The sequence below is a fragment of the Neoarius graeffei genome, chromosome 2 (assembly GCF_027579695.1).
Source record: "Neoarius graeffei isolate fNeoGra1 chromosome 2, fNeoGra1.pri, whole genome shotgun sequence".
Taxonomy (NCBI): domain Eukaryota; kingdom Metazoa; phylum Chordata; class Actinopteri; order Siluriformes; family Ariidae; genus Neoarius; species Neoarius graeffei.
In genome coordinates, this window is record NC_083570.1 from 34,546,884 (window position 1) to 34,691,062 (window position 144,179).

A 144,179-nucleotide genomic window follows, 5' to 3' on the forward strand; every position below is an offset into this window, starting at 1 on the left:
GCAGCTATGAGGTTTCCACAGATTTGCACTGAAAGTGCGAGCTCTTATAGGGATGCTGGATCAACTGGGTCAAAAGGGAAGGATTGAGTATGAGGTGTAACTCAATCCTTCCCTTTTGACCCAGTTGATCCAGCATCCCTATAAGAGCTAGCACTTTCAGTGCAAATCTGTGGAATGACTCTGCATCACCATCTTTCATGTTAGGTCCGTCCATCAGCTCTGCAATTCTCTTCAGGGCCAGCTGGTGGGGCTCACCATGCTGAGCTGTGAGGGCAGCCTTGGTGTCATTGTTCTGTACACACATTGAGTCTAGTCTCTGGCCAATATACTGAACACTGGGTCCAGCCTCAAATCAGGAAGGGGCTTTGAATAGGAGGGATCTTCACTTTCAGGCTGTTCATCTTTAGCTTCCTTACTATGTTGCCCATCCACTTGAAGTAATACTTCTGACTCTGACTCCTAGTGATGCAGGGAGGCTGGTAACTCAGCTTCTGCCTTTGGAGTGGTTAGTGTTCTGTAGGATGTTGCTTGTTGTGCACTAGCCTGGAGAGGAGATGTTTGCTGAAGTTTGCTAACTACTTCTGTGAGCTGCAACATATTTTCCTGAAGTTGCCTATTTTCTTTTCTTATCTCCTGTATTGCCTCAAGGACCTTATCTTTATCCCTTGCTGGAGTAATAGGAACATTTATCCTCTTACCACCTTCATCAACAAATGCAGGGAGGGGTGTCATCCTGGCAGGTCTCTCATAACGTTGCTGGTGGTAACTAGGAGAGAGGTAATAGTCCACACTGTAGTCTTCAAGGTAAGGTGGACGATGAGTGAGGCACTTAGGCCTCACAACCTGTTCATCATGCTCCATTTCTGTGTGAGGGAAGATCCAAGACATACTTAAACATGGCAACTGTATATCCAGCTCGAAGGACCATCAAATATTCCAAAGGTTTGAACTCGCAAAGTTCTTTAATGTAGAATTACAGCCACCATGGGCATCCAGACAAGGATGAAGGAGACAGTAGAATTTTGTTTGCAACCTTTAATCTCTTTTAGTCATTGATTGAGTGTGGTTATTTGTTTTCATCTCGACAAATCCAATAATACTGGGTCATCTTCTAACCAGTTCTGAACCACCTTCTGTTGGTGGTTTCCAAATTTTTGTTGTGAAGGTGTACTGTGCAGTGCTCAATTATATCTTCCCCCCTTCTGCTTCTTGTAGCCATCCTTCACTGAATACCGCTCCAAATTATCCCTCTAGGGTACTGATCTCTGATTGGTCAACAGAACACACATCAAACCAATCACCTAAAGCAATACTGAACATTGTCAATTGTAAAGAAACATACACATAACTTTTGTTAAGGCATTTTCAACACAAACCATGTAAAGCTTTAAAAATCTCATCTCATTATCTCTAGCCGCTTTATCCTGTTCTACAGGGTTGCAGGCAAGCTGGAGCCTATCCCAGCTGACTATGGGCAAAAGGCGGGGTACACCCTGGACAAGTCGCCAGGTCATCACAGGGCTAACACATAGACACAGACAACCATTCACACTCACATTCACACCTACGGTCAATTTAGAGTCACCAGTTAACCTAACCTGCATGTCTTTGGACTGTGGGGGAAACCGGAGCACCCGGAGGAAACCCACGTGGACACGGGGAGAACATGCAAACTCCTCACAGAAAGGCCCTCGCCGGCCACGGGGCTCGAACCCGGACCTTCTTGCTGTGAGGCGACAGCGCTAACCACTACACCACCGTGCCGCCCAGCTTTAAAAGTAATCATTACAATTTTAAAATAAATTCTGAATTTGACTGGTAGCCAGTGAAATGAAGCCAAGATTGGGGTAATATGCTCATGAACCTTTGATCTTCTCAGTAGTCTGGCTGTCGCATTTTGTACCAACTGGTGACAAACAATGGCAGCGCTGTTCAGTGTAGCAAATAAAGATGTAAACGCTAAATCCAAGCTGTGGCCAGGATCATGTGTTGGACCTGTTATGTGCTGCACCAAGTTAAAGCACTGAGTGATATTTAAAAATTCTGCAACCATGGGACCAGTTAAAACATCAATATGTAGATTAAAATCCCCAGAAATAATGATGCTATCATGTTTTAAAACAACCTCGGAGATTAAGTTGGCAAATTCAGATAAAAAGAGACTGACATTAGAACTGGGAGGATGACATATCAAGCAGCACACAGCAAGTTTATTGCATACTAACTTTAACATCAATAATTCAAAAGTGTCAATTTCACTGGTACTGGGAAAAATACAGTTGAAGGATTCCTTATAAACCACAGCTACACCACCACCTCTGCGACTGGCTCCATCCATCGATCCATTATCCGTAACCACTTATCCTGTGCAGGGTCGCAGGCCAGCTGGAGCCTATCCCAGCTGACTATGGGCGAGAGGCAGGGTACACCTTGGACAAGTCGCCAAATCATCACAGGACTGACACATAGAGACAAATAACCATTCACACTCACACCTACGGTCAATTTAGAGCCACCAATTAGCCTAACCTGCATGTCTTTGGACTGTGGGGGAAACCGGAGCACCCAGAGGAAACTCACGCAGACACAGGGAAAACATGCAAACTCCACACAGAAAGGCCCCCCATCAGCCGCTAGGCTCGAACCCAGAACCTTCTTACTGTGAGGCGACAGTGCTAACCACTATACCATCATGTCACGACTGGATCTAGCCTCACTAAAAAAATTAAAACGAGGAAGACAAACCTCGATAAGTTGACTGAAATCACCATGCTTTAATCAAGTTTCAGTAAGGAAAAAAAATCAAGATCATTTGGTGACAATGCCGTTGAGAATAAAGCTCTTATTGGAAAGATACCTTACATTTACAACAGTGACATCTTAGCAATAGCTGTGTGCCAAGGATAAGATTTCAACAATTTTATAGGTACCAAATTATTAAAAATGACATTCCTGCTCTCACTGGTTCTCACTACCTTTGTCCTAACACATGAAACTTGACCGTGAATAGGACAGTGAGTGGTGAGAGCAGCAGGGGAGTAGTGGTTACATCTCATCTCATCTCATTATCTCTAGCCGCTTTATCCTTCTACAGGGTCGCAGGCAAGCTGGAGCCTATCCCAGCTGACTACGGGCGAAAGGCGGGGTGCACCCTGGACAAGTCGCCAGGTCATCACAGGGCCGACACATAGACACAGACAACCATTCACACTCACACCTACGGTCAATTTAGAGTCACCAGTTAACCTAACCTGCATGTCTTTGGACTGTGGGGGAAACCGGAGCACCCGGAGGAAACCCACGCGGACACGGGGAGAACATGCAAACTCCGCACAGAAAGGCCCTCGCCGGCCACGGGGCTTGAACCCAGGACCTTCTTGCTGTGAGGCGACAGCGCTAACCACTACACCACCGTGCCACCCAGTAGTGGTTACAGTGTAAATTAAATCTATAGGGTCACTGACAGACCTACCTCGAGGACAGAGGGAGCTGCAACAACAGGGGCTAACGTAATATTATCTGTTTGTGACTTTGTCTCAGCAGAGCCAACAATATTATGATAGTTCAGTCATTTCCTGGTATTCAGCACTGAATAAAATGATAGTGTCCTGGTTACCAAAGTACCACAGTAAAACCATGATGGTATCCTATTTACTATCAAATACCATAGTTAAACCATGAAATTATCCTAGTTACCATTATGTTCTATAGTAAAGTTATAATTACTAAGAAGTACCATAGTAAAACCATGGCATTTGATAAAAATATATATGCTTGAACTGGTACAGGCTGGTCTGACTGCTACTTGTTCTTGAAACTGGAACAGGCTGTTCTGATTGCTATTTGTTTTGGTTTAGTTAAATCCTTGAGATTTATCTTCACTCACCCATTCTGCTCGATGCTTAATGTTGACCAGTAATGTCTTTTTTCTTTTCATAAGACTATGATCCTGATGGGTGATGTAATGGTACATAATGTCTCTCTTCTTTCATAAAGTAGTGTAGTCTAAACCAGTGATGTAATGCTTCATCACCCATTTACTTTATGCATAGATAACTTAGATTCATCAATTAAATCATCATCATCCAATCACATAGCTACAACATACTCTTGAATGTAAATATATACTCATGTTTGTCCTACAATAAACTGAGAAACATCTCTGAACAGCTGTGTCTGTGTCAGTGACTGTTTGCTCCCGGATCGATCTGTGAGGCAGAATCTCTTTGGTGGCAGAGGTCTACATTCCTAGATCATACTTTGTCAAGTCAACCTCCTTCAGTACAGATCAAAACCTAACAGCATTTGTCATAATTCCCATAAAACCTCATTAGTGCTATGGTTACCATAAAGTACCATATTGTCTCATCGTTATCATGAGGTAGGTTACCAGGGTAAAACCATGGTACCACAGTATTACAGAACTACCATAGCTAAACTGTATCATATCATTATCTCTAGCTGCTTTATCATTCTAATCTACAGGGTCACAGGCAAGCTGGAGCCTATCCCAGCTGACTACGGGCGAAAGGTGGGGTACACCCTGGACAAGTCGCCAGGTCATCACAGGGCTGACACATAGACACAGACAACCATTCACACTCACATTCACACCTACGGTCAATTTAGAGTCACCAGTTAACCTAACCTGCATGTCTTTGGATTGTGGGGGAAACCACAGCACCCGGAGGAAACCCACGTGGACACGGGGAGAACATGCAAACTCTGCACAGAAAGGCCCTCGCCGGCCACGGGGCTTGAACCCGGACCTTCCTGCTGTGAGGCGACAGCGCTAACGACTACACCACCGTGCCACCCCTGTATGAAACCAAAGTTTTTTAAATTCCAAATGTGAAAATACAATGGTAAAGAACAATAAAAAAACAAAATAAATAAGCCCTCGGGCCCTGACTCTCGGGGGGCCCCTGGGCCAGGGGGCCCCAAGCAGTTGCCTGCCTTGCCTGTTCACAAGCTGCACGTCTGATTCCTAGATCATACTTTGTCAAGTCAACCTCCTTCAGTACAGATCAAAACCTAACAGTATTTGTCATAATTCCCATAAAGAACAGTAAAACCTCATTCGTGCTATGGTTACCATAAAGTACCATATTGACTCATTGTTATCATGGGGTAGGTTACCAGGGTAAAACCATGGTACCACAGTATTACAGAACTACCATAGCTAAACTGTATCATATCATAATCTCTAGCCACTTTATCCTTCTAATCTACAGGGTCACAGGCAAGCTGGAGCCTATCCCAGCTGACTACGGGCGAAAAGCGGGGTACACCCTGGACAAGTCGCCAGGTCATCACAGCGCTGACACATAGACACAGACAACCATTCACACTCACATTCACACCTACGGTCAATTTAGAGTCACCAGTTAACCTAACCTGCATGTCTTTGGACTGTGGGGGAAACCGGAGCACCCGGAGGAAACCCACGCGGACACGGGGAAAACATGCAAACTCCGCACAGAAAGGCCCTCGCCGGCCACAGGGCTTGAACCCGGACCTTCTTGCTGTGAGGCGACAGCACTAACCACTACACCACCGTGCCGCCCCTGTATGAAACCAAAGTTTTTTAAATTCCAAATGTGAAAATACAATGGTAAAGAACAATAAAAACAATAAAAAACAAAATAAATAAGCCCTCGGGACCCGGCTCTCGGGGGGCCCCTGGGCCAGGGGCCCCCAAGCAGTTGCCTGCCTTGCCTGTTCCCAAGCTGCACGTCTGATTCCTAGATCATACTTTGTCAAGTCAACCTCCTTCAGTACAGATCAAAACTTAACAGCATTTGTCATAATTCCCATAAAGAACAGTAAAACCTCATTCGTGCTATGGTTACCATAAAGTACCATATTGACTCATCGTTATCATGAGGTAGGTTACCAGGCTAAAACCATGGTACCACAGTATTACAGAACTACCATAGCTAAACTGTAGTTAACCATATTTATAACTGGAGTGAATTTTCCTCAGGGGAGCCATAACCCCATCTATGTGGTATTTTCTTTCAGGAAAAAAAATGAATAAAGTTGTAATTAGTAAGTAGTGGTGACACTAGTTCCAAACTCGTTGTCTTTTGCGTTTCTTTTCTGTTTGCGAGCCTGTTAGTTACCTTTATTTTGAAAACACTGGCAACCATTGTCAACGGAAGTAGACTTTTATTTTGTTCATACCGTTGCAGCTGTTGTAGAAAAGAGCTGCAATTACTAACGTCAGTCTCGCTTGTCCACGCTACCTTTAGGTTCAAACATGGTACGTGCTTCAGTTGCATTGAAGTTTTTAATGTTAATATAGGAATAGTGTGTCGTTGTTATCTGTTTTGTCAGTTGCTAAAGAGGGATGCTATTGTTTCATTAATGCGCTTTAGCTAGCCCTCATGTAATCTATTAGCATCATGTCACGAATCTACAAACAGCAAGCTTAAAGTGCTGGAAGGAAAAATCAACGCAGTTAACCTGATCAGAGGATCTTTTCATTTTTTTTAATGAGCAGTACACAAAATGATCATTCTAATTATCCTAGGCAAGTTGCTAACTAGTCTGTAAAACGCATTAGATCCCGAGCTGGCTAACAATCAGCCCGAGTCCCAGGCTGAATCCGAAATGGCTTCCTATGCCCACTACTTCCGGTATGAAATAATTACTTTTACACACTGCAATAATCTTTAATTAGATTTAATGACACCATCTGGGACTCACTGTTGTGTAATATTTTAAGAGCGGTATGTCGTAGTGTTACTTTTTTTTTAGTAACTACTTAATTTTAACCAGAGCGCGTTTTAAATTTAATTTCCCATCTACATCAGTGGTCGGTCACCTGTTCCTGGAGAGCTGTGTCCCTGAAGACTTTTGCTCCAACCATAACTGTGCCCCCCTGACTGTCTAATCATTTTCCTTAAGCTGTTCTTGATCAGCTAGAAGAGGTGTTAGATTTTGGTTGGAGATGAAACCTGCTGGAAGGTAGATCTCCAGGAGCAGGGTTGGTGGCCACTGTTCTACAAGATTCTGATGATTTGTGTCTGTTTTAGTCTCACACAATTCTGCTGGTTCAGCCGACCAAAAGACCAGAAGGGAGAACGTACGCTGATTATGAGTCTGTCAATGAGTGTATGGAAGGTAAGTAAAAGCATTTTGAGTGCATTGCTAAATTAAGTTTAGTAAGTAACTTTTTTTAAAATCATCCCATCCCATTTCCTAGGAGTGTGTAAGATGTATGAGGAGCATCTGAAAAGGATGAACCCCAACAGCCCGTCCATCACGTATGACATCAGCCAGCTGTTTGATTTCATTGATGACCTGGCTGACCTCAGCTGTTTAGTGTAAGTGTCTGTGTAAAAGAGAGCAGGATGCCATAGATGTACCTAGCTCCTATTAGAGGTTTAAAGTTAGGGGAAAAAATGGTATTTTGATTTCTGGTGCTAAAGTACACTATATGAACAAAACTGTATGGACCTATGACCTTCACACCCCTATGTGCTTGCTGAACATCCCAGTCCAGATTTATTCCACCTTTTACTGTTAAGCTCCACTTTTCTGGGAAGGTTTTCCACCAGATTTTGGGGTGTAGCTGTAGAGATGTGTTCATTCAGCTACAAGAGCATTAGTGAGATCAGGCACTGATGTTTGGTGAGGAGGTCTGAGGTGTAGTCAGTGTTTGTTATGAAGGTGTTCAGTGGGATTGAAGTCAGGGCTGTGTGCAGAACACTTGAGTTCTTCCACTCCAGCTTAAACACACAATGTCTTCATGGAGCTTGCTTTGAGCACAGGAGTGTGCTGGAATAGGTTTGGGTCTCTTAGTTCTACTGAAGGGAAATGGTAATGCTATGGCATGCAAAGACATTCTATACAACTCTGTACATTAAACTTTGTGGGAATGCTTTAGGGAAGGCCCACGTTTTGGTGCGATTGTCAGGTGTCCAAAACCTTTTTGGCCATTTTGTATATGAGTGATTCCACGCTTATGGGTACTGAAATGGGGACATGAACTTATTTTTAAAAATTCACCTAAAACCATTTCTTTTTTTACCATCAGGTCACAAAACATGTAATCTTTAATGAATGATATGTTAAAAGATAACTTTAATTTTCTGAGATGTAATAAAAACATTTATATGCCAAAGTCAGAACGTAACAGAAGTGTTGTGGACATATATATTCTCAATTTTAACAATGTAGAATTACTTTTTGAAACATAGGAAGGTGATGTTTTAGCAAATATAATTAATAAACATGTGTAGTAGAATAAACATACACATTCTTTCAATAAGATTAACATGGTATATAGCTAGATTGTAATTAATTTGTAACAGACGCGAGATGGACAATCGTAACAGAAGTAATGTAACAGACATCATTTTGGAACTCATAGGCTTGACTTTGGCATATAAATGTTTTTATTACATCTCAGAAAATTAAAGTTATCTTTTAACATATCATTCATTAAAGATTACATGTTTTGTGACCTGATGGTAAAAAAAGATGGTTTTAGGTGAATAAGTTTATGTCCCCATTTCAGTACCCATAAGCGTGGAATCACTCATGTATTTTTGCTAAAAGATTTTTTGTGGCACAGTGGTACGTACTTTTACCTCTTCTCACTTGACATCAGTCATTTGTGTGTTCTGTTTTGGTAAACTGTGAGTAATGTGGCAGTTTATTATTATTGCTGCTGCAAGTGAGCTGTTAAGTGCAGATACTAGTTTGAGCAATCCTAAGCTCAAGAATTATTGCTCTATTTCACCTCACCCACAAAATTCCTGACAGTGATTGCACTCTGGGGTATCATTTTTCCAAAGGACGTTCAACAATGTTATCAGGCTAATTGGGACAGGAAATAATATCTCTTTAAAGGACATGGGACATGGATTTTTTTTCTGGGTATAATTATGTATAAAGGGCATAAGAAATGCCATCTAAATCACTGCAGGGTGTCAAAAATGTGAATCATATTCAACTTTTTTATACTTCAGCGTAAATCAATGATTCGTTAATTAGCTAAGCGGTCACGTGACCCGTGACGTCACAAAAACTTTTCAAGGAGCCAGCGCTTGGGAATCTAATGTAAACAGGTTACCGAAATGGACACGATCGACAGTGACATTCCCGATGTTTCACAGAGATGTGAAGTTAGACCCTATCAATTCGAACCGATAGCTGGAAATTCACATGAACATAGATCTTGTCTTTACTCTGATGGGTCAGATGATTCTGAGAGTGAGAGTTCATTCAATCCCCATGAAACTGAAAGCGGTCGGCTCGATAACACATCCTGGTAAGTTAAAAACAATTCTGCTCAAAGGCTAATGATCTGTTGAAAGAAGTATTATTTTTGTATCATACATTGAAAGTTGGGCGGCACGGTGGTGTAGTGGTTAGCGCTGTCGCCTCACAGCAAGAAGGTCCGGGTTCGAGCCCCGTGGCCGGCAAGGGCCTTTCTGTGCGGAGTTTGCATGTTCTCCCCATGTCCGCGTGGGTTTCCTCCGGGTGCTCCGGTTTCCCCCACAGTCCAAAGACATGCAGGTTAGGTTAACTGGTGACTCTAAATTGACCGTAGGTGTGAGTGTGAATGGTTGTCTGTGTCAGCCCTGTGATGACCTGGCGACTTGTCCAGGGTGTACCCCGCCTTTCGCCCGTAGTCAGCTGGGATAGGCTCCAGCTTGCCTGCGACCCTGTAGAAGGATAAAGCGGCTAGAGATAATGAGATGAGATGAGACATTGAAAGTTCATCATAGATCTAGCTAAAGTCCGTTGCAAGCTAGTTTTTTTTTTTTGCTGATATTTTTCGAGATTGATTGAGATACAATGCTTCCAGAGTCCAAGATGAAAACGTTCAAAATGGCGAAACGAGTCAGAATTATGATAATCAATAATTGATACACCCAAAATTATAATACTAATCCTTACCGCATGAGGCCCATGGTAAAACCACACTTCCAGGAGGGGCTGCCGTCTGCCTCCCAAGCCGGCCGAGAGCGCTCCTCGTCGGGCATGGCCAGGCGGGCGAATGCCCTGGTCCGTCCGCCCTGTCTAAAAAATAATGGTACAACTCCGAGTGAAGGTATCAATGCGCTGCCGAAGCGCGCAGAAGGTGTTAGTACGCCTGTCATTATAGTGCGGACTTTCCATAGCATAGAAAATCGCCACGTTTCAATTTGTGTAACTGAACTTTGTTTCATGTCACTGGTCATATAAACCTATGTAAACAGGAAAAACGTGGAAGAGTTTGGTCGCATCTAACTACAGCCCCAAAAAATACCATTGGCCATGCTGAGCCTAGCTACATTGCTAACAGGAGTAACAGCGCGTCTGACTGACTGGGAGGTCGCAATACACCATGATGTTCAATGTACGTTAAACACTCTAAAAACGAAACAATTTTCTTGTCATCCAAGACACACAAACTATTTTGTCGCATTCGTCATCATCACGATTCACACTTCTCCATATTCATCTATCTGCTTGTGCTGTACCCGAAAGTTTTTGTGACGTATGATCACGTGACAGCGGCTCTTCCGGTTGTAAAATATGCATATCAGAGCTCGAGCAGAAATGCCATATCATCACGAATATAACGATTTTGCTGAATTTAATAGATAATTTTGTATTTGTTGATGCAATTATTTCATATTTTTAATGGAAAGAAACTGATATAGCGTGCATTTATGTTTCATGTCCCATGTCCTTTAAAATGTTTGAATTGCCACAGGTAGTTAGTGCTACACAACACTTGCACAGTGCTCAATGACAAACAGCATGGTGTATATATTTGTGAAAACTCACTGTTGCCTGCCAATTTGTATTGTACATATCAGAGAGATGGTAACCACTTAAATTATACCATCTTCCCAGGTAAAGCTAATTCAGCCCAAACAGGGTTTTGTACAGGGATTGTATTCTGTCTCATTTTTTAGATATTTTGGACAAAAGGTTACAAATCCTAGCCTTTCATACAATCCCCCCCCATGCAACAACCTTCAGAATCTCATTTCACTGCACTTTGTACCTGCTTCAAATGTGCATATGACAAATCTTGAATAATAAAAAGTGCGGCCTGATTGGCTGTCCGTGTGTATGGACTTTTTTTTCTTTTTGGCGGCGGGGAGTAAAACTGTTGAACTGAAACTTTCAAGGAATCCAGTCTTTAAAAGTTATTGAATTTTGTTTGAAGCAATTTGTGGTAAATAATTGATATCTTGTGTCTTTGCTGATGGGCTATGGGAAAAGGTCAAGCTTGTCAAGTTGAGGAAATGTACTAGTCGCTCTTGGTAATACTTGAGGTCTGGTTTAAATGACAGTGGGCCACCATGCAGGTTTCTTAGGCTACATCCACATGACAACGAGTTGTTTTTTTTTTTTTAGCGGGTAAAAAAAAAAATCGCGTCCACATGGGCAACGGATCAGTAAAATATCAGGTACATATGGCAACGCTTGCTGAAAACGATGCAATACACATGCCACACCTCTACGTGTGCTGTAAGACGGTCCCATCGGAGACACCAGAACAATAGAAGTAGTAGGCCGCATGCGCATAAACCCCTTCTTCTACCCGGCGTGAATGAGTGAGTGCTACTTGTTCTAGTCATGTGGTTGTGATGTCATCGTAAACAAATCCGTTCTACTCATCCAGACGACTTCGCAACGGTGCCGTTGCCAGATTTTTCCACTCTGGAAACCGTTCTCAAAAAATATCGTTTTGGGGCACCCAAAACGCCGGTGCCATGTGGACGCCAGGCCGAAATGTTAAATTTTATCGGATTCACCTGAATCCGTTGCCGTGTGGACAGGGCCTTAGTCACCTCCCAGGCTGTCATCTTTTTCATGAAATTAATAATCAATACACTGTGTTGCATTACTGTAAAAATGTGCAGTCCTCTGTGAACACTTCCCTGTAGCAGAAAATGTACTGATTTACAATTCTCTGATGGGAGCTTCCTCCCATAAATATTAAATACACTTTCTCCTTATTGAAAGCTTCACTATATCAGCAGTTCTATATTTAATGGTTTGAAATCAGCTGCTTATTAGTGTTGGATTATGTGGAGCTTTTTTTGGTGAAAGTCCCCATTAATTAGCTGTATATTTCTGTATTGTCAGGACAAGCACATTTAATATAGTCTCCTCCAAAAATACTGGAATGGCAGGATTTTTATTTTTTGTGCTACATGCTGAACACTTGGGTTTGAGATAAAAAATGTATATTTTCCTTTCCTGATGCTTGCATCTAGATGTTAAACAACTTGGATCTACCTTTGATGGCAGACCACACAATTTTTAGGTGAGCAAAAGTGTTGGAATGGACAGTCTTAAAGTAATATTAATATTACTTTAATATTACACTTAATATTTGGTGGTGTATCCCTTGCTTGCAATAGCTGCATCAGGCTGGTTACCCACCAAGTTGTTACATTCTTTCATGATGCTTTTCCAGGCTTGTAGCATAGCTTCTTTCAGTTGTTGCTTGTGTGGTTTTTTTTTTTTTTTTTTGGGGGGGGGGGTTCCTCTTCAGGGGGTGAAATGCTGCTCTGTTGGGTTAAGGTCTGGTGACTGACTTGGCTAGTCAAAAACCTACCACTTTTTCTCCCTGATGAAGTCCTTTGGCAGTGTGTTTTGGGTCATGGTCTTGCTGCATATTGAAGTTCCTCCCAAATAAATTGCCAGGCAATGTTTCTGTTGATGTCTGAATTAATTCTGCTGCTACCATACAGGAGTTACATCAGTAAAGACTGGTGAGCCTGTTCCAGAAGCAGCCATGCAAACCATGATATCACCACTGTGCTTGACTTGTATGGTTTGACTCATGAAAAGATCCTTTTGCTTCACACTTTGGCTTTTCCATCTCTCTGGTAGAGGTTAATCTTAATCCCAGCACTTTTTTGTGAATTTCAGTCTGGCCTTCTGATTCTTACTGACAGAGTAGTAGTTTGCATCTTGTGGTATGGCCTCTATTTCTGTTATCGAAGTAGTCCTCAAATGGTGGATTTTGATACCTTTACCCCTACCCTGTGGAGGTTGTTGATGTAACCAAAAAGTGTTTTAATTTTTCTTCACAGCTCCCACAATGTTTATCAGCTGCTGCTGTTTTCTTTCACCAACCTGTTACATGGCTGCTGTTAGTTATAAGTGGCTTCTTTTTCAGGACTTTTCCAAATTGCTGTATTGGCTATGCCCACTGCTGGTGTGGTGGTTCTGAGGGTTCCCCCCAAAACAAAATGGCTTGCTTTTCTCTGACAGCTCTCTGGGCTACATGTTGGTTTATCCTTTTTAACAAATGCACTCCTCGTAGGTGAAACCCAGGGCTCAGACCAAGAGTAGACATTGAGCTTTTAAAGGATTAATCTAACAGGGCACACCTGGGTAACAAGAAACACCTGTCAATCACATGTTCCAATATTTTTTTTTGATAATGGGTGGGTTCAAACACATGCCCTGATGTTAGTTGTTTAACACTTTTTTTTTTTTTAATTAATTAATATGGGTCAGTTACTTAATACAGAAAAGCATAATTTGTGTGTATATAAAACTTGAGTGTATCTGCTGTTTTGTACAGGTACCGGGCTGACACACAGACATACCAGCCTTACAACAAAGACTGGATCAAAGAGAAGATCTATGTTCTGCTGAGACGCCAGGCCCAGCAGGCCGGGAAATAGATTGAAGGAAACATTCTTGTGGGCTGCACTGATATATAATTTTTTTTTTTTTTTAAATCCCTCTACCAAAAATTTGGTCGTTTGATTAGAGCTGCCCTGCATCACTCGGCAAGCTAGCTGGAGCCAGCGAAGTGTTAAGACTCCCCTTGCTTGTAAACATTAAAAGGTTCACATATGTATACATCCCCCCCCCCCTTCCCTCCATGGTTGTTTTCAGATTTAATCCACAACGTTATGAAAGTAGTTGAAATGAAAACTTGTGTCCCCCAAGAGTTCAGTTTTTTGTGCGTTTTTTGTTTATCTTATGACTTTATCCAGTTTTATAAAATGGAGGTAACTGTTAGGTGATGTTTTGCTTTTGAGCAGTTTTTATTTTATTTTGTCATTTAGTACAATAAACACTTGATTGAAATTATGTGGTCCACTTGTGGTTTTTATTCCTAATGTGTAAGAGAGTAGGGTAGGCTGTAAGGATCTAAAATACAACTGCACTTTAAGGTCCACTAAAGCAAAGTAAAACGGTTTGTGTAACCAGAATTACATGCGATTTTCAGTTTGTTTGTTTTTTTTAATTGTTGAGCCTCCATCTTTAATTTTCTTTGTTTTCTTTTGTTGGCGGTTGTTTAACCTGTTCGTGTTTGTGGTGTACTGTATCTTTAAATTGTGGCGGGCCGCCCCTGCTTTCTCGGCGAGAGAAACCCTGTAGTGGCTTTCTGAAGGGACCCAAGATGGCCGAATACTTACAGTTGGGCTAATCGTTTCTCTCCTTATAGACATTGTTATTTGATAGTGTTCAGCACTCACGTTACACACCTATAGTACCGGAAAGTCCGACGGGTTTGCCCATTCGACCAGTTACGTTTTGAAGTGTCCGTCTGTGTGTGAGGAGAGAGGCTGGTCCTTCTACGGCCCGCAGCCAGAACATGGCGGAACACTTGGACAAAATATAGCTTTGGTGCTAGGCTGCAGACTCGCTTATAATGAAAACACTGCTCCGTATGTGGCTTTTACAATACTTCATAAACACAACGTGTTTATAATGTGCCATTAAGGTATCGGTACGGCTTCAGACTTTTTTTGTACACTCGGTAAGACATAAATTAGCCAGAATGTTGAACGCAAGCAGATTCCCTGCTAGCTGACTCGCTAGGACAGCTAGCTTAGCGAACTAGTGTTTGGTCGTAGCAGTTATCAGATGTGAGAGGGCGTCCAAAATTATATATTTTCCCCTGCCGAGTTGTACGCGTCTCGTACGGATTTTCACGTTGCTTGCATACCCAGTCAGACAGACTTTAAAGGATAAAGTTACCCACGTTTGGGTGGTGATTTGAAGAACTATGTTGTGGCTAAGTGTCAGTGTACAGCGAGACTGCGTTTATGCCGTACGTCATTAGCGTGACAACAGGTAGCGTGTAAATGTCCAGTTTAGACCGAGCCGTGCAGCGGAGAGTCTAACAAGAGGACGAATCTGAGTCTGGAATTAATAATTTGTGTATCAAGCGCAAACAAAACTCCGACCCGAAAGAGTTGACTCGCAAGAATGACTGACACTCGGAGACGAGTGAAGGTCTACACTTTGAATGAAGACCGGCAGTGGGATGACCGGGGCACAGGGCATGTATCCTCCGGCTATGTTGAAAGACTCCGAGGCATGTCTCTGCTGGTGCGGGCGGAGAGCGACGGTAAGTTCAACACGCTCCCTGGGTCACTATATATAAATGCATTAATTTGTCAGTGTCGCACCTATAACGTTTATTTCTCACAGGGTCCCTGCTGCTGGAGTCAAAAATCAACCCCAACACAGCATATCAAAAACAGCAGGTGAGTTTGAGGCTTTTGTCTGAACGTTTCCATTCACTGATCTTGTTTTTTGTGCAGCAAAAGTGCTTTCACACCTATTAGTCTGAGACTAGGCGAAGCTGGTACTTTGTTTGGGTTCACGTTGCACATAAACAAACAAAAAAAAGATTGAGGGGCATGTAGAACTGAAAACATATTTGTATAAACTCCATTATTCGTTGCTCAGGAATACAGCATTGGAAGAAATTACTTGTTCCAAATGTGTGTACAAACCCAAAAAATCACCCCAGTATAAAGGACACAGAGCTGATGCTAAATACAGTAGATATACACCAATCAGCCATAACATTAAAACTACTAACGGTTTAACATTGGTTATCTCATTACAGTGGCAGGGGATATATTGGGCAGTAAGTGGACAGTCAGTCAGTTCTCAAAGATGTGTTGAAAGCAGGAAAAATGGGTAGTTGTAAGGATCTGATGCCCCTTTTCCACCAAAGCAGTTCCAGGGCTGGTTCGGGGCCAGTGCTTAGTTTGGAACTGGGTTTTCTGTTTCCACTGACAAAGAACTGGCTCTGGGGCCAGAAAAACCGGTTCCAGGCTAGCACCAACTCTCTGCTGGGCCAGAGGAAAGAACCGCTTATGTCAGCGGGGGGCGGAGTTGTTAAGACCAACAACAATAACAAGACTGCGAAAGATCATTTTTAAGCGACGAGAAGCAGCAGCTGTACAAACGCGAAGTAATTTATTATTGTTGTTGCCGCCGCTGCTGCTTCTTCCGTGTTGTTTTTGCTTTGATATTCGCGCCAAGGTTTATGCAAACGTAGCGCCGTAACTTCCGTATACAGCGACGTAATGACGTGGCTCCGCTTAGCCCCGCGAGCTATGGAAAAGCAAACTGGTTCTCAGCTGGCTCGCAAGTTGAACGAGTTGTGAACCAGCACTGGCTCCGAACCAGCCCTGGAACTAATTTGGTGGAAAAGGGGTATGAGTGACTTTGATACAAGGGCCAAATTGTGATGGCTAGCTGACTAGGATAGACCATCACCAAAATGACAGGATGCTAGAATCTACCAAAATTAGTCCAAGAAAAGACTGCCGGTAAACCGTCAGCAGGGTCATGTGCACCCATAACTCTCAGATGCACATGAGGAGCAAAGGCTATCCCATCAGGTCTGGTTCCACAGATGAGCTACTGTAGCACAAATTGCTGAAAGGTGTCCGAACACACAGTGTATTACAGCTTGTTGCTTATGGGGATGTGTAGCTGGAGACCAGTCAGAGTGCCCATGCTGACCCCTGTCCATTGGTGAAAGTGCCTACGATGGACATGTGAACTGCTTAGTTCAGGGTCAAATCACTTTCTTACTGCAATCAAACTGCACTATAATTTGCTTGGAAGCTTGCATTGCTCAGACTGTCCCAGCTATCTTGGCCACAGAGAGAGAAAACACTAGTGCTGGATTCAGACCGACTAAATCCTGCACTTTTGCTTATTTGCTTGTTTTTTAGGACACATTGATTGTTTGGTCTGAAGCTGAAAACTATGACCTGGCCCTCAGTTTTCAGGAGAAGGCTGGTTGTGATGAGATCTGGGAGAAGATATGTCAGGTATTCTGAGCACCCACACCTTCTCAAGTTCAGGGTGGGGGTGTTTTTTTGTTTTTTTTCTCTCTCTTTCCTTTTTAAAAGATGTAAACTTTTTTTTTTTTTTATATTGAATCTTGATATAGTGTAACTGTAATATGTACAGTTTGCTGAAAGGTGTCCGAACACACAGTTCGGACACCTGTCACATAAGGTGATCCAGTCACATAATCCAGTCACATAAGGTGACTGGATCAGTACTTTTGTTTGATCCAGTCACCCTATGCTGAATATCACTATCCTTGCTGAGCTGGCTTGATTGCTGGATTACTATTAGATTGGATTTGGCATTTTTCCTGTCTTATTCTGCAAGCAAAAATGGGATGCAACTTTTAAAGCATGTTAACATCCACCCTCAGATGTTTTGCTTGACAGGAGCTTGCAAAAAATTTCTTTGTTACATAGAGCATGTAAGTAATGAATTGGTGTCTGATATCAAAAGAAATCCAGAGCCGTTATGTCGGTATTGTATTAAAAAAAATAGAAGAAAGTTGGATTTTTTGCATCCTTGGTTATGTTGTGTGTTTGTGTGTTTATTTCTCCAGGTTCAGGGTAAGGACCCATCGGTGGACATCACCCAGGAGCTGATCGATGAGTCCGAGGAGGAGCGTTTTGAGGACATGTCCTCTCCTGGGCTGGAATTGCCGCCATGCGAGCTGTCCCGCTTGGAGGAGGTGGCTGAACTGGTGGCGTCTTCACTGCCGTCTCCGCTGCGACGCGAGAAGTTGGCGCTGGCACTGGAGAATGAGGGCTATATCCGCAAGCTGCTGGAGCTGTTTCGTGTGTGTGAGGACTTGGAGAACCGTGAAGGCCTGCACCACTTGTATGATATTGTCAAGGGTATCTTCCTGCTAAACCGCACGGCGCTCTTTGAGGTTATGTTCTCTGATGAGTGTATCATGGACGTGATCGGATGCCTGGAGTTTGATCCGGCGCTGCCACAGCCGCGCCGCCACCGCGAGTTCCTCACCACCACAGCTCGCTTCAAGGAGGTTATTCCAATCACAGACCCTGAGCTGCGCCAGAAGATCCACCAGACATACCGTGTGCAGTACATCCAGGACATGGTGCTACCTACACCCTCTGTGTTTGAAGAGAACATGCTCTCCACTCTGCACTCATTCATCTTTTTCAACAAAGTGGAGATTGTTGGTATGCTCCAGGTGGGTCTCGCAAACATTTTCTCCTCAAAAACACCCACGTGTGTACACACTGTCCAATGATGTTTATTACTGATTATTTTATATTACCAGATCTGCCAACCATTTTCCTTAAGAGCTCCACAAATCATCAGCGTGCACTAGTATGAGTTATCACTCAAAAATACACTCAAGGAGCAGTCTCTCTCTCCCCAATAAAATAAGAGATTAATAAAATCAACATTTGAATCGGGAATGATCTGTACAGGTGTTTTGAACACTCTGATGTTAAGACACTTCCTCAAAGCCCTGTCTCCTTACCCCAGTCTCACATGCTCTTGCTTTCTGTCAAAGTAAGTGGGGAATATTTTGAGTTAATGTGAAGTAACATTTACTGGTGTATGCTCACCTTGGTTATTGTTAGACGTCTGTACAGGGTGCCCCAAAAGTCTGGATCCAGAGGCAATTATTTATTTAAACATTAAGAAAACGTACCAGATCCGATGTTACAAACAGACACGATTGGCTCCATTAGTGCAACAATTGTTCTGGGCCGATTCCGATATGTGAAGAATCCTGTCTTGTGTACAGGAGAACAAATTCAATTTGATCTTCTATTATTAGTTTCAAAGCCATTTTGGATCTGAAATAAAAATATTAAATTTATATAAGGAAAAATACCTGTATATTTAATAGCGATGATACAAAAAAGTTGAGTCTGGCTTCAGCTGAAAGAGAAAAAGATTTTGACCCAAAAAAAAAGAGGGATAAAAATTTGTTAAATCTAACATTTTACAAATTATGATAATGAAGATGATCATTAGAAAGTGATGACTGGTGTTTTTTAATTTAGTTTTCCTGTTCTTTTTAGGTTCTGAGTGATTAAATTGGTTATTAAATTGAAATTTTGATGTGGTAAATCACAATAGGGAAAAAAATTTTCAATATTGCAGAAGCCTATTGTGTGAAATTGTCAGCCACAGTTTTTTTCCCAGAAAAAAATGAAAGCCCTAAATTCTGGCATGATAATACACAGACAATTGAGCGCCGATGGTGCGAAAGCGCCGAAGGCGTGAAGTGAAACTAGGCATGCCCCCCTGGAAAATTTTTTGAAAATGGATGCTCTCGGGTGCATTTTCAGGGTCTCTAAGAGGTTTTAGATACATGATTATAGGATAGATTTTACCATTGTTTCAATGATTTCTGACCTAAATAGTGTTAATGTAAACACATTTGAAATTTCACCTTAAAGTTCAACATGCAAGTTAAACTGTTTTGTTATAGGTTACAGGGCTTGACATTAGCACTTGCCCGATGGCCCGGCGGTGTTTGTCTTTCGGGCCAGTTCGGGCCACTAAATTTGGCCAAACAGTGGCCTGGGTGGGCCAGTACGTTTTCGATACAAATTAACAAATTTTATTACCCATATTTTACCTAGAATTGTGAAGAAATTGTTCGTAAAATGCACCTTTTCGATACGAGGTCCGTCATCTTTGTTTTCGTCACACTCCGCTCCGCAGCAGGGGAGTGTCGTCTTCATGCATCTTCGGAGATGTTCGGCGCTGTTCGGAAGCATCATTTTGGCAGGAAAATAGCATCTTGTAGACCAGGGGTGGCCAACCAGTTGGAGACCAAGAGCCACATTTTTTACTGTATTACCGCAAAGAGCCACATCATACACATGGGCACACGAACATCACCCATCCCTTCCCCTCTCTCTCTCACACACACACACACACACACACACACACACACACACACACACACACACCTCTGCTCAGCCAGATTAATAGTAAATGTCACACACCAACATATTTACTCCTACAGTACTAAGACCACAGGCTGAGGCCAGTCATTTTTAACAATGAACATTGTGTGCACTTACTATGCATGCTGCTTAGTGGAACTCATGGCATTACCAAAAAAAAGCCACACCATACACATGACCGCACATGAACATCGCCCCCCCCCCCCTCGCGCTCTCTCTCTCACACACGCTCACGCACCTCTGCTCAGCCAGATTAATAGTAAATGTCACACGCCAACATGAGAGAAATTTACTCCTTCAGTCAGTACTAATACCACAGGCCAGTCATTTACAGCAATCAATATTGTGTGCACTTACTATGCCATGTTGCTTAGTGGGACTTCTGACATTCCTTGCCTTGAACAATCCTCTTCAAATCTGGCTTGTATTCCATCGTTGCCACTCGAAGCAGTTCTTTCACATGGGTGTCAGTCAGAACAGAACGATGCTTTGACTTCACGTGTTTCATGGTAGAGAACACAGACTCGCAGACGTATGTTGACCCAAACATTGACAGTATCTTAAGCGCAGCCCGTTTCACATTCGGGTATTTTTCCAATGGCACACTTTTCCAAAACTCAATGGTGCCTTCCCTCAAAACAGGTTTCAGTTGGTCTTCCTCACGAAGATCGATCATCTCCAACTGAGCCGCAGCCTCATCTGTGACAAGCAGGGCTTTCAAACAGTCCATCTCCGCATTGAATGGGTCGACGAGGAACGTAATCTGTGGCCTTTTCAGTTGTATATCACGGAACCGGGTTACAAAGCTTTCGTGCAGGTTTTCAATTAGTGTTGCATATCTGGCTCCTTGCTTATTCAGGGAGGCGGGAAGCTTTGAAATGAGCTAATGACAACTGACGTATAAGGCAGAATGGCTTGCCATTACGTTCAACAAAAAAGTATAAACTCTCCCACTCTGTTAAAAATGTCCTATGTTCGTCTTCATATTTTCGTTTTGCTGTGCATTTTTTCATTGCCATTTTGAGAGGCTACTTGACACAAGATACACCTTGCCCAAAAACTTAGCGATTATCTCACGCACATGCGCATTTGACTTGACCTGAAAATACCGTAATATACCCAAGCAAAGCGAAGATGCATTTGACGAAAATACCATACTGAACTCAAGCAAAGCGCACACGCACATAAAAAACCCCCACAAACTTCGATATGAACGTAAGAGCCGCATGACACCGGGCAAAGAGCCGCATGCGGCTCGCGAGCCGCGGGTTGGCCACCCAAGTTGTAGACGAAGACGGTTGCGGCAAGGAGACCATCAGAACGGTGAAATTCAAATAGAAATATGTTCAAACTCCACGCTCCCTGACCTGGCCAAGGCCAGGTAAACAGTTTAAATATGATCGTGCATAAATTAACTATCAGGTGTTAACGAACGGCTTCATTTTGAACTCGGCAGCCAATCAGAGCGCGCGATGTCGCGCTCGGTTTACAACTCGCCAAATCGTAAAACAGCATTTCAACACATGCGCTTTAGCTTGAGATGGTGTAAAATCGTTTAGACTTTGTATATTAATATCAAAATTTCAGGATACACTGCCAAGAAATATGGCTACACGTGTATCAACTTTTAGTGATTAAAGAATGAAGTATAAATGTTGGTTGCTATGACTGAAATAGAAGAACAGATAAAATAATGTGGTAAATTAGATCTGATCCCATATACCGTATTTTCCGGACTGTACGTCGCTCCGGAATTTAAGTCGCATCAGCCAAAAAATGCATTATGAAGACGAAAAAAACATATACGTCGCACCGGACTATAAGTCGCACTTTTTTGAAGGGTTATTCTATCCATAGAATCTGTGATTCTATCTGATAAGCGGCGCGTGGTTACTGCGCGACTGCATCGTTTATTTAATAAACGAACAGCTGAGCAGTGATAATGCGCCATTTGCCCTGTGAGTAGCCTAGTCTGATTATTTTAAATATCTACTACTATCTTTAATACTATCACTATCGTTATTACTAATAGCCTATATTATTATTATTATTATTATAACTAATATTTGTAGCCTATTACTGATGCATTAATCAGTTTGCTTTTAGAATATTTTTACCAGTAGGGCTTATTATCGCCCCATGGCTCTTTCATCTTTGTTATTAAAGCTGTAGTCATCATTGAGGAGTGTCATTCTTCATTTTTGTCGAATTTTATTTCATCAAATCAGAGGTCAAGTAGGCTATAGGTATATCATCTCCAAAGACGGGTACGGTAGTAAAAACAACCGTCTAGTGGAAAAAAAAAAAAACAACCGCTCAGAGAAAAAAACAGGCAGAAAGTGCGCCTGCCAGTTAACATCATATCAGATAAAAACATTAAATGTTATTCAGACCATTAACACCATAACATCAGAGACGAAGAATAAAGTTCATCTTGGAAGGAGAGTTATTTTTAAAAATGCAAAACAAAATCATTTATAATAGCCCAGAGAAAAACTGGCTGAATATGTACCGTAACATCAAGTTATTCAATAGCCTATAGGCCTAAAATCAGGGCTTAATTTGAGCCGGAACATGACGGAACAAGATCCGTAACCTCCGTTGTCGGATCCGGCAGCTATTTTCATTTAATTCGGTGTTCCGGCAGCTATTTAAATGGATCAGATCACCTCCGTGACCATCACAAAGGGAAAAAAATCAAACAATAAATTAAAGTAAATAAAAATTTGTTTAGTGTTCGGTTTTGATTTTGATATCTGTTGTTGATTTCTCTCCTATGACATCCACAAAATCTATGCAGGGGGGGACATGGGGTGTATACTTCCGCTCAATAGAACACCGGGTTTTTTGTAGCCGTTAGCTTGCGCTGTGGAAAAAATGGCAAAAAAACAAGAAAGCTTACTAAAATTTTTAAAATGAATTCTCCAACTTGTTTTGTAAACCCTTTATTTCTTAACTATTACTTGAATTGATTGCACTTATGTTTGCTGGCACTGCTTTTAATGAGCAGGAGAAAAACAGGGAGGGCTTGGAACATGACCGCAGGTTGGAATCGAACCCGGGTCCCCGGATTTATGGTATGTCGCCTTACCCACCTGAACCACGAAGTCCCGCTGGCACTGTTTTTAAATACCCTACTTAAATCCTTAAAATGAGTCATTTAACTCATGTCTTGTGTGATCTGATCTCCAATGGTGAAATAAACCGGTTGTGATAGGAGTACAGTCTGTTATTTTAGAAGATAAATTTAATATATAGCCTAATAAAAAATATTTTATAACATATCACGACGTATTACTGCCTGTAACTGTTCGTCACTAAAGCGTTTTCTAAGATCATAATGTCTGATATTATTATTTTTTACACACACAATAAGCGCGCGTGCGTAAAGTTGTAGTAAACCACCCCCCGCCTTTTTTTTTTTTTTGAGTCGCCGGACCCACCTCCTGCGTTCCGGGACCTCCCACTTCACAAATTAAGCACTGCCTAAAATCATTACATAACTTATTTAAATAACTATAGGCCTATCATTAATAATAAAACACAGGTCAATCAAGTTGATCAAGCTGACGATTTCACTCCAAATCAGCAAATCCATTGAATTCCTCATCCTCGGTGTCACTTCTGAACAACTCTGCCAACTCCAGCGGCAGATGAAGCGCCGTTTCCTCCTCTTCTGCATGGCTGTCGTCAGACTCAGCATCAGCTCCAGTTATTCCACGGTGAAGAAAAAAAAAACATATATACATCGCACCGGAGTATAAGTCGCATGGCCAGCCGAACCATGAAAAAAAGTGCGACTTATAGTCCGAAAAATACGGTATTATATTATTCAAATATCCAAAGATGATGAAATATCAAAATAGCCAAACTAGGTCTACATTAGTTCATTACAACAAATAACTATTCTGACCCTCTCTGGTACAACCAGACCATGCTAAACCCAGTATACCCCTAGTTGCTAGGCTATCTGCTGTTCCCATGGCAACGGTTTCAGAGATGCCTACTAGTACGGATTGGCCGTATTTTGTACGGAAAAGTTACGTAAATACGATGTTACGGCAAAGAGTGTTATTCTGTATGGAATTATTATAGTCTTAAAAAATTCCAGTGAGTTGTTTTTAAATGTCCAAGCGACTTTTTCAATCCATGCGCAATTCACGGCTATTTATTTTTACGACAACCACACATGCTGTGTGTGACATGCGCAGATTCCGCACATTTGTTCGCGCTATTTTCGATACGGTAGAATGGCCGTGCATTACACCCAGTCAAAAGGGCAATGGATACGCGCACTGCAAACTGTGTAGAACTGACATTGCGACCACCATGAGTGATGTTAATGACTGCACGCGGCATGTCAACTACAAAAAACATATGGAGTATGCTGAAATGGCAAGTCCGGCGGAAAGTAAATCTGGGGATATCCAGCAGTTTTTTACGAAATCTGTGGATGAAAAGACACGGAACGTGACACGTGCTGAAGCGGTGATGGTTGACCTGTGCTTGATTTGAACTTGCCAATTAGTGCCATGAAATGTGAGTTAAACTTATTCAGTTTCTTTTTACATGTCTGATTTTTATTCACTGAAATATCAAACACTGGCTGTACTTCTTTAATTCAGAGTCTTTTCAGTGTTGCAAGCACGGGCGCAGATAGAGGGGGGGACGGGGGGGATTCGTCCCACCCAGATTTAAATTCACCTCGTTCGGTCCCCCCCACTTATAGGGAGGAAAAACCGTCTATGCTGTCTTTCTTTGCATAAGGCAAACCTCACGGAAAAATCAAAAGACTAATTACCATTCGGTTTATTGAGGTGCGCAGCAGTACATACATAGTTGCAACTGCGCAGACTGCACAGGTTGCGAGCTCGAGCTTGGTTGCTATGGTTACCCACAACAAGTTTGACAGGTATATCGGGGACAGCTCCTCCTAGTTCAGGACCCCAACACGGCATGATGAAGGGTGCCAAAAGGCAGAAAACGATTGCATCGTTTTTTCAACAAAAAAAAAAGACTGTAAGTAAACTGTGCCTTACTTTATCATATCACCTTGCAATTTTTTGATAGTCTGTTCAAAGTAATGTCGTAGTGAAAGTAAAATCGTACGGAGTAGAGATGCCTTTCTGGTAGCCTCCTTCTTTCGGTGGCAGCCTGTAGATACAGTGCTCAGAAGGCAGTTTTAATGTTTAATCTGGCGTTCCCTGCCATAATTTCAGCGAGCATATTGTTTCATAAGGAAACTTTGCGAAGAGTTGTTGACTGACTGCCGCTCACGCAACACACAGGTATAGTTAGAAAGTCAGGATGCACTGGTTTACACTTTATATACACACACACACACACACACACACACGTAGCCCAGCCTCTCGCTATGTTTAACAGTTGGAACTTAGCGGTTTTAAAACTAGTTTTGCAGTTTTGCAATTTCTGTGCGTGATGATAATGTGTAAACTTTGGATTTCCATAGGCTATGTTAAAATGTTATCATTGTCCTGGCCTGCAGGTAGTTCCTGGTGATGGCAGTGAGGGAGGTGAAATAACATGTATACACACTACCGTTCAAAAGTTTGGGGTCACCCAGACAATTTTGTGTTTTCCATGAAAAGTCACACTTTTATTTCCCACCATAAGTTGTAAAATGAAAATAGAAAATATAGTCAAGACATTTTTCTGGCCATTTTGAGCATTTAATCGACCCCACAAATGTGATGCTCCAGAAACTCAGGTGGTGTTTACATTAGACCGTATCAGCGGATCATCAGATTAACGTTTTTAAAACGATTCGCGTGCACACAGCAACGCCAATACACGGATACGCTAATCACATGACTAATTAGACGGCACGTAAGTTGAAATGTGTCAGTGTGGCTCAGCGCTTCCTCCTCAGCGGCTGCGCTCCAAATCACTCCGCCCTGAACAGCGAGTGCCCTCTGGAGGGTGCGCACTCCGGCCCTGCGCAGCTCAGAGCGCGCGAGTGAAGCGCACGAACAGTGATTCGGGACTGAGCCACTGTGTGTGAGAGATCCCAGTGCATATTGGGCATGCGCAAGTCACTCACCACTTGCAAGTGGAAGGATGGCAAGCCTAAAGACAATCATAACTACACAATGGGCAGTATTTGCATCTTACCATGAACAGCATTAAGAATGGCAAAGCATTATATTCATACTTTTATACTCCTTTAATGAAAAACAAAAAGGTGATACAAGGCGGAAACAATAGCAGGAAGTGAAAGTCCGCGCCATTTTTCAGCAGTCGCGTCACATGACCAACGTGGCATGAACAACGCCAGCGAATCAGGAAGGTGGATGTCACAGTGACGTTGTCCAATGACGACGTCAGCAAGAGCTCAGCACTGCGTTTCCTCGTATCTCAATGTTTACACAGCACCAGATTAGATACGAACTGGGTTGAATATGTGGGCCCTGGCGGATTCAAGTTGTTCCGCCTGTGGAGTCGTTTCCCGGCGTTTTAATATGAATGGACAGTGCATCCGCGACGAAAACGAGACAGATACGGTCTAATGTAAACACCACCTCAATCTGCTCAAAGGAAGGTGAGTTTTATAGCTTCTCTAAAGAGCTCAACTGTTTTCAGCTGTGCTAACATGATTGTACAAGGGTTTTCTAATCATCCATTAGCCTTCTGAGGCAATGAGCAAACACATTGTACCATTAGAACACTGGAGTGAGAGTTGCTGGAAATGGGCCTCTATACACCTATGGAGATATTGCACCAAAAACCAGACATTTGCAGCTAGAATAGTCATTTACCACATTAGCAATGTATAGAGTGGATTTCTGATTAGTTTAAAGTGATCTTCATTGAAAAGAACAGTGCTTTTCTTTCAAAAATAAGGACATTTCAAAGTGACCCCAAACTTTTGAACGTGTGTGTGTGTGTGTACATTGGAGATCAAAATTAGAGAACAACTTATAAAAACTTGAATAATTTTGAAATAATACCATCTTCACTGCTCAACAGTTAAATGACATTTTATTGTGTCCATATCATGGTTCAACAACATTTTTTTCACAAAATGACTAAAGGCATTTCACAAAAAAAAATATTTTTCAGAAAACGCACTGATCAAAATTAGAGAACACACTGATCAAAATTAGAGAACAACAATCTGGAACAAAAATCTGAAGGTTACAACAGTCAGCAATTAGTAAGAAGTGTACAGGCCTCTGCTGTGAATGACTTCAGCACATCTGCGGCCACAGGATAGCACTAGTCTCTCACACTGCTCTGGTGTGATTTTGGTCCATTCTTCTTCCAGCCTCCTCCACAGTTCGGTGATTGTAGAGGGTTTCTTGACCATAACTTTGTCACCAAGGATTTTCCAGAGGTTCTCTATTGGGTTGAGATCAGGACTCTGGGCAGGCCATGCCATTAATTCAATGTTTTCACCTTCAAGGAAATTCTTTACCCGTTTTGCTGTGTGACATGGAGCATTGTCCTGCATAAAGACTGCAGGCTGATTGGGCGATGAACGCAAGTAAGGAACCATGTGCTGTTGAAGAAGGTTCTGATACACATTTGCATTCACTCGGCCATGTAGCTGTACAAGAGGCCCAACTCCCGCAGCAGAAAACATGCCCCAAACCATGACACTTCCTCCTCCACCTTTCACTGACTTCTTTACACACTTTGGGTTTAGTCTTTCTCCAATGTGTCGCCGAACATAATGCTTCCCATCAGACCCAAATAAATTAAATTTGCTTTCATCACTGAAGTGAACCCTGGACCAGTTCTCCTCTGTCCACACAACATGCTCCTCAGCAAAGCTCAGTCTAGCTTTTTGATTTTTTTTGCTAATGAGAGGTTTGGTCACTGCAGTGTGGGCCTTCAGTCCAAATGCTCTTAAACAGCGAGCCACTGTATGGCGAGACAGATCCTTACCATGTTCAGCACTGAACTGGCGAGCAATTCCACCTGCAGTATGGAAACGATTACCCATTGACATCCTTCGCAGTGACCTGTCCTCTCTTGCATTTGTCTTCCGTGGACGACCAGCCTTCTTGGGCGACTTGAATGAGTTTGTAGTTTTGTAAAGATTCAATATTCTTGAAATCACAGATTTGGAACGATCAACTTGTCTTGCTATGGCTGATAGGGTCATCCCTTTGGTTTTCATCTGGACAACCTGCTGCCGGAGGCTTTCAGTCACTTTAGAACGACCCACCATCTTGCAAAGTCAATGAAACTGGCAGTTAGAATGCCACTTAAATAGGGGTTGACTGATAATCAAGGAAATTAGCACCATGTGCTAGATTAGCACCATTAAGTGGGAGGCACCTGAAAGTGTTCTCTAATTTTGATCAGTGCATTTTTTGCAAAATGCAGGTTTTTTGTTGAAATGCGTTATCCATTTTGTGAAAAAGTGTTGTTGTAGCATGGTATAGACACAACAAAATGTCCTTAAACTGTTGAGCAGTGAAGATGGTATTATTTCAAAATTATTCAAGTTTTTATAAGTTGTTCTCTAATTTTGATCTCCAGTGTATACCGTATTTTCTGGACTATAAGCCGCTACTTTTTTCCTAGGTTTTGAACCATGCGGCTTATACAAAGGTGCGGCTATTCTGTGGATTTTTCTTCCACCGCTAGGGGCGCTCTAACCGGAAGTAGAATCAAAAATAAGATAGACGAAAAATCAATGCAAAGAAGAATTAGCAGATCTTTAGCAGATAGAACACGCACGACAAATTACTAACTGGTAATTATTTTCAAATCCAGCGAAGATGATTAAAGTGACTTGTGGTTTCAAACACAGGAGAAATGAAGGTAAATAAATACCGGTTATTTTCTCTTGGTTCTGTTCCGTTTTAATCAGCAAAGTTGCTGCCGTGTTAAAAGGCACTGTTCGGAAAGAATCTGTTCAGGTACATACATGTACATTTACAGTACAAAATCATTCTGTACATGCAGTAAATATCAACATAGATATCTGCGGCTTATAGCCCGGTGCGGCTTGTATATCTTTTTTTTTTAATTTTTTTTAAAAAATAGAGCGGATGCGGCTTATATACAGGTGCGCTCTATAGTCCAGAAAATACGGTACACAAAATGGAATCTGGAATCATTTGCTGACAGCTCAGTCCCCCCCAGTTCAAAAATCCTATCTGCGCCCCTGGTTGCAAATGTACATGTAGTATGATCAAAAACAGAATTTTATGATTAGTGCTGTTGGGATTGTGGCAAAAAATTGATCATTCCACTGTTTTAAATACAATTGTCATTTTATTCAATGTCTCTTCTGAAGCATTATGCTGAAGTATTTATATATTGGGACGTTATCTTAATGTCGGACTCTCTTAGGCATTAAATAAGATTTTTTTTTTATTTTATTTTATTTTATTAGAATCCATTAACAGGTAGAACATTTTGCCAGGCAGTATAATATAATACTTTTGAGGAGTTACATTCAGTACCAATGATTGGTAGTCAACTGTAATGTCTGCAAACAGGGAACACTATTGTATTTATAAAAATGTGATGTATGCTCTAGAAATTTGTTGAGTGGAAATTAAGTTGAGATGGCTGCTCGTGTTTTGTTTATTCAATTCACACAAAACAGTACTTTTTAATAATTTAAATGTTAAACATATTGGTATATATACCTCTTTATAATGGAAATGCGCATAAATTAATGTTACTGAAAGTCATTCCAAAATACTGAAAAATGTTTTCAAGAATACTGAAATTCAAAATTTGGAGTAGGCATCTCTGCGGTTTATGCAAATGAGCTGAATTTGCAAAAATTTACTGCTAGTTCCCCCAAGGGCATATCCTGAAAATTTGGTGTTTATATCTTGTCTTATTAAAAAAATAACATTTCACCCCTTTTTGGCTCACCTGAGCATACCTGTTAATTAGCTAATTAACAGGTAATTAGGGTTATAAATCACCCCTGAGCAGGTAAGGCTTTGCAAAAATCTCACTAGATTATTCCCCAAAGTCCACCCTTTCGGGAAATGTATGGTTCGTCAATGATTCTCATGATATTTTATTAATTAAGAAATAAAACTTCTTCATGGGCAATAAAAATGCCCATTTAAATCCAGCATGATAAGGGTTAGTATGCCTCCCTCACCTTTCATCCAGACTTGGGACTGGCCTGTGTGTGTCTTGTGGCTATTATTATAAAGGTGTATTTAAAAAGTTCATTGTACTTCTATAAGAATATCTACAGTGGTGAGAATTCAATATCTACAATGTTGAGAATATATGAGCCAAAGTTGAAACCATGACAAAAAAGGAAAATGTCTACATCACACAGGGTGGGTTACAGGCAAAGCTTATTCTATAAACAAGTTAGTTGCATGGTGAGGCAAAACTTAGCTTATTCTAAAACTTATACAAACAATTGTTAATGTAAAACAGTAATCAACAGCATGTGTTAAACGACCAGAGAACAAGAACAAAGGAAACTTTTAAATGTAACTAAGAAATTGATAGAACAAGAAATGCAAACAATAAAATATCAGTGTGAACAAACAATAAAGATATAATAATGTTAGCAAAATATGAATCTTATTTTCATTAATTTCACCTTAAAATGCACCAGAATGCACAAATATGAATTGAAAAATCAAAATTTTCCGGGGGTGGGCCCCCGGACCCCCCCTTTATGCAAGCACCTGTGGTGCTTGCAGCGGCTGCCGCAGGCAGCCGTGGTTCGGGTACTGTGTGCATTCGGGCCACCACGTTTTCCATTTAGGCCAGTAACTTTTCAATTACACTGGCCCAATGGGCCACCAGTGGTAAATGCTTAATGTCTAGGCCTGGATTACTTACAGTAGGTATATGATAGATTGAAAATCTACGGGTATACCTTGATTATCTATGATCAAGTAGTGTTGTAACAAAAATGTGCATGAAAATATGAACAGTGATTTGCTCCATCTTAGGCAATCCAATGAAGAGAATCGATCATCATGACCTCCTGTTGATCACAAAGGGATTTGACCCTCAGAACTGCCACCTTAAAATAAGTTGCTGTATTACTGTAACTGTAATGATTTAGAATGTTTCTGATGCAATTACCCTAATATATGTATAACTAAGATACACTGAAAAAAAAAGTAAGGCAACTGCATATTATAAAGTTTAAATTTTGGCACTTTATTAAATGGACTAGATTAAGATTAAAACATATTTAAAGGAAAAGAGAACTTAATTCATACATTCAAATTTGCAGGAAGATTATGTACTTATAAACACATTCATGAAGGGAATTTGTTAATAAGTGTCAAATGTAGCATAATTTCGAATAATGACGATAAGCATATTTGGCAGTATGTCGTCACTGTGACCCTTTAACAAAAGAATAATCCGGAGCCTTCTTTTGTTAAATGGATCCCAGTGACATCACACTGCCAAAGATGCTTATGATTATTATTTGAAATGATGCTATATTTGACACATTTGGACAACTTCACTTCGTGAGAGTGTTTAAGTACATAATCTTTCTGCAAACCCAAACTAATGAATTAAGTTTTCTACTCCTTTAAAGAAGATTAATTCTCCTTGGCTTTTGTTTGGCCCAATGTTGGGCAACCCTCTCATAGTCCATCTTGCTGTCATCCATGCTGATGTGGATCAAATTGTCCAGCGAGTCTTCTCTTAGCTTATTAAAGGATATGGGACATGGATTTTTTTCTGGGCATAATTATGTATAAAGGACATAAGAAATGCCATCTAAATCACTGCAGGGCGTCAAAAATGTGAAAATCATCACATTATTCAAGTTTTTTTTATACATCAGCGTAAAACAAGGATTCGTTAATGAGCTAGGTGGTCACGTGACCTGTGACGTAACAAAAACTTTCCAAGGAGCCAGCGCTTGGGAATCTAATGCAAACAGGTTACCGAAATGGACACCATCGACAGTGACATTCCCGATGTTTCACAGAGATGTGAAGTTAGACCCTATCAATTCGAACCGATAGCTGGAAATTCACATGAACATGGATCTTGTCTTTACTCTGACGGGTCAGATGATTCTGAGAGTGAGAGTTCATTCAGCCCTCATGAAACTGAAAGCAGGGGTGATAGCGTTCCGGCGCCGCGCCGGATTTCCGGCGTACCGTGGCTGGGGAAAAAAAAAAAAATCTAGTTCGCCCATTGTCCTGTGTCATTCTGAGATGCGCAGATAGACAGTAAAGGGAATTCCGAATTCCCTTTACTGTCTATCTGCGCATCTCAGAATGACACAGGACAATGGGCGAACTAGATTTTTTTTTTTCCCCCAGCCACGGTACGCCGGAAATCCGGCGCGGCGCCGGAACGCTATCACCCCTGTGAAAGCGGTCGGCTCGATAACACTTCCTGGTAAGTTAAAAACAATTCTGCTCAGAGGCTAATGATCTGTTGAAAGAAGTATTATTTTTGTATCATACATTGAAAGTTCATCATAGATCTAGCTAAAGTCCGTTGCAAGCTAGTTTTTTTTTCTGATGTTTTTCGAGATTGATTGAGATACAATGCTTCCAGAGTCCGAGATGAAAACATTCAAAATGGCGAAACGAGTCAGAATTATGATAATCAATAATTGATACACCCAAAATTATAATACTAATCCTTACCTCGGCTTTCAGACGCTTAGCGCAGAGGTCTTCAACGGGGGGGTCGCGAAATCGCACCGGATCACTCATATCAACAAAAATATTCCTGCCCTGTCCCCTGGCCTCCGTGCAGGGATGCAAACAGCGCGCCTTTCGGCGGATGCTGCCTTTTTCACGGCTGAATCGCGCAGATCCGATTTAAAAAAAAAAATAGGGATATTAATTCATGAAACATGAAGTATAAGGATGAGAAAAAAACATTTTAAATCGGGAAGCTGCGCACATTTGTGCAGCCTGGCGCAAATGTGCGCAGCTTCCCGATTTAAACTGTGTTTTTCTCATCCTTATACTTCCTGTTTCATGTTTCATGAATTAATATCGCTCAGTACCTGAGTATTAATGTTGAAAGAATCCTCAGTGAAATGGTCCGAACACAGTTTGTGGGAAACAGTAGGTGCAAAGTTTTTTCAACAGGTGTTCTGTAAAGTTATCCTACCTCTTGGATTTGTCCTACCAAGCCTACTGCGCATGCGCGAAGCCTACTGCGCATGCGCAGGTGAGCCCACACTTTCCTCAGCTTCGGGTCCTTGGGGAATGCAAAAAAACTTACTCCAGGGCATTTCCCATTGGAATTATTGCAACCATAAGCAGCACAATACACCATGATGTCCAGTGTACTTTAAAGACTAAAGAAACAATTTTCTTGTCATCCACTTCTCCATTCATCTACCCGCTTGTGCTGTGCCCAAAAGTTTTTGTTACGTATGATCACGTGACGGCGGCTCTTCCGGTTGCAAAAAATGCATATCGGAAGTCGAGCAGAAATGCCATATAATCATCACGAATATAATGATTTTGCTGAATTTAATAGATGATTTTGTATTTGTTGATGCAATTAATTCATATTTTTAAAGGCGTCACGCAGTGGCGATAAAAGTCGCATTATTCTGCACCAGAATGCTTTCGAGATTCGAAATAAATTGACCATTGATTTTTCAAAAGCTTCCCGCGGTTGTAATCGGTCCTTATTTGGTCATGCCCATCACTTGAAATTTCCCGCGTTCGCAGCGCCCCCTCTCGGTCAATGGAACAGCTGCGTGACGTCATACCAGTAACCACTCGGTGCAGTTGCAATGACGGACACACCAGAAAATAGGAGCAATGCTGAGGAAATTAGCTTTGATTTTACCGATACAGAAGAAGAAAATGGCCCACAAGTAGAGATTTTGACAGCTGAATGTCCTGGTGGTATCCAGCCTTACAGATTTGAACCTGAGCGCTCATCTTCAGAAGAAAATGAGGACAGTTCTGACGACGACAGAAACAAAGACGAGAATGAAGAAGACCGGCGACTTGAAGACTTGTTTTGGTTGGTTTCTCTGACTAAATCACTACTTGTGTGCATTTTTAAAGACCATTTTCACTTGAATTAGAATGCTGTGTGATTAATCTATGATTGTGTAATACTGATAGCTGTAGGGGGTGAAAGTATAGCTAGAAAGATTGAATTCTAGCAACTTGACAGCTTGCGATCTCGTGAAATGCAGTGGGCCTTCTGATACAGTAGACCCCTTGATATTCCAGTTTTCATCATTTTCCTTTTATTGCGGTTGATTTTAACTTGATATTCAGTATGTTATAGGCTGGGAGTATTGAGCTTTGTATTGTATTGTTTAGTAAACGTACAATCGTCAGTAATAAGTGATAATTATTAGTTAAAGGCAGCTCTGTGGCATAAATCTTTCAATTAATCTTCTGTCATCCATTTGCTAAAATTATGTGCCACATATGTTATCAAGACAACACTTCATGTGACAAAGATATGACAAATACATAAATGTATGAAAATCATTTTGTACAATTAATGATTGATACATAGAAACACTTAAAACATGTGTTTTTAAAAAAATATTTTTTTTCTATCAATACCTAGCCATGACCTTGAAATCAGATCCATTGATAACAGTCACAAATAGTGTTCAGTGTTCGTTGTTACAGCCAAACACAATACACCGATTAGGCATTTTGTATCACAGAATATTAATACATCATTTCATAGTGTTTTGAGTGTTCAAAACTATCCACAAACTGAATAAATCCACAAAATCCGCAATGTAAACAACTCTGGTAAACGCACGCTATAGAGAAAACATGGCGACAGGCCAGCATCACCTAAGGGAGGTTACTGGTATGACGTCACACATAAGTTGACCTAGTTAACGGCTGGCTGCCTAAATTTGGCTGTGCGCGTCAACTTTAAATGCTTGTAGCGGGCGCATCGTGACACTGAGATCGCGGGAAACCGAGGGGCTTGAATAACCCACCAAACCCGACATTTTGACACATGATATAGCCTGATTGCTGAAATTACCGCACGACGCCTTTCATGGAAAGAAACTGATATAGCGTGCATTTATGTTTCATGTCCCATATCCTTTAAGATCAGTCGGCTTTGTCTGTCTGGTGGGGGACAACATCAGCAGCCAATGAGATCGCTTATAATGAATTGGAAAATTCCGGGATGTCTGACATTTTCTTTCAATATTTTTATTGGATGGTTTGAACACGTGATCTTGACATAGCCAACAGATTAATTTGTTTACATCATACCACGCGGACATATTACTTTGACAGAATCAACACAAACATTGGAAAAAAAGACCGCTTGTTTAACACACGTATCAATCAATATGTAAATAGATCTGTTATTTGCTCTCCAATGTATCAAGTTACTTGTGGGTAGGAAATTTAACGTATCGGCATAAATCTAAGCTTATCAGATTTTAACTAAAGCGACGAAGCGTATCGGTGGGCAGAGCAAGCGTATCGGGCCCGATACGCTAAAACGCTTTGGGGGAAAACCATGAGCCACAATGCAGTTGTCAGTTTGTAGAATTTGGAGGGAGGAAAGAAGGACCCGTCATTCAGTACATTTAGTTTTTGCTTATTGTTGGTTTTTAAGCCTTTTCTCCAATTAGCACTGTACAGCAGATCTGTAATTACTCTGGATTATAACAGCCTCATACTTATAGAAATGCATCAGCCTGATTTTTGATGGCTTTGACCATATGACGTACATACGAACAACTTTTGTGTACTACCATAGGGAACCTGACTGTAAGTGCAAGGCAATGTATCTCATGAACACTTGACCACCGGACAGCAAAATTTGTATCTTTATTTACATAAGGTAGATGGGTTTTTCTTCAGTGTTTTATTCTTAATTTGGTTTTTAAAAAATTACATGGGATTATTTACTAACACATTTTATGGAAAATGTTCATGACAGTTTCACATAAGAGTGATTCCACGCTTATGGGTACTGAAATGGGGACATGAACTTATTTTTAAAAATTCACCTAAAACCATTTCTTTTTTTACCATCAGGGCACAAAACATGTAATCTTTAATGAATGATATGTTAAAAGATAACTTTAATTTTCTGAGATGTAATAAAAACATATTTATATGCCAAAGTCAAGCCTATGAGTTCCAAAATGATGTCTGTTACATTACTTCTGTTACGATTGTCCATCTCGCGTCTGTTACAAATTAATTACAATCTAGCTATATACCATGTTAATCTTATTGAAAGAATGTGTATGTTTATTCTACTACACATGTTTATTAATTATATTTGCTAAAACATCACCTTCCTATGTTTCAAAAAGTAATTCTACATTGTTAAAATTGAGAATATATATGTCCACAACACTTCTGTTACGTTCTGACTTTGGCATATAAATGTGTTTTTATTACATCTCAGAAAATTAAAGTTATCTTTTAACATATCATTCATTAAAGATTACATGTTTTGTGACCTGATGGTAAAAAAAGAAATGGTTTTAGGTGAATTTTTAAAAATAAGTTCATGTCCCCATTTCAGTACCCATAAGCGTGGAATCACTCATAAAACTAGTTAAAATGGTTTTATTCGTCCACAAGCTTGTTGGACAGTTGACGGTTTGTCATGTAAGGGCGATAGACAGATATAAGTGCAGGAAGAGTTTTTCTGAAAACATGCTAGCAAACCGATCCAAAACGGAGACCGAGTCGGAAAACGGCCAGTGGTCCAGCAAGGCAGGACATCAGAGGTAATACAATACTCATTCCAAAAATATAAACCAGGTCAAAACCAGAAAAATGATGCAAAATACAAGGCTTTCGCAAAGTCTGTGTATTACTGAGAGTCCTTATGTATGCGCTCTGATTGAGCTGTAATCAGGAACAGGTGCATGCCAATTAGTCCTAATGGCGCGCGCACATGCGCTTTGTCATCTACGGCTGTGCTCCAAGCGCCAATGCGTGACGGATGTAACCAAACAACTGTTTGATGCATTAAGTTTGATCTTTGATCATAACTATATAGTAATAATGTAAAGTGAATGCGCTGGTTCACTGCTGTCCACCAGGCACCCAGCAGAGTTGCACCATAATAAATGTCATGGTGTTTCAGGCGCATGGCGTACGGTTTCAAAGAAAGGACCAAGTATGTATCCATAACTGCGATGTGTATCTTGTTATTGGTATCACTGTCACAAGACAATGCAGCAATTTTATTGACGCGAAATAGACTACAGTACACTACACAATTTGATGGCTCGTGCTATAACGTTAACATTCTGTTCAGGTTGATTTTGTGCCCTTGTAAATATTTTGCTCATGCATTCATTGGGGGCTCTGCTCTTAGGCAGTGCCGAAATATCTATATTGTGCTCAGCCTTATGATGTATCCAAATGCAAAATTACCATTAATCTTTATGGTGCCGCCATGAATTCTACTGTATATTTGCATTCATCTGGTGTAGTTTGCTTCTTCTTGTGAACATAGTGATTATACTTGAGTACAGACCAAAAGAACCGGAGTCTGTGTCCAAACAAACCCACAGTGTAGTTGCAGGGTGAGGACCCAGACTCTGTGTAATGTGTGTTATAATACTGATACTGAGTTACAGGACATTCTGCAGTGCAACAGAAATACAGTGTGTTCTGGATATCAGGAACAGAGACAAACTATAATGCTGTGTTACTAGGCTTGTGCAGTATAATAATATCTCTCCACACTATTTTATCCTGAAATGTGTCAGTGATGTTTACTCCCATTATATTTTATTATATTATATTATGCATTTTGTATAGAAGTGCCACAGTTTTAAGGTATGCTAGTATGTGGTGTTGGTTTGCACAGATGTTCTCAAGACACCAATATTGACTGACATGAGCTGGAAGCCCCGCCCCTGCTCTGAATCTTACATGCTCTGGACTTGTTCTTGGGGCATCCTCACTTAATGATAAATGTTATGTTAGCTAACATTAGACATACAAACAAATCAGTTAACTGTTATTCAGGGGCTTCAAAGTTTGGGAGAATAGCAGGGTACAAATAATTTACAGCAGGGTGCAAAATGGTAAAATGTCTGCCAGCGGCAGACATATAATGCACGCAAAGCGTGCAGGGATATGTGAGTGTGTGTATGTGTGTGTGTGTGTGTGTGTGTGTGTGTGTATATATATATTAGAGAGAGAGATGCAAGTACGAATTTTTCCTGGGGCGGGATGGTTTGGAACAGGCCATCTAAAATTGGGATAACATTTACCCGGGACAGGTATTTGAGGTGGGTCATCTAGCTTAAGCTTGATTAGCGTTGTTACGCACGCCAGTGTTTCCCACAGAAATTTTGGAGACTATGGGGGAGGCGCGGGGGTTGTTTAAAATTGAGTGATATGTTAAATATTAAGTTATTACTGAAAAACTGTTGATTAAAAAAACAGACACTTAGAAATGGTCCTATAAACAACTTTACCAGTATAAAAGATTACCAGGACTACAAAAATGCAGAAAAATAGGCTTTACTTATCCAAATGCACCTGTTGGTTCAAAAGTTAAACTGCATAGAACCTCACAGCACAACATGAAGTTACCTTAAAATATAATATAAATGCCTCAGCTTTCATGTAAGAAAAAAAACTATTAATACTAGTGCTGTGTGCAGTTAGTCTCTCCTGAAGACTAAATTTAAACAATAATTATAAACTAATAAAATAAATGGCTCAGGCTTCATAGAAGAAAAAAAACAATTTGAACAGAATCTCACAGTATGATGCTGAAGCTGCCTAAACAATGGAAAATAAAATACCATTTTGGCAAAAACGTTGACCTCCATTAATTTCTTGTATTAAGTAAAAAAATATGTTGCCAGATACTGCTGACGTTTTACAGCCCAAAATATGTTCAAACCCGCCAAAATGCACTTAAAACCGCCCAAATTGGGCAGGAAAACACGCAATCTGGCAACACAGGCGGCAGTAATGACTACACTCGTGTGGAGGATGTAAACACAGTTGACGCAGCAACGGACATACATGACATAGTGGATGTAATTTACGTTCACAACTTTTTTTGCTGTCAGAAATATTTAATATTAAATTTTGTGACTCGACTGACAATAGCCGGCGGCATAACAAGCCATAGCCGGCGATTTGCCGCCGGTGACCGGCTACTTTTGAGACCGCTGGTTATTATTAGGGATGATTTTGGAAAATTTTGGCTGAAAATTGACGTAAACAGTGTTTTGGGTTTTTGGTTAAAAAATAAAACCTGAAATATTGGAAATGCTTAATTTTTTTTCTTTCTTTTAAGGTTATTGTTAAGGGACCATTTTTAAAAATGGGAAATCAGAATCAGGGAGAAATCATTTTATTTTTAAATGCATGAGCTCTTCTGCTCCTTAATTTTGACTTGACTGGCTGACGATTCACTTCAGGCTTGTTTGATATTGATTTTTCCCTGATCGTCATTTCACCACGTTAAAATATAAGCGTTTTAATCACTGAGAACCTAAAAACGAACAGGAAAATGAACATTTCCAGTCAAAACAGTAAAAAAAAAAACAAAACTAAACAAACAGAATGCAGCGTGCAACCAAAACAAATGGCACACAAACTAAAGGTGTACAATCAACTGTATGTGGTCTTGTCCAGAGGGTTCATCAGATAATCCAAATAACTTTGAATCTATTCATAAAGAAATAAGTGTGGTGTAATTAGGCCAGTATGCTGATTTAAAGAAGGTTAATGGAAAGTCTGGTGTGCCTATTTATTTATTTACTTTAGCAAGTTCCTGTAGAGGAGTTGTAATGTGTATTGTTTTCAGACAAGAGGGGGTTGGTTCCCATGGAAACCTAGGGAGCTTTCCATCAAGCTCCTTTATTTGTTGTAAAGAGCAGACCACAATATACAGAATGATTCCGTCTGTTTATTTGTACGTAGGTTATTTTGCAAAAGAAACACATTTTGGACCTCTTTCTGAGGATAGGATTTTCAAGCTCGTTTTATTTCGAACACAAGTGGTTTCTATTGATTTCAACCTGTGGGATAATGACCAATACTTACTTTGTTTGCATGGGGTATTGCAAATGGAAAGACATGTAAAATATGTCTTGGACATTTCATTCTGACACTAGTTGTGTAATTTAACTTTTTGATGTACTATTGCTAAACATTCATGGAGAATGCTTTAGTGAGCGAATGAAGGAAATATCTGAGCTTGGTTTATTGATGTTAAAATAAGCAGACTTTATTCGTACACATTCACAATAAATTAGAAAAAAACAAAGTGATCAGTTACATAATATTAAAAAAATAAAGATGTGTGCAATCACAAAAATGCTTTATTTTATCAGTACTAATTTAATAACAAGCTAAACATTTTTGGCGAAAATAATACAGCTGATTATAGTATCTGGATTTTAATAAATTTTGTCCTGCCACAGACATTCTTACATTTACATTTCTCTACGTTTTTTTTTTTAATGTGTTTTAAAAAGGTAACAATTCTTATCACTGATATCAATCAACCTTAAACATTTGTTCGGGTTTATACTTGAAACATGCGTGTCATGATGCTGAGAGGGGGTTGATGGGTGGGCATAATGTACAAAAGGACTTGTATGGAATCCAAAATCTTCACAGCTTGCGTGGATCTATGGTGCTGTGTGTCCACTAACTTGAGGAGATTGGTTGAGGCAGGGAGGTGTGTCTGGTTATGTACCTGGAAATGTTATAACAAGATACTTGATACTCAGCGACAGTGTTTCTGTGATCCATTCAGACTCTCAGCAGCGTATAATGAATGCAGCATTAGTGGAAACATTTTCTAGCACTGTTCCAGAAGACAAGAAGAGCCCCAAGAGACCAAGGTTATTGATGCAGTGGCATTTCATATCGTGAAATGGGGACCATGTCTTTACTACCAATTTACAAGTCACTGTGCAACTAACCAGGAAGTCAAAAAGCTTCCAAGCACCAGCCCTTAAAGACTAATGAAAACTTTAGCACTCTTGCTTACTATGATATGATGCAGTATGTCGCATTGTTTTGGCCCTGGACTGCAGACGCAGCTATGTGACATGATGTCTCAGTTGAGCACAGGAATAATCCACTAACCTGATTACTCTCTGCTTCATTGTTCTGTCTTTTTTTTTTTTTTTTCTAGGATGATGAGAAGTTTCTAACTGAGCTCTTTGCACAACTAACAGATGAAGCCACAGATGATGACAAACGGCAGGAACTGGTAATGACAAGATCATTACTGATGTACAGCAAAGGATTTACAGGTTATACGCTCCTTTGTTGCTGACCTGCTACCTTTTTTGTCTTGTAGGTCAATTTTCTGAAGGAGTTTTGCGCCTTCTCACAGACTCTACAGCCACAAAACAGAGATGCGTTCTTCAAGACCCTCTCCAACATGGGAATTCTGCCAGCGTTGGAAGTTATACTGGTGAGTCTGAATCTGTTCCATCAGAAACTAAAAAATCCAATAGATCAGTGTTTCTCAACCACTAACGGGCTGTGAAGTGCCATCTAGTGGGCCATGAATTTTTTTCAAGTTTGAAGCCAAATATTAATAGTTCAGGATATTGTCGGGTCCCAAATCCGGTAGCTGGTTTGGCGTATACTTTTCAAGTGGAATAAATACATTTGTGGGTAAATCAAGAACAACAAACCTTTTTGTTACATTTAACCCACTCGTTCACACATGTACAGAGAGTGAGTGTGCAGTGGGCTGAATAAATAAATACAATTGTGGATAAATTATATGGATCTGTGATGTCTGCTGGAAGAGAAGAGCAGGGAGGATTGAGAATTGAGCAGTTGTGGTTTGTTTACACCTTATACTAAAACTTGGAACCTAGCAACCTTCTCAAAAACGTGATCAAAAAGCCCAGAAAGTCCTATTTACCCAGGCAAAAACGATACAGGATTTATCTTCTTGTGTCCTGATCCGCAGATCTTTAACCCAGCCACATATAAAAGTTGTATGCCTCCATGCTCTTCCAGGTTTTCATCTCTGTGTCCATGTTGAATGATGTCTGCAGCACCAGGTACTTTCAGATGTCAGGGAACTCAATGGATGGATAATTTTCCAACTCGTAATGAATGAATGAATAACTTAAGTTGATCAGCAGAGCTGGTGGGGTTGTGTACAGATACAAATACAAAAGACTAAAAATGTATACCATCTTAAAAAAACCCTTAAATCTGTTAATTATCTTCATATTAAATTAATAGTATGCATAACTATTGTCTTTGTATGTGGTTACGGCTACAATAGGATCAAAATTTATTCTACTAATGTCAAATTTAGCTAGTAAATTTTTCTTTCATAGGAAAAATCCTTCTTTGTTAGCATGTAAGAATCTAATCCCATTGAGTAGTTTCTATATCCACTTCTTTTGAGTCTACTTCTTGGTTTTAATAACTTGCTTGTTTGTTGCGCACACACATTACAGTAAGTTCTTCTGTTAATCAACCAGACTCCACTTTTGGATCATTAATCCCTTTTGGCTAAGAATGCCCTGCATGCATGATTTTATGTTGGCTTCTGGTACATCTATACAGTTTTAAATACAGTACCTACAATTAAAAACTTTTTTTTTTTTTTAATTGCATTTATTTAATTCCTGGACTCCCATCTGTAACAGGGAGTGATGTTGCATCCCATTAATACACGTTATAAAAGATTATTAGATTCTAATAGAATAGATGAGCCAAAATAATTGGGGATCTTTTTTAATGGGCCCCGATTCGTTACAAGTGTGTATAGGTGGGCCTCAAAGCAGAAAAGGTTGAGAACCCCTGCAGTAGATGATACAATATTGATTACTCTGTGTAAGTTTTGTAATGAGTTTAGAGTTGTAAGAATCCAGTGTTCTCATATTTAAATTGTCTACAATATATTAGCTTGAATCTTTGAATGGTCAGTCCTTACTGAAAGATGTGTAGTTGATTGTGGTCCCTTTTTGGAATTTATTATTTTTAATTGTATTCATTAATATAACACGGCACGTCCAAGCTAATTCCATTCTGAAATAAAAATGTTGTCTTTTTATGTAGCACAATGTTTCCTCTGCTTATGTCTCTAACATTTTTATGATTGTGTCATGGTAGGGGTTGAGTTGTAAATCTCCTATTAATCAGCATAAAACTGAATATTTTGGGGAAATGTCTCAATAATAAGTTGATGGTCTTTCAGATAAAATGGGTCAGAAAACAGTGACCTGGTTTTTATTTGCTAATGATCAGGGGATGGATGATGTGCAAGTGCGAGGTGCGGCCACAGATATCTTCTCTTACCTGGTGGAGTACAATCCCTCTATGGTGCGCGAGTTTGTCATGCAGGAGTCCCAGCAGAATGATGATGTAAGTGACACACACACCATGCCACTGATTAAACCACTTCCTCATTGTCCCAGGCATATAAAACAATTTTATGGAAGCAGACACTAAAAACCCTTTCCATTACTTTAGCATTCTCTTAATGGCAGTAAATAAGAAATGGAGGGGATGTGATGAGTATTTTACACCTTCTAATTAGTTTCCATAGTTTGGAAGTTCACAAGTTTTTATATTTATCATTAGGTTTTTACAGTAATTAAACTGTTTGACTCCCTTAAATTGAAAAGGTTTAATCCAAGCTTAAAAACAAGTGGGTCCACATAAGTTCAACTTGGATCCAATGTTCTGTTGTTGGAAAGTTTAGGGTTAAGAGTGGCAATTTCCCAGTAAAACACTCATGTCCATAGAATTAATTATATAGACACAAGTGTTTTCCTCGGAAATATGCCACTTGTATTTTCATACGAGCTATATCCGGACAGCAGTCATGACATATTTAAAGAATATTTGCTGGCTGGTAGATCAGGTATATTCCATTCAGATACCATGATCTTGAACGAGTCAAAGACGAGTTCAGTATCATGCTTGCTGAATGGAATACATCTGCTATATCATGAAAAAAGCCTGTTATTAATAATAATAATATTATACGTACACATTCGATGGAACAATTATAGATTTTACAAAAAGTTCAGGGGGGTAACTTATTGAATGCTGATTCTGATCGAATGTAATTCAATGTTCTGTCAATCCAGTGTACAAAGTCAAAGTTCTAACAATAAAAATGGTACAAGTCAAAAAAGCCTGAACAACAAACCCAACTTGTATACAAGCTAGGTTGACAGTTCAAGTTTAAAGTTACTTTTGGTAGTAGTTAATTGTTACATTGCAGTTGTTCCAAACAAAACGGCTTTGCTGAGTGAAGTCCTCTTGTAAAAGTCTCTCTGTCACTTTTCCTCACCTCTAGAACTTTGACAATATTTCCACTATTACTCTCTCTTCCAGTTTTTCAATGTCCGTTGGTATGTTTTTCTCTTGTAAATATGCATGAAGAATATCCAGTGACGTTTTGGTAGCCTTTCAGGTGTTCAGCGCATCTTTCTCTTTAAATCTACTTTTTAATGAAGCAGACCTCATGGCCATGTTTGTGTACAAATTATCACAGTCACTCGTTAGTGCGGAAGTTTTACATCGCTGACGTGTCCCTTTTCCAGTTTTTCAATGTCCATTGGTATGTTTTTCTCTTGTAAATATGCGTGAAGAACATATTATGAAGTTTAGGTAGCCTTTCGGGTGTTCAGCGCATCTTTAGTTTGTTTATTTATTTAGTGCTTAATCTGAGCACTGAATTAACCCCGTTTTCTCTCTCTCCCCTGGCTGACAAAAATGATTGTATGCATGCGCAGCAGAAAAGTTTTGTCATTGGATCTTCAGATGAGCTCCGATGTGTGACGTCGTGTTGTCAAGCCAATGTGCAATATTATAACAATATTGCACACTTATTCTCCATTGGTTAGAGTGGTGTAGTACATGGAGGATAAGTGATATAATAATATTGCATGCCATTAATAAACCTGCTAGAAGGGAAAAGAATACATGTTTTTATTCCATGGAAAAAGTGGCCCGTATGTATAATAATTTTCAATATGCTAGCCTTAACACCAGGCATTGCCCGAATGCCCGATTTGCCTGACCAAGACGTTTGGGCAGAAATATTTTAGCGAGTTAGGCCAGTTCAGGCACACCTGCTGCTTCTTTAAGCACGAAAATGGTTTTCGAACGAGTACGTTGCAAAAAACAAGACACATTAACCAGCATCCTCGCCTCCCCTCTGATCATCACTTTAGTTTTTTTGTTCCGATTTGTAACGGCGATTCTGATTGGCTCGCTTCAGGTGCACATGCACATTTGTGCGCATGTTCTTAAAGTGGTGCATATAATGTTTACCATCCTCCTATCAAGTAGCATCTGTGACTGGGGATTCTCAGCAGTCAAAAGAATCAAAAATGACTGGAGATTACACACATGCACGCACCCATACACAGAGCACGCGCGCACACACAGAGATGCACGTTTGTGGGGTAATTATACTGTATGGATCTGTCATGCCTGCTGGAAGAGGAGAGCAGGGAGGATTGGGAATTGAGCGACAGTCGTTTGTTTACACCCGATACCAAAACTTGTAGCGTCCCATCACAAAGACACGGACAAAAAGCCCAGAAACACTTTATTTACCCGGGTAAAAACGATACAGGATTTATCTTGTAGTGTTCTGATCCATAGATCTATAACCCAGCCACATATAAAAAGTTGTACTCCTTCATGCTCTTCTGGGTTTTTATCCGTGTGTCCGTGTAGAACAATGTCTGCAGCACCGGGTAGTTTGAGATGTCTGGGAACTCATCGGATGTATAATTCTTCCAACTCATAATGAATGAATAATTTTATTTAAACACAATAAGTTGATCAACAGAGCTGGTGGGGTCGTGCATGTACAGGTAGAAATAATTACAAATACAAAAGACTATGGGCAGTACGGTGGTGTAGTGGTTAGCGCTGTCGCCTCACAGCAAGAAGGTCCAGGTTCGAGCCCCGTGGCCGGCGAGGGCCTTTCTGTGTGGAGTTTGCATGTTCTCCCCGTGTCTGCGTGGGTTTCCTCCGGGTGCTCCGGTTTCCCCCACAGTCCAAAGACATGCAGGTTAGGTTAACTGGTGACTCTAAATTGACCATAGGTGTGAATGTGAGTGTGAATGGTTGTCTGTGTCTATTGGCCCTTTTCCACTACCCTTTTTCAGCTCACTTCAGCCCGACACGGCTCGCGTTTCGACTACCTCAGAACAGCACGACTCAGCTCGCTTCAGCCCTACTCAGCACCCAAAACTCGCACGGTTTTGGAGTGGGGCTGAAGCGAGCCCAACCAAGCCGAGTGGGGCTAGGGGCGTGAGGAGACACTCCCCTGTGCACTGATTGGTGAGGAGGAGTGTCCTCACATGCCCACACACGCCCTGCGAGCACGCTGGGATCTGTAAACACCGTAAACCCGGAAGAAGAATTACGAATTACGAGAATTTCTGAAGCCTTATGCGCCTCGCCTCATCTATACGCTCTTGCCAGTATCTGTTCGCGTTGTTGGTGAGAACAAGCCACAGCACCAAGACCAGCAACACCTAACGACTCCATGTTTATTGTTTACTATCCGGGTCGTGAGACTACCGCTTAAAAGGTCACTGATGTCACTGTTTGCGCCGCCTAACGACATCACGTGACGTCCACCCATTTTCGCTAACTCCACCCAATGTGTCCACCCACTTCCAGCCAGCACGGTTCAGCGCGGTTGTAGTCGAAATGCAACTCCAACAGCCCCATTCAGCTCGACTCAGCCTAACACAGCACGGCACGGCTCAGCCCAACTCAGCCGCGTTGGTAGTGGAAAAGCGGCATATGTGTCAGCCCTGTGATGACCTGGCGACTTGTCCAGGGTGTACCCCGCCTTTCGCCCATAGTCAGCTGGGATAGGCTCCAGCTTGCCTGCGACCCTGTAGAACAGGATAAAGCGGCTAGAGATAATGAGATGAGATGAGACAAGACTATATGCAATCTTTTGGGGAAAAAAAAACCTTAAAATCTGTTGATTTATCTGTTAATTATCTTCATATTAAGTTAAGAGTGTGCATAATTATTGTCTTTGTATTTAGTTACAGCTACAATATGATCAAATTTTATTCTACTAATGTCAAATTTAGGTGGTAAAGTTTTCTTTCATAGGAAAAATCCTTTGTTAGTGTGTAAGGATCTATCCCATTGAGTAGTTTCTATATCCACTTCTTTTGATTGTACTTCGTGGTTTTAATAACCTGCTTGTTTGTTGTACACAAACATGGTAATAAGTTCTCGTGCTAATGGATCAGACTCCAGTTTTGGATCGTTAATCTCTTGACTGAGAATGCCCTGCATGCATGGTTTGGCTTCTGGCACATCCATACAGTTTTAAATACAATACCTACAATCTAAAAAAATTTATTGCATTTATTTAAATTCCCATCTGTAACAGGGAGTGTTGTTGCATCCCATTAATACACTTTTTACATTAGATTATTAAAATAGATGAGCCAAAATAATTGGAGATCCTTTTTAATGGGCCCCGACTCGGCACAAGTATGAATAGGTGGGCCTTCAAGCAGAAAAGGTCGAGAACCCCTGCTCTACAGGGCCCGGATCTTGATGCATATAATGCTGAGAGGGCAGTCCACCTATGGTGGATGGAGGGACAGCATGAATGGCGCCCACAATTTTCAGAGGCTGCACAGGAAGCTGATGTAGATGAGGACAGGTTGTTTAATTTCCTCCTAAATGTAATGGCAAACTGAATGATAAGACAGTACTGCAGTACAGACTCCTGCTTTATAATGTTTTTAGTTTTATAATTCATCTTTGCAATATTGCGAGTCATTGTTAGGCAAAATAAAGTGTGTTGTGTCCTAAACTCTGTATAAAAAGACATTATGTACTCGTATTGTACGTAAGTCTTGCATATATTGATTTATGTTTCATGTTTTCAGGACTTGTCTTGTTCTGTTGCCGAAATAAATGTTTTTAAATTTTTTTTTTTTAAAACATGTACTTTTGTCTAAATAACTCAATTATACCCCTAGAAAACATATCAGTATGGCCTTGAACCATGTACTTAAAAACTTGCCAAAATACCGCAAAATTTTAGGGCAAAAGGAAATTCAAGGGGGGCAAAAAAAATGTTATGCTATCTGAAGTTGTCAAAAGTTAATGTTGAGGCCTGGTATGTCACTCATGAGGAAATCGATGAATTGTTTTCAGAAATTTGCGTACATTTTGTTTGTGAATGTGTCTATATAATAAAAAGAATTTCACATGTTTGCTTGAAGATATGAAGTTTATCTTGTTGAAAAGCTTGCATTTTTTTGTACAAAATACATTGTGGATCTGAGTGACACATTTAAATAATATTGGCTGGCGTTGAGTGGTATATCAGATATATTCCACTCAGCTACAGGTAGCATGATATTAAACAAGTCGAAGATAAGTATGGAATATCTGATATACCATGAAAAAAAAGCCAGACAATTTTATTATTATACATGCACATTCCTTTCGGGTGTTCAATGTGTCTTTCTCTTTTTCAAAATTCTCTCAAAATCTTCCGTATTTAACGAAGCAAACCTGGCGGCCATGTTTATTTACAAATTGTCAGTCGCTTGCAAGCGTGGAAGTTTTACGTCTCTGATGTGTCATGTCTTGACAACCATGCAATATTGTAAACCATATTCAACACATTCTCCATTGGGTAGAGTGACGTAATACATGTAAGATAAGCGATATGCTAAACAATATTGCATGCTATCAAACCAAATGAATGAAATCCGCTAGAAAGAAATAGAATAAATGTTTTTATTCCATCAAAAAAGTGTCCTGTGTGTATAATAAATAATATTGGCTGGCTTTGAGTGGTCCATCAGATGTATTTCATTCAGCTAGCATGATATTGAACTTGTCTTCAATATCATGTTGGCTGAATGGAATATATCTGATGGACCATGAAAAAAAAGCCATGAAATATAAATATTCACTCTCTTCATATCAGCATTCTTGAAGGCCAACGCGAGCTTAGCCGCGACTTGGTGCTGTTAGCGCGGCAGTCCAATTACCTTCCAGCTGGCGTAGTGTTGAAGGCTAACACTAGCGTAGTCAAGCTGAATATTGTTGTTGTTTATTATTATTTTTCCTGTGTAACTTACTTAGTTACTTTTAAAATCAACGTCGACAGCTACACGCAGTGGAGGTACCTGGTAGCCGAAATTTTCTCAAAATCTTCCGTTTTTAATTAAACAAACGTGGAAGTTTTACATCTCCAACGTGTGACATCGTGTTGTTTTGACAACGTGCAACACTGTTACAATGTTAGACACTCATTCTCCATTGGGTAGCATGGCGTAATACACGGAGGGTAAGCGATATGATATTTCATGCTATTAATAAACCTACTAGAAGGGAATAGAATACCTGTTTTTATTCCATCAAAAGAGTATCCTAGATGTATAATAATTTCCAATATTTTACTCCAATGATGTTACTCCCAGTATTTTCCCACTGATTGGACATGCGTTGTCGAAATGGTGAACCGGTTCAAAGTTGAAAATTCTATTGATTAACTTGCGTGGGTGGGTGGGGGGGTGGTTTTTTTTGTTTGTTTTTTGTGGATGTGTCCATATAATTATAAAGAACATTACATGATTGCGCGAAAATATGAAATTTTTCTTCTCATGTTGAAAAATGTCACTCACTTGCTTTATTCATTCATGATGTATACATTTGCCACCTGAAAATAAACTTCACATCTTCGCACAACTGTATCATACCCTTTTAATGTAGCTAATATATATAGCGCGCACACGCTATTTTAGTAGGAAGGACAACCAGTGAACCGGCGACAGGGTCATGGGTGTCTAAGGCTCATTGATTCGCATGGGGTACGAAAGCTAGACTATATGGTCAAATTCCACAAAAGAGCTACTGTAGCACAAACTGCTGAAAAGATTAATGCTGGTACATTTCTGTTTTAGCCACCATTAACTTTTTCAGCAGTTTATGCAACAGTAGCTCTTCTGTGGGTTTCGACCATATGAACTAGCCTTCATGCCCCATGCGAATCAGTGAGCCTTGGCTGCCCATCATGACCCTGTTACTGGTTCACCAGTTGTCCTTCCTTGGAACACTTTTGGTAGGTACTAACCACTACATATCGAACACCCCACAAGATGTGCCATTTTGGAGATGCTCAGTCCCAGTCATCTAGCCATCACAATTTGTCCCTTGTCAAAGTCGCTCAGATCCTTACACTTGCCCATTTTTCCTGCTTCCAACACATCAACTTCAGGAACTGACTCTTCTCTTGCTACCTAATAAATCCCACCCCTTGACAGGTGGCAGATTCTACCATAACAGAGGCCAGTTAAGTCCCATCTCCTTAAATTGCTGAATTGATTGATTGTTTTGATCATTCTATTAAGTTTTTCTAGTAGCATTTGGGGTCTTGGACATTCACAGTAAATTTTAGGACAGTAGTCCTGGTAACTAATTAATAAAAGCCTGACATGACAGACATGCTAAATGACAATAGAAACACATCGGTTTCTATCATCAAAACCTGACAGACAAACTAACGTCTACCATTGTATTCTGACAGACACTCTAGATGACAATAGCAACAAAACTGTTTCTTACATTATTAATCTGACAAATTTAGTAATATTAAATACCTCATCACTAGAACCAAATAAAATATTGAAATAAAAAAGATAAAATTTATTTTCAAAATTGAAATATCAACAATAATTGTCAGAACAGTGACGATAGACACGACTGTGTCACTTTCGCGGGGAAATAACACATTGAAATGGCCTGTCGGCTGAAAGGGTCGCAAGTGGCTCTGATTTATCTCAACTTACGATAGTTTTCCTTCAGAAAAATTTAAATATGAATGCACAAATATATTCTCAATGTTTCTATCGTCAAAAATTTCTATCGTCAGGATAGCTGACTGAAAATCTTACCTTGATTTATTTGATGAAATCTAGCTGTCAGAACTCCAAGTCTTGCCCGGAAGTAAATGTCTGCTGTCACAAAAATCATGTGCAGTAGAATTTCCTCTCTGCGTCAGTCAACATGTGCGTAGTGAGGGCTTGAATTTTGCTATCGTCAGGTGCATTTGACTGACAGACTGACGATAGCATTTTTTAAAAATAACTGTGGGCTTCTCTCGTGAACGAAATAGTTTTTTCGCTGTTAATCTATTTCAACTCTATCTGTTGACACCCAAAAATTATAAAGCCTGCTTCCACACGATAACTACCAAAGATCCATAATGGCTGAGTCTATCGTCAGGTCATCTGACAGAAATTCACTAACGATAGCAACAGGGATAATGAAAGTGATTTTTAAAATGGGAGTTATGTCTGTCAGATATGTCAAAGAAATAGAACTTTATTCTTTAAAAATATTTTACTGATATACTCTGTATTTTTAAATGACGTGCTGTTTTAGAAGACCAAATACCATATTTTCAATCTTGAAAATATTACCTCACTGAAAAAAGGACAAGAAAAATTTCTTATTTTGTGGGCAAGTGGTTAATGGATCCAGTTACGGTAGAATCTGCCAGGTGCCATTGTAATGAGATCAATGTTATTCACTTCACCTGTCAGTGGTCATAATGTTATGGCTGATTGGTGTGTATGTATTTATATAAAATTTTAAATGTGGCATTTTAAAGTAGAAAATCTGGTTTTGTAGCTCGAGTTGATTTGAAGTATAATTTTTAAAATGAGTGAAACAAATGAGATTTGTCATGAGTTTTCCTTGTGACTCCCATTTATCAATCAGCTACTGCTCTAGACCCTTTACACTCATTTCTTGCCAGAATGAATGGAGTTAATGTTTAATATGAAATCATGTGGAATCATTAATCATTGTCTCTTTCTGGTGTCTTTTTTCTGCAGGATATCTTGTTGATTAATCTGATCATTGAGCACATGATCTGTGATACGGACCCTGAGCTGGGGGGAGCTGTGCAGCTAATGGGGCTACTGAGGACTCTAGTGGACCCTGAAAACATGCTGGCAACTGCTAATGTGAGCCCAGTGTGAAAGACCAACTTATAAATCACACTTCTGCACTTTATCTGGAATTATTTTAAGTTCTTTATAGTATGTCTTAGGCCCTGGTCACACCACAGCTCACAATGGGTTTGTGGATCCTTGGCGATGACAAATTGGTAGCATCCGCCACCTATCGTGTGATGCACGGTGAATGTTCTCTGAGCTTCGCGAGTTGTTTTTGTTGTGTCTCCATCCTGTGAGTGGCCAAAAATGTCATGAAATTATTCAAGGTATGCGTTGAAATTTGGTGGTGATGTTTTTGTTGGCAAACTAAGCAGTGAATACACACAGGTGGGTTTGGCAATATTTCCCAAAGCTCGGGGAACCGTCTTTGAGCCCCTTGAGATGTATTCATCTCGAATCCATATCCCTGATCAGTGTGGGAAATTAGGAATTTTAAGCAGACTGTCACAGGACAGACAAGTCTGAAATGATGTCTGTCCGTCCAAATTTCAGCCTGTCTGAATGATGGGCCAAAGGCCCGGAACAATGTGGCTGGGGGTCTGGGGCCCACCTTTGGATCCCGGAAGCTTGAAGGGCTTTAGATGCCTGGAGATGGTTTTTCAGCTATTTCCAGGCACATTTTTGTGATCCTCAAAGGCCAAATTGCACTAGACATTAGTTACTAATTACACTACAAATGGAATATAATTTACAAGAAAATGTCAAAAGATTCAAGAAAAACATGCTAAAAGTGCATATCACGGGTAAATTCAGGAGCAAGATCAATGTCATTCTCCTATTTTGTATTAAACTTTGGTCAAATATCTGTCACATTGTGTGCAAGTTTTTTTTACCTCGCGCAATACCAGAAAAATTAAGTTGAAATCAAGCCATTTAAGGTGAATTCGTCCGCCTCTGAAAAAACTTGGCATTTGGATTTCCCGGCAAACACTGATTTTTGTGATGTCACATGCGGGATGCCTCCTTCTGAATCCTACGTCAGCGCTGGTTTGTTTGAGAAAACGACCGCATTATTTACATCCCTAGTGTTGTCTCCGTCGTCTTCACTACTTGAATAATCATCAAATCCAAACAGATGAAGCCCTAAGGACCTTTGGTGGCTGAGTTATGAATTTTTAAATCCCCGCACACAAGCGGCTGGAGCCAGGGCTTGTGCGAAAGCTTTCCTTGAGCTGCGCTTGCTTCTGATGTCAGATCGGGCACTGCCTGGGCTCCTTCAAAAGGTCTGAAGTAGAGGGATGTGCTTGTAAAGTTTGGCATGGCTGGGACTTTGGGTGGCCAAGTTATGAAATTTTTAAAGGCTGGCTCGAGCCAGGGCTCATATTTAAAGTTTTCGGTGAGCAGCGCTCGTGTGGGGGATACATGGGCGAATAATGGGCCAAGGCAGGTTCATACTGGGCCATGCCTGGGCTGGTTCGAAAGGGCTCGGGGAGAGGGACTTGCTTGTTAATTTTGATGGGGTTAGGCCCGTCGGTGGCAGAGTTATGAATTTTTAAATCCCCACGCGCAAGCGGCTGGAGCCAGGGCTCGTGCTAAAGCTTTCTGTGATCCGTGCTTGCTCCTGATGTTGGATTGGGCCATGTCTGGGCTCGTTCGAAAAGTCTCGGGGAGAGGAATGTGTCTGTAAAGTTTGGTGGGGCTGGGACTTTGCGTGACAGAGTTACGACTTTTTAAAGTTCACCCAGTGTAACATTTGGAAGAAAATTAAAAGTAGATTAGACCCATATCTTTACAATTTCTCGTGGGCCATCTGGTTTGATGCTTTTGAAATACAGATGGACAAATGCGAAAATTACCAGTAAATGTCTACCGATCTGGCCTTATTTCCCACTGATGCTCGCGGGAGCCTCAACAACACAGTGGCTCGGCATAGCCTAACCTTCCCCAAGACTTAAAAAGTGCATTTACATTCAGGGCTCCTTTGGAGCGCGTTGTACGCGTGCTTGGGACCCAGTTGTTATGGGAAATACCTGATGCTGATTTGAGCATAATCGGCATGTGCTGTAAGGACATTGTTTTCAAAGAGACTTTGCAAGTATTCTGTCAGGTATGCGGCGGTAGAGGAGTCGAAATGCAGGAAGAGTGTTTATTAGCAAGCGTGTCATTTACAAAAACAAAACACAAACAAAACTGAAAGTAGACTCATAAACATGGCTAGACACAAAAGTGACAGTGATGATGATAATACTTCGCAAAGCCTCTGTGTCCTTATATGCATGTGCTGATTGCGCTCAAATCAGCATCAGGTGGTTCCCATAATGACTGGGTCCTGTGAGCGAGCGTGGCGTCTCGAGTGTGCGTAGGCGTGACAGTCAAGTGTTTACTTGCTGTGTGACTGCAACTTTTAGCTCGCCTGTATATTGCCATGCATCGTCGCCAAAACGCCTCATTTTCATCGATAACTCATCGCAAAGCATTGCGAGCTGTAGTGTGACCAGAGCTTTACTTTCAGTCTGAAGCAGCAGCAGGTGTGCTTTAGCAGTGAAGTAATAGATATGCAGTGGTAAGATACAGGCATACATTCCAGCTGCATGAGCTGTTATTTTGGAGGTAATCAGTTGCATTTCTAAAATTAAAGCATTTTTTTTTTCTTTTGCAGAAAACAGAAAAGACGGAGTTCTTAAGTTTCTTCTATAAGCATTGCATGCATGTGCTCTCTGCTCCATTGCTAGCCAATACCACTGAGGAGAAACCCAGCAAAGGTGAGAGAGAGAAAGTGAGTGAGAGAATGTGTTTGAAAAAATGAGACATAGTTTGTACTTGCTTAACAAACCGAGCTGGGGAAGTGAGCTGGAATGTGTGATGAATGTGTGGGTTGTCTTTCAGATTTAAACATTCTGTATGTCATTGCCGTTGAAATATTTCCGAGCTAACTGTTGGAGACAAAAACATTCACTATTCTCAGCCTCTGGTTTCCTTTCTGCAGATGATTTCCAGACATGCCAGTTGTTGGCGCTAATTGTGGAGCTCCTCACCTTCTGTGTGGAACATCACACATATCACATAAAGAACTACATTATCAACAAAGACATCCTACGCAGAGTGTTGGTGCTCACTGCATCCCAGCATGCCTTTCTAGCTCTCTGTGAGTAATCACACACGCGCGCACATGCACACAGGTAGAAGGATGTGCTATTGAATGTCTCAATATTTCAACTAACAAATTTTCTTAGTCATTTAAGGGTTTTTTTTGGTGTTATATTGGTAGGTTATGGGTTATTGATCAACATAATTTCAGATTTATAGGGTTACTGTAACATTTTTGCAGTAATCATCATTCTGTAACGTGTGTAAAATAAGTCACTAAAAACCAAAGGAATATTCCTTGCACTGACTTGTGTAGTGGGAAAGGTGAGGCTGCATGTCCTGACGCATCTTTTCAAAAAAAGTCAGCAAGCACATCTGAAAGGGCGCTGTCACATCCAACTTTGAACGATTAAAACATGATGGTGTATGTGTGTGTTGTTTTAGGAAAATAATCCATGCTGTCCAGATGTTATTACTGCCCAGCACAAAGCAAAGCGACATTGTTCATCCACTCATCTGCCAATCCAGTGTACATCTCCATCCATTTTGGCATATCACTACAGTGACGTGGCCGCTCTGACGGCTTCAGCCATCAAAGTGTCTAGGGAACATTTACAGTAGTGGTTTCCTGTTGCCTTCTACTGGATTATTATAGAGGTTTTCTCCTCTCAACCATTCACATTCACACCTATGGACAATTTTTAGAGCTATCAATTACCATGCCTGACCTGTATGTCTTTGGACTGTGGGGGGGGGAGAAACCGGAGCCATGTTTTACAGTGGTGCTTGAAAGTTTGTGAACCCTTTAGAATTTTCTATATTTCTGCATAAATATGACCTAAAACAACATCAGATTTTCACACAAGTCCTAAAAGTAGATAAAGAGAACCCAATTAAACAAATGAGACAAAAATATTACACTTGGTCATTTATTTATTGAGGAAAATGATCCAATATTACATATCTGTGAGTGGCAAAAGTATCTGAACCTTTGCTTTCAGTATCTGGTGTAACCCCCTTGTGCAGCAGTAACTGCAATTAAACGTTTCCAGTAACTGTTGATCAGTCCTGCACACCGTCTTGGAGGAATTTTAGCCCATTCCTCAGTACAGAACAGCTTTAACTCTGGGATGTTGGTGGGTTTCCTCACATGAACTGCTCGCTTCGGGTCCTTCCATAACATTTCGATTGGATTAAGGTCAGGACTTTGATTGGCCATTCCAAAACATTAACTTTATTCTTCTTTAACCATTCTTTGATAGAGCGACTTGTGTGCTTAGGGTCGTTGTCTTGCTGCATAACCCACCTTCTCTTGAGATTCAGTTCATGGACAGATGTCCTGACATTTTCCTTTAGAATTCGCTGGTATAATTCAGAATTCATTGTTCCATCAATGATGGCAAGCCGTCCTGACCCAGACGTAGCAAAACGGGCCCAAACCATGATGCTACCACCACCATGTTTCACAGAAGGGAATAAGGTTCTTATGCTGGAATGCAGTGTTTTCCTTTCTCCAAACATAATGCTTCTCATTTAAACCAAAAAGTTCGATTTTGGTCTCATCCGTCCACAAAACATTTTTCCAACAGCCTTCTGGCTTGTCCACGTGATCTTTAGCAAACTGCAGATGAGCAGCAATGTTCTTTTTGGAGAGCAGTGGCTTTCTCCTTGCAACCCTGCCATGCACCCCATTTGTTGTTCAGTGTTCTCCTGATGGTGGACTCATGAACATTTAACATTAGTCAATGTGAGAGAGGCCTTCAGTTGCTTAGAAGTTACCCTGGGGTTCTTTGTGACCTCGCCGACTATTACACGCCTTGCTCTTGGAGTGATCTTTGTTGGTCGACCACTCCTGGGGAGGGTAACAATGGTCTTGAATTTCCTCCATTTGTACACAATCTGTCTGACTGTGGACTGGTGGAATCCAAACTCTTTAGAGATGGTTTTGTAACCTTTTCCAGCCTGATGAGCATCAACAACGCTTTTTCTGAGGTCCTCAGAAATCTCCTTTGTTCATGCCATGATGCATTTCCACAAACGTGTTGTGAAGATCAGACTTTGATAGATCCCTGTTCTTTAAATAAAACAGGGTGCCCACTCACACCTGATTGTCATCCAATTGATTGAAAACACCTGACTTTAATTTCACCTTCAAATGAACTGCTAATCCTAGAGGTTCACATACTTTTGCCACTCACAGGTATGTAGTATTGGATCATTTTCCTCAATAAATAAATGTCCAAGTATAATATTTTTGTCTCTTTTGTTTAACTGGGTTCTCTTTTATCTACTTTTAGGACTTGTGTGAAAATCTGGTGATTGTTTTAGGTCCTATTTATGCAGAAGTATAGAAAATTCTAAAGGGTTCGCAAGCTTTCAAGCACCACTGTAAGTGTATCTTTAGGCTGCCAATATGGGGCCATCCTCCACAGGAACGACGCGATGAGCTGCCTTTTATCTCAGAAATATTGCTTTCCTCATAATAGTGTCTGCATGAGTTTCAGATGAAAGACTGGAATCACCCCAAGGTCTTTAACTGTTGCACATGGGGGGGGGGAACGAAAGGCAATCCAGAGTTACTATGTAATCAGAAACCTTAAGTCTAGCTGCATGTGGTCCTAGTTCAAGTACAACCCCAATTCCATAAAAGTTGAGATGCTGTGTAAAATGTAAATAAAAATAGAATGCAATGATTTGCAAGTCTCATAAACCCATGTTTGTTTCACAATAGAATACAGACAACATATCAAATGTTTAAATTGAGAAATTTTACTATTTCATGAAAAATATTCGCTCATTTTGAATTTGATGGCAGCAACACATCTCAGAAAAGTTGGGATGGGGGCAACAAAAGGCTGGAGGGAGAAGTAAGTGGTACTAAGAAGTAGTTGGAAGAATATTTTGCAACTAATTAGGTTGATTTAATAATAGACTCCGAAAGGCCTAGCTAATTTCATGTGCCATAAGAGAGTTGCCTATAATGCTCAGGTCAGAGGGCAGAAGGACACATGCTGCGACCTGCGATTGGTCAGGCGGCGACCGACTGCAGGTGGACGCAGGCGTTTTGCATCAAATCCTTTGTTGTGGTCAGACGTATTGCAAGACGCGGAGTTTATAAGCTGAATCTTGTCACGAGCCAGCCAGGAACATCTAGGTTCTGATCTGATCTTTCATCCCTTTCCCTGGTTTTCCCCGCGCTGCAGCCAGCACACCTGTCTCTCATCAGCTCATCCACAGCTCTGTTATACTGCTCAGATATTCATTCAGTGTGGGATTGTCTTCGCCTCAGGATGTAGTTTTTACCCCTGGTTTTTCTATTCTGTTATTCTGTTACTTTGCTGCGCGCTGTGGAGTACTTTGCTCTTCTGTGGATATCGTTTATCGGAACTGTGTTGTTTTCCCGACGCAGAAGTGCTTTGAACTTTTGAACTTCTGAATTGTGTTCTTTGAACGGCGAGCTCTTTCCCCTTGCAGAGCTGCGTTTCTGGACTCTATCATGCTTTTTTTCAACCTGCGATTGGTTGCTCAAGCGTTGCATGATCGCCTGCCACTACATGCGTCAACCTGCTATTTACGCCGATCGGAAGCGAATTGTAGCTGAAATTTGAACAGATCATGATCCACTTGCGTCAACCCACCTCTACGAAAGACCCTCTGCAACACTGTGCCATTATCTGTGTCGTTGTGTGTCGACGCAAGACCAGTCTTGTGTGTACCTGCGATTTTGTTATCTCCAGGTAAACGCAAGTAGTTGAAAACTAGTTGCAGCCTGCTGTCTGACCTGGGCATAACCAGAGCTCTTTCAGGTTTATCAGCGGTTGCTTCACCGAGGAGAGCAAACCTGTTAAACACATGAAGTGGAGAGGAGTGGTGCTCCCATGTTGCGCGTCTTAGTGTTAGCTTTGGCTCTGTGATTTTGCCACTGAGTCATCACCCATTTGCCTGGCTCTGAGGGTTCTAATGCCAGAATGGGGGGGATTGCTAACTCCACCTAGGGTGTCAAGACGTTCTCCTACATAAACTACACTACTCTCACTAACCTTCTATAGAGTCTGGATGCAAACCACTAAAACTACAGTCTTCTCCATCAGAGAGCTAACAAACATACTGTACACTTGTCATAAATGAAGCTATTACTAATGATGGAGGAAGAATGACTAAACATCCTGTACTCAACACACTGAACAAGTTGAATGTTTGCCATGATAAACGATTTATGTATGTTATTTGAAGATTCGTTGATAGAACCAATGTGGATGGCCTCAGCTTGTTGCTTTTGGATAGAAAAAAGGTGTTCTTTGAAAATGTGGCAGAAGTGAAGGTGAACTACAACAAAAATAAAATAATGGAAATTTTTTGATGAAAAACAGAAAATGGCTGTAGTTTAACCTCTCACAAAGAAAAGACTCTTCGAAAAGCAATTAAAAAACAGGAACTATTTCACAGGATTTGTAAACTGAGATGGTGTGGAAAACCCTGGATTAGGCTGTAAAGCAGGAATTTGCAGACTAAACCTGCATGTTACTGAAATAAATATTGTAAAGTAATATATTGTTACGGTGACTCTGGACTGAGTTTGGATCAGTATGATGATTTTAATTTGGGTCAGGTGGTTGGGAATTCATTAGCATATTTTACCTGTGCGTTATTAATCCATAAGTCCTCTCTGCTGTCCAGGTTCTTTGCGTTTTATGAGGAAAATTGTCGGCCTGAAGGATGAATTCTACAACCGCTATATCATGAGGAACTTCCTTTTTGAGCCAGTGGTCAAAGCGTTCCTCAACAATGGTTCCCGATACAACCTCATCAACTCTGCCATCATAGAGATGTTTGAATATGTCCGCGTGGTGAGTCCACTCCGTGTGGAAGTCAGGATTTTCCCCATTTAATTTCCTGGAGAACCATTATTCCATTTTTGCACACTGGCAATAAATATTGAATGCTGCCATGTGACCCATGTGTGTTTTATTTTTTGTCGTTTCTTGCAAGAACGCCAAATTATATTGTAGTTTAAAAACTGGAGTTTTTTTTTTTTAATGAAAGAGGCTGTATATTGAGTCACTTAATATAATCTGTTTTAAGGGGGAGAACATGGCTGAGATTTAATAAATTTCTCTTAATGTGACATTCACAGTTGATATTCACATCCTATTGATGTAACTTGGTTAATCTTTTTCTGTTTAGAAGTATGTAGAGCCCAGGGATCATTCTTAGTGTTATTTGTCGAACTACCTTTCACCCAAATTTACCATTTGTAGGAGGATGTGAAGTCCCTGACAGCTCATATCATTGAGAACTACTGGAAGGCCTTGGAGGATGTGGATTATGTCCAGACATTTAAGGGCCTCAAGCTTCGGTATGAGCAGCAGAGGGAAAGGCAGGACAACCCCAAACTCGACAGGTCAGTCTGAGCTCATTTTATTTCAGCAAGATCTGTGTGTAAATGTAGCATAAAGTAGTGGCAATTTTAGTGTGTTAAGAATGTATTCATGTGATTTGCATTAAATTATTTTATGTAAACGTGCACTGTGTTGATTTCGTTCATTGTATTAATTGGCGCAGAATAATGGTTATGTATTCTGAACAACTTTCCAAACATCAGCATAAAATAAGCTTTTTGCTTAGCACCCAGGCATTTTTTTTTTTTTTGCCATATGTTTTAGCAGCATGCGATCGATTCTACGGAACCACCGTTTTCGACGGGACGCGCGGACGTTAGAGGACGAGGAGGAAATGTGGTTTAACGATGAAGAAGACTTGGAGGATGGAGAGGCGGTGGTGCCACCATCAGACAAAATGAAGAATGATGAGGATCTGATGGACCCTATCAGCAAGTTCATGGAAAGAAAGAAATGTAAGAGTCCACCACCTCATCACTAGTGGCCAGTATGACTAGGTCAGGTATAATGGTTGTCATTTGTCTCTCTGTGTGTGTGTGTGTGTGTGTGTGTGTGTGTGTGTGTGTGTGTGTGTGTATATATGTATGTATGGAGCCTGTACGTTTTTTAAAACATACCTGTCTGTGGTACGGAAGGTGAGGAAACAGCCTATATCCACATTGCCTGTGTAAACTGAATGATGCGAAAAAGCACAATGTGATCTGTAGTAGTGTTCACACTTGTTGAACGCAATAATGACCACACAGCATGTGTGAATAAGAAATGGCTTTCTTTACAGTTATTGAGGTAAACAGACAGGCATATTTCTTTAGGGATGCTTCCCATGTTGTCAGACATTTGTAATGTCATTATGGACCTGTCAGTGGTGAAAACAAACCATTTACTTTGTGCGGATGACACTTTGGCCTGTAGGATTACGTTGTATAGCTGTTGGTTGCCGTAGCTAGCATTCGAACTCAAAAATGGCCCGATTTCAATTATTTTCGTTCCTAATATTGGGATGAGTTTCCGTTTCAGAAAATTGCCAATTCCATTCCCCTATTTTCTGTAATAAGAGATGGGAAGTTTCCATGTACTGATGATAGTTTTTGAGTTCTGAAATCCATAAAAACAAAACTTGAGCAATAAATTTTTTTATTCAATTTCGACAAGCAGGAAGATTTTTCACTTGTCCAGACCATAGCCTTTTTTATTACTACATATTTACTAGTTCAGTTAAAGGGAAGTGATGAACAGAGTTTATCAAAACGCAGGTATAGTTATGATCATTATGCTTTAATGAAATATAAATTTTTCAATAAGAGAAATTATTCTATTTAAAATTTTCAGTAAAACTCAAACAAAACTATCCAAAGTCCCTTTATGGTACATGCATTGTTATAACCCATTACCTGATCTCTAATTTCAAAAGAATAGAAAATGCAAAGTAAATACATGCATGGGTTGGTAGCTTGTAATATTGAGAGCCTGTAAGAAAAGTTTCAGGCATGTTTGACCATTTATGAGAAAGTTGTGAGCGTTTTTGTATTGCTGCCACCAGTAGGCTGCCATGTTACCTGTTGGAAGGGTGATGCGTGATGTCATTTGGGTGCAAGGCTGAGTGTTGCTCTTCAGTACTGAAGGGGCAAAGCGAAAGGTCTACTAAGGTGATAATGTCAGTGTTTTTTGTTTTTTTTCTCCACTATACACTTATGTGCAAAATAATAGCAGTGTGTTTAAACCAACTGAGAAAAAGCTCAATCCTCATAATAGCATTTATTTCCATATACACAAAGGCACTGGGAGCACTGCACATTCAATTCCAAATTAAAACATGAACAAAATATCAATTTTAAACTGAAAATGAAGAAAAAAAGAATAATAGGCTGTTCAAAAAAATAGCAGTGTCTGCATTTTCATTTACAAACTCGAATGTCTAGGACACGCTGGAGGGACTATGTCTCTCGGCTGGCCTGGGAACGCCTCGGTGTTCTTCCCGAGGAGCTGGCTGAGGTGTCTGGGGAAAGGGAAGTTTGGGCTTCCATGCTTGGACTGCTGCTTCCGCGACCCGGTCCCGGATAAGCGGAAGAAGACGAGACGAATGTTTACAGTATAAACTGAAATTTGTTTACAGATTGAGCTTTTCTGTTAATCACTGAACTAATATTGAGTTGTATAACCTTTATTTCTGATAACTGCTTTACATCTGTGTGGCATGGAGTCAACTAACATCCGACACCTGCGAAGAGATATTCCAGCCCAAGCTGACGGGACTGCATTCCACAGTTCTTCTGCATTCTTGGGTTTTGCATCAAAAACAGCATTTTTTATGTCTCTCCACAAATTCTCAATCGGATTGAGGTCTGGAGATTGGGCTGGCCACTTCATAAAATCAATCTTGTTGGTCTGGAAACAGGATGTTGCCCGCTTGCTGGTGTGTTTGGGGTCAATGTCCTGCTGAAACACCCATTTCAAGGGCATTTCTTCTTCAGCATAAGGCAACATGACCTCTTCAAGTATTCTGATGTATTCAAACTGGTCCATGGTGCCTGGTATGCGATAAATGGGCCCGACTCCAAAGTATGAGAAACATCCCCAAACCATTATGCTTGCACCTCCATGTTTTACAGTCTTCACAGTGTACTGTGGCTTGAATTCAGTGTTTATGGGTCGTCTCACAAGCTGTCTGTGGCCTTTAGACCCAATAAGAACAATCTTGATGTCATCTGTCCATAGAATGTTGCGCCACTTCTCTTTAGGCCAGTCAGTGTGTTCTTTGGCAAACTGTAACCTTTTCAACACGTCTTTTTTCAGCAATGGTACTTTACGAGGGTTTCTTGCAAATAGTTTGGCTTCACATAGGCGTCTTCTGAGTGTTGCAGTACTCACAGGTAACTGAAGATCTTCTTTGATTTCCCTGGAGCTGATCATTGGATGCTTCTTTGCCATTCTTGTTATTCTGTGATCTACGCGGATGGTAGTATTTCTTTTCCTACCACGTGTTTCGGGTTTTGTTTGCCATTTTAAAGCATTTGAGATCATTTTAGCTGAGCAGCCAATTACAGTATTTTCTGCACTTCTTTATATGTTTTCCCCTCTCCAATCAACTTCTTGATCAAAGTTCTTTCTCCTTCGGTACAATGTCTGGAACGACCCATTTTACTCACTGAGCAAGGGCTAAAACCAGCAGGTACAACATTTGCTACCCTCCTTCTTTAAATAAGGGCCATAATTGACACCTGTTTCTTCACAGAATGAATGACCTCACTAATTGAACTCCACACTGCTATTAATTTGAACACGCTGCTATTAATTTGAACACGCCCCTTTCATTAAATGAGTCAATTACACCCAATTAGCAGAGTGTATGTCGTGACTGTTGATTCTGTTGGCTGCCCATTACTCAGCTACACCTATTTTTTCCCATGTTGTATTATCTTTTCTGCCAAAATCAGTAATTAAACACATTAGTGATGTTAGACTGCTATTATTTTGCACATAACTGTACATCTGAAAGTGTATTAATGAGATGCAGCCCTGACTTATGGACAAACCTGAACTCTTTTTACCTGTAAAACGAGGCTGAAACTATGCGTTATACTACTTGCTAGCATACTTAGCATGCTCCTGACTCATTTATGAAAAACATCATGTCACCAGGCGAGCCTAGCATAATTACCGCGGTAGACAGTCCAACCCCCATGGCAACGCAGAAAAGAGGGTAAACAAACAGTGCTTTACTATACAGGATTCATGTGACCATTACTGGAGGATGCACTTGTATGGAAAAAGGCGGAAATATCGCCGGAAACACCCAAGCTGCTGGTACGATATGGATTTATCTGGTAAAATTCAAACATGTAAAAGATACAGTATAAATAGCACCGGGGATAACACAAAGTATAAAATACAATTATTTCCAATGTGGTCCTCTTTATTGATGTAACTCTTGAATAATTACAATAAAAATGGTGATTTTCAACAAATATTCAACTTGTCCGGACCCACCAGACAGTTGGAGTATTGTTAGCGTTGAGCCCTGATGTGCATGATGAAATGTCACCATAAATTCACAAAGTACTCAAGTCACAGAAATGGCAATGAAAATGAACTGATGAAATAGATGGAAAACCGCTTCAGCAGGATTTACCCAAACCAAGCCTCAATTTCACTATTGTACATCAGCATTGTGAGCTGCTTTATATTTTCCAGGGTGAGGCATTCCCACATATAATCCCAGAGCGTCTTATTTGTTTTAAATTTTTAAAATCCAGTCAGTGTGCACACCTGATCATAAATCCTCACATCATTTACATCATGGCAAGGAGTTGATGGTTGTTTGACAGTCTGGTTTACACCAAGATTCAGTTTCTTTTTTTCTGAGCCCTCACTCTATGGCTGCGTGGACTGAATTTCTTGGGTTTTGAAACTGGATGCTGACAAACCCGTTTTCTGTTTCAGAATGGTAGTTCCATTTCGGGCAAGTGATTCCGCGATTTCCGTGTTTTTTTTTTTTTTTTCATGATTGCAGAATATCATCATCATCATCCTTAATAGTAAATATTTGGACCCAAACAGATGGGGAAATAGGGCCCAGGTTTTCAAAGGTCAGTTTTCTCCTTTGAAAACTTTTATACAAAGAAAATCTCATAAAATGCAAGGTTTTAATACTCGTTTCAAATTAGGGATGGAATTGTATAGTAATGTAGAAGGACCTGTGTTTTACGGCACAAGATGATGATGATCACTTGGCTAACTGCTAGCTAACATCAGTTCCTAGAAATCATGGGATGTGCTTCTTGCCTAATTTTTAATATTTGAAAAAGAAACCTTCATTTGCCACACATACAATATAGCACAATGAAATTCTTTCCTTTGCGTCTCCAGGTCAGAGTGCAGGGTCAGCCACATCATGGCACCCCACAGCAGATTGGGTTTAATGGCCTTGCTCAGGGGCCCAACAGTGGCAGTTTGGCTTGAATATTAAAAAAAACTAAAAACATCTTTAATATGGGGCGGCACGGTGGTGTAGTGGTTAGCGCTGTCCCCTCATAGCAAGAAGGTCTGGGTTCGAGCCCCGTGGCCGGCGAGGGCCTTTCTGTGCGGAGTTTGCATGTTCTCCCCGTGTCCGCGTGGGTTTCCTCCGGGTGCTCCGGTTTCCCCCACAGTCCAAAGACATGCAGGTTAGGTTAACTGGTGACTCTAAATTGACCGTAGGTGTGAATGCGAGTGTGAATGGTTGGTTGTCTCTGTGTGTCAGCCCTGCAATGATCTGGCGACTTGTCCAGGGTGTACCCTGCCTCTCGCTCATAGTCAGCTGGGATAGGCTCCAGCTTGCCTGCGACCCTGCACTGGATAAGCGGCTATGGATAATGGATGGATGGTTAGTTTGGACCTGAATACTAATAACCTTGAAACTGAATGTAATGTTATGAAATTTAAAAAATTAAATTCAACTTTATATGCTTCCATATTCAGTTTTAGCAACTCGTAATGCTAATTCGTAGTCTCACAATACTGTTCTCATCGCGTATATTATGTGTGGGTGTCTAAAGATTATTCGCCAAAGACGACCTGTATATCGGTGATTTTTAATAATTGAGACAAAGTCGCGGTTATTTTTCATCAATATTCACTGAGCCTCAGGTGGATAATTGTTTTAATATAAATACACAGGTGATTGATTTAAAAAAAATAAATCGTATTAAAAAAAAAATTATTTCAAACTTCAAAAGTGGTATGTGCAGACTTGCCACTTATCTATACCGACTCGCATAAAATACTTAGTTTTGAAATAGATTTAAAAAAAAAAAAATCCCAATTCCACCTTACCTTTGAACAATTTTAAACCAAACTTCATGGCATCTTTAGTGCTTTTAGGAACAGCATTTTCTTTCATAATTTGTAATTCTTCCTCACTTATGGTGACAGTGATTGGCTGCCATTTTGCCGAGTCACACGAGGTGATTATCAAGAAATAGTCCGAATTTCTTGATCAATCAGCATGCACAATTTTTTTTATAATCACCTGTGTATTTGTACTAAATTGAATTAATGAGGATTTTTTAATTAATGAATTGATTTTATTATTAATACAGTAACCGAGCCAAGAGATGGGGAGCAAGCCCAAATAAGCAACTACACTTTAGAAACAAGCCCCAAAAAAACCTAGTCCACACCTACCAATATTTGTAAGTGATTTTACAGAAAAACAAACTCAGTCGCTTATAAGACGACGTGGCAACTGTGCCGCTGATAATTAACTCACTCAAGCTAACACACATCCATAAATTTAACTAAAAAAAAAAAAAAGAAAAACCTTTCTCAGAGGACCTTGGCTGCTTCTCCCACTATCTGACTATACTGGAGGTACACAGCCGGTCGCCACAGCTACCTTTATATACTGTCAATAATGTGCACTCTCTTGCTCTTCTTGAATGACCTGGATGTGTGAGATGGTAAATTTGAAATTGAATTGCAGGAACTGAATTTGAATTATGAGAAATGAATGTGGAAGTATATAGAGAATTGAATTTTTTCAGTGAGGATCAAATACAGTTTCAGAACAAATAAACTCATTTTCAGAGCATTACATTCCGTCTCGAGGTTATTGGTATTCAGTTCCAAACTAATAAATTTAATTTCAAATTATGCTATTCAGATTTTTTTCAATGTAATTCTAGTTAGACAATACAAATTCAACGTATGACTTCATGTTCATTTTCTAGTGAGACATTTCTGCTCATATTATTCTGCAAACTTGAAGTATCTGAACTGTGTAAGCTTTTAATGGAATTGTACTGAACTTGACAAGGAATTGTATTATCTCATCCCGGAAACTTTATATCGGACCTCCTAATCCTGTGGAAAAAATGGGGATCATAAAAAAAAAAAAAAGGATTTCAGACAGTCTCCAAGTGTTATACTGAGCTGTGTCGTAACCCCTTTTTTTTAAGTAGTCGTAACTTTTTATAAGGGTCACATAATCCAGAAGCCCTCTCGTATCTTCTACTCTTTTTGTCATCTTTCTCTCTCAGTAAAAGAGGCGGAGGAAAAAGAGGTTTTGTCTGGGAAATCTAGCTTGTCCGGAAGACAGAGCCCCAGTTTTAAGCTGTCCTTCTCCAGCTCGACCAAGCCCAGTCTGTCTTCACCTCCCACAGCCTCACTGCATACTGGCTCGCCCGGATCACCGGGATCCCCTGGCACGGGAACCAGGAACTCTCCACCCACGGCAGCTGTCACCACAAAGGTAAATTACTCACTTGTGTGTCAATCATAAACTGATATGACATTTTTATTATTTATTTGTTGTTAAATTGCAAAGGAAAGACTTTTCCACACTGGGATGTGGCCCAGACCAGAAGATAGTTCACAACTTGAAATCACTTCATAACTGCTGCTGTTATGAAGGTCTCCCATGAAATACAGAAGAATTTTGAGAATAAAAACTTTATTGTGCACATCAATGTGATTGTCAAAGGTAAAACTGCTGACCTGATAACCTGGTGACAGTCAGTGTTTTGTTCTGCAGGTTCAGAATGCAGACCAAACCCGATGATAGCAAGCTGGTTCTGGATAAATGAGAAGTGTTTCTCACTGTTATGATCTGCAGAGTGAATTTACAACCATTCATGGGGCTCCATATGATTAGAGTGAGCAAATCATGTTCAAGGTTGTTGTCTGTATACCAAAGTAGTGCTTCAGCCAAATGTAATGGGTGGGCAGGATGAATCTGGAGACAGAACCTTCACAGTAGGTGAATTTTATTTCGAGAATCATCTTCAGATGGGGGCGGCACGGTGGTGTAGTGATCAGCGCTGTCGCCTCACAGCAAGAAGGTCCTGGGTTCGAGCCCCGGGGCCGGCAAGGGCCTTTCTGTGTGGAGTTTGCATGTTCTCCCCGTGTCCGCGTGGGTTTCCTCCGGGTGCTCCGGTTTCCCCCACAGTCCAAAGACATGCAGGTTAGGTTAACTGGTGACTCTAAATTGACCGTAGGTGTGAATGTGAGTGTGAATGGTTGTCTGTGTCTATGTGTCAGCCCTGTGATGACCTGGCGACTTGTCCAGGGTGTACCCCGCCTTTCGCCCATAGTCAGCTGGGATAGGCTCCAGCTTGCCTGCGACCCTGTAGAAGGATAAAGCAGCTAGAGATAATGAGATGAGATCTTCAGATGGTGAAATACAGGAGTGTAGTTCATATTCTGTTTAAGCCTGGTCACGCAACTTGTCTGCTGTCAAATTAAAGGAATTCTCCAGCGGATTTACTCTGAAACTTGTGTTAAGTCAAAGTATTCATAGATTTCAACAGTCCAACATTCATTTTCAGAGACCAAATAGTGTTCTAGAAAAATAAATTTTTATTAAAATACCGGATGGGCCTCCCGTGGAAGTGATGTATGCGATGATGTGGAAGCTTGGAGCAACTCAACTGTTTATATCCTCTGCTTACATCATGGTTTTGCTAGTGGAGTTCGAACGAATCATCTAATGAGACACTTTCATCTCCCAACAAAGAACACTGGATAATCTTGTCTTCAAAGACAACTGTCTCTGTCTGGATTTCAACACTGACTGATTCATCTGTTTACACAGCAATATCCCTCTTTCTGGTCAATTCATGTTCCTAGCACATAAATGAAACTGAAACTACCATGAAATGAAACTTCAGAAATTTCAAATGCGTGAGTTTCATGCAAAATGTTCTGAGTAATTCTCTTATCTGGAGTATAGTAGACCGTACCTGAAGCTCAATCGAATGCGCCGTCTTTTGATCCGTCGGTGATTTGTTCTTTAACGTCGGTGTTTTCTTTGTTACTCGTATTTTCTTCCAGTATACGCTGAAGAGCCTACAACAAATTGGAATACCGATTACAATTCACCAGGTAAGACACTGATGATATACCAGGGATGGACCCAGACCGATGCAACCAATGAACGTGCATCTGTCAGAAATGTGTGCACCACTTGGCATCAGTCACAGGGTGTTTGTTTACCACTAGATGGCTACATGGGCTACAGCCACACTCAACCAACAGACCAATGGCTCAGGATCTGACCACCTGTGGTAAGCGGTGATGCTTACCTGATCTAATTACCTGTATTCTCATCATGCTTTTTATAGCGTGACCTAATACAAAGAATCTAGGTCAGACCAGTGTTGTCGAGTCACTAAACCGAGGTGTGACACACTTGCGTGAAATTAGTACAAAAATTAATGTAGGTTTAAATATCTTATGCCAAATTATGGCATGTTACCAAAAAAAAAAAGAAAATCCGAGTCCTCGTCTCCAATTTACAAGTCCTGATGCAGTTAATGCGCAAGTTCGAGTCCGAGTCATCAGTGCTCAAATCGAGTCACAAGTCCTTAAAATTAGGGCATGAGTCAGCCTCGAGTCCGAGTTCTGCAAGCCTGGATCAAACCTAGTCTGGTTAACACCAGACCATATCACAAGTGAAATATGGTCTGGAATCCGCCTATTGAATTTCTCGTAGGGGAGGTGTGGTTTACGATTGTCAACGGCCGTTTATTCGACGTTGCGAATGTCTATCATTTGGCGTATACGTAGCCCATGGCCAATCATGGCAGTTGTACCCGGTGACGTAGTTAGAGTGACGAAGAGGCGAAGAAAGACTGTAACGCCAAACGCTGTTCTTTTTTTAAAACAAACTTTCGCTCTAAACTATTCAGAACAGTGTCGAAAGTTTGGTTCGTATCGCTCGCCACCATGTTAAATGTGATCCGTAAACAGTCCCAAATAAACTACAAGTTTCCGTTTGTCGAGTAGTACGCGTCACCGTCTTTCCACCCCTCCCCACTCTCTGATTGGCTCCCTAACTCAGGCGAGCCTTGAGACCATAGTTTCCATGCTGTCTTTTCAGATCGGAACGATTGTGCAAAGCAGCATGGGATTTCCCAGGCTAGGTCAAACCAGTGAAATGCTGCAGACAGAGGTCGAAATTCGATCATGGCGGGTTGAATCTGGGCTGTTTCCAGTGGTCTTGGGGAGAGGGAGGTGCCAGTAAAGTTTGGCGGGGCTAGTACTTTCGGTGACCCAGTTGAGCCAGGGCTCATATTAAAGTTTTCGGCGAGTGATGCTCGTGCAGGACTTCAGGGGCAAATAGCAGGCCGAGCTGCAGTCGTAGCGGGCTGTGGCTGCCCCTCTTTGGAAAGGGCTCGGTGTGCTCTACGTCCCTGTGAAAATCCATAGTGATCTGGTAAAATTAGTGAAAATATATCTGCAAATGTGCATCTGTCAGATTCTTGGGCTGGATCCATCCCTGTATACTGCAAAGAATCGTGGTAGAACAAAGTCAAAACTAACCTCCTGGTGTTATTGTCTCTGTTGACGTTCAACACTGCATTGACGGACTTTTGGAGCTGAACGATGGGCAAATATTGTTGGCACAGCGTAGTCTCTTGTCTATCTTTTTATTCTGGAAGGCCCCATTAATCTTGCTTTTAATTCTGTCAGTTCATAGAAACAGGATGATTCAAAATGTTTGGCGCATAAGTAGGCTGCTGCAGGCAGATTGTTTTGTGGTCTTCTGATGGCATGAATCCATTTCTTGCAAATAGTCGGATGATTCTGGCCAGGTAAACGGTGAAAAGATATCATCTTGTCCTCCTTTTTAGCATCATTTTGGCATTTATATGCTGTGCAATGAGGCATGCTTATTTAAAAACCTGTAAATTCGGTAAAAATGCTTGTAAAACAAATGAAAGCTAGTTTATGGCTAGCTGTTAGGGATGGCAGGAGAACATGGTACTGTTTACAAATGTGATGCTTATACAGACTTATAAATCTTGGCAATTTGAATGAGGTTAAAGATGATCATATGCCACTTTCTTAGTTTCTTCTGCATTGAAATTTTTTTTTTTACAATTTATGGGTGTACATAGATTTATCAAATGGATTAATAAAATTCACAAAAGAAAAATTACAGGTAAGGAATCAGAATAACTGGTCTGTCTACTATGTTTTTATACTTCTGTGGCACTCTAGTCCACAAACATTTTTATGCTAGTTGCCCAGTGCAAACTCTGCTTGCTTATTTGTTTGTTTGTTTGACTGTTGTAGGGCGGTTTGGTAGGACTTGTGGACTATCCTGATGACGATGAGGACGACGAGGATGAAGAAGATTCGGACAATAAAGAGGAGAGCCCTCCGCTTTCCAAGAAATCAAAGCTGAGCTCCTAAAACACTCCCCTGCCCAATTGGCATGGTAAAGCTCGGAGGGAGCCTTATCTACAAACTAATTTCGGCGCTCAGCCTAGAACTCAGAATTCAACCAATATGAACGAATAAACAAATGAATGGATAAAAGAATGAATGCTGTCCCCATAACCCCCATCAGGAGTCCAAGCAGGGGTTTGCCATGTGGAAACCGAGAAAGGGAGAGCAAGAAAGAGGGAAGAAGAATCGGTCTCGGCGTGAAGAGGAGAACGTCTCCATGCGGGGAGTTCAAGTGCCAACCGGAGACAGAGTGTGAAAAAGAGACTCGGAGCAGAAAGAGTGCGAGATAAAACTGTGGGTTTGGACATATGATTGAAAGGATATAATACAAATAATTTCAACAAAGCTAAAAGTACTGGGGGGTAAAACAAACATACACACCCTCTCTCATGGAGACTGGTGCCCTATAAAGCGTCCCAGGCTCGGACCAGGACACACTGCCCCCCCTCTCAGGGAAGGACGTCACATGACCCAAATGGGCCAGCCAATCCTGAACCACCGCTCACCTTTGCTGATTCCATTCTCCATTTCTTTCTCTCCTTCCTCTATCCCTTTTTTCTTCCCCTTTTGATCTTTTTTTATTATTCGTCTTTTGGTTTTTGTTTCTGGAGCCTGACAGAATACTGGGGGCAGAGCAGTCTGGGTTGTCATTGTTGATGTCATCGTTGTCCTTGTGGCTCAGCGGAAGTTCTTCCTATTTCAAAGCCAGCGGTTTCCTCTCTCTCCCCCCCCCCCCCCCTTGTTCTGTTCTTCTCTTCCTCTCCCTTTTTTAAAATGAAAAAAGAGAACTGCCTTTAAATGTTCAGGACATTTTCAGTCACACTTGAACAGGTTTTTAAAACCTCTTTGGGGGAAGAGTTAGTTTTACCTTTTTTTTTTTTTTTTGCCCTTTGAAACTGCAGATTTTTTTTGGAAAATTTGTAAGCCCGTCTTGATTAAAGATTGAGTGGAACTCTACATGTGATTGATTCCCCCCCTTTTTTGTCATATCTTCATTTTTCTTTTACATGAGTGTACTCTTAGTTGGTGGGTATGTTTGGGACCATTAAAAAGATCTTTGCTGTAATATATATCATGGCTCTGCTGGTTTCCCTGAATGTTCATTTTGCTGACATTTTGTACATGCAGTATAAAATCCATTAACAAATATTACCATAAATGTCATGAATTGCTAATAATTGGCATTTACATTATATAACTGCCTGTGATATTAAATGGGTTTGGTGAAGCCATGCTTTTCATAAAAACATTAAAAGCCATGAGCCAGACCTTTACATAGGATAGCACTACCGAGCACCACCACTTGATGCCACCAATACTCCACATCCTTCAGCTATAAGTGTTGTATAGATTATGGCTTAAAGCAGCTAATTTTGGAACACTTGAGACCCATCACAAAAGTCTAACAGGGATGTTATTAATGGGTAAAGCCAAAAACATGGAGGTTATTGTGTGTCCAGCACTGTGATTAAAAGAGGTTACTTATATCAAGTGGCCATGTTCACTTCACAAGTTTGGATGTTGGTGTAGCAACAAATAATGTTGTGTAAATTCCTTACATTTGTGTGAGGAGACTGCAGTGGAAGTAAGCCACTGATCTGTTTTTGGGAAAATTATTACAATTAAAAACCTAAATCTGAATTATGGTATTTTCAGTTGCATTGTGATTGAACAGAAATGGGTTTCACTTTTCACTGGAGAGGGGGCTAACTGGTGGGTGAAAATTGTGGATAATAGGTAACAAAGCAGTTGATAATATTCTAAGTAGTGTTGCTAGTCTATTTGTAGAATGATTTTAATAGACATTACAGCAGCAGTATTTAGGTTACTTTTTTTTGGATATAATCTGTAGTACATTTGACTTAAGTAAAATATTCAATGAAGCTACATCTTATTTTTGATCATTACAAAATAATAAGAATCCATATCATCCCAGAGTATAACCCAGTTAGCCTGTGCAAATTTTAAATAATTTATTTTCAAGCCCCAGTCAAAATAAAACCTGCTGAAAGTTTACACTTCAGTTGCTAAACACTTTATTTAATAGCAGCAGTGTCCCAGTTTATCATGTGTGTTCAGTTTAAATGCTTCAAAGGAAATGGCTCGATGATGACCTGAAAATCATGTGAACTAAAACCCGTGCAGATATTGGTATTTCACAGCTCAACATCCTGTGTTGAGCTGGGTTTAGACTAGTTAGCCAGATATTTTACAGTATGGAAGGTCTGGATTACACTTAATATCACTTCAGTGTTCAGTAGTGATTGTCTAATGTCTTAAATATATCTAAGTGCTGCTGCAGCCTATAGGTGATGCTCAAGATTGTGTATGGGGGATCTTTGCTGGATTGCTGGAAATATGTATGAATTAGCATGAGTGAGCTAGTATAATATTCAACTAACACTAGCTAATAAACCTAGCAAGCTACTGAAACCCCAACTTTGCTTCAGCATGGTTCACTTGGTTAGTTACAACTTAATTCTTCAAAAATTTCTTCCTCAGATATGATGGATATTCTTTAAATCATGTATAAACCCCATTTCTAGAAAAGTTGGGATATTTTCCAAAATGAAATAAAAACAATCTATGATTTAATTCACATGAATGGTTATTAAACTGACAAAAGTACAAAGAAAAAATTTCAATAGGTTTACTGAACAACTTAATTGTATTTTGAAAATATAAAAGAAGTGAGAATTTAATGGCTACTCAAAAAAAAAGTTGGGACAGAGGGTAAAATAAGACTGAAAAGTTTATAGGATATTCAAGTAACACTTTGGAAGATTCCACAATAAGCAGGGTAATTGGTAACGGTGAGGGAATCATGATTGGGTTTAAAAGGAGAATGCACCAAAGGCTCAGTCTTTGTAAGCAAGGATGGGTCATGGCTCACTCCTTTGTGCCAAAATTTGTGAGCAAATTGTTAGTCAATTTAAAAAGAACATTTCTCAACACAAAATTGCAGAGAATTTAGGTCTTTCAAAATGCACAGTCCGTAATATTGTGAAAAGGTTCCGGGAATTCAGAGACATCTTGGTTTGTAAAGGGCAAGGTTGGAAACCACTGTTGAACATGTGGGACGGCAGGCGACACTGCCTGAGAAACCATTATGCTAATGTAACAAATATAGTCACATGGGCTCAGGAGTACTTCTGAAAACCATTGTCACTTAAGACAGTCTGCCACTGCATACAGAAATGCAACCTGAAACTGTATTGTAATACAAGGAGGAAGCCATTCATCAATTGTATGCAGAAACGCCACCGATTTGTCTGGGCCCAAACTCATCTCAGATGGACCAAGAGACAGTGGAAACGTGCTGTGGTCAGTTGAGTCCACGTTTCAACTTGATGTCTGGTTTTCCTGAAAACAAGTTCTCTGTACCAAAGGTGAACATGACCATCTAGTTTGTTATCATAGAAAGGTGCAAAAGCCAGCATCTGTGGTGGTATGGGATGCATCAGTGCCCACAGCATGGTTGAGTTGCATGTGTGTGAAAGTACCGGTACCACTGATGCAGAGGTGTATATTGGGATTTTAGAGAGACATGTTGCCATCAGGGGCGGCACGGTGGTGTAGTGATTAGCGCTATCGCCTCACAGCAAGAAGGTCCGGGTTTGAGCCCCATGGCCGGCGAGAGCCTTTCTGTGCGGAGTTTGCATGTTCTCCCCGTGTCCGCGTGGGTTTCCTCCGGGTGCTCCGGTTTCCCTCACAGTCCAAAGACATGCAGGTTAGGTTAACTGGTGACTCTAAATTGACCGTAGGTGTGAGTGTGAATGGTTGTCTGTGTCTATGTGTCGGCCCTGTGATGACCTGGCGACTTGTCCAGGGTGTACCCCGCCTTTCGCCCGTAGTCAGCTGGGATAGGCTCCAGCTTGCCTGCGACCCTGTAGAACAGGATAAAGCGGCTAGAGATGATGAGATGAGATGAGATGGTGCATCATGAGGAGGAGAATCAGACCACAGCAACCATGGACTGTTGAGCAGCTGAAGTCTTGTATCAAGCAAGAATGGACAAAAATTCCAATTGCAACATTTAGTATCATCAGGTCCTATACAATTTAAAAATGATGTTAAAAGGAAAGGTGATGTAACATAATGGTAATAATGTCTCTGTCCCAACTTTTTTGAGTGTATTGCAGTCATCAAATTCTATCTTCACTTATATTTACAAAATAGAATTAAGTTGGTCAGTAAAACAATTGAAAATATTTTATTTGTACTTTTGTCAGTTAAATAAAGGTTAATTTGAATTAACAAATCATAGATTTTTGTTTTTATTGCAGTTTGGAAAATTTCCCAACTTTTCTGGAAATGGGGTTTGTAGTTGTGACACAACTTTAGGCAACCAAACACAATCATAAAACTAGAACAATTTTGTCCTCTCGGATAGCTAGATAGATTCATTAAAGAAATCACAAAGGTTGTCTGTAGTATGCTTGTAGTAGTGTGAAAATACTGGTGTAATACCCATGACAAAGCCTACTGAAAAAATGAATCAAGTGCAACATTTCATCATTAGCTGACCCAGTTTTTAGTCATGGTTATTATATAGAAATATAGAACAGAGTAGAAATTAACATAGTGAGATTAGTTGTGTCAAATGTAGACATGTAAAAAAGTAATCATTGAAGTGAATTTTTCACCAGATCACTTATTTGCTCTCCACTCTCTTGCACACACTTTCAGTAAGCACTTTATCCTGGTTAGGGCTGCAGTGGATCAAGAGCCCATCCTTGGGGACACGTGTGTGGAGCAGTGCACCCTGAATGGGACATCAGTCTATCACGAAATTCAGACATTCATTCACACCTTGGGGCAATTTATAATAGTGATGTGTTTTTTGGGAGCTGGGAGGAAACCCAAATTGCGAGAATGTGCCTCCCAGGCACCAGGATCAAACCCAGAACCCTTGGAGCTGTGAGTCAGAAATGTTCTTGGGATAAACTTTGGATCCACTGCAACCTTGAGCAGGATAAAACACTTACTGAAAGTGAGTGAGATCGAATTCAGCCATTAAGACAAAATACTTTATTAGATGAAATTTAATGAAATTTTCCTTAACTCATTATGCTTTGCTCTCTAAACCTTTTGCGCCTGAATGCCTTTGTGCACACTGGATGCAATATGGCATGCTTTTGGACAGCATTAGGCCATAAACCAGCAGGAGCTCAGTCGCTCCAATGGTTTAATCCTGTTTTGTTTCTCCCGTGACCAGTTTTGCCACTTGAACGCTGCATGATAGACTCATCACCCTGAGATGCCATTCAAACCCTATGGTCTGCATGGCGAGAGGGAATGAAGCAGTGCACCATGTCTGGCTGATCCTCAAAGCGAAGTCATTTGGCGAGTGGCGTCTGTGGCTCTTCATGTGTGGCTGGAATGTTTGCTGAAGTGGCAGGTTGCTCGTTTTGATTACTGACCTGAAGAACTTTTCCAGCTCTGGGTGCTACAGTTTGGCTACAGGTTTCACACTGTGAAAAGTTTGCTACTTTCTATACACAGAATTAAAAGTATCTAACTGCCTTATTTATTTGTCTTTGGCTCTCACTACGCTTTCATGTGACTAGGAGTGAATCAAACAAACAAAAAATCAAACAAAACATGTGAATCAATTCACTTCAAATGATTTGTTTGGAAGAATTAAATCAGTAAAACAATCTTCTCATTTATTTTCCAAAGCAGCTTAATCATACTTTTATAAGCTACAACCAAAACAGCATTACGTTTAACATTACTTGTGTTTTGGGATGAAGTCATTCGATGTGAAAATTTGATTCTTTCAAACTAATCAAAACTCGTGTAAACTGATTCACTTCAACTGATTTATTTGAGGTGGCGTAGTGGTCCGCACTGTCTTTGTGCTCACACTGTGGCTAGTAATGCAAGAAGGTTCTGGGTTTGAAGCTTGTGGTTGACTGGGGCCTTTCTGTGTGGATTTGGAAATTGTCCTTATGCCCCTGTGGGTTTCATCCAGGTGCTCTGGTTTCCTCCCACAGTCCAAAGACATACAGATTAGCTCAGTTGGCTATGCTAAATTGCCCATGTGAATGTGAAAGGCTGTTTGTCTCTGTGTTGCCCCTGTGATAGACTGGTGACCTGTCCAGGTTGAACCTCACCTCTTGCCCAAAGTCAGCTGGGATTGGCTCCAGCTTCCCCCTCGACCCTAATGGATAAGCGGTCTAGATAATGGTTGGATGAATGTATTTGGAAGACTTGAATCAGTAAACAAAATCTCCATAATTTCTGACAAAGCAGCTTAAAAAGCCATGTCTCAAATCGTTTTAGGCTTAGCTTACCATGGTTTACGGTTATTTAGCACAAAAGTCTTTTAGCACAAATCCAAAGACTTTTAGCACAAGTTCTAAAGTCTCTTAGCACAACTCTAAGTTCTTTAGCACAAGATCCTAGAACACTTAATCTTTATTATGAATACTTACTGATGATGTTTGATGGATTAGTGGAAGTTTCTTTCATTTGTTTACATATCGCAACTGTTGGTTACTAAGGAAACATGATTCTCATTTTCTCTTCTCATCTCATTATCTCTAGCCGCTTTATCCTGTCCCACAGGGTCGCAGGCAAGCTGGAGCCTATCCCAGCTGACTACGGGCGAAAGGCGGGGTACACCCTGGACAAGTCGCCAGGTCATCACAGGGCTGAGTCTGACACACAGACACAGACAACCATTCACACTCACATTCACACCTACGGTCAATTTAGAGTCACCAGTTAACCTAACCTGCATGTCTTTGGACTGTGGGGGAAACCAGAGCACCCGGAGGAAACCCATGCGGACACGGGGAGAACATGCAAACTCCACACAGAAAGGCCCTTGCCGGCCGGGGCTCGAACCCAGAACCTTTTTGCTGTGAGGCGACAGCGCTAACCACTACACCACCGTGCCGCCAGAATAAGTTACTATTGCGGACATTTAGTGAACTTCAGCTAGCCTTTGCCAAAGACAAAATGGATCGATTTTTAGTACCTAAAGCTACAGTGAGTGAGGAGACAGAGTCTGGGCCAAGCAAAAAAAGAAGGAAGTATGACCACGATTATTTAAAGTTTGGATTTTCATGGACTGGATCTGAAGATGCTCCACTGCCAGTCTGTTGTCTGCCAAGAGGTGCTAGCTAACGATGCTATGAGATGTTTAAAATGTGTAAAACAAGATGTTTTTTAAAAAAAGCACAGATGTTTAAAATGTGTAAAAGAAAAAAAAATTATGTGTACAACAGGGCGGCACGGTGGTGTAGTGGTTAGCGCTGTCACCCCACAGCAAGAAGGTCCTGGGTTCGAGCCCCGGGGCCGGCGAGGGCCTTTCTGTGTGGAGTTTGCATGTTCTCCCCGTGTCCGCGTGGGTTTCCTCCGGGTGCTCCGGTTTCCCCCACAGTCCAAAGACATGCAGGTTAGGTTAACTGGTGACTCTAAATTGACCGTAGGTGTGAATGTGAGTGTGAATGGTTGTCTGTGTCTATGTGTCAGCCCTGCGATGACCTGGCGACTTGTCCAGGGTGTACCCCGCCTTTCGCCCGTAGTCAGCTGGGATAGGCTCCAGCTTGCCTGCGACCCTGTAGAAGGATAAAGCGGCTAGAGATAATGAGATGAGATGTGTACAACAACCATTTTTTAAAATACGAATGGAACATTAAGTATAGCAACAACAAAAATTGTAAGGGAGGGGGCGCTGTTGTTTATTTGCTCTGGGGGGGGGGCTGACTCTCTCACACTTTGAAAACCCCTGGGTTACTGTAATGTTCGCCGATAAGCGCTTGAGACATTTATCAGGGTGACCGTCAGATGGCGCGGGCGATCAGCGATCGTGCTCGAGCAGAAAAAAAGCATTTGTATGTCGGCGTGCGCAGTAAAGTCTGCTGAACCGGAAATCCGAGGCGCTCTTATCCAAACAGCGGCACAATGTGCGCCTTTCACGCGGCCTCAGGGGCGCGCTCACAGTTTGCTTGCGCTCGCTCCCGGTATATATATATATATATATATATATATATATATATATATATATATATATATATATAAAGAGAGAGAGAGAGTGTGCGCGTGTGTCTGTCTGTCTCGGCGGCGCTCGGTCGGTTTGGGTGATTAATCGCCGTATTAAAAAGCCGCGCGCATCCGTCCCAGGCGCCCTGGTAAAGAGATCTCCGTTCATGCGCCGCCGTGTGACATCAGGGGTCAGCGGCGGCCCGTGGCGGAGAGAAAAGAGCACACAGTGCCGCATATGGTTGAGATTAAGACCCGACAGTAAGCAGTTGATGCGCGCCTTCGGGATTTGGAAATAGAAAGAAAGGATTTAGAAGAGTGATGTTCGTATGCAATATATTGTGTGTGTGTATATATGTGAAATTTAGTTTATCCTTAGTTGAGCAGAAGCCTAAAGTACCCAGACACGTACAGACAGGACATGCCATCAACATCATGCATCTCATCTCATCTCATTATGTCTAGCCGCTTTATCCTGTTCTACAGGGTCGCAGGCAAGCTGGAGCCTATCCCAGCTGACTACGGGCGAAAGGCGGGGTACACCCTGGACAAGTCGCCAGGTCATCACAGGGCTGACACATAGACACAGACAACCATTCACACTCACATTCACACCTACGGTCAATTTAGAGTCACCAGTTAACCTAACCTGCATGTCTTTGGACTGTGGGGGAAACCGGAGCACCCGGAGGAAACCCACGCGAACAAGGGGAGAACATGCAAACTCCGCACAGAAAGGCCCTCGCCGGCCACGGGGCTCAAACCCGGACCTTCTTGCTGTGAGGCGACAGCGCTAACCACTACACCACCGTGCCGCCCTTAAATGCAACACATTTTCTAAAAAAAAAGAAAAAAAGGAGATGGTCAAAGATGAAAAATGTTACTATAATAGCGGAAACTATTTTTTGATTTACTACATGACTTCTCAAGTCTCTCACGCATATGATCTGGCTCATCAGTGATGACCTACTGTAGATGCAGTTTGTCTGAAGTTGTGATTGTCAGGATTGGAGATGAGATCCAGCAGCTGATGAGACTAAAGCCTACCCTTTTATAATGGAAAATAAAACTGTGTGATTGTCTAAACAGTTTTCTTGAGTTTTCTTTAAAATATGAACTCCAATAAGCTTCCTCATAGCTCAGTGTGTTGTAGAAGCACAGCATCTGCTTCCTGTATCTGAGAAAGTTCACCCATTGAAATATGAGCATTTGTAATGTAAAGGATTGAATGTGTGACTTTATAAGTGCATGCTCATGTTTCAGATTCTGGGTCTTGACCATTGTTCCTGCTAATGCAGTTTACTCATTGTTCCAATAAGACGCCATCTGTCATTACTGCATCAAGGTGCCTTGTCACCTTTTAGATGTTTGTAGCCTCTGAATTAGCATTAATGAAGATCTTTTATATTTGTAAAACCTTATTTTGTACACTTTAAATGTCTTATTCACTGCATCCTACTGTATGAAGATAGACCTTTACAACCAACTACTAAAAATGGAAATAGTCCTGAGAACATGGTCTAAAAAAAGCTCAGGCTGTATGTACTAAACAATTTACACAGCCCTGTTTATTTCAGTCATTTTAGGGCAAGAATATTAAGGTGATTAAGCTAATTGTGCCTATAGAGTATGAGATTTCCTGGATGTGATGGGCTAGAGCTGGAAATGTTCTCACTGGGAGCCATATTAAATTTACTCTAGTATCATTTTACATGAATGAAGGCATGGAAGTATCTGCTGAAATCAATAAAAGGCAGAAGGAATAGGGATGATTTTGCCTGGTGGGACACACACACACACACACACACACACACACACACACACACTGGATTCCTGGAGTTCATGTGTTAGAGGATAAATATAACTACTGTGCCACAGTGAGTTGCTGCTTTCCTTGGCAGCAAGTTTCAGGGGTTTTAATGTTACATTATCATCAAAGTTTACAGACTTAAGACACATGACTGTCTTCTGGAGAATCATAGTTAAGCAGATGTCATGCTCAGTATTTTCAGCCCTAGACCTACTGTGCTACTGGCTCTGGTGTTAATAGTGTGAGGGTCATGACTTTGCTCTTCCACTCTCTGTCTATCAATAACGTTGGGGTCTCAAAGAGCCTGGGGAATATGATAAGAGAAACATGCCAAATGCCTCTTTCGCACAACATTGTACTACCTCTCTATCAAATAATGTTCTATTGGAAAGGTAAATTTGTTTAGGTTTCACTATTCATGGGTAGACATGAGATAAGCACATTTCCAGATGTTGTGTAATGACATGATGGAAGTAAAAATATCTTCAGCAATAAGTGGGAGGTTGATTGACCTCCGTTTGCATTTTTACACTGCTTGATGACACTGAGGTCTGGATACAGTAGACCAATTGTGCTCTAGCACATTGATTTGATTATGAGAGAAATCCCACTTGTGTGTTGTAGCTAAAAGAGACAGAGTGGACATGAAGTATTGGGAGTGTTTCATGGAGCTGATTAACATGGTATTTCATCTTTTGAACCCCATTAAAAACAAATGTGAATTTGCCTCAGCCAAAAATAAGATGAAATAAATGAAATAGCAGTTAGGAATAAGGAATAAGTAATGAATAAAACACGAGGGGGTGTACTGTTATAGGAAAACATATACTGTAATACTATATACACCACAACACTTTTTTTTTACTAATTAAAGAACAACATATTACACCTTTTATCCATTTAAAGTTACTTTTAATGTTGGAGAACGGCTGCATATCATGCTAGTTCCTGTTTGTAACTTATAACGTAAACAGTTGCTACCACACAGCCTCTCTTTTCTCTCTCATGAAATGAATAAGACAAAAAAATACAGATGGTCATGTGACAGACATCCATAATGCCTTCTGTCATGAATAATTTCCTGTGCTAGTAAATGTAAAGAAAAGACTGTTACAAAGCCCTGACACTGGAGACTCCTTCCAAAAATGTGAACAAATTCCTCACAGAAAACTCACTATATTAACAATTACACACATTTTAAAAACTTGCTTATGTACATAATCCACACAAGTCCTTGCGTATAAACCATAACATATTAGAATGTTACCAATAATCCTTGCTGTTCTAAGCTGCTGTTATAGAATATGAACCAACATCTTCTGACCAATCAGAATTGAGCATTTAACTGTACTGTGGTATTCTGTTTAGGTGGTGTAAGAAGCTTGGAGTGGTGCTTGTGAATGTAGTGACCTATTATTAGAGCCAATGGAGATGGAGCCCTGATGGGCCCCAGAGTAATGCTCTTGTTAGCACACGTGATATGTTATGGCAGTGGTTCAAACAGCTAAACACCTGTGTTGCCTGTGTGCAAGTTATGACAGCCACTTTCTCCCACTCAAAAACACACACACACACACACACACAGATATATACTGTATATATATGATAATACATAGTAAATTCTGGAGAGTTGATAACATACTAACTGGTATTTTCAAGTGAGACATATCCAAATAATCTACTAATATGCAGGAAAAAGTAAAAAAAAAAACAACAACATTTTTCCTGCATATTAGTAGATTATTTGGATATGTCTCACTTCAAAATACAAAATACCAATAAATACCAATAAATAATTGGTTTAAATCAATAAATAATTGATTTAAAAAACAAAGCCTGGATGAATTTTAAGGTTTCTTGTGTACCTGGTGGGCCAAATAATCTTATTAGTTGGCAAGCCAGTTCGTTAGTAACCAACAAATAATTGAAATCAGGGTAGAAAATACTTGAGAAATTATACTTCATTACTATACTTAAGTATTAATTTGGGATCTGTATACGTTACTTGAATATTAATGAAATGAAATACTCTTGAATAGCTGTACCTAAAGATTAACAAAACAAACTCCTTTGCATTGACAGATAATATCTATACAAGACATGTTTGAACATTCACTTGTTCATATTTGTACCTGTATACCATGTACAGATTTTATTTTAAAAGACAAACCGTGTCCCTGAGCACTGCCATCTTACTCTCTCCAAGGTTCAAATATATATCTATATATCCATCCATTATCTGTAGCCGCTTATCCTGTACAGGGTCACAGGCAAGCTGAAACCAGCTGACTATGGGCAAGAGATGGGGTACACCTTGGACAAGTCGTCAGGTCATTGCAGGGCTAACACATACAGACAAACAACCATTCACATCTACAATCAATTTAGAACCACCAATTAACCTAATCTGCATGTCTTTGGACTGTGGGGGAAACCGGAGCACCCCCATGCAGATGCAGGGAGAACATGCAAACTCCACACAGAAAGGCCCTCATTGGCCACTGGGCTCAAACCCAGGACCTTCTTGCTGTGAGGCGAAAGTGCTAACCACTACACCACCTACACACACACACCAGCCTCCAGTGACCCTAACACCTATAGGATGACTGAGAGGGTCAATGACCCATGTGACCTCAACGAATCTCCTTAGGGTCGCTTTTGGTCCACTCGAGGATAAATACCTGGAACTCCCTACTTGTCAGACAGAACTGAAGAAGCCTTTTGGATGAGAGCTGAAACGTCTTCAAGAATTTCAAACAAGTCCAGTTGCCTTCTTTAGCAGCTATGGTTTATGATGACCTGGATGACTGAGTACCTTCACAGACATATTGCTATTAGCAGGTTAGACTAGCACTGATTCCTGTAATTAATATAATTCTAGTATATTGGTTAATTATAAAATATTGTATTTCTGATTAATTCAGTAGCAACTATGTAGTGTTAGTCATTCAGTTTAATTCATTGTATTTATACAGCACTTTTAACAATGAACACTCTCACAATGCAGCTTGAGAGAGAGCAAGTGAGAGAGAGAGAGAGCATCCAATCATCCTGGGTTCCAGTGATGCATATGAGTAGCAAAGTTCCAGAGATTGAATGTTTTCAGGCAAACTGGTGTTAGTTGCTTTAAAAAATAATCTCCTAGCAGTTTTGGATACAGTGGTGCTTGAAAGTTTGTGAACCCTTTAGAATTTTCTATATTTCTGCATAAATATGGCATAAAACATCATCAGATTTTCCACACAAGTCCTGAAAGTAGATAAAGAGAACCCAGTTAAACAAATGAGACAAAAATATTATACTTGGTCATTTATTTATTGAGGAAAATGATCCAATATTACATATCTGTGAGTGGCAAAAGTATCTGAACCTTTGCTTTCAGTATCTGGTGTAACCCCCTTGTGCAGCAATAACTGCAACTAAACGTTTCCGGTAACTGTTGATCAGTCCTGCACACAGGCTTGGAGGAATTTTAGCCCATTCCTCTGTACAGAACAGCTTCAACTCTGGGATGTTGGTGGGTTTCCTCACATGAACTGCTCGCTTCAGGTCCTTCCACAACATTTCGATTGGATTAAGGTCAGGACTTTGACTTGGTCATTCCAAAACATTAACTTTATTCTTCTTTAACCATTCTTTGGTTGAATGACTTATGTGCTTGGGGTTGCTGTCTTGCTGCATGACCCACCTTCTCTTGAGATTCAGTTCATGGACAGATGTCCTGACGTTTTCCTTTAGAATTTGCTGGTATAATTCAGAATTCATTGTTCCATCAATGATGACAAGCCGTCCTGGCACAGATGCAGCAAAATAGGCCCAAACCATGATACTACCACCACCATGTTTCACAGATGGGATAAGGTTCTTATGCTGGAATGCAGTGTTTTCCTTTCTCCAAACATAACGCTTCTCACTTAAACCAAAAAGTTCTATTTTGGTCTCATCCATCCACAAAACATTTTTTTCCAATAGCCTTCTGGCTTGTTCACGTGATCTTTAGCAAACTGCAGACGAGCAGCAATGTTCTTTTTGGAGAGCAGTGGCTTTCTCCTTGCAACCCTGCCATGCACACCATTGTTGTTCAGTCTTCTCCTGGTGGTGGGCTCATGAACATTAACATTAGCCAATGTGAGAGAGGCCTTCAGTTGCTTAGAAGTTACCCTGGGGTCCTTTGTGATCTTGACGACTATTACATGCCTTGCTCTTGGAGTAATCTTTGTTGGTCGACCACTCCTGGGGAGGGTAACAATGGTCTTGAATTTCCTCCATTTGTACACAATCTGTCTGACTGTGGATTGATGGAGTCCAAACTCTTTAGAGATGGTTTTGTAACCTTTTCCAGCCTGATGAGCATCAACAATGCTTTTTCTGAGGTCTTCAGAAATCTTCTTTGTTCATGCCATGATACACTTCCACAAACATGTGTTGTGAAGATCAGACTTCAGATGATATGAGGAAGAAACCTTGAGAGGAACCCTATTCTTTAAATAAAATAGGGTGCCCACCCACACCTGATTGTCATCCCATTGATTGAAAATATGGCTAGGTCAGCAAATCACATCTTAATTTCATCAATGTGTATGTGTGTAAGTGAAAATATATCCTGTATACATTTCAGATGTTCTAACAGATATCAACATTTACCTTATGTTCTGATAGAATGTTCCAAAACACGTCTCGAGCAATATGTCTAGCTTAGACAGAAGGTCACACAGTAACTTACAAGTTACACAGAATTCAATGCCTTCTAACTGAAATAATAAAATAGAACAGAACAGAACAATATTCTCATCTCATCTCATTATCTCTAGCCGCTTTATCCTGTTCTACAGGGTCACAGGCAAGCTGGAGCCTATCCCAGCTGACTACGGGCGAAAGGCGGGGTACACCCTGGACAAGTCACCAGGTCATCACAGGGCTGACACTTATGGCCCTTTTCCACTACCCTTTTTCAGCTCACTTCAGCTCGCTTCAGCTCACTTCAGCCCGACACGGCTCGCGTTTCGACTACCAAAAACCAGCACGACTCAGCTCGTTTCAGCCCTGCTTAGCCCCTAAAACTCGCACGGTTTTGGAGTGGGGCTGAAGCGAGCCAAACCGTGCTGACTGAGGCTGGGGGCGTGAGCAGACACTCCCCTGTGCACTGATTGGTGAGGAGGCGTGTCCTCACATGCCCACACACGCCCCGCGAGCGCGCTGGGATCTGTAAACACCGTAAACCCGGAAGGAGAAGAATTACGAATTACGAGAATTTCTGAAGCCTTATGCGCCTCGCCTCATCTATATGCTCTTGCCAGTATCTGTCCGCGTTGTCGGTGACAACAAGCCACAGCACCAAGACCAGCAACACTAACGACTCCATGTCCTCCATGTTTATTGTTTACTATTCGGGTTGTGAGACTACCGCTTAAAAGATCACTGATGTCACTGTTTGCGCTGCTTAACGACATCACCTGACATCCACCCACTTTCGCTAACTCCACCCAATGTGTCCACCCACTTCCAGCCAGCACGGTTCAGCGCGGTTGTAGTCGAAATGCAACTCCAACAGCCCCACTCAGCTCGACTCAGCACGGCACGGCTCAGCCCGACTCAGCCGCGTTTGTAGTGGAAAAGCGGCAATAGACACAGACAACCATTCACACTCACACCTACGGTCAATTTACAGTCACCAGTTAACCTAACAACATGGGGCTCGAACCCGGACCTTCTTGCTGTGAGGCGACAGTGCTAACCACTACACCACCGTGCCGCCCCAGAACAATATTAAGAATAAGTATTAAGAATTACTGCCTTCTTGGTCAAGAATAAATATTTACAATTATTTATCCTTACAAAGTAATAAAACCTTACAATATGTGTGTGTGAATGAAACCTTCAATCATAAGCAAAATAATATTCATATCAGCGATTCAGCAATTTCAGCATTTATGCACGTCAAAGCTTGCGAGATATTTTCACAACAATTTTAAACAAGACACCATGTTTATGTCTAGCAAAGAGGAAGGTCAGGTTAGTCTAAAATAATAAAGGATCTTAAAAGCTCTAAAATATTAAAATCATAAAGTCTTACAATCCTAAATCACATGTAGCTATAAAACTAACTTAAATCATGGCTTTAAATCTAACACTGACTCTAATTTCACCTTCAAATGAACTGCTAATCCTAGAGGTTCACATACTTTTGCCACTCACAGATATGTAATATTGAATCATTTTCCTCAATAAATAAATGACCAAGTATAATATTTTTGTCTCATTTGTTTAACTGGGTTCTCTTTATCTACTTTTAGGACTTGTGTGAAAATCTGACAATGTTTTAGGTCATATTTATGCAGAAATATAGAAAATTCTAAAGGGTTTACAAACTTTCAAGCACAACTGTAAGTAATCAAAGTTGCCTTTCACACGTTTTGTGTGAAACGTATTTAAGCATTAAAAAATAAGTGTGTTTACTACACAAAAATAAGTTTTTTATTTTTGTTACGTAAACACTTTTTAATACTTAAATTCACTTAAAATAACAATATTTTCTTTCACTGAAGCACATTTTGATCTTGATACTTTTAATTGAGTATGATTTCAAGACATTATCTATACTTTCACTTGCATATAATTTCTTAGTACTTTTTCCACTCCTGATTGATGGGTAAAAATATTTTGAAAAGAACCAATAAAATGTCCCTTTTTAGAAGCAACCTTGAGCCAGAGATTCCTTGGGAACATCTGCACCAGCTGACCCGGGCATACCTGCAGTTACATTCATCATGCCTTCAAAAGTACTGTGGATGATTAGAGGCGACGGAGCATGGAAGCATCTCATGTTTTACCACATAGCCAAAAAGCTGACCAAATCATAAAATATGGCAAATTATTTTCAGTGTCTAAAAGTGATGATAAATGCAATTATCTGTTCTTCTTTATTACAATAATCTATAGTTACAATAGTGCAAGTCAAGTCAGTTTATTTGTAGAGCATTTTTATCAATAGACATTGTTGCAAAGCAGCTTTACAGAAAAATAAAGACTTTAAACATATGAACGAATGAATTTATCATTAATAAATTTATTTATCCCTAATGAGCAAGCCTGAGTCGACAGTGGCAAGGAAAAACTCCTTCAGATGACATGAGGAAGAAACCTTGAGAGGAACCAGACTCAAAAGAGAACCCATCCTCATCTTGGTGATAACAGATATTATGATTATAAATAACTCACTTCTATAACTGTGTCCTATATAGTTGCAAAGTGCAATTGTGTAACTAGGAAATTCATTATAGTTTTAACATGAAGTTATCAACTGTTCATTGATGGAGACTTGAGTGCAAAACTGTTCATGATATAACCCTGATTCCAAAAAAGTTGGGACAAAGTACAAATTGCAAATAAAAACAGAATGCAATGATGTGGAAGTTTCAAAATTCCATATTTTATTCAGAATAGAACATAGATGACATATCAAATGTTTAAACTGAGAAAATGTATCATTTAAAGAGAAAAACTAGGTGATTTTAATATAGTTAGTTTTTTTTTTTTTTTTCTTTTTTATCAGACATCTAATTTATTGGGTTTGTTTACCTGACATGTTTCGACGTACAACTTCCGTCTTCCTCAGAGTGTCACCGGATGTTAATTGGTGACGCATCTTTTATCAGCTGCTGTTTCTGAAGGCGTGGCCTTCCTGTCTGGTTTGACAGGTCGGTCACGCCTTCTACTGTCTGTTTGTCCCCTGCAAGATGGCACTCCAGGTGTGGGAGAGCATGTATGCTCCCTCATCCCGGTTGATGGTCCTCGGGCTTCGCTTACGGATCTCCATGGCCTCCCTGATCCAGCGCTGATGTTTGTTATCTTCTGTGCGGATGACTCTGGCATTCCCCCAGTCCATAATGTGATTTTCCCTTTTACAGTGATCTGTTATAGCTGACTTATAATTTTCCTGTTGTGCCTTTTCTTTTATTGTTCGGGTTTGTCTTGTAGCTGTCTCCTTTTCGCACTCTTTCTTATGTTCATGTTTTCTTGTGCTGAAACTCCTTCCTGTCTCCCCAATATAAGTTTTATTGCATAATTTACATGGAATCTCATATATGGTGTTGCATCTGTTGTCCGGATGTATTCTGTCTTTGGGATGCACCAGGATCTGACGGAGTGTTGTGTGTGGTTTGACAGGTGTGTTAACATTGTGTTTCCTCATTACTCTTTGAATGCGTTCAGTTATTCCCCTGATGTATGGTAATGTAACTACTCCCCTGTGTTCTTGTTTGTTAGTTTGTTTTTTCTCTTTCTTCTGTGTTTTGTTGTTTTTAACCTGTTCCGCCCCTTTGGATATTGCCCATTGTGGATATTGACATGCTTTCAGTGCGTGTTGTATATGTTGTTCCTCCTGTTCTTTGTCCTGTGGATCTGTAATTATTGCTGTGCGTTCAAGTAATGTTCTAACTACGGATATTTTGTGCATTATGGGGTGTTCGGAAGTCCAGTTTAAATATTGGTTGGTGTGTGTGGGTTTTCTGTGTACTTTTATTTTGATATCCCCATCTTCTGTGTGTTGTATTTTTAAATCCAAAAATGCTATTGACTGCTCCGTTTCTTCTTCATGTGTGAATTTTATATTGCCGGTATTGTCTATGGTGTTAAGATGGTCGGTGAGTTGTTGAGTGTGTCCCCTCTTTACTTTTTCCAATATGTCGTCCACATACCGTTTCCAGAGTGTTGGTCTGTATTCCGCTGGTATTGTGGTGAGTGCTTTTTGCTCCAGATCCTCCATGAAAAAAAATTTTTTCATGGAGGATCTGGAGCAAAAAGCACTCACCACAATACCAGCGGAATACAGACCAACACTCTGGAAACGGTATGTGGACGACATATTGGAAAAAGTAAAGAGGGGACACACTCAACAACTCACCGACCATCTTAACACCATAGACAATACCGGCAATATAAAATTCACACATGAAGAAGAAACGGAGCAGTCAATAGCATTTTTGGATTTAAAAATACAACACACAGAAGATGGGGATATCAAAATAAAAGTACACAGAAAACCCACACACACCGACCAATATTTAAACTGGACTTCCGAACACCCCATAATGCACAAAATATCCGTAGTTAGAACATTACTTGAACGCACAGCAATAATTACAGATCCACAGGACAAAGAACAGGAGGAACAACATATACAACACGCACTGAAAGCATGTCAATATCCACAATGGGCAATATCCAAAGGGGCGGAACAGGTTAAAAACAACAAAACACAGAAGAAAGAGAAAAAACAAACTAACAAACAAGAACACAGGGGAGTAGTTACATTACCATACATCAGGGGAATAACTGAACGCATTCAAAGAGTAATGAGGAAACACAATGTTAACACACCTGTCAAACCACACACAACACTCCGTCAGATCCTGGTGCATCCCAAAGACAGAATACATCCGGACAACAGATGCAACACCATATATGAGATTCCATGTAAATTATGCAATAAAACTTATATTGGGGAGACAGGAAGGAGTTTCAGCACAAGAAAACATGAACATAAGAAAGAGTGCGAAAAGGAGACAGCTACAAGACAAACCCGAACAATAAAAGAAAAGGCACAACAGGAAAATTATAAGTCAGCTATAACAGATCACTGTAAAAGGGAAAATCACATTATGGACTGGGGGAATGCCAGAGTCATCCGCACAGAAGATAACAAACATCAGCGCTGGATCAGGGAGGCCATGGAGATCCGTAAGCGAAGCCCGAGGACCATCAACCGGGATGAGGGAGCATACATGCTCTCCCACACCTGGAGTGCCATCTTGCAGGGGACAAACAGACAGTAGAAGGCGTGACCGACCTGTCAAACCAGACAGGAAGGCCACGCCTTCAGAAACAGCAGCTGATAAAAGATGCGTCACCAATTAACATCCGGTGACACTCTGAGGAAGACGGAAGTTGTACGTCGAAACATGTCAGGTAAACAAACCCAATAAATTAGATGTCTGATAAAAAAGAAAAAAAAACAAAAAACAAAAAACTAACTATATTTAATATAAGACATAATGAACGTAATCGAAAGATAGGTGATTTTAAATTTCACGACAACAACACATCTCAAAAAAGTTGGGACAAGGCCATGTTTACCACTGTGAGACATCCCCTTTTCTCTTTACAACAGTCTGTAAACATCTGGGGACTGAGGAGACAAGTTGCTCAAGTTTAGGGATAGGAATGTTAACCCATTCTTGTCTAATGTAGGATTCTAGTTGCTCAACTGTCTTAGGTCTTTTTTGTCGTATTTTCTGTTTTATGATGTGCCAAATGTTTTCTATGGGTGAAAGATCTGGACTGCAGGCTGGCCAGTTCAGTACCCGGACCCTTCTTCTATGCAGCCATGATGGTATAATTGATGCAGTATGTAGTTTGGCATTGTCATGTTGTAAAATGCAAGGTCTTCCCTGAAAGAGACGTCGTCTGGATGGGAACATATGTTGCTCTAGAACCTGGATATACCTTTCAGCATTGATGGTGTCTTTCCAGATGTGTAAGCTGCCCGTGCCACACACACTAATGCAACCCCATACCATCAGAGATGCAGGCTTCTGAACTGAGCGCTGATAACAACTTGGGTCGTCCTTCTCCTCTTTAGTCCGAATGACACGGCGTCCCTGATTTCCATAAAGAACTTCTAAGTTTGATTCGTCTGACCACAGAACAGTTTTCCACTTTGCCACAGTCCATTTTAAATGAGCCTTGGCCCAGAGAAGATGTCTGCGCTTCTGGATCATGTTTAGATACAGCTTCTTCTTTGAACTATAGAGTTTTAGCTGGCAATGGCGGATTGCACAGCAATTGTGTTCACAGATAATGTTCTCTGGAAATATTCCTGAGCCCATTTTGTGATTTCCAATACAGAAGCATGCCTGTATGTGATGCAGTGCCGTCTAAGGGCCCGAAGATCACAGGCACCCAGTATGGTTTTCCGGCCTTGACCCTTACACACAGAGATTCTTCCAGATTCTCTGAATCTTTTGATGATATTATGCACTGTAGATGATGATATGTTCAAACTCTTTGCAATTTTACACTGTCGAACTCCTTTCTGATATTGCTCCACTATTTGTCGGCACAGAATTAGGGGGATTGGTGATCCTCTTCCCATCTTTACTTCTGAGAGCCGCTGCCACTCCAAGATGCTCTTTTTATACCCAGTCATGTTAATGACCTATTGCCAATTGACCTAATGAGTTGCAATTTGGTCCTCCAGCTGTTCCTTTTTTGTACCTTTAACTTTTCCAGCCTCTTACTGCCCCTGTCCCAACTTTTTTGAGATGTGTTGCTGTCATGAAATTTCAAATGCGCCAATATGTGGCATGAAATTTCAAAATGGCTCACTTTCGACATGTTGTCTATGTTCTATTGTGAATACAATATCAGTTTTTGAGATTTGTAAATTATTGCATTCCATTTTTATTTACAATTTTACTTTGTCCCAACTTTTTTGGAATCGGGGTTGTAGAAAACCTTTTATTATTTGTCACATGCACACTTCAAGCACAGTGAAATTCATCCTCTGCATTTAACCCATCTGAAGCAGTGAACACACGCACACACAGCAGTGGCCAGCCCAGAACGCCCGGGGAGCAGTCAGCGGTTTGGTACCTTGCTCAAGGGCACCTCAGCCCAAGGCCGCCCCACGTCAACCTAACTGCATGTCTTTGGATTGTGGGGGAAACCAGAGCACCCAGAGGAAACCCACACAGACACAGGGAGAACATACAAACTCCATACAGAAAGGCCCTCACCGGCTGCTGGGTTAGAACCCGGAACCTTCTTGCTGTGAGGCGACCGTGCTAACCACTACACCACCGTGCCGCCCTTGAACTTTTGTACTTGCAGTCCTAAAGTTATTATGGCAATTGTGGTCCTAAACCATCACAGCAAAGCTGTTTGTATTAAAGGGATCCTCCAGGGGATTTACTCTCAAACTTATGTTAAGTAAAAGTATTTGTAGATTTCAACAGTCAAACATTCATTTTCAGAGACCAAATAGTGTTCTAGAAAAATTAGTTTTTATTAAAATACCAGACGGCTCTCCTGTGGGAGTAACATATGTGATGATGTGGCTTAGTGGAAGCTTGGAGCAACTCAGCTGTTTATATCCTCTTCTTACATCATGGTTTTGTGGTTTAGATGAACGAAACTAAAGTTGTTCAAGACACTAGTTGTGCCCGTCCATTTATTTGGTTGTAAAACATGGGAAAAAATGAATCAACGAGACAACAGAGTAGTAGAAATCTTTCAGAATAAGTGCCTCAGACAAATCCTATGACCCCACTGGGAACATCATGTGACCACCGAAAAACTACTTGAGAATGCAGATATGAAACCATTTAGCATGGAAGTGGGATGGCGATGTGGAAGATGATTGGCCACATTCTAAGACAAGATTGAAACAAACAATAACAGCAACACAGCAATGACTTGTGTGCCAGAGGGGAAAAGGAAAAGAGAGAAACCAAAAACAACCTGGAGGCGTACAGTGGAGAAAGAGAGAGGAGAAGTGGGATGGAGCTCATGGGACAAAGCGGGAGTGACTGCTGAGGACAGGAAGAAGTGGAGGAACTCTGTGGAGGCCTTATGTGCCACTTGGCGCATAGAAGATAGGTAACAGGTAACATCATGGTTTTGCTCATTTTACAAATATTTTTTTTCCCAAATTTATAGGTTTTTAAATAAGTTTGCCTCACTGTGCAGCATATAAATGCCAAAATGATGCTAAAAAGGACAAGAAGATATCTTTTCGCTGTTTACCTGACCAGAATCATTCAACTATTCACATGAAATGGATTCATACCATCAGAAGACCTCAAAACAATTTGCCTCTGATGCCCTACTTATGCTCTGAACATTTTGAATCATCCTGTTTTGATGAATTGACAGAATTAAAAGCAAGATTAATGGGGGCTTCCAGAATAAAAAGAAAGAAAAGACGATGCTGTGCCAACAATATTTGCTCATTGTTCAGCTCCAAAATCCGCCGATGCAGTGTTGAGTGGCAACAGAGAAAACAACACAAGGAGTTTAGTTTCAACTTTGTTCTACCATGATTCTTTGTAGAATAACAGGGATGGATCCAGTCCAAAAATCTGACAGATGCACATTTGCAGAAATATTTTCACTAATTTTACCAGATCTCTATGGATTTTCACAGGGTCGTAGAGCACGCCGACTCCTTTCCAAAGAGGGCAGCCACGGCCTGCTAAAACTGCAGCTTGGTCCAGTCTGTTGGTTGAGCATGGCTATAGCCTATGTAGCTGGCTAGCAGTAAAGTAAACAAATGCCCAATGTCCAATGCCAAGTGGTACACATATTTCTGCATGTGCATCGGTCTGGGTCCATCCCTGGTATATTATCAGTGTCTTACCTGGTGAATTGTAATTGGCATTCCAATGTGTTGTAGGCTCTTCAGCGTATACTAGAAGAAAATACAGGTAGCAAAGAAAACACTGACATTCAAGAACAATCACTGATGGATCAAGAGAAGGAGCATTCGTTTGAGCTTCAGGTATGGCCTACTATACTCAGAGCATTTTGCATGAAACTCACGCGTTTGAAATTTCTGAAGTTTTATTTCATGGTAGTTTCATTTTCATTTTCATTTATGTGCTAGGAGCATGAATTGAGTGGAAAGAGGGATATTGACAGATGCAAATAGATGAACCAGTCAGTGTTGAAATCCAGACAGAGACAGTTGTCTTCAAAGACAAGATTATCCAGTGTTCTTTGTTGGGAGATGAAAGCATCTCATTAGATGATTCATTTAAACTCTACTTGCAAAAACACAATGTAAGCAGAGGATATAAACAGCCGAGTTGTTCCAAGCTTCCACTAAGCCATGTCATCGCATACGTCACTCCTGCAGGAGGCCCATCTGGTATTTTAATAAAAATGTATTTTTCTAGAACACTATTTGGTCTCTGAAAATGAATGTTGGACTGTTGAAATGTACGAATACTTTTACTTAACATAAGTTTTAGAGTAAATCCGTTAGAGGATCCCTTTAAAGCATATACGCAGACCCATGGCCTCACTTTTGTTTGCAAATGCCTTGAGACCTCAAGAATGGCACAGGAATAGTTTTAAGCATTAACAATAAATCTAATATAGTAATTTTTATAATTAAAGTGATTCATATAGGTAGCAGCCTGAGTAAATGACCTTGACGTCCATAACGTCACAGCAGGAAGTCTATCGGTCTCATCGCCATTTCCGCTATACTAAAACACAGTGCTGACTGCAACTCCGATTCTCCATTTTGAGCTAATTTATCGCCATGCCATGTAGATGTGTTGCTGGCCAGTGCAGCAACATGACGGAAGGTGGATTTACATTACATTCATGGCCCAAGAATGTTCAAACTGCAAAGATTTGGACGTGTTTTGCGAGAAGTTCAAGGGCACATTGGACGCCTACGAAGTGGTCTCTCCTCTGCTCTGCAGATTTTACTGAAGACTCGTACGAGACCTCTGATCTGTTGAGGAGTGTTGACTATAAGCCCGTATTGAAAGAGGGTGCAGTAATCAACAATTAATGAAAAAGAAAACTACAAGAAAAGGAAAGTATTTATTTTATTTATTTTTTTAAAAGGAAAGTGAGTTTAGTTGCCCCAGTCGTCCTGGAGTGAACCGAGGGTTGTTGCTAAAACCTGGGATGGAACGGGACAGGACATATCGCTCGGGCAGTGACCTCCCCGCGGTTGTTGCTAAAACGGTGACATCCGGTTCCGTTCCAGGTTTTAGTAATTGCCTGAGCTGAGCAGTAATGGCGGAATACACAGTATGAAGAAAACAGTGAATGAGTGGACCAGCCGTCTTATTTCTAAACTTGATATTGCTGCCATCTCGCCCTTATGTGGAAGAAGTGAATGAACGGAGAACTGAATGAGCAACTGAAAGTCAGATTGTTTTAAAACAATTGGCCACAAGATCGGCCTTCAAGAAGCAAGAACACAGACGGGTAAGATGCGACTCTCATTTGGATAAAAAAACAACACGTTGTTTACCTGCATTTAGATTAATATATGTAACTTGTATTGTGTGTTTAAGTTACCGGTTTAAGATTATTTAATTTGCTTCAGAATGTGATTGTCTCAGTTCATCTGATTATTTAATTAGCCTTTTACGTTTTATCAGTGAAAATGCATCCATGTACATGTATGTTGCATAAGTTATAACTCCTATCCTGTTTTAATGAGAGTCAACCCACAATCAATGAAGTCAAATCAGTCTTAGTTGAGCAAGTTGGTAACGGTATTTCTTACTTTCACCATAAATTTTTATTTATGACTTTGGTCTATAGCTGTAAAAGGCCTCGGCCTTAAAACCGGTTACTGCAGTGATGTCACGCACTCAGGCATGGCTTGCTCAGCGGGGCAGCTCAAATACCAACTTTGCAGTCGATTTTAACTCTCAAAAAGATATTTTTTTATTCCCATTTATGCAGCATACAAATAATAATAATAAGTTCAATTTATATAGTACCTTTCTCAAAACCCAAGGTCGCTTTACAATTATAGGGAATGAATAAATAAATAAATAAATAAATAAATAAATAAAAAGTCCACCAAATAGAGGCCAGGATGTCATTCCAATGGTGTAGCAGCCACAATCCCACCAAAAGGCGCACAAAAACAAGTCCCACATGGCCAGCACAGCCGCCACACTGCTGCCAGCAACATCACTTGGAACACCACGCCATGGATCCACAAAGTGAGCAGAGAAGCACCGCCAAACAGAGTGCCAATACGTCCCAAATTGCCTGCCGGTGGACAAAAACACTCAAACAAAAACAAACATCAAACTACACAAACACAAAAAAATAAAAAAAGAGAGAAAAAATAAAATAAAAAAGCTCCGGTGAGAAGCGGCAGCCAGAATGCGCACGACGTACTCTCAACCAGAAGCAGAAAAAGGATACTTCAGAAGAGTCAAGGATGGAGATACTATCCACTCAGAAATTTATTTAAAAATAACGGTTCTGTGTATCTCCTTTAAGCATCTGGAGCCATCTTCTAAGTGTATCTTTAGGCTGTCCAAATGGAGTCATCCTCTACAGAAGCAATGTGATGAGAACCCTTAGCCATAACTAGGGCATCAGATGAATCGGACTGTTCTGGAAAGCAGGAGAGTTCAGCATCACTGGTATCTCCTGTAAAACCCATTCATTTATTGATATTTAGAAGGATAACCATGGGAGACCTACCAGTGCGAGACTATCAAGAGATTAAATAGCTAACAATTCACTGTGAAACAGTCCAACAACAATGTGCTTCAGTATTTTTCCAGCCATCCAGCACAATTACGTGAAGAGAAAGGGATGAAGGAACTTCGAGGCATGCTTTAGGTCCCAGTCAATGAAATCACCTTTTTGAGGCTATTAACTTTATTAAGCTGATGCCTAGCCCTTCTTTAACTGTCCTCTGGGGACAACCTCACCCAATTTATTGCCATAACATCTTCTGAGAACAGTGATGAAGGCAAAGAACAGCCGGTGTGTGAAAGATCATGGCAGTTGGTAGGAAGTCGTTCCATATTTATGAGACAATAGCTTCTTGTCAGTTTCTTTTTTAGACAAGGGATGATTGAACACTTAATAGAATATAGTGTTAGCTTTACCTTGGTCAGAATCATGGTGGACTTCATAAGATGGAATGCTGGTTATATACTGCAAAGTGTAGGCAGGTAAGTGCAAGTGCATTGTGCCCTCCTGATTCTCTTGAGGGCCAGGTAGAAGACTCAGGGCATGAGCACAGACAGGACTTTAGGTCAAGTCAATGGCCTGGTCCTGGGCTTTACTGTTCATCATCTGCAATTGTTGCCATTGAATTTTTAAGAGCTCTGGGCAAGCTCAGTGTGGGACTGCAGAGTGTGAGAAAGACACTTTGTCTCACATAGAGTAATGAGTAACCATGACCATAAACCTTGAATTCTGGAAGCAGCATTCTCACTTTTGGCTAGTATGACATCGTGAATTACTGAAAGCATGGGTGAAATTAAATTGCCACCAAGAGAGGCTGTTATCATAATGTCAGTAAACCTGCTGAAACTGTCCAAACTACAAACATGGACACCATGGACTACACTCTCCAAAGCTGACAGCGCCCTCTGTCTCCAGACTATTGAACTCAGCTGTCACTCATTATCCTATTAGCCCCCCTGTCTATATAAACCTCTCACACTACTCCAATGTGAAGTATCGTTTTGCTCTCATCAGTTCATAACAAGCCTTGCTGTTTCTGACTGACTCTCGCTTCTCTCTTTCCTGTTTACGCTCTGTCTTTCCCTCTTTATGTTGTTTGCCGATCGCCCAGCCCTCGCTTGTTCTGCGACTGATTCTTATCTCATGTTTTGGCTCCAATCACTGTTTGCTCCTCGCTACTCTTCTGTGCATATATCCATAAGTGCCTGCACCGTGACAGGTAATAGAAAGTGAGTGATTTATCTCTGTCAATACACACTTATTGCAAGAAAAATGAACTTGTTATTGTTTCAAATGATCACTATAAGTGGCATCCACTACTCAAAGTTCATTTGCAAGTAGAATGACCGTAAGTGTAATTTTTATTGATTACTTTTACACTTAATTTGATGTACTATTTAAAACCCAGGAAAGGGATGCCCTACCCTCTCTCCTGCTGCTCTCAGAGTCTGTTTATTGTGCTGCAGAATCCTTCTTTGCATGACCGTAGCTCCATCTGTCACACCACAAATCAACCCCACTCATCCAAAAAAACTCAGGAACTCTGACCTGTGAACTGAAGTTTTAGCTCTCTGTTCCCATGAGGCCACAGACTAATGCATGAGCATTTACCCTTTTCAGTTGAGGGGTTCTGGGATTTATCCAATCTCACTGTAACTAATTTAACATGTGATGAGCCAACAGTAGATAAGCATGTCATCACATTCTAAAACAAGACTTCCTTAACAATGCCATGCATTTACACACTGATCAAACAAAGGGAACCAACTTGCAAGCAGTAGTTATGAATGCTGTAATCAAAATGTATTATCAAGTTAATTTATACAACTACCACAATGCTAATTGGTCAGAAGCATGGCTCAGACAGTAGTGCTGGGTGCATGGTTAATGTTCTCATGTTCAATGTTATTTTTATATTTACAGTACAACTTACACATGGAATTTCATGGTGGATGGCCCACATAAAGAGTAAAAATGTGTGAATTAAGTTGGAAGAACCAACTCCATGGTCAATCTGAGGAAGTCACTACCTTTCCTTGAACTTTGTTGAGAGGAATGTCCATGACCAAAGAAGTGCCTTAGACTGAATTATACATTCCCAAGTATAACTGGATAGTCAGGTGTGCAAAAAAAAAAAAAAAGGTTCTGTAATGGCTATAGGTCAAAAGGTGAGTAAGGCACCACATTTCCAGATCTGTCATGTGTAATGTGTGGAACTTCTGGTTTCACGTTTTCAAAGAATCTTCATTCATCCCTATATTCTAGTGTTACCATGATGGTTAAAGCCAACACACTCTGGCATGGAGATGAATCAGATCATTGTTCAAAGACAATTTCTCAAATATGCTGCTCTTTGAAGCAAATAAAGCAAATAATGCTTGTACAGGATATACAGTATTGTGCAAATGTCTTAGGCACATGCAAAGAAATACTGTAAAGATGCCTACAGAAAGAATCAAATTAATGAGATTTTTACATTTAAAAATACTATAAAGAGCAGTAAGCCATAATAAATGGAACAAAATTCAAGATTGGTGTGATTACCCTTTAAAAAAAGAAATTTGTAGTCTCAGGTACATATATGCAGTTTTATAAGGAAATGAGCTGTAGGTTTGACGGAGCATCTTGCAGAACCAGCCACAGTTCTTCTGGACACTTTGACTGTCACACTTGCTTCTTATTATTTTTTTTTTTTACAGCAAAACAGAGTATCCTGATTTCTATTTCTTTACTGACAGAAAAACATTTAATTTTTTTGCTGGAAATCTAATGTTTGGAAATCTAGAATGTTTTTTAACTGACCCGATAATGTAGAAGTTATAAAATAAAAATCGATAACAAGACTTTTGCACAGTACTATATATTTCATCCAATGGGAATGAAATTACTGTAGATTAATAAGAAGCAAACAGCACCTTTTCCAGTGAGCTGTGAAAGGAAGTGTGTGTTTTATAGAATGTGGATAATCTGAAGTGATCGGTCAGAGGTGAGCACACATAGAAGTGAGTGCCAGATGTCTTCTGGGTTGCAGAGGTCGACATGAACAGACGGACAGATGTCAGATGCCCATGCTAAACAAGCGGAATCTTACCCCCGATCAGTTTCACCCATCGATCACCTTCACTTCAGGACATATACAGTTACATACACATATACTGTGTGCACATGTGTATAGTGAAATAAAATCAGGTCTGCTGGGAAGTAGCCTTGCCTGGAACCCTGTGTCAGGAACTGAGCAATAAAACATCCTAAAACATCTCTATTGTGGAGAATCCTGTTACATTAAGATGTGTGTGGAGAAAAAGTTGTCTTGAATTGTCAACACATTAAAGAATTCTTACATACTCATTTGCTTATGAGTGCTGCGTTATTGCTACAAGTGAAGCTCTATATAAAGGAAGGGACATTTTTGACAAATGTTGTGAAATATGGGAACAGCACTATCTGGCCCTTGCTCTCTGGCGGTGCTGTCAGGCCATTTCATTTAGCACACATGGTAAATGTGGTGCGCTCTGTAATCAAACATTTTGTATTTGAATCAATGTAATGCCTCTGCCTGTTTTAATCAAAAGGATATGTGCACATACCGTATTAACAAAGTAAAATGAGAACCACTACCATATTAATACATAATCCATTTTCACAGTTGCATTGTATTTTTCTCAGGAGTACTTAACATTTGGTAAAGTCTGAAAGCTATTTTTGAATCCAGGTGCAATGCCAGGAACCAGTCTCTGGTTCATCTGAAAATAGTGGTCTGATGTTCATTTCAGTGTATGAAAGTGATTCTGTGGTCAGGATGTGTGCAACATCATTGGTTGAACTTATCTTATTTCCTACTTCATGTTTCACAGTGGCATGGAAAGGTATGTTGTGGTCTCCACTCAATAGCAGATTTGACAGGAAACCTTCATTCTAATGTTCTGATGATTGCTGATTGTCAGAATGCAGGCACTTACTGATGTATGTGCAGAGGAGAGCAGGGAAGTATACGGTCAACAAAGCCAAAACAGAAGTCAGAAGTGAGGTCAGGAAACAAGCGTGGGTCAGGCGATTGGTAAACAACATGGAATAGGCAAGACAGGAGTCATAGTAGAATAACACAAGCAAAAGTCAGAAAACAGAAAGACAAACAGGAGAATACAAGGCAAGGCATTTTTCTTATTTGAAAAATCTACCTCAGTTTGGTAACAGTAACCAATTTCACCACCCTGTTGCTCAGTATTTTACTGAGCAAATTATGTACTGGGCAAACAGGACGATACTTCGCACTGAAATGGAGTGTGAGAGTGGCTTAAGTAGTTGGGGTGCTGATTAGAGGAACGTGTGACAGCTGTAATTAGTACTCAGGTGACAGGTGGTTCTTGGGGCTTGTAGTTATGAGTCTCCATGTTTGTAGTTTGTGTGTTTTCAGTGGATTTACTGACAGGACCCCCCGAGGAGCTCCCTCTGGGAGCTATATTCTTATGAGGACAACCTCTACCTCATGGTGTGGGCTTGTGAGGATTTGGGGCATGGAACTCTTGCCTGAGGAGAGGGTCAAGAATATCCTTGGCAGAGACCCAGCTCTGTTCCTCGGGTCCATAGCCCTCCCACTCTATGAGGTATTTGATTTGTCATCTTCTGTGTCTCGAGTCGAGGATCTTGTTTACCTGGTCAATGGGCTCACCCTCTACAAGGTGTTCCAGATGTTTGAGCACTGGTGTGTTTTCAGCAAGGGGACCTGGGATGGCTGATTTCAGGTTGGAGACATGGAACATAGTCTGCAGTGAGGGGGAAGTTCTAGCTGGTAGGAAACTTCATTGATGTGACATAGGATTTTAAAAGGCCCAGTGTAATGTGGCTGGAGTTTTTTGCGAGTGTTGGGTTCTCAGAGGTTCTTCATGGCCACCCATACTCTGTCGCCTGGAGAAAAGTTTGGGTTGTTTCCTCTGTGTTTGTCTGCATATTCCCTATACTTGGTATTGAATGAATGTTTTTAGACATTGGTGAACCTCCTCCCATATGTTTTGGCCATGTGTGAACCAAACATCCACTGACTGGACCTGGCTAGGAGTGTCATCCCAGGGGAATAAGGGAGGCTGGTAACTGAGTATGCACTGAAACAGGGTTAGCTGTGTAGCAGAGTGTCTCAGGGAGTTTTGTGCATACTCAGCCCATGGGAGATAACGTGCCCAATCCCCCTGGTTGCGTAGGACTGGAGCAATGGTGAAGGACTTCTTGAGATGCTGAAATGCCTCTTTGGCCTGGAGATTCCACTGGAGGCATCTGGGTCCTTTCTTAAGTAATGTGGTTGGGGGCAGTGATGGGAATAACGGTGTTAGAAATAAATGGCGTTACTAACGGCGTTACTTTTTTTAGTAACGAGTAATCTAACTAATTACTTTTTACATCGTTATAACGCCGTTCCCGTTACTTACAATAAAATACTATGCGTTACTTTATTAAAGCTGCTCTCATCTGGCATGCTGCTCGTTCAGCCTTTCTTTACTCTGCTTTCGTGTGGGGCGGGGAGACACGAGACAACGGCACAGTAAGTCAATCAGAGTAGATTTGGACAACATGCGTAGTTAGGCCACGCCTACTGCACTACTGCGCGCTCTTTCAATCAGAAGACACAGCGATGGCGAGCGGTCAGCCCAGCACTGCGCTTTCACACTGGAAATACAGCCAGGACTTTTCATTACTTGAAATAAAAGGCAAGAGTGTTTACGTGCAATGCACATTATGTCGAGGAACAAAGCGTTTGTCCTCGTCAGTGGCCAGTAATTAGTAACAATTTTAATAACTACAAAAATATATTACATTTGATAGATGTCTTATCTCACATTGTCCCACAAAACTATTAATACAGTGTAGATAACGTTACTAATTGGTCCTGTTAAGTGTCCATTTCAGTCATTAAACACATTTAACATTCACTTTTATTATGATTACACTAATTGAATTTGATTTTTTTTTTGAGGGGGAACAAAATGTAACGGAATAATTACTTTCCCTGGTAATTAGTTACTTTTATGACAAAGTAACTCCATTACTAACTCAGTTACTTTTTGGGAAAAGTAACTAGTAACTATAACTAATTACTTTTTGAAAGTAACGTGCCCAACACTGGTTGGGGGGTTGCGATGGCACTGAAGCCCCTAACGAACCAATGGTAGAAATTGGCAAAACCGAGGAAGCACTGAAGTTCCCTGATGGAGGTGGCCAGGAAGTTACTGCTGATACCTTAGTGGAGTCCATGCTGACTCCTTTAGTGCTAATGATGTACCCCAGGAAGGAGATGCGATTCTGATGGAACTTGCATTTCTCAGCCTTGACGTAGAGATGATTTTCAAGAAGACATTGTAGTACTGCTCTGACATGCTCTTGGTGACTCTTCTCATCAGGAGAATAGATTAGGATGTCATCAATGTATGCGATGGCATATTTACCCAGCATGTCCCATAGAACATCATTAATAAGACACTGGAACACACTGGGTGCTGAAGAAAGACCATATGGCATTACCTGATATTCAAAATGGCTGGTGGTAGTGCTAAAGGCAGTCTTCCACTCATCAACTTCTTTGATCTGGATCAGATTGTAAGCACTTCGTAGATCAAGTTTTGAGAAGATTTTGGCCAATCTCAACTGTTCTAGGGCCGCAGGAACCAGAGGAAGAGGATATGGATACTTAACAGAGACTTGGTTTAGACCACGATAATCGATACAGGGCCGAAGTCCACCTCCTCTCTTCTCAACAAAGAAGAAGCCCGCAGAAGCTGGAGACTTGGATGGTCAGATGTAATCCTACTTAAGCACCTCCTGAATGTATTCCTGCATGGCAGCGTGCTCCTTCTGGGACAAGGGATATATGCATCCACAAGGTAGTGACATACCTGGCAGTAGATCTATGGCACAGTCATAGGGTTGATGTGGTGGTAATCTGCATGCCTTTCCCTTGCTGAAGACCTCCAGTAGGTCCATGTAACACTTTGGAACCTTGTTCAGGGAGTGGGGTTGAGGGCTCTCTACAGAAGTGGAGGCAAGGTTGATTTTCTGCACAACCGTGTGGCTGATAAAGTTTCCTTCTGCCCCTGAGTCAGTGAAAGCAGAGAGGGTATGCGTGGCATCTGTGAGCTTTAATAATACAGGAACCTTAAAGGATTTAGAGTTAAATTTTCTCACCGGACTCGCTGTGCATGTAGACTCCTCTGCTGGCACCTTATGGGGAGGACAAACGGGACAGTTACTCAGTCGATGTTCTGAATTTCCACAGTAAAAACATAATCTCTCCCTTCTTCTCCTCTTGCGCTTAGAACAAGAGAGCCTGGTATGTGAAACCTCCATGGGCACGCCGTCATCGGAAGTAGTGTCAGGTTTAGTGCTTTCCTGAATGGAGGGTCTGTGAGTCAGCAGATGATCCAATTGAATACCTAGATCAATCAGTGAGTCCAAGGTGAGCTGTTCATCACAGCAGGTGAGTTCACTCAGAACTGTGGGGCGTAGACCTTGGCGAAAAACAGCTTTCAAGGCGGGTTTGTTCCATACAGGAACCTTGTGAAATGGTTAGCAGACTCTCTCTGATTTCAATTCCTTCTGGTTTATGGTTAAAAACCCTTTTAAACATGGAGAGGAACTGCTCATAGGAAGTTGTCTGATCTTGTTCCTTGTCCCAAATTGCGGTGGCCCAATGCAGTGCTTTGCCCATGAGAAAAGTAATAAACTTAGCAATCTTATGCTTGTCAGAAAGGATAGGCATGGTAGAGAAATACATTGAGCACTGAAGCAAGAAACCTTTGCAATTGGTGGGGTCTCCGGTGAATTTCTCTGGAGGCAGAGGTTGTAGCGCGGAGCTGGGAAGGGACTTGGAGTGTGGTAGGAGGGCCTGCAACATCACAGTTGCTAGCTGCAACTTACAGGTGTTGAGGTCTGCTAGCATCTGTTGATGTTCTCCTATAGGCATCCTTGAGCGTTCAAAGCCATCTGCTTCGCATCCTCTGCTACATCCATAACGGCGAAGTATCCTGTCAGAATGCATGTACTTACTGATGTATGCGCAGAGGAGAGCGGGGAAGTAGATGGTCGACAAAGCCAAAACAGAAGTCAGAAGTGAGGTCAGGAAACAAGCGTGGGTCAGGCGATCGGCAAACCACGTGGAATAGGCGAGACAGGAGTTGTAGTAGAATAACACAAGCAAAAGTCAGAAAACAGAGACAAACAGGAGAATACAAGGCTCGGTATGTACTGGGCAAACAGGACGATACTTTGCACTGAAATGGAGTGTGAGAGTGGCTTAAGTAGTTGGTGCTGATTAGAGGAATGCATGACAGCTGTGATTAGTACTCAGGTGACAGAGGGCACTGTGGTTGTTAGGGCTTGTAGTTCTGAGTCTCCATGTTTGTAGTTTGTGTAGTTTCAGCGGATTTACTGACACTGATATATAATAATCACCTTTTACATTTCAAAGATTTTACTCACAACAGAAATGACAGATACTTAATTTTTAAATTTTATTCGTAAAGTGCTTTTAACAATGGACAATGTCACAAAGCAGCTTTACAGAAATATGTAAATTTATTCCTAATGACCAAGCCAGAGGCAATGGTGGCAAGGAAAATCTTTCTGAGACATATTGTGGAAGAAACCTTGAGAAGAAGCAGACTCAGAAGGGAACTCATCCTCATTTGGATGACACCAGCTAGTGTGATTATAAATAATTTATCTTCTATAACTAGAAACTACATAGTCAAAAAGTGCTAATTGTGTAAACAAGAGCTTATGAGCAACATATGAATATGAGAATCAGAGTAATTTCTGAATTAATTATAATTTTAACCTAAAGTCTGTTGTATCAAACTGAAGTTATTACCTGTTCAATCATTTTGTTCAATTTTTACAGGTAGCCAGTGCAGTGTTGATAAGATAGGGGTGATGTGGTCATATCATTTGATTCTAGTAATGACTCTGGCTGCTACATTCTGGACTGTTTGGAGCTTTTTTTTATGCACCTACTGTAATATCCAGACAGCAAGTCATTACAATAATCCAAACTAGATGTAACAAAAGGGGGGCACGGTGGTGTAGTGGTTAGTGCTGTCGCCTCACAGCAAGAAGGTCCGGGTTTGAGCCCCGTGGCCGGCGAGGGCCTTTCTGTGCGGAGTTTGCATGTTCTCCCTGTGTCCGCGTGGGTTTCCTCTGGGTGCTCCGGTTTTCCCCACAGTTCAAAGACATGCAGGTTAGGTTAACTGGTGATTCTAAATTGACCGTAGGTGTGAATGTGAGTGTGAATGGTTGTCTGTGTCTATGTACCAGCCCTGTGATGACCTGGCGACTTGTCCAGGGTATACACCGCCTTTCGCCCGTAGTCAGCTGGGATAGGCTCCAGCTTGCCTGTGACCCTGTAGAACAGGATAAAGTGGCTAGAGATAATGAGATGAGATGAGCTCCAAATGAAAGACTGGAGTCAATAATCACACCAAGGTATTTTACTGCTGCACATACTGTAAATGAAATGCCACCGAGAGTTACTATGTGTAATATGTCCCTGATGTGGGTGGAGGACAGAAGCATGGCAGGTGGGAGCTGATGTTCACACACACTTTATTTTTACTATTTTTTTTGCTTTTCAGCTTCATTCACTCACTCACTTGCTGCTCACTCACAGACACACACGTGTTCTGGTTGGGAGAGCTCCCCTCTCTTCACTCTCTCCCTTCTTTTCTAACCTCCACCGTCACTGCAACAAACACACACAACATTAATTGACAACAGGTGCATTGACTTTGCCACTCACCTTCCCTGGCCCTGCCCTCCATTCACAAACTGATGCTAGGCCACACCCCCACTGCCACATACCCCCACCGCCTGACTCAGGCCGGGGACTTGTCTGGCCTGCAGCAGACTCCCCGCGGATAGGAAGTCCACTGCCACCATCTGTGCCCCCGGCCTGTGGACCACCTCGAATTTAAATGGCTGGAGGGTGAGATACCAGCAGGTGATCCACACGTCCTTCATGCGGTGGCACAACTGGGTGTGTGTGTGGTCCGAACAGAGGGTGAAAGGGTGCCCCAGCAGGTAGTATCGAAGGGTGAAGACTGCCCACTTGATGGCCAGGCACTCTTTTTTTTTTCTCTATGGTGCTGTACTTACTTTCCTGCATTGAGAGCTTGTGGCTGATGAACAGCATGGGACTTTCCTCACCCTCCACCTCCTGGGACAAAATGGTCCCCAGCCCTCTGTCTGATGCGTCCATCTGCAAAATAAAAGGTAGAGAGAAGTCAGGGGAGTGTAAAAGTGCCCCCCCCTACAGGACAGCTTTTACCTTGGTGAAAGCCTGTTAGCATTGCTCCGTCCACTGGACCGAATCTGGTGCTCCCTTTTGGGTGAGATCAGTCAGCAGGCTGGTGACGTCCAAATAATTAGGTATGAACCTACGATAGTAGCCAGCCAGCCCCAGGAACTGTCTCACCCCCTTTTTGGTCTTGGGCCTCAGGCAGGCCACAATCGCTGCAGTCTTGTCAATTTGGGGACGCACCTGCCCATGACTCAAGTGGAAACCCAGATACTATACTTCCAACCAATTGGACACTTTTTCAGGTTAGCTGTGAGCCCCACACGCCTCAGCAACTCTAGGACGGCCCTAAGGTGTTCAAGGTGCCGTGGCCAATCATTGCTGTATATAATAATGTCATTGAGGTATGCTGCTGCATATTCAGCATGGGGACAGAGGATCTTGTCCATGAGCCACTGGAATGTAGTGGGAGCCCCAAATAATCCAAAAGAATGCATGACAACCTGGTGTAATCTAAACGGTGTGGAAAAGGCCGTTTTCTCTCGGGATAGAAGAGTCAGGGGGATCTGCCAATATCCTTTCATTAGATCCAGTGTTGAATAAAAGTGAACAGCACCAACCGATCGAGCAACTCATCGATGCGAGGCATTGGGTATGCGTCAAATTTAGGTACCGCATTGACCTTTCTATAGTCTACACAGAACCGGACCAACCTGTTGGTCTTGGGTACCAGGACCACCGGGCTGCTCCAGTCATTGTGTGACTCCTCGATTAAGCTCATGTCGAGCATGGCCTTGAGTTCTTACCAAACCACCTTTTTTTGTGTGTTTGGGTAAGCGGTAAGGGCGGCTATGCACCACCACCCCTGGGGGCATCTCAATGTAGTGCTCTATGAGGTGGGTGTGGCTGGGAAGGGGTGAGAACATATCAGGAAACTCTTTTTGCAACTTGGCAACCTCTGTGAGTTGGGCCGGTGAGAGGTGGTCTCCACAAGGGACTGGAGTGGTTTGGGTTGCTGGTTTGGTTGTTTTTACCTCCAGCCCCAGCTTTGACTTCTCCTGAACTCAGGCATGAAAATGGGTCAGGGGTGAAAAAGGTGAGAAGGGTGCGCGAGTGGTGACGTGGCCTCTGGTGTAGTTTTTATTTTGTTTGGGGGGTCCTCCCTCAGAATAAATATTATAGCCTCCTTACTAAGTATACTGTATTGATATTTGCACAAGGACATACAGTACAAATACATGTAGTTATAGTGAAATTATGCCCTGGAAAAAAATGCGAATAATAGAACGAAGAAAATGGAGAACACACAAGGAATAGTGATCATTTTTTCCTTTTATTTGCCTGGACCACCAGTGTCTCCATGGCCCGCTTTCGCTGAGTTGCCACATGTTTCAGCCTTGCCCGCTTCTCTCCTTCAGCAGTCTGTTTCTTGGCCTGCTGAGCACTGCAAGTTGCTTGAGAGCCATACTTGCTCTGCTGCTACTGCTTTTCCTCCTTGTTCACCCTCTGCTGGTGTTTGTATGTGGCTGTTGCAGAGTTAATGTTCTGTCCACTTCCCCAAACTTCACGTCCTCCCTTCTAAAGAGCTGCATAGCTGTCTTCCCCCTGGACATCATCGTGTACTTGACCGTCTGTATTGCATTAAATGTTTCCACATTCATGTTGCCACTCCTTTTGATCAATTACATCATTCATCAGACTAAATGAGGACTCGACTCTAGGTCCATGAAAGATGGAGAGGCAACACTTAACCAGTGCACCCAGGGAAGGGTACTTGTCTGGTTTGTCGAAGACATGACCCCACCACTCCACGATGCTCTCTCCCCCCTTGAAGCTGGGGATGGTCAGGTCAACACTGAACCGCACAAGTTCCCTCTGGATATCCTGGTCTGCTGGCAAGAGGTGCCCCAGCATACCACTCAGCCTGCCAAGATATGGAAGTACCTGCAGCTTTCAGTCCTTTTTAAATCAAGGCTGAATACTTTCTTCTTTGCTGCTGTCTTTTATTAAATCAAATTTGAGACTTTTAATTTGATTTCTTTCAGCACGGACAGCACTACAAAATGGCGTCTCCACTATACAGTGCCCTATATAGTGAGTAGTGAGGAATTTCAGACACAGGGATTGTAAAAAGACTCGCACGCCCTCTTTCGAATGCTGATGTAATCAAGCCGGAAGTTTTGTTTGTTTTGATAGCAATCAGGAAAGTTTGAAAAAAGTAGGAAATTCAGTCTGATGACTCAATCCAGCTTCCAGCTTCTGGTGGTCTGGTCTGCACTCTGACTGATGTGTGCATGCTCTGGCCAGCAGGAGAAGCAGCAAAAGCAGGTGAAGCAGCAAAATTATGCTGCTTGCCCTTCGCAGCGAGATGTACTCGTCGCTATGGCGTCAATATCAAAGCAGGAGGTGGAGGCGCAAACCGGCATGAGCTGTCTATGGGTGCGAAGCAACCTCCTTGCCCTTTGGGTCAATATCAACCCCCCCCCATTTTTTTTCTCATCGGATCTACACGATTCACGTAGGTCGCCCATTTTGGTTTCAAAACGGCGAATTTCGCCGAAAGGTGAGGGATTTTCATGTATGTGAACTACTGATGCCAATGCCACAGGGACCCCTTTGTTCCAATATTTTAAGAGGTTGAGGTGGTATATTTGCAGCCCTGATCAGACGCCAACAGTAGGTCATTTACTACTTTTAACCAGAGCTGTCTCTGTGCTATGATGAGGTCTAAATCCTGACCGATACATTTCATGGATGTTATTCCTATGTAAATATGAGCATAACTGCTGTGCCACAGCTTTGTACCATTGATTTCTGGTACAGATGGAAATCCCCATATGACCCCTTGGGTACCGACACAAGCACCCAGGCCTTACAACTAAAAATGTAACACAAAAGTATTTGGACACGTGGCTGTCATGCTATTTCTTAGTCATCTGTGTGACATTTGAATCTTTAGCTCATGCACAAGAGAATATGTCTAGGTCAATATATAATATATATATATAATTTGCTTATTTCTGGACAATATTTCCAGTATTTGGACTGAACCCTGAAATTCTACTACATACAACAGAATAAATACAGTACCAGTCAAATGTTTTGACACACCTATTCATTCATAGGTTTTCTGTATTTTGATTATTTCCTACATTGTAGAACAATACTGAAGATATCAAAACTATGAAATAACACATCAAACATGTATGGAATTATGTGGTAAACAAAAAAAAAGTGTTGGAAAAAAACAAACAAAATACAGTGGTGCTTGAAAGTTTGTGAACCCTTTAGAATTTTCTATATTTCTGCATAAATATGACATTAAACATCAAATTTTCACGCAAGTCCTAAAAGTAGATAAAGAGAACCCAGGTAAACAAATGAGACAAAAATATTATAATTGGTCATTTATTTATCGAGGAAAATGATCCATTATTATACGTCTGTAAGTGGCAAAAGTATGTGAACCTTTGATTTCAGTATCTGGTGCGACCCCCTTGTGCAGCAATAACTGCAACTAAATGTTTCCAGTAACTGTTGATCAGTCCTGCACACCAGCTTGGAGGAATTTTAGCCCATTCCTCCATACAGAACAGCTTCAACTCTGGGATGTTGGTGGGTTTCCTCACATGAACTGCTCGCTTCAGGTCCTTCCACAACATTTTGATTGGATTAAGGTCAGGACTTTGACTTGGCCATTCCAAAACATTAACTTTATTCTTCTTTAACCATTCTTTGGTAGAATGACTTGTGTGCTTAGGGTCATTGTCTTGCTGCATGACCCACCTTCTCTTGAGATTCAGTTCATGGACAGATGTCCTGAAATTTTTCTTTAGAATTCGCTGGTATAATTCAGAATTCATTGTTCCATCAATGATGGCAAGCTGTCCTGGCACAGATGCAGCAACACAGGCCCAAACCATGATACTACCACCACCATGTTTCACAGATGGGATAAGGTTCTTATGCCTGAATGCAGTGTTTTCCTTTCTCCAAACATAACACTTCTCATTTAAACCAAAAAGTTCTATTTTGGTCTCATCCATCCACAAAACATTTTTCCAATAGCCTTCTGGCTTGCCCATGTGACCTTTAGCAAACTGCAGATGAGCAGCAATGTTCTTTTTGGAGAGCAGTGGCTTTCTCCTTTCAACCCTGCCATGCACACCACTGTTGTTCAGTGCTCTCCTGATGGTAGACTCATGAACATTAACATTAGCCAATGTGAGAGAGGCCTTCAGTTGCTTAGAAGTTACCCGGGGGTCCTTTGTGACCTCGCCGCCTATTACACGCCTTGCTCTTGGAGTGATCTTTGTTGGTCGACCACTCCTGGGGAGGGTAACAATGGTCTTGAATTTCTTCCATTTGTACACAATCTGTCTGACTGTGGATTGGTGGAGTCCAAACACTTTAGAGATGGTTTTGTAACCTTTTCCAGCCTGATGAGCATCAACAATGCTTTTTTTGAGGTCCTCAGAAATCTCCTTTGTTCGTGCCATGATACATTTCCACAAACATGTGTTGTGAAGATCAGACTTTGATATTTCCCTGTTCTTTAAATAAAACAGGGTGCCCACTCACACCTGATTGTCATCCCATTGATTGAAAACACCTGACTCGAATTTCACTTTCAAATTAATTGATAATCCTAGAGGTTCACATACTTTGGGCACTCACAGATATGTGATATTGGATCATTTTCCACAATAAATAAATTACCATGTATATTATTTTTGTCTCATTTGTTTAACTGGGTTATCTTTATCTACTTTTAAGACTTGTATGAAAATCTGATGATGTTTAGGTCATTTATGCAGAAATATATAGAAAATTCTAAAGGGTTCACAAACTTTCAAGCACCACTGTAGTTGTATGCTGTTCTAAAGCCATGATGCATACAGATGGATGACACTAAATTGTTTTGACCTGTGTATGTGATGGTAGCTCCGGTATTCCCGTCCTGGATTGCCTGCTTTCAGTCAGGAGGTTTTGCGAAAGTGGAAGAATGAGGAAGAGTGAAAATGAACAGAAAAATGCAGTGTCCCAACAAGGTTTGAACATGAGTAGTTTTCTGGGTTCTGAATGTTTATTTGATTCGTTTTCTTGTAACTATGCTTATTTTAATTCTGTACTTCTGTAGGGTTGTGGTTGCTACTACACAATCGTATCAGGTCTGAAGGCCCATTTGGGACTCTGCACCGTGGTAAGAACCCACAACTCTTTCTTCTCCATTTGCATTCAGTGACTGTTCAAGATGTGGAGCCATATTCAGAAAGAATCTGAGGGCTAAAGTTAGCTCCTAACTTCCTAATGCATATTTAGTACTGGTCAAAAGTTTGGACACACCCAATTCATTGGTTTTTCTTTATTTTTATTAATTACAAGTCACTTCATGTCTTAAAGTGCTAGTCTTATGAAAACAACATCATAAAATCCTGGGTTTTCTTTTTTTAATAATAATAAACTTTTATTTGCCAGGTATGTGAACACACACTAGGAATTTGACTCTGGTTTCACTTAGCTCTCTTAGTACAAACAGATAAAAAGCATAGAAAAAGACAAAATGCTATGTACATGTAGAAGGGTCAATATATGTATAGACAGCATAGTGCAAGGATGAATTAGTAAATATAAATATACAGTGTGCACAGAATTACGGTATGAGTGTGCAGATATTTCACAGTTGATGTTACTGATATTTAAGTCCGGTTTTAGCTGTTCATCAGAGAGACAGCCTGAGAGAAAAAAACTGTTCTTGTGTCTGGTTGTTTTTGCGTTCAGTGTTCTGTAGCGTCTCCCAGAGGGGAGAAGTTTAAACAGTTTGTGACCAGGGTGTGATGGGTCTGCAGAGATGTTACCTGCCCGTTTCCTGACTCTGGACAGGTACAGGTCTTGGATGGAGGGCAGGCTGACACCAATAATTTTCTCTGCAGACCTTATTGTCCATTGCAGTTTGTTCTTGTCCTGTTTGGTGACCAATCCAAACCAAACAGTGATGGAAGAGCAGAGAACAGACTGAATGATGGCAGAGTAGAATTGTCAGCAGCTCCTTAGACAGGTTGAGCTTCCTGAGCTGGCGCAGAAAGTACAACCTCTGCTGGGCCTTTTTGATGATGGTGACTGTGTTGGTCTCCCACTTCAGGTCCCGGGAGATTGTGGAACCCAGAAACCTGAAGGTTTCAACAGGAGTCACAATGTTTTGGTGATGGGCGGCGGGGTCCTCCTAAAGTCCACTGTCATCTCCACAGTTTTGAGTGTGTTCAGCTCCAGATTGTTCTGACCGCACCAACAGACCAGCCGTTCAACCTCCCGTCTGTATGCAGACTCGTCACCGTCTCGGATGAGACCGATGACCGTTGTCTTCTGCAAATTTCAGGAGTTTAACAGACGGGTCTCTTGAGGTGCAGTCATTGGTGTAAAGGGAGAAGAGCAGTGGGGAGAGCACACACCCCTGGGGGGCACCAGTGCTGATAGTCCGGGTGCTGGATGTGATGCTCCCCAGCCTCACCTGCTGCTTCCTGTCAGTCAGGAAGTTTATAATCCACTGACAGGTGGAGGAGGGCACAGTGAGCTTGGTGTGAAGGATATCTGGAACAATGGTGTTGATCGCCGAAATGAAGTCCACGAACAGGATCCTGGCGTTCGTCCCTGCAGAGTCAAGGTGTTGCAGGATGTAGTGCAGTCCCATATTGATTGCATCATCCGCTGACCTGTTTGCCCAGTAGGCAAACTGCAGGGGGTCCAGCAGGGGGTCTGTAATGTCCTTCAGGTGTGACAACACCAGTCTCTCAAAGGACTTCATGACTACAGATGTGAGGGCTACAGGCCTGTAGTCATTCAGTCCTGTGATGGTGGTTTTCTTGGGAACCGGGATTACTGTGGAGCGTTTGAAGCATGAGGGGACTTCACACAGCTCCAGGGATCTATTGAAGATCTGGGTGAAGATAGGGGCCAGCTGATCAGCACAGTCCTTCAGACAGGAGGGTGACACACCATCTGGGCCGGGTGCCTTCCTGATCTTTTGTCTGCAAAAAAGCTGACAAACTTCCTCTTCACAGATCTTGAGTGCTGGTGTGGGGTCAGAGGCAAGAGGAGGCAGAATAGCAGGGGGTGTAAATGAGTCTTTAATGTCTGAGGGGGGGAGAGGTGTAAATGTGTCAAATCTGCAGTAAAACACATTCAACTCATCAGCCAGTTGATGGTTCATTGCAGTGTTGTGGGATGGTCTCCTGTAGTTGGTGATGTTCTTCAGGCCTCTCCACACTGATGGCGGATCGTTGGCTGAAAGGCTGTTTTTGATCCTTTCAGCGTAGCTCCTCTTAGCTGCTTTCACCTCTTTCGTCAGTGTGTTTCTGGCCTGTTTGTACAGGACTCTGTCCCCACTTCTGTAGGCCTCCTCCTTGGCCTGGCGAAGCTGCCTGAGTTTTGCAGTGAACCAAGATTTGTTGTTATTGTATGTGCGGAAGGTCTTGGTGGGCACACACACATCCTCACAAAAACTGATGTAAGATGTCACGGTATCAGTCAGTTCATGTAGGTCTGAAGCTGCAGCCTCAAAAACACTCCAATCAGTGCAGTCAAAGCAGGCTTGTAGTTCCACTTTGGCCTCATCGGACCATCTCATCACCGTTTTTACCACAGGCTTAGCAGATTTCAGCTTCTGCCTGTAGGTCAGGATAAGATGAACAATGCAGTGATCAGATAGTCCCAAGGCTGCACAGGGGACAGAGTGGTATGAGTCCTTTAAAACAGTGTTTTGTGTGTGATATGCTCAAATAGGTTGTAAATTCATCAATCAATAAAAATTGGTTCGAAAAAGAATTTGGACACAGAAAAATTCTGTTACAAAAATCACTAAGAGCTTGTCCACCATTATTAGATCACAGTGATTTACAGGTCAGCGGCGCTGCGTGCATGACCTCATATGCGTCACTGCTGCCTTGTGTCCACACTGACTCAAATATTCTCTGCAATGGCGTGCATTCTTGATATTGATTCTTTTAAAAAAGACAACAAAAGCTACAAGGGGATGGTACACAAGTGTCATAATTTTATAATTTTAACCCTTTGGGGTTGAGAGCTTCGCTGGCAAAGCTTGGCAGGTTTAGAATGAATAGGTCATGTATTTAGATAAATGTCTTGGAGTTTTTCACCATACAAGCATGATAAACATATTGATAGAAACTTTATACTTTACACTTTCCTATGTGCCCACTGCCAAATAATATTATAGTTTTTAAATGACCTAAATTAGATGAAACATAAAACTTGTCACCTTACTCAGTCACACCAGAGTTGGAGCACTGAGCTCCCACTTATGCATTCATAAAAGACTATTCGCATGGTAATGGAATGATGAACTCTTTCGGTTTCAATTGGTTTCTCTTTCGCGGTGAGAACGCCCTCCATAAACAGGATAAAATGTGTCAGCCATAGTTTAGGCTGTTTGGAGATGGCACACAGATTTAAATGCACTTCAGATGATTCAGGACAATGATTCAATTCAGTCTTGAGAACTGCGATACTGATGATGAGCAGTGCCTTAAAAAAAAAAAAAAAAAAAAAAAATATATATATATATATATATATATTTTTTTTACTTCAGCTCGATCCAGCTAAATATCAACTCAAGTGAGTGTAAATATTTCTTCTATTTATTATGAGCAGATCGGTTGATATGCGTGTGCATACACAGGAAAAATGATGAAGCAGTTTTTTCCAGAGTTAAAATTATTTTCCTCAAAAATAGTTAATTTTGCTTGATTTTTTAGTTCAGAGAGTAAGAGTTGGAGTAGGAGCAAAATTACAGAGTAATTGCGTAACAGAGTTGGTTGTGGCTCTGAAATTAGTAAAATAGTACAATAGTTAATTTCAAGACACTGAATAGAGTCAAATACCAAAATAAAGTCAAATACCAGATAAATGAAGGTGTTGTAAAAGCAGTTTTAAGACTGTGTTGGAATGTGTGAAAAAACATGATCTTACCCACTGTGACTTGACCTGATGGGATAAAGAGATGGCAGTAGGAGGGGTTTTGACTCCTCTCAATGAATGGAATGGAAATTTTTATTCTTCTCATTGAATACTCCTCCCACTGCCAACCCTTAATCCCAAAACAGTAGGACATACATTTTTTGATGGCCAGTTAATTGTCCAAATCAGTGTAACAGATTTAAGTTTTTGTGCTTGATACATTCCTACGACTGAACAGAATCACCTCAAGTGACCAAAACGGTTCAACACAATGGGGAAGGTCAATCATGACATACATACTACATAGATATTATTGTAGCTGAACTTGTGCTGAATACAAAAAAGTCATATGACTTTGAAGATACTGCTTAGATTTGCTGAAATTGACGACAAAATCAGAGCATGCCAAACTCATTAGAATGCCAGAAAATACCCTCAGACCCCAGAGGGTTGTTAATTTTATTTTAGGTGCCGATAGTAGGGAATATTGAGTGCTGTTTTATGCCCTGGTCCCACAACACCAATAACTATACCTATACCTGAATTTAGTTCCAGTCTGGAGCAGTCACACAACAACTATAATCCCGATTATCGGTTTCTTCATCTCTCCGATCATCCCAATTCTTCTTTGCTAGCCTCTTCTCTTTTATAATTTCCTGCACTTCTTTGTTCCACCACCATGTCTCCTTGTCTTCCTTCCTCCTTCTCGATGACCACCCTAGCACCTTCCTTGCTGCCTCTCTTACTAGTATAGCAGTAGTATCCCAATCTTCTGGCAGATTTCCATTACCACTCACTGCTTGTCTCATTTCTTCCCTAAACTCCTTCTGATGTTCAACCTCTTTTAGTTTCCACCAGTTAATCTTCGGCTCCACTATTTCATGCTTCCTCTTTTTCACTTTCAAGCTCATCCTACACACAACCACTCGATGTTGTCTAGCTACACTCTCCCCTGCCATCACTTTACAGTCTCCATCTCCTTCAGGTTACCCCTTCTGCAGAGTATGTAGTCTACCTGTGTAGATCTTCCTCCACTCTTAAACATCACCCTGCACTGCTCTTTCTTCTCAAAGTATATATTGACTATTGCCAAGTTCATCCTCTTTGAAAAATCAACCACCGCCCTTCCACATTTCTCTCTCTTACACCATATCTGCCCATCAAACAGTTTGTCATCAAACAGTAAATAGTAAATAATTAAATTACAGTAAATAGCCCTATTCAACAACTGTAGTAGTCCATACTATGTCAAGAACCACTTAACTATGAAAAGAGAAATGACAGTCCATCTTTACTTTAAGACATGAAGTGTCTTTTAATTAAAAAAAATTAATTGAATTTGAATGTGTGCGCAAATATTGACTGGTACTATAAATATGAAACTCCACACATACAGTAACCTAAACTCAGGCTCAACTTGCCCACTTGCACTGCCACTTTAATTCTACTCAGTGTTTGCACTCAACTGCACTACCACATTGCAATATTAGACAGGATTCGTTTTAATATATTTACTTTTATTTTATTTCATTTATAATATGAATTATATAATTTTAATATACTTTCTAACTCCTTGTTCTGCTGTAACATGAATTTCCCTCTGGGATGAATAAAGTGGTTGTAACAACTTTATGAGAGTGGGCAGTGAGGAACTGGAGACAGGCACTGCAATTCAAGGTGCACTTTAATTTTATTTTCAGTTTTTTCAGTGCTTTAAGGCTCACACACAGACACGCATGTGGGGAGATACAGCTCTCATTCTCTCAGTACCAGCCATCTGAAAGACACACAGAGAGACAAGTTAGTAGACAGCCAGTAATTGTATGTCGTCACATGTTACCCGCTGGTTCAACCGCCGTTCATAGCCAACGCTCGACCACACCCTCACTGCCACAGTGATCTATCTATCTATCTATCTATCTATCTATCTATCTATCTATCTATCTATCTATCTATCTATCTATCTATCTATCTATCTATCTAAATGTTTGGAATTGGGATGTGACACTGCTACCCACTGTGCATCTGTCATGGATTTCCCCATCTCAGTATGTTTCATGGCTCCCAGAAAGAATAGCTCCTTGGGTCTATATTTAGACCCTGTCATATATTTTTTTAATTGCCATGTGCATTTTGTTTTTGTTCATGTCTTGTCATTGGTTGACTTGTCATTGTTTTATTTTCCTAAACTGTCACATTTTCAGTGTTTATCATACCTTTTGACTGAACCTTATTTCCACATTTCTTGTTCCCATGTCCTCTGTTGTTTTCCTACTTCAGCATTTCCTTTTTTTTCTCCCTGGTTTAATTTTCCTGTTTTACTAAGTATCAAGAATGCTGCAGCTTTATTAAGCCCTCAAGGCCATTAGGCCACTGAGGAGAAGGTGCTATTAAAAACTGCACACACTCCTTTACTCTTCTTTATAACATCACCCAAAAGATGAATAGAACCTCAGAATCTGATAACATGATACATCCACTACTATCCGACTGACTAATCAGTCATTTTTGTCTTAAACTATGAACTCATTCAGTGGATGGTTAAAGCCAAAGACACTACTGTACATGTCTTATATTTTCATGTATTTTTCCATATTCTACATCTTGAATCTATGCATTGAAAATTGTATTCCAAGCTTGACACTAATGGAAGGAATCTGTGACACCAAGCCAGCTCACAGTGTTGTAGATGAAGACCTCCTGAGACACTCCTGTAGATACTTTTTCCCACAGATACTCGTGGCAAATTCTCCAGTTGATTTTCTTCAAATATTAGTGCCAATAAAGCATAACATCACCAGCCCAATTTTTCCACCATCAGCTTGTGAGAGGGAGTATGAGTATACAGTATCCATTTTACTTTACCATTAAGTCAAACTCTGATGCAGACAATGTTAGAAAAAGCAATAAATATCCACTCAGAAAGATAAAAAGAGACTCGCACACTGCTTGATTGTCCTCATATGTGTGAGTTTACACACTGTTACTGACAGAAAGAGGTGGACAAGTGACTGGAATAAAAAGATTTCCTACTCATTCCTGTTTCATTAATCCTGGTGGAAGAGGCACGTGTATATTTTTCAGTGCTGTATGTGATGTGTTTGTACTCTGTAGGGCTAATACGAATCATTAATCAGTGTGTCTCCATGCCAAAAAGCCCTGCATTTGAAATATCACTGTGATTTGCTGTCTGTAGCACCTGCTACTGTTTTCCAGGCCCAGTAATCATGTGAGATGTTGGAATGGGAGCCTAAATGCCTGGGACACCCCTTTAGTATCTTCCTGTCCGCCCCCTCTTCTTTCTACCATTTCACACAATTGGATCCCTGCCATCTACTTGGGATATTTTTACTCTTCCGTTTCCTTGTAGCTCAGTGCTCAGGAATCCTTCCCCCACCAGCACAGCACTGACTTGGTCTGCTTACCATTACTTTTATTTGAAATTCTGATCTATATTTGCTTATCAGAAGCACATGTTGAGGCGGGTGGCTGCGTGCGCGCGCGCGCGCGCACACACACACACACACACACACACACGGAACCTAAAACTATGGGTTCACTGTAAAATCCCTCCAAGGTGTGTGTGTGTGTGTGTGTGTGTGTTCATTACAGGAGCATAGGAAATATCTGTCAGTACACAGGAAGCCGACTGTCATTATTTTGGCTTTTTGATGTGTCTGACCATGCACACACTGTCATATGGAGGTGCACGCACACCAAACTGAAGCATTTTCTAACCCTTAGGTAGAGTAGTTGGGTTCAGATCCAGGTCGGGATTAGATCTGAAGGCCGAACGCACAATTATTTCTCTGTGATGCTGATATGTGCTTTTACATCTGAGGAAAAAGGGGAGTGCTGATATATGGGGCATGTGGCGGCAGTAGTCTTGAGAAAGATCTCACATTCACAATGGACAGCAGTTGTGTTGTTCTTTAACTGGGAAGTGCTTTTCTCCCTAATCACTCCCAGGAGAAACAAGGTTTTTGAGGAGTTGAAAATACTCTGGAGGTAACATGTCATTTCAACACTAAACATGCTCTATGGGAAATGTGAGGCTAAAGGAATACATCTCTCTCTCTCTCTCTCTCTCTCTGAAATTAGAATTTAAGCTGCATAAATAAGGTTAAGACTCTTGTTTCCTTTGAGACCTGGTTTATATGAGTTTGGGAAATGTTCCAGTGATCAAAAGATTTGAAAAATAGTCAAGGCTGGAGATTTCCTCAAAATGTGGTCCTGTTTAAAGCACACCGGTCAGCACTCCCCCATGCTTCTCTGTGTTTTTAGGATCCACCTGAGGGGAGACCCCTGAGTTTTTGTGGTTATGCTAAATTCCAGTGCAGCCATGTCAGTTTGGGGTGGTCTCTCTCTCTCTCTCTCTCTCTCTCTCTCTCTCTCTCTCTCTCTCTCTCTCTCTCTGTGTTTCATAGGCCCCTTGTTGAAGCTTAGGCCATCCTTTCTGACAGAATGTGCCGTATTCACTTTTTCAGAGCACAAACCTGATTCATTTCTTCCTTTCAGTGCCTTCTATAAAGACTCAAAACAGTTTGTTTTTAATGTAACCTATCCCAAAAACATGACTAAGAGATCTGGAAACAAAAAATAGCATTAATTTCCTACATTTCAGGGGGAATCGTGCAGTGTTTTCTGTTTTTATGTTAATCCAAACCACAGACCTTGAATGGAAAAGAATTCTGTGTTACATTTCCCTCTTCTACTTTTTACACTTTCAGAAAACAAGTTCTTCAAAAAGTTTAAAAGTTTTTTTTAACCTTCTTATAAAGGTTGTAGTTTTAAAACTTTTCACATTTTGTTGCAGAGTTATACATAGAACTTTTAAAGGTTCCACCAGAGGGACAACCAAAGAACCCCAAAGAACTTTTTTTTAAGACTACCCAGATATACATTCCATCATATAAGCACAAATTTAAACAAATTGTGTAATTCCTATTTCCACAACTCATGTCTATTTTATAGCCTTTATCAGTTTTAGACTTGGGGAACTGAAAATCTCATGGTCACATCTGAGCTGACTTCTCTAACAAGGCTTACATTTTAAAATATTCTGTATAGATTAATAACTTAATAATTAGTAATTACTTACAAAGTAATGACTATCATATTTGACATTTTTCCCATTTATTAAGCGGCTAGAGATAATGAGATGAGATTAAGCGGTGCATGAATGAAATACACAAGAAACTGAACTTTATAAAGCATAAAATTATACACTCACTGTCCACTTTAATCGGAACGCTTGCTCATTAATGCAATTATCTAATTAGCCCATCACACTTACCTGTGAACTCGCTCTTATACCATCTAAGGCTACATCCACACGACAATGGCAACGAGATTTTTTTTTTTAAATATCGCGTCCACATGGGCAACGGATCAGTAAAATATCAGGTACATAAGGCAACGCAACGCAACGCTTGCTGAAAACGATGCAATACACATGCCACACCTCTACGTGCGCTGTAAGACGGTCCCATCGGAGACACCAGAACAATAGAAGAAGTAGGACGCACGCGCATAAACCCCTTCTTCTGTAGCATCAGCCACATAAAGTTTTGATTATTAATCAGTAGCGTAAAATAGTATCTATTGTCTAAGACACTTATTTATATTTCATATTAAAACGTCTATGTAAATTAATACATAGAAAGCCTGGCCAGGCGTGGAACGTTCTTCTGCCTTCACTTTAAGAGAAATTCAGGGCGAGCATGAGCCTAGGTTCTTCCCTGTCACTCACCCTGTCACTGTCACATGCACACACCTTCTCACTCCCTATCCTATGGATATAGTCCCTTTAAATCACGTGCTCATTTTTTGAATGGAGACGCGGAAAGAGGAATGAACGGGGGTAGATGGAAGTCGGTACGCCTTAATGGTCCGGAATAAATTGAATGCTACACGTTGATGGATTACTTTGTTCTTCTACGCCCTTTTTGAGGAATGTATTGTCGGACTTAAACCAACATCTGAAGAGGTGAGATCGCTCCTTTTTTTCCCTATTTTTGCTGGCGGGATTGTTTTTGTTTTTGGAAAGCGCACGGGCGGTGCGCGGTTTTGGTTATACTGCTTCCGCAGTGTTTGGACTAAAGACTCTGCCCTAAGGGCTATTCTCTCACTCTCTCTCTCTCTCTCTCTCTCTCTCTCGCTTTGCACCATTACACAATAAATATTCACAGTGAAAATATTTTGTAAGCGTGTTTCATGAACCAAGTTATAGGATTTGTTGACAACTCGCATCGAGTTCGTTACACTTCTACCCAAGCACTCACAGTCATGTGGTTGTGACGTCATCGTAAACAAATCCGTTCTACTCATCCAGATGACTTCGCAACGGTGCCGTTGCCAGATTTTTCCACTCTGGAACCCGTTCTCAAAAGATTTCATTTTGGGGCACCCAAAACGCCGGTGCCACGTGGACACTAGGGCGAAACGATAAACAATTTTATCAGATTCACCTGAATCCGTTGCCATGTGGACAGGGCCTAAATTGTTCCTAAAAATTGTTCCTAACACACTATGGTGTCAATCTGGCAATCCTAGCACCACCATGTTTTCTCAGTGAAGCACACTCCAATAGACCAGGGTCAATTAGCATTCGAACAAAACATTTAAGTTTGACGTTTATATTTACATATAACATTTGCATTTTACATGTATATGCAACATTTAACATTTAGGTTTAGATTTAACATTTAAATATAAAGATATTATTTACATTTGCAAATAATGAGTAATTTTCAAGTCAAAATAACATGAGAAAATAGAACACTTTTTTGTATTAATTTATCTCTAAATGTATGAAAATTGTGTTTAATGATGAAAAAAATGACACCCATAAAAAGGTTGCAACTATTACAAATGGTGCCCCATGTTCACCTGTCAAATTTGGCCAGTTTTTTTTTTTTAACTTGAAAAATCTACATTTAAAAACCATTTGAGAATGAGGTTAAAGTTTCATGAAATGTATGTAAGCCATTAAACTGAAAATTGGAGTTCTGTTAGGGGTTTTTTTGTTACATGAATACATATTCATTCATGTATGCATTCAGTGTAGCCTATTCACCACTCCCCACCTCAGTGCAATGCTGGTCCTGAAAGGACAGCTCTCTTTCAGCACCAGTGTTTTGGAAAGCAGAGCGGAACATGGCCACAGGGCAGCATCACCTAACCAGCCCCACCTGCAGCCAGTTAAGTGATTCTGTAGCCTGCAGCCACTCAGGTCAGTCGAGCTTTGGCACAGCAATTCTGTTCATGCTCTACTCCTTTTCCTGATTGCATAGGGGAGATTACCAATGACAAAGATGAGGAAAACATCAACACTTAGGCACCACACCGAGCACCATGCAGAGTACCCACAGAATCCACACCTGCTTCAGCTTGGGACTGAAAGGCCACAGGGATTTCCCCACCACTGTCACTGGCCTTCTGTGACCCACCACCTGACCAACTCCTTCAACACAGCTCACCTCTATTGCCTCTCTCTCTCTCTCTCTCTCTCTCTCTCTCTCTCTCCCTCCCTCAATTTCTAAAGAAAAGAGCATTTCTCTTCTCACCTCAGTCTCTAGGTCAGTGTCTGTGTTCTGCCTTGCCTAGCAGTCTAGTTATGCTGATGAAGTGGTTAGAGCATAGCCCCCCACCTGATGGAACTCATGCTCCACCACCATTTACATGCCACCATTGACAGCCAACCATGAACAGCAGCAAGTCATCCAAGAATTGGCTCAAGGGCTACAAACTGTCACGCAAGAGCTGCTGCAACAGAAAGCCATCACTGGGCCTCTTTTTCCTTGACTGCCTGACCCTTGGCAGGAAGCCCTGCACCTGCTCCCAAAGCTGGGTGCACAGTCAAAAGTCTCTACATGTTTGAACCAATGGCACATTGTGAGGGCTGGCCTGAAGAGGGGTGGGCCCAAAGCCTAGCTCCCTTGATAACTGCTGAGGCTCAACTTGCTTACTGTACTCTAGTCCCAGCATTGGTTGAGGACTACTTGGTCCTGAGAGAAGAGATTCTGGCCCAGTGTAGCTTCTCCTCCTGTATGCTGTTGGTGGAATTCCTCCATTGGTCCTACCAACCTTACACATCCAACCAGATGGATACACTGCTCCTGACCACAAAATGCTGGTTCCAGCCTGAACAACACACCACCACCCAGGTTACAGAGAAGGTCACCCTGGACTGGTTCCTTCATTCCCTTCCTCAGCCATTGGAATGAAATATCCAATGGTGCCTGGCTGTCAAAATGAAAGCACCCAATACACCAGCATAGCTCATGGATACCCTAGAATGCACCCCATCCATACTAGTTAGTAAATCCTGAGCCTTTCCCAAAGACTCAGGATTTCTGACAGCTTCCCCAGGCCCTGGCATGGAGTGAACATGGATGGCACCAACACCCTGCCAAGACAAGCCCATGATCACTGCTGCTGAGTCTGCAACCCTGGGTCCAGCTAGAAAGCCCTGGCTGATGGGCTGTGTAGTCCATTCTACCCTAGACAACAACCTCCCCAGCATCCAAGTCCAACTGGAGGGACAGCCCATCAGCATCCTCTTGAACTCAGGAAGCATGATCACCTTGGCCTGGCCTACCATACTCCCCAAGGCAATCAAAAGAAATGGCACAGTCAAGGTTACCTGCATGCACAGGGATGCATGAGAGGTGGCCACTGCCAACATCTGAGTAGGGGATGACAAAGGTGAGTGGGTCTTTCTGGTAAGAATGATCCTTGATCTTCCTGTACCTCTGCAGATAGGTCAGGACTGGCCTGGGTTTCTGGGAGAGTTGCCATCCAACCAGAGAAGAGAGCACCCAAAGTTGCCCAGGAGAGCCTGACATTGCCCTGCTCTGCCCCAAACCCTCTGCCTGGATTGAGAACAATGTGAGCCTGCAGAGGAAGTGGCCAAAGGTGAGTCCAACATTCTAGGTAACCCACTCTCTCACATATATATGTAAGTATCACAGGAGGGAATTTCACTAGGGAACAAAAGGAGGATGATAGCCTGAAGCACTGTTGGGGTCAGGTGCGTCTGGTAGAGGGTGAAGATCAGCAACCTGGGTAAGCCTCCCCTGTCTCTGAATTCCTGATCAAAAAAGACCATCTCAACTTCCACATAGTGGTGCAGCAAAGCTGTGGACCTTCTAATGAATCAAAGGTGGACATTGCCATGCACGTTGCGCCCCCCCCCCCCCCCCCCCCCGGGGGGCCACTTTGCTGCATGCAACACTCTAGAAAAACTCTGTGACAGATTCCACTGGCCTGGCATGGAAGTGGAAGTCAGCAACTTCTGCCAGAATTAGTCAAGTCAATTTGTATGGCATTTATAACAATAGACATTGTTGCAAAGGAGCTTTGCAGAAAAATAAAGACTTTCAAGATATAAACTTAGGAATTTATCCCTAATACATTTATTTATCCTGAATGAGCAAGGCAATGATGGCTAGGAAAAACTCCCTGAGATGACATGAGGAAGAAACCTTGAGAGGAACCAGATTAAAAAGGGAACCCATCATCATTGTGGTGATAATAGATAGCATGATTATAAATAATATGCTTCTATAAGTGTATCCAATATGGTCAAAAAGTGGAATTGTGTAACCAGGAAATTCATTATAATTTTAACATGAAGTCTATTTTGTCGAAGTTATCAAATGTTCATTGATGGTGACTTGAGTGCAAGACTGTTCAAAACAACTGCAGTCCAAAAGTTATCCTGGCAATTGTAGCCCAAAACCATGATAGTAAAACTGTAAGTGTCCAGAGCCATCTTCTAAGTGTATTTTTAGACTGTCCTTATGGGGCCATCCTCCACAGGAGTGATGTGTTGAGAACCCCAGCCAGAAGTAGAACAACAGGATGGATCAGGAAGGTCCAAAGAGCAGGAGAGGCCAGCATAACTGGTATCTCAGGGTTGATGTGTAACTTGACACACATCAAGCAAGTTGTCCCCAGTGCCAGCACATCACCCCTCAGAAGCCTACCCCAGCCCCCCCGATTCCTGCAGAGGTCATTGGTGTTCTGTTCGAGAGAGTGGGTATGGTTCTGGAGGGTCCCTTCCCAAAATCTGCATGGGGGTGTAAACACATTCTGTTGATGGTAGACTATGACACATGCTACCCTGAGGCAGTCCCCCTGCAGCAACATCAAAGAATGTAACGAGGGAGCTGGTTCTGCTGCTTTCCTGGGTTGGCCTACCCAAAGACCTGCTCACTGACCAAGGTATGCCCTTCATATCAGCTAATATCTTATATGTGCTGGCTATTGCAGGTAAAGCAGATGTGGACCTCCATGTACCAGCCCCAAAAAGATGGATTCATTGAACGCTTCAGTCAGACCCTGAAAAGAATGTTGCAGTGGGTCATCAATGAGGATGGGTGAAACTCAGGATCTCCTCCTCCCTTACATCCTCTTTGCAGAATGGGAGACACCACAGGCCTCTACAGGGTTCACACTATTCGAGCTATTGTTTGGGAGATGGCCCCAGGCCTTGCTTGATGTGACCAAGGAGGCTTGGGAAGAACACTCATTGCCTTTTCACTTAGTTATTGAGTATGTGCAGGAGATGCAAGCCTGCATCAGCAAGGGATTCCCCATCATCTGCCGCCACATGCTCAATGCCCAGGGTGAGCGGAACCACCTAGCCCAGCCCTGGGAGTCTTGTCTGGGAGACTGTGTGCTCCTCTTGCTATCCACAGCCAACTGCAAGTTTCTCACCTGCTGGCAGGGGCACTACACCATTGCAGAGCACATGGACCTGGTTAAATACCACCTGCAACAGCCCAGTAAGAGGAAATTCTCCCAGTTGTATCACATAAACCTTCTTAAATGCTGGACCGAATCCACTGCCTCTGCTCCCACAGGATTGTCAGGGTGTACCTTATTCCATTACTGAGAAGACCTCACCCCTGCTCAACAGCAGGACCTAAGTGAGCCAGTGGATCAGTTCCCAGGGCAGACACACCTGATCCAGTATTAGATGAAACCCCTCACAGGATTCATTGTCAGACAATGCCCCTATCACATCCAAGAGGCCCATCAAAAGGCAACTGAGGAGGAGGTAACACACATGCTGCAGGAATGAATTATTGAAGAGTCCATCAGCCCCATAGTTGCAGTGCCCAACCCTGATGGTTCCTTGAGGATCTGCAATGACTTCCACTGCTTAAATCAGGTCATGGAGTTCAACTGCTACCCCTGCCCAGACTGGACAACCTGATCGACCAGCTTGGGAAGGCCCCATTAATAACAACGCTTGACCTGACAAAGGGATATTGGCAGGTGGCCTTAACCCCTAAAGCCAAGACAAAAACTGCCTTCAGCACAATGTCTGCACACTGGCAGAACCAAGTCCTCCTCTTCAGCCTCCGTGGGACTCCCACAATGGTCCAGAGGCTAATGGACATTGTATTCCATCCCCACCATCTGTACAAAGCTACCTATCTGGATGACATTGTGGTCCACTTGTCTACCTGGGCCAACCACCTGTTCCACTGAAGGGAGGTACAGGAAGAACTTAGAGAGACTGGGCTCACCGCCAACCCCCAAAAATGCCATTTGGAGCTCACTGAAGCATGGTACCTTCTTCTTCTTCTTCTTCTTCTCATATGTCAACTGTAGTTGACTACTGCACAATTGTTCGCTAGCTCATGAGAGCTACCCAAGGTGGATGTCAAGGATGTAGAGTAGTTCCCACTCAACCAATCACACACATTCACACCTATGGGCAATTTAGAGTAGCCAGTTAACCTAACCGCATGTCTTTAGATGGTGGGGGAAACCAGAGCACCTGAAGGAAACCCATACAGACAATGGGAGAACAGGCAAACTCCACACAGAAAGGCCTCATCAGCCATGAGGTTTGAACCCAGTACCTTCTTGCTGTGAGGTGACAGTGCAAACCACTGCACCACCATGATTCCCTGCAGGGGCGGAGCTAAAGGGGGTGGGTGGGGCCATTGCCCCTGGGCCTTGGGCCCTCCCCCAGCCATACAGGGCCCCACCCTTTGACATTCAGGTCCTCCCAATAAATGTGCTTTACGTGATTTCATTGGAAATTCCTCGAAACCTACATGTTTTCACATGATTACAGACTAGCTGACCTCTATATCTCTCATGTTTGCTACACATTCTTATCATGGTTAAAAAAAAGCTGTGAAATCCCTAAACAAACTTAAAATATAATAAATTGTAATGTTTTCAAGCTAAACTAAGCTGTTCCTTTTGTATTTAATTGTTTTTCGTTTGAGGAATTTGCAAAAAAAAACTGCAATGCATGATGGGTAGGATCTAAAGGCTGCCTAATGTCCTCATCTGTCTGACGACATACAACAAGACTAGGAAGGTGCATGCTTGGTTGCAGTTGTTGGTTGTCTACTAGAAATGAATTCAGCATGTTTAAAAGTAAAAGTGGGGCACAAAAGAGGAAGGAAAAGAAAAATAAAGGAGGCAAACTCTAAACTTCCAAAGTTGGATTCATTTTTTTTTACTTTGACTTCTCCTGTCCCTGAATTTGCTAGTAGTGAACATGCATTGCCCTGTGTTAGCACTAGCAGCAGTTGCGTGGTGGTGCTTAGCAGTAGCTCCGGCCAAAGTCATATAGAGGAGGGTGGGGAATGTGGAGAGGGGTTAGCTGAGATGAGCAACCAGAATCAGGAGGGTAGGGAATGTAGAGAGTTAGCTGAGTTAGCTGAAGTGAGCAGCATGATTCCCAGCATGGAATCATCAAACCCAGCTAATTTTCCAACAGACCATGGTAATTTCCCTGAAAACATTGCAGATGCTAATGTGAAGATGTATAGCCTTCAAACTGGCCCATGGAAGCCAAATGGTCCCTTTCCCGTCACCGGCAATCGCAGTTTTTCAACCCATTACTACACATCTGTCACTAAAGTGGATATTAAACTTCCACGAAGCTGGTTATGCTACTTGCCCAAGCTTGACTGTGCATATTGCGAGCCTTGCTGGCTTTTTGCCAGTCATCAAGCCCCCTCCTACAATAATACCTGGGTAAACAGAGTTAGAGATTGGAAACATATATCTCCTCCAGAATTGCAGTGCATGAATCTACCCAGATCCATCTCGGTGCATGTGTAGTCTATGAGCAGTGGAAACTCCATGGTACAATAGATGCTGATATGGAGAGGGATGTTCGTAATGTGGCTAACTTTTGGAGGCAAGTGTTAAAGCATATTGTGAATGTCACACTGACCTTAGCATCATGTAACATGGCATTTAGGGGACACCAAGAGTCCATTGGGCAGGGGAATGCAGGAAACTTTTTGTCCATCATTAAACTGTTGGCCTGCTATGACCCTGTTCTGAAAGAACTGATCAGCTGGCCCGAGGGATCAGTTAAATATCTGAGCCATGCTATTCAGGATGAGATCATTTCTATATTATCACAGAGAGTCAAGAGCAACATAGTCTATGAAATAAATGCATCTCCATTTTATTCCATCATTATGGACACCACTCAAGATGTAGCAAAGCATGATCATCTGAGCCAGGTCTTCAGGTACGTTTTAATTGATTGAGACTAAATGGGTGTTGCTACAGATATCAGGATAGTTGAGGCTTTTCTTGGATTCAAGATAACTGTGAACGCATCCGCTTCTGAACTGGAGGGCCAAATTATTAGCTGCATTGAAGGGAATGGCTTAGATCTCTCCAGATGCTGTGGACAGGGTTATGATGGTGCAGCGAACATGAGCGGAATTTATTCTGGTGTTCAAGTGAGAATAGCTGAGCGGGAGCCCCTTGCTTTGTACGTGCACTGTGCGGCTCATTGTTTGAATTTGGTACTGAATGATTCTGTCAAAACTATCCCAGAGATTAGACAGTTTTATGGTGTGGTTGAACAACTGTACAACTTTTTTGCCAAGAGTGTTAAGAGATAGGCATTACTTGGTGACTTATTGAGAGCAGTGACATAACCTTGACATGCCTCTGCCCAACCCGCTGGTCCTCCCGCTATGATGCGCTTGTTGCGTTAAAGTACAGATATGGAGACATCATTAAATCTCTCAACAAACTCTCACTTACAAGCGAGAAAACGAATGAAAGAGATGAGGCAGATGCACTTAAAAAGGCCATTACTAAATTTCAGTTCATATTTTTAATCAGCCTTCAGACAAAGATTTTGGAGTGCACTAATGCCATCTCAAAGTTACTGCAGGAGAAGATCATTGATCTCAAAGCATCTGCATTATTGCAGAATGCTGTACGAGCTCTACAAGAGTACAGGGAGCAGTTTGATGAGGCAAAGGCTTCCACTCTGGCATTGGCTGTGAAATGGGTCAGTCAAATGCAATTTTATAGCCACCAGATTGAAAAAAGTGAAGCGCCACTTTGATCACCTTAGCGAAGACAGTCGGCTTTCCGATGCAGAACATTATTTTCAGGTCAATGTGTTCTATGCATGCCTTGATGTAATCATTCAGCAGCTGTCACAAAGGTTTGTCAGTTTAAATCAGACTGCTCATTTGTTTGAGGCTATTCATCCAAATATGCTCCAGCATGCCAAGGACGAGGAGTTATACGAAGTGGCCCGTTGACTGTGTGATCACTATAGTCAGGATATTGACTCCAGCTTTCCTGGTCAACTAGTGTCATTTAGGGCTTGTTTCAAGGAGCAGATAGTGAGACACACATCTGTGCTTAGCCTGGCCAGGTTGCTGGTAGTAGATCATCCAGCAGTAACTTCCACATTTAATGATTGGTGTTTTGCCCCGGGGCCTTGTGTGCAGTTGTTCTGCCACTGATTCCCTGTGTCTAATTTTCTCAGTGGTGTCTCAACGTCAGTGTATTAAGCTTGTTTGTGACTTGTTGTGACATTCATGTCAACTATTGCACAAAGTTTAATAAATCATGTCCCAGAATTATCAACTTTGATTGGATCACTGTCAGCCCCCACAGAACTTGATCAGATAACTGAATGCTTAGAGTCAATGTTCCACTATACCTTAGACAATGTAGCTCCACATAAAAGAAAAATGATTAGAAAGAAAAAAATTAGCACCCTGGTATAACAATTACACTCACACTTTAAAACAGACCACAAAACAGACCACTTGAAAATTAGAACGTAAATGGTATCATCAACACCTCCCAAAAGATCGTCGGCTGCCCTCTTCCCACACTGGAGGAACTACACAGTTCTCATTGTCTCAAAAATGCCCAGAACATTATAAAAGACACCTACCATCCCTGTCACTCCCTGTTTGAATTGCTGCCTTCAGGCAGATGGTACAGATCAATACACGCAAGGACAAATAGACTCCAACACAGTTTTTATCCAACTGCAATAATAACCCTCAATGCTGCTATATAATGTGCAATACAAAACCTGACTGTGAAACAGACCGATGTAATGACAAAGTATGCATGTCTGCAGATGTATGTTCATATGGTTACTGTCTGTCCATACTGTCTTTTTTTTTGATGACTGGGTGTGCTTGTAATGACAGGAAGTATGCATGTCTGTAGATGTATGTTCATATGACAGCTGTGTGTCTGTACTGTCTTTTTTTTTTTTGCAATGACTGGGTGTGTTTGTGTGTTCATGTATGCTGCTAATACTGTTACATGTTTTCTATGTATTTTTTTAACTTAAAAAATTATATTTTAGAGACTCAATGAATGAGGCACTGACTGGAGAGCACTTTAAATTTTTTTGTACTTGTGACAATGACAATAAAGACCTATTCTATCAAACAAAATTGGTAGTATTCAAATTAACGTGGAAGGAGAGCTTCCTGAAGTATAGAAAAGCTCTTAGTGCTGCTAGATCAATGTATCTCTCCACCCCAATAGAGGATAACAAAAATAATTCTAGATTCCTATTTAATACTGTAGCAAAAAAGACCACCATAGACACATGCACACCTGTAATATGTAGTAACAACAACTTCATGAGTTTTTTCATTGACAAAATTGAAAATATCTGACAAAAAAATTCAAACTACTAATTTAAGACCAGACAATTTAAGTAACCCTGTAGGTAACAATATAACTATCAGATCAGCAATTAGAATGTTTTTCTCCCCTTAGAAAAATCAAGCTAATTTCATTAATCTCCACATCAAAATCTTCAACTTGTGTACTAGATCCCTTACCTACACAACTCTTCAAACAGATAATGCCAGAAGCAATCAAACCTCTTCTAAAAATAATAAATTATTCCCTTAGAATTGGCTAAGTACCCAAATCCTTTAAACTAGCAGTTATAAAACCCCTGGTTAAAAATCCTGACCTTGAGTCCTGGCAGTTGTCCAATTATAGGCCAATATCATACCTCCCCTTTATCTCTAAGATCATAGAAAAAGCTGTGACACAGCAGTTATGCTCAGATCTACATCGGAATAGCATCCATGAAATGTATCAGTCAGGATTTAGAACTCATCATAGCACAGAGACAGCACTGGTTAAAGTAGTAAACGACTTTTTCCATGACACCACCAACACCAGGGCTATCACAAACTACAGGATAGCCCCTCCTGAGTGTTTTGGGAGGTTTAAGGCACTAAATAGCACTTCTGTGGTGAAAGCTGTTCCCCATCAGGATGAAAAGGCACTCTGTCTTGATATAGCTGAGGTGTGGAGGACTCTGAGGAGAGTCAACACATGGAAGGCCCTGGGCCCCAATAATATTCATGGTCGGGTGCTCAGGGAATGTGGAGACCAGCTGGCTCATGTTCTAACAGACATTTTCAACACTTCACTGGATCAAGCCAAAGTCCCATCATGTTTCAAGACCATCATCTCAGTGCCAAAAAAACCTCAAATCACATCACTTAATTACTACCGGCCTGTTGCACTTACTCCCATTATGATGAAGTGCTTTGAGAGGCTGGTAAAGGAGTACATCACCTCTAGGCCCCCTCCCACATTCGACCCCTTCCAGTTTGCCTACCGGCCAAACCGCTCCACTGAAGACGCCATCTCCTCCGCTCTTCACCTGAGCCTTGCACACCTGGAGGAGAACAACACTCGTGTGGATGCTGTTCCTGGACATGGACAAAACCAAAGAGATATTTGTTGACTTCAGGAAAAACCAGCCCAGCCACGCTCCACTTATCAACAACACAGCTGTGGAAGTGGTCAGTAGCACCAAGTTCCTGGGGGTGCACATCACAGAGAACTTCATCTGGTCTGTGAACACCGTGTCACTGGTCAAGAAGGCACAGCAGTGTCTGCACTTCCTGCGTAGGATGAGGAGAGCCCACCTGCCCCTGCCCATCCTCATTACATTCTACAGAAGCACCATAGAGAGCGTTCTGACCAGCTGCATCTCTGTGTGGTGTGGAGGCTGCAGTGCCTCTGACTGGAAGACTGTGAGGAGAGTGGTGAGGACAGCAGACAAAATCATTGGGACTTCTCTTCCCTCCGTTCAGGACATTGCACCTAGGTGCTGCATGTCCCAAACCAGAAACATCATCACTGACCCCTCACACCCTCACTATGGACTGTTCTCCCTCCTGGCCTCTGGAAAGAGGTTCTGCAACATTTGGTGCAGGACCACCAGGTTCTGTAACAGCTTTTTCCTCCAGGTCACCAGACTGCTTAACTCCAAATCCCAACTCTAAACTTCTATTTATACTTGAAAAATTCCTAATTCCACAGGTCACTTTATACTATTGCACTTTATAATATTTTTGCTGCTGCATAATTTAATTTAATACACTTCATATTTAATTCTGTGCTGAGCCAAATTGCAACAAAATTTCATTCTGTGTACACTTGTTGCATACTGAATAACAATAAAGGTTGTCTAAGGCCCTGTCCACACGGCAACGGATTCAGGTGACTCCGATACAATTGCTTATCGTTTAGGCCTGGCGTCCACACGGCACCGGCGTTTTGGGTGCCCAAAATGCAATCTTTTTGAGAACGGGTTCCATAGTGGAAAGATCTGGCAACGTTGCCGTTGTGAAGTCGTCTGGATGAGTAGAACGGATTTGTTTACGATGACGTCACAACCACATGACTGTGAGTGCTTCACGCCGGGTAGAAGTGTAACGAACTCGATGCGAGTTGTCAACAAATCCTATAACTTGGTTCATGAAATGCGCTTACAAAATATTTTCACTGTGAATATTTATTGTGTAATGGTGCAAAGTGAGAGAGAGAGAGAGAGAGTCAATCCCGCCAGCAAAAATAGGGAAAAAAAGGAGCGATCTCACTTCTTCAGATGTTGGTTTTAGTCCTACAATACATTCCTCAAAAAGGGCGTAGAAGAGCAAATTAATCCATCAACGTGTAGCATTCAATTTATTCCGGACCATTAAAGATGCCGCCTTCCGCGTAGAATCATACGTCATCCTCGCCGCCATATTGGATAGGTCAAAGAGGAGAATAAAGATTCATGTGCTGCGTTTAACTGTACCAACAGGTTTACCGTCCAAACGAGATCACATGGGATTACCTTTCACAGGTGAGAAACAACAAATTAATCCATCAATGTGTAGCATTCAATTTATTCCGGACCATTAAAGACGCCGCCTTCCACGTAGAATCATACGTCATCCTCGCCGCCATATTGGATAGGTCAAAGCAGAGAATAAAGATTAGCTGCGTTTAACTGTACCAACAGGTTTGCCGTCCAAACGAGATCACATGGGATTACCTTTCACAGGTGAGACTGGAAAAATACTTTTCATTGTATTTGGTCATTATAATGTAATTTTACGAACAGATTTTCCTGACTTTGTGGCTAATATGAAGTCTCGTGCATAATAGTTTATGCGCATGCGTCCTTACTACTTCTATTGTTCTGGTGTCTCTGAAGGAACCATCTTACAGCACCCCTAGAGGTGTGGCATGTGTATTGCATCGTTTTCAGCAAGCGTTGCGTTGCCATATGGACCTGATATTTTACTGATCGTTGCCCATTTGGACGCGATATATTTTTAAATAACATCTCGTTGCCGTTGTCGTGTGGATATAGCCTAAGTCCTACTGTTGGCCTCTGATCAGGGCTGTGTCTCCCTGGTTATATTGCTTGACCTTAGTGGAGCCTTTGACACCACTAGAAAATGATATGTGAGTTAAGGGAACGGCCCTCTCCTGGCTCAGGTCTTATTTAACTGATCGCTATCAGTTTGTTGATGTAAATGGTGATTTTTCGAGACATACTGAGGTAAAGTTTCGTGTCCCACAAGGTTCTGTCTTAGGTCCACTGTTTTTTTTCTTTATCTATGTTACCTCTGGGTGATATTATTCATAAGCATGGTATTAGTTTCCACTCTTATGCTGATGACACACAGTTGCATGTTTTTGCAAAGCCAGAGCAGAGACACCAGCTTAATAAAATTGAAGAATGTGTAAAGGATATTAGACACTGGATGCTTATTAACTTCCTTCTGTTTAACTCTGACAAGACAGAAGTACTTGTACTCGGACCACATGCAGCTAGAAGTAGGTTTTCTGATTACATAGCAACTCTGGATGGCCTTTGTTTCTTCATGTGCAGCAGTAAAAGACCCAAGAGTGCTAGTTAAATGTTTGAGTTTTATTGATAACAGGGGAGTTGGGAGGATGTGCGTGTGTGAAGTTCAGTGGCAGGAGGACTGAGAGGCAGGTGGGAGCATGGTGGTGATGTCTGCAGTCTCCCATCCAAGCACTGACCAGGCTTTGCCCTGTTTAGCTTCAGAGAGCAGACAGGATAAGGCGTAGTCAGAGTAGTGAGGCTATAAGCTGACAGCACTAGGTGTTCAGGCAGTCTCCCAGCGAGCAGTCCCTCAGCAGACAGACAAGACAGCACAACAGGCAGGAGTAGGGAACAGGCTGGAACACAGAGTCACAGAACAGGTAGCAAGATAAGGGACAGAAATGCAGGGTCAGGTTACCAGGACTGAAGGGTTGACGGAGTCGACGTCTAGAAGACGATCTGACACTGAAGCTAGGGAGGACAGCAGCTTAAATACACACAGAGGAGGAGCAGGTGATGGGCAACAGCCAATGACAGCCACTGAGAGTTAATAAGAGGAAGTGTATGTGGGCGTGGCCGGTAATGCTGAGTTGAGAGGAGTGGAGATGTTACCTGACGAGAGGAAACCCACAGGTAGGACCATGACAGAACCCCCCTCTCAAGGGATGGCTCCAGAAGTCCCTAGCCACAGATCCATCAAGACGGGTTGGAGGAGGGGGAATACCGGTGGAGGGTCAGAATTCCTCTGACCGGTCAGTGTCCATAGCCTCCGCACCCTCTTCACTGTCGGAAGACTCATCATCCAAGGGCCCCCGCCCAGGATTCGGTTCAGTGTCAGGCTCGGGCACTGGAGCAGGGGCAGGGTCCGGAAGTGGATCCACACGGTGAGAACCCCTACATCGACCCCGTCGGATGGAGGGCTGGTCAGGGTGTAGTCGATGGAAGTCGGTGATGAGGGCCGGATCCAGAATCCTTCCAGCAGGGACCCATGCCCTCTCCTCAGGACCATAACCCTCCCAGCCTACCAAGTATTGGATGCCCCTACGTCGCAAGCGGAGCAGTCGCCGGACCATGTAGACTGGTCCACCATCAATGAAGCGTGGAGGAGGAGGCGGCGGTGTTGCCGGGACCAGGGGGCTCTCGTGCACTGGTTTGAGTTTGGAGATGTGGAAGGTGGGATGTATCTTCATGGTCTTGGGCAGCAGCAGCCGAACTGCCATGGGACTGATGACCTTCTGTATGGGAAAGGGTCCGATGTAGCGAGGTGCCAATTTGCGTGACTCCACCCATAGTGGTAGATCTCGAGCCGACAACCATACCTTCTCGCCGACATGGTAAACGGGTGCCGGGGTCCTCCGCCGGTTAGCCCCAATAGCATAGCTGGTACTGGACTTCAGGAGTGCGGTGCGGGCCTGGGCCCACGTGCGGCGGCAGCGGCAGGCATAGGCGAGAGCAGACGGGCAGGTGGCTTCTCCCTCCTGGCTGGTAAACAGAGGTGGTTGATACCCATACACACACTGGAAGGGGGAGAGTCCGGTGGCAGAGCTGGTGAGGGAGTTGTGGGCATATTCCACCCAGAGCAGATGTTGAGCCCAGGCGTGGGGGTTGCACGAAGCCACACACCTAAGTGCCTTCTCCAGTCCCTGATTCATGCACTCCGTTTGGCCATTTGACTGTGGGTGAAACCCGGATGACAGACTGGCAGTGGCCCCGAGGAGGTGGCAGAATTCCCTCCAGAAACTGGTGGAGAACTGTGGGCCCTGGTCGGAAACGATATCCCTGGGCAGGCCGTGGACCCGAAAGACGTGTTCTAAGATGACCCGGGCAGTCTCCTTAGCAGTTGGCAGTTTAGGGAGAGGCACAAAGTGGGTCATCTTACTGAAGCAGTCCACGATGGTGAGGATGACCGTATTACCTTCTGATGGAGGAAGATCAGTAACAAAGTCCAGGGAGACATGGGACCAGGGACGCATGGGTACTGGCAGGGGCTGGAGTAACCCGGCTGGGGGCTGACTGGGGGACTTGTGCTGGTTGCAAGTGGGGCAGGCTCTCACAAAATCCTGGATGTCCCTCCTCATCGACGGCCACCAGAATCGCTGAGACAGCAGATGGAGAGAGCGTGTGACCCCGGGGTGACAGGCCAGGCGGGAGTCGTGTCCCCATTGAATCACCTGAGACCTCAGGTCGGCTGGGACGTAGAGACGGTTGGAGGGGCAAGCGCTGGGGCCTGGCTGGTCCCTGATGGCCTCTCGAACCTGCTCCTCGATGTCCCAGGTCAGGGCAGCAACGACACAGGGGCTTGGGAGGATGGGTGTTAATTCCTCCTTGGAAGCCTCATCCCTCTGAAACATCTGGGAGAGTGCATCCAGTTTGATGTTGCGGGAGCCAGGATGGTAGGAAAGGACAAAGTTGAAGCGGGTGAAGAATAGTGACCACCGGCGCTGGCAGGAGTTTAGCCTCCTGGCTGTCTGGATATATTCCAGGTTTTTGTGGTCTGTCCAGACCACAAACAGAACCTTAGACCCCTCCAACCAGTGGCGCCACTCCTCGAGGGTGAGCTTGACCGCCAGTAGCTCGCGATTGCCGATGTCGTAACTGCTCTCTGCTGGGGTCAGTCTTCGGGAGTAGAAGGCACAGGGGTGCATTTTCCCATCCTCAGCTGCCCGCTGGGAAAGCACAGCCCTGACTCCCACATCCGAAGCATCTACCTCCACCACAAACTGCCGCTCAGCATCAGGCATCCGGAGGATGGGAGTTGAAGTGAAACGGACCTTGAGGGTTTTGAAGGCTTTGTCAGCTGCTGCTGTCCATTGGAAGGGCTGTTTGATGCTGGTCAGTGCGGTGAGTGGGGCTGCCACGGTGCTGTAGCCCCGGATGAACCTCCTGTAGAAGTTGGAGAACCCCAGGAACTGCTGCAGCTTCTTAAGGCTCTCTGGAACCGGCCACGACGTCACTGCCGACACCTTTGCAGGGTCCATTTGTATGCTGCCCTTGGTAACCACATATCCCAGGAACGAGACAGACCGAGCATGGAACTTGCACTTCTCTGCTTTCACAAACAACGAATTCTCAAGCAGGCGGCGCAGGACCAACTGGACGTGGTGGGTGTGTTCAGACAGGGTCTTAGAGAAGATCAAAATGTCGTCCAAGTAAACGAAAACGAACTTGTTGAGCATGTCTCTGAGGATGTCGTTTACTAGCACCTGGAACACTGCTGGGGCATTGGTGAGACCGAATGGCATAACCAGATATTCATAGTGTCCCGTCGGGGTGTTGAACGCAGTCTTCCACTTGTCGCCTTCTCTCACTCACACCAGATGGTAAGCGTTCCGGAGATCTAGCTTGGTGAACACTGTGGCCCCTTGCAGTAGTTCAAAGGTGGAGGAGAGTAGTGGCAGAGGGTAGCGGTTCTTAACCGTAATGTCGTTCAAGCCCCAGTAATCTATGCATGGGCGAAGAGAACCATCCTTCTTCCCCACGAAGAAAAATCCAGCTTTTGCAGGAGAGGACGATGGACAGATTAGGCTGGCAGCCAGAGAGTCATTTATGTAGTCTTCCATGGCCTTTCTTTCCGGGGCTGACAGGGAGTAGAGACGGCCCTTAGGGGGTGCAGTGCCTGGCAGGAGGTCGATGGCACAGTCGTATGGTCGGTGTGGGGGCAACGACGTGGCCTTGGACTTGTTGAACACCTCCCTCAGGTGGTGATAGCAGACAGGAACCTTGGATATGTCAGGGGTGGAGCTGATGGTCTCCTGGTTGGTTGGCAGGACGGCTCCCTTCAAGCAGGTCTGATGGCAGCCCCTTCCCCACTCTCGTATGGTGCCAGTCTACCAGTCGAGTTGGGGGTTGTGTAGACGGAGCCACGGGTATCCTAGGATGAGTGGTTGGCCGGGTGAGTGTAGGAGGTGGAATTGGATGGACTCCTGGTGGTTACCTGACAGCAGCATTGTCACGGGGGCTGTGATGTGTGTAACAGTGCCGAGACGATGTCCACCCAGTGCTCGTACAGGAATGGGTGGAGTAAGATGGTGGCACCCCACACCCAGCTGCCGTGCGAGCTCAGTGTCCATGATGTTAGCGTCGGCTCCAGAGTCTACCAGGGCGGCCAGGGCACAAGCGGTGTCGGGAAGCTGAAGCAGGGGTTTACGGATGGAGGTTAGGCGGTGCTGTCGCTCCTCGGGGGTGAGGGAGGTATGGCCGATCTCCATGGGCTCAGACTGATTATGTCGGCTTTGGGGCGTGACAGGCGGGAACTGGGCAGTGGAAGACTCACCCTGAGTGCAGGTGGCAGGTTGACTAGGATGCCCCTTCTCTCGTCTGCGGATCTGGTGATCGATGCGTACGGCAAGGGCAATGGCCTCATCGAGTGTTGGGGGTTGCTCATGGGAAACGAGCTCGTCCTTGACGTAATCCACCAAACTGTGGAGGAACGCGTCCACCAGTGCCGCCATGTTCCACAAACTGCGCCTCGCCAGGGTGCGGAAGTCGATGGAGTAGTCCACCACCATCCGGTTGCCCTGACAGATACTCATCAGTGCTTGTGACGCCTCTGTTCTTGACAAGCCCAGGTCGAACACCTTTAACATCATCTCGGCGAAGGCACTGAAGGAGGCACAGGCCGGGGTCTGCCGGTCGAATTCAGCTGTCCCCCACAGCCGAGCCCAGCCGGTCAGGTGAGTGATGACATACCCCACCTTGGCTCCCTCCATCGAGAAGGTCCTGGGCTGCAGAGAGAACTGGATACGGCAGCTGGTCAGGAATGGCCAGACCTGGTTTGGGTCACCATTGAAACATTCCGGATTACCGATCTTCGGTTCTGGGTCACCAGAGCAGGTGGAACGGTGAGGTTAGTGAGAACTTGCAGGACCTGGGTTAGCTGATGGAGCTGTTGCTGCTGAAATAGTTGTTGCTGCTGGTTAAGCTGGCGCAGAGATGCAATGTTGCCAGCCATCCAGTTTATTTCTCCCTCTGTACATTCCAGTCGCTGCAGGGCAGTCACTTCAGGCTCAATCACCATGCTGGTCGGGGAGGGCGCTGGGTCCATGACAGTCAGATCGTTCTGTCAGGAGAAACAGACGAGGACCCAAGAGCACAAGTTAAATGTTTGAGTTTTATTGATAACAGGGGAAAGGGAGTTAGGAGGATGTGCGTGTGTGAAGTTCAGTGGCAAGGGGACTGAGAGGCAGGGATGGCTGGTGGGAGCATGGTGGTGATGTCTGCGGTCTCCCATCCAAACACTGACCAGGCTTGGCCCTGCTTAGCGGCAGAGATCAGACAGGATCAGGCATAGTCAGAGTAGTGAGGCTGTAAGCACTAGGTGTTCAGGCAGTCTCCCAGCGAGCAGTCCCTCAGCAGACAGACAAGACAGCACAACAGGCAGGAGTAGGGAACAGGCTGGAACACAGAGTCACAGAACAGGTAGCAAGATAAGGGACAGAAATGCAGGGTCAGGTTACCAGGACTGAAGGGTTGACGGAGTCGACGTCTAGAAGACGATCTGACACTGAAGCTAGGGAGGACAGCAGCTTAAATACACACAGAGGAGGAGCAGGTGATGGGCAACTGCCACTGAGAGTTAATAAGAGGAAGTGTATGTGGGCATGGCCGGTAATGCTGAGTGGAGAGGAGTGGAGATGTTACCTGACGAGAGGAAACCCACAGGTAGGACCATGACAGTTAGTCTTGCTGGAGTCCCTGCTTGCATGCAATGCAAAATGTATTCTGTTCTTACTCTTTTGGTGACATCAGGCATCCCTAACAACCTGTCACCCCCCCGTCTCTTCCCTCTGTCTGTTCCTCTCTGTTGAGTTACATGTCAATCCTGTGACACCAGTGGTGCTGACCTCTTCTGCTCTCTGGACCTGCCTGATCCATCCTGATACCTATGTCTAGCTGGGGTCTCATCCCATTGTCCCTGTGGAGAATGGCCCCATGTTGACAGTCGAGGGTCGCACTTGGAAGATGGTTCTGGACACTTGCAGTGATGCATTTCTGGCTGAGGACTGAAGTTGACTTGCTGACTTTGGGACTGCAGTTGTCATGAATGGTTTTGCACTCAGGTCTCCATCAATGAATAGTTTATAACTTTAACAAAAGAGACTTCATGTTAAAACTATAATGATTTTCCTGGTTACACCGTTTTACTTTTTGACTAGATAGAGCACAGTTATAGAAAAGAGTTATTTATAATCACACTATCTGTTATCACACAAATAAGGATGGGTTCCCTTTTGAGTCTGGTTCCTGTCAAGGTTTCTTCCTCGTGTCATCTGAGGGAGATTTTCCTTACCACCATTGCTACATGCTTGTTGATTGGAGATAAATTAGGGATAAAATTAGCTTATGTTTAAAGTCTATAATTTTCTGTAAAGCTGCTTTGCAACAATGTCTGTTGTTAAAAGCACTAAACAAATAAACTTGACTTGTTTTGACATAGTCTTTGAATATGAAAGCTACAGGTCTCACTCATATTATCTTGTTCCAAGTATACAGTTGTGGTAGGAAGTTTACATACAGTGACATGAATGTCATCTTGGATATGAATGTCATAGCAATATTTGGGCTTTCAATGGTTTCTCTGAACTGTTCTTTTTCTGTGGCAGAATGACTGTACAGCAGACACCTTTTAAAAAAAACCCTAGTATTCAGTGCACAATTTTCTTTGGGTTTTCTGAAATGAACACAGGGTCAAATATTAAATACAGCACACTTAATATTTGGGTAAAATGTCTCTTCAAGATTCACCTTGACCAAATATTTTTTGTTTACCATCAACAAGCTTCTGACAGGGCAGCACAGTGGTGTAGTGGTTAGTGCTGTTGCCTCACAGCAAGAAGATCTGGGTTCGAGCCCTGTGGCTGGCGAGGGCCTTTCTGTGTGGAGTTTGCATGTTCTCCCCATGTCCACATGGGTTTCCTCTGGGTGCTCCGGTTTCCCCCACAGTCCAAAGACATGCAGGTTAGGTTAACTGGTGACTCTAAATTGACTGTAGGTGTGAATGGTTGTCTGTGTCTATGTGTCAGCCCTGTGATGACCTGGCGACTTGTCCAGGGTGTACACCACCTTTCACCCGTAGTCAGCTGGGATAGGCTCCAGCTTGCCTGTGACCCTGTAGAACAGGATAAAGCGGCTAGAGATAATGAAATGAGATGAGAAGCTTCTGACAGAATTCTGGTTGGATATTTCATGACTCTTTTTGGTAGAGTTCAATTATTATTTTTTTCTTGGCATGGACTCAACTTATAAGCACGGTCCATATATTTTCAACAGGGTTGAAGTCAGGGCTTGTTTTAAGCTTAATGTTAGCCTGCTCCACAACCAGCTCTGACGCATGTTTGGGTTCATTGTTCTGTTGTGACACCCACTTATGTTCAAGTTAAAAATGGTTTGAGGTTATGCTGAAGAATTCTGAGGTAGTCCTCCTTCTTCATTATTCCATCAACTTTGTGCAATGAACCAGTTCCACTGGCAGTAAAACAGCCCCAGAGCATGATGCTGCTACCACCAGCAGCTGTTCCAGTGTTCCTCTGTACATTGTGGTCATTGTGGCCAAACAACTCAATCTTTTTCTCATGTGACCATACAACCTTCCTCCAGAAGGCTTTTTCTTTGTCCATGTGGTCAGTTGCAAACTTTAAGCTTGAAGGTGTCAATTTTGGAGCAGAGGGTTATTTCTTGGATAGCAGCCTCTTAGACCATGGTGATATAAAACTCACTGAACTGTAGACAATGATCCATCAGCTTCCACTTCATGGCAGGGCTGTGCCATGGTGGTCCCTGGGTTGTTCCTGGCCATCTGAACCAATTTCCTTTCAGCTGAGGGTGACAGTTTGGGTTTGTTTTTTTTTAAGCAAAGTGGCTTGGCAAAGTGACTACACCTCC

General features: G+C 41.9%; 2 protein-coding genes across 3 annotated transcripts; both read left to right on the top strand.

Annotated features, from left to right (window-relative positions):
• Positions 1 to 6,178: 6,178 nt before the first annotated feature.
• On the top strand, positions 6,179 to 14,076 carry erh (ERH mRNA splicing and mitosis factor). The gene is made up of 4 exons (XM_060914121.1): positions 6,179 to 6,265; positions 7,041 to 7,128; positions 7,211 to 7,331; positions 13,559 to 14,076. Exons 1-4 carry the CDS (start codon positions 6,263 to 6,265, stop codon positions 13,659 to 13,661), a joined length of 315 nt encoding a protein of 104 aa, XP_060770104.1. The 5' UTR covers positions 6,179 to 6,262; the 3' UTR covers positions 13,662 to 14,076.
• A 269-nt stretch (positions 14,077 to 14,345) lies between these two features.
• On the top strand, positions 14,346 to 72,625 carry smek1 (SMEK homolog 1, suppressor of mek1 (Dictyostelium)). 2 transcript variants are annotated; one of them, XM_060914119.1, is made up of 15 exons: positions 14,346 to 15,343; positions 15,427 to 15,482; positions 16,974 to 17,072; positions 17,654 to 18,271; positions 41,085 to 41,162; positions 41,253 to 41,369; positions 43,175 to 43,291; positions 51,796 to 51,927; positions 54,518 to 54,620; positions 54,845 to 55,003; positions 59,623 to 59,792; positions 60,204 to 60,346; positions 60,609 to 60,799; positions 67,361 to 67,572; positions 71,400 to 72,625. In XM_060914119.1, exons 1-15 carry the CDS (start codon positions 15,202 to 15,204, stop codon positions 71,517 to 71,519), a joined length of 2,457 nt encoding a protein of 818 aa, XP_060770102.1. In that variant the 5' UTR covers positions 14,346 to 15,201; the 3' UTR covers positions 71,520 to 72,625. The 2 variants fall into 2 exon arrangements, with proteins under 2 accessions (XP_060770102.1, XP_060770103.1); XM_060914120.1 differs by having other exon boundaries at positions 60,612 to 60,799.
• The last annotated feature ends 71,554 nt before the right edge of the window (positions 72,626 to 144,179 follow it).

Bases quoted from the DNA above. Each gene is read 5' to 3' on its own strand.
- erh (XM_060914121.1), top strand. The intron at 7,129-7,210 runs GTAAGTAAAAGC...CCCATTTCCTAG, and splicing joins TGTCAATGAGTGTATGGAAG to GAGTGTGTAAGATGTATGAG. The intron at 7,332-13,558 runs GTAAGTGTCTGT...TGTTTTGTACAG, and splicing joins GCTGACCTCAGCTGTTTAGT to GTACCGGGCTGACACACAGA.
- smek1 (XM_060914119.1), top strand. From the start codon at position 15,202: ATGACTGACACTCGGAGACGAGTGAAGGTCTACACTTTGAATGAAGAC. The intron at 60,800-67,360 runs GTAAGAGTCCAC...TTTCTCTCTCAG, and splicing joins GTTCATGGAAAGAAAGAAAT to TAAAAGAGGCGGAGGAAAAA. The intron at 67,573-71,399 runs GTAAATTACTCA...TGACTGTTGTAG, and splicing joins CGGCAGCTGTCACCACAAAG to GGCGGTTTGGTAGGACTTGT.